The sequence below is a fragment of the Bufo gargarizans genome, chromosome 1, assembly GCF_014858855.1.
Source record: "Bufo gargarizans isolate SCDJY-AF-19 chromosome 1, ASM1485885v1, whole genome shotgun sequence".
Lineage (NCBI taxonomy): Eukaryota > Metazoa > Chordata > Amphibia > Anura > Bufonidae > Bufo > Bufo gargarizans.
In genome coordinates, this window is record NC_058080.1 from 373,402,290 (window position 1) to 373,546,468 (window position 144,179).

The window sequence follows — 144,179 nt, forward strand, 5'->3', positions numbered from 1 at the left end:
GGGTGTAGTTTCTTAGATGGGGTTACTTTTATGGAGTTTCTACTCTAGGGGCGCATCAGGGGTTCTTCAAATGGGACATGGTGCCAAACAAAAAAAGGCCATACAAATCTACCTTCCAGAAACCTTACAGCGTTACTTTCCTTCTGCGTCCTGCCGTTTGGTCGTACAGCAGTTTACGACCACATATGGGGCGTTTCTGTAAACGGCAAATGCAGGGTAATAAATATTAAGTTTTGTTTGGCTGTTAACCCTTGCTTTGTTACTGGAAAAAAACTGAAAAAAATGAAAATTTGCCCCAAAAATAGCTGTTTTGGCACCTTTTATTTTATTTTTTTGACCGTATTCATCTGAGGGGTATTGTTATAGAGCAGATTCTTATGGACGCAGCGATACCCAATAGGTCTACTTTTTATTTATGTATTTAGGTTTTACACTATATTATCTTTTTATAAACCCCCAAAACATTTTAGTATCTCCATAGTATCAGTGTATTTTTTGTTTTTAGCCAATTATCTTAGCTTGCTATTACATTATTTGTGATGTCAGGTGACAAAAAATCCCTTTTTTTGCACCGTTTTTATTTTATTTTTTTTGACCATGTTCATCTGAGGGGTTAGGTCATGGGGTATTTTTAGAGCAGATTCTTACAGATGCGGCAATACCTAATAAGTTAACTTTTTTTAAATTTATTTTTGTTTTACTAAATATTTTAGAATTTTTTTTTTATGTTTTAGTGTCTCAAGTCTTAGAACCATAGTTTTTTTTTCTGATTGTCAGTGGCTAAATGTAATTAAGATTGGAGAAGGGGATTATAAATGTTGTACTCCATGGAAGTGTGGTACTCCCTGAGGCAACCAATATTGCAGAGGCCCGGGGCACGTGTCACACTGAGTGGTGGTGTCCTTCCGTATACACTTCCTCCTGCGACACACTCTGCACCTTTTTGGGGTCCAGTTCCCGAGGTACTCCGACCTGCTTTTTCCCAGTCAGAAAAGATCAGGGCCTTGAGGACTGCCTCATGGAACTGGAGGAATTTCCCTGTGTTGCCAGCGCTCCGGGACAGCACAAAAGAGTTGTACAAGGCAACCTGTACCAAGTAGACCTCAACTTTTTTGTACCATGCCCGAGTTTTGCGCATGGCATTATATGGCTTGAGGACTTGATCAGAGAGATCAACTCCTCCCATATACTGATTGTAGTCGACGATACAATCGGGCTTGAGGACCGTTGCCGCGGTACCTCGCACAGGGACAGGGGTGATGCCGTTACCGCGAATTGTGGACAGTACAAGGACATCCCTCTTGTCCTTATATCTGACCATCATCAGGTTTCCACTGGTAAGGGCACGGTTCTCACCCTTGGGGATAGGTACCTAGAGGGGGTGGGTAGGGAGGCCGCGTTGATTTTTCCGCACGGTCTCACAAGCGGACGTGGATCTGGCAGCGAGGGACTGGAACAAGGGGATTATAGTATAAAAGTTATCCACATACAGGTGGTAACCCTTATCTAGCAGTGGGTGCATAAGGTCCCACACAAGTTTCCCACTAACACCCAGAGTGGGGGGACATTCCGGGGGTTCAATACAGGAATCTCGCCCCTCGTACACATGAAACTTGTAAGTGTACCCTGAGGTACTCTCACAAAGTTTGTACAGCTACACGCGATACCTCGCCTGCTTAGAGGGAACATACAGCCGGAAAATGAGTCTCCCCTTGAAAGCAATGAGAGACTCATCAACCGCAATGACCGGCCTGATTTTGTACAGGCGGTCATAGGCAGGATCACTTTGGGGTGGGGGACATGCTGCATAATGCAGGCATTTCCGGATGGCCTCACAAACCGGGTACGTGTCATGGCCATACCCAAAACGTCCTCATCTCGGCTGCACTGACCGGAGTCCAGCCACCGGCCCTAGCCAAAAAGGATCCCGGGTGTTGAGCAATGAACTGTTGGGGCGAACACGTTCATTTGCTCCACCATCAGATTCACAAAGTGGTCACTGAAAAAAAGACTAAAATAGTAATTCAGTGAAGCCCACAGTGGGAATCTGGATTCCTTGCTTGGCCAACAAAATCAGGAATCGCAGGCTCAAAATGCTCTGGGGTACACCATGCAAGTTCACCGGCAGGGGGCCCCAGAGCTTCTTGTACTAGTGTGAGCCACAGGGTCCCTAGCATTACGGTCCTCTTGCTCCGCCTGGCGGCGTCTCCGCAGCCTTGGGGGCTCATCATCATCGCTAGATGATGCGGGTGACAAGAGGAAAGTGGGGTCATCCTCGTCCTCACTGGGGCTCTCGGGGTCAGAGGCAAGCTGTGTGTGGAAATCTTTTTTTAGTGTGCATATGTGTGGGGGCAAAAAAAATTGAAATAAAAAATAAATACATTCAAACTCGCTGATCAGCCATCTGAAGCTGATCAGCGGTGGGGTGTGCGATGCGCTAACAGTGGCCGGACGCTAAGAGTGCCGGCCACAGTCAGCGTACGCAGAAAGAAAATATGCTTGCGCCCCCAAAAATGTGTGTGTGTGTGGGGGGGAGGGGGGGGGGGGCAGGGGGGCAAGCTGCAGCACCCCTGGGGGGTCTAGGGTCACACTAAACTTTCCCTGAATATCCCTGCCTAACCTAACCTGGCCCTAACCTTTCCCTAAATACCTTTTAGTGCCAGATGGCACTGTGGAGGGTCAGAAGGGGGTGCTGGGCACAGATGGGGATGCTGGCTCTGGAGATCTGATTGCAGGCTCCTCTCTCCTCGCTCCCGGACACAGAAAGGAGGAGCAGAAAAGAGCTGCAATAATTTGAACCTCCCTTCCGCCCTGCAGCCAATCAGAAGCGATCCTGAGAGGTGATGTCACCATCACCTATTAGGATCGCAGGATAGTGATCGGTGGTGTATTATCACACGACCGTTCACCATCCTGTTCCGGGTTATGGGAAGTGCCATAGAGGGAAGTACCCCGCTTATGACTATATAAAATGCAGCTATAAAAAAATAACTCCTGTTCTGTAAGACTTGATGCAACCACATTTTTCATAGTTGTGGACTATAGTGAATGGGTGACTCACAATACATTGCCCCTCTTTTGACGACCCCACTTATTCCCCTAGCAATAATAGTTGGGAGTACCTGCAAGTTTAGTCAGAACAGATGTTATCTGCCGATTCCAAGACTAGTTGCATTCTCAAAGAAGGTTGGTCAGTTGATGCTCTGTGAACAGTTTTGTGGAATGCACATGTGTGATTTTATAAGAGTCAAAAGAGATCATGTAATATAAGACCAGTTGGACATTTGGTATATAATATTAAGCACACAAGGTTTATTACATATTTACAACTTGCTGTACATTAATTACATTTTTACATATATTTACATTTCTCATTTCTTCCCTTTGGCACAAGAAAAATCACAAGAAAAACTTAATTATAGCAGCTTACAAAAATAACTGAATATATGTCACCATCAACTTAATATTACAGGTTAATATCTAATATTATGGCAATGTCAACATATACACAAATACAGGCTATAGTAAAGATAGCAGTTCAATAATATGCATTCAATATGCAGAAACCTTACTACATACAGTATAATGCATATGACAACATTCTGATCACCATGCACTAAACATATGTGGCCCAATCTCATCAACCTGGCTGGTTAAAAGAATACTTATGATGTATTTTTAATGCAGCCAAATCAAAGTTAACAAATATTTAAATTTCTATGCTGTATACTAAATAGGGAAACAATATGCACGTTTTGACTTAGTTAAGATATTGGTTAAATACATAATTAAAAGGGCTGTCAAAAACTTTGCTAAAATGTGTTAAAATAACAGAAAAAAGTGATACTCACCATTTTTTCTCCAGCCACTTCCTGCACTGTATTTTAATCTTCGCTGCCACTGTTTGTTTTCCTGGGTTGAAACACACCACTGCAGCCAATCAGTGGCCTCAGCAGTCACAGGTCGTATACTGCCGAGGACAGTGTTTGGCTGAGCAGTGATGTGATGTCACCAATGTAGCCACCTGCCAATCAGCTGTTAGAGAAGGTACTGGTGTTCGCCGTAGCCTGGGCCATGTGATGTCACATTCATAGATCACTTGACCTAGGCACAGCTTAGCCCCATTGAAGCAAATATACAATGTATGGCTGTAAAATGTTTGATGATGTGTTTGGTGAGCTGAGAGAAGGCTTCTGTGGGGCTACTGCAAGTGCCGGTGCCTTCTCCCAGGTGTCAGACCCCTGCTGATCAGATACTGATGACTTATCCATAGGACGAGTCATCAGTGTAAAAGTCTCAAAAACCCCTTCAAGTCATCTGTATTTAAAACAAAAATAGTAAATCATTGGAGACATGTGTTCAAAGTGTTTGCTTCCCTTAAAGGGTTACTTCCATATATGGCTTTAATGGCAGTGATGGCAATAGCCACATTAAGCACCAGCCATGGGTAGGTGGAGTTATGGAAACAGTGTAGCTTGTTGTGCTATGCTGTTTGCTTAGTTCCCATTTACCGGCCTCTTTGACGTTTTTGTAAGTCTGGCCACCCTCGGCTGGTTCTTGGTTATTCCCCATTATTTTATTAAACACGCATTGACAATAGCAGTAGTGAGCAACAGCATGTACAGTAGCCTGTGGGTTCTCATCCTGTGGTCCCTGGTTCCCTTAAAGTATACATCTCTGTGCAGTCATAAACCACTTACTGCTCTTTGTTATACAGTTCCACATGCTCAGGCACCCTCGACTACTATGAATTGCAGACACTTGCAAGCTTAGCAAAAACTCTATAAATTATATTTTTTACGCCCCTTTTTGGCATATTTACGTTGCAGATTTTGTTGCAAAGGTGTTTTGCTCCAAAATCTGCAACTTTTCCCCACTCATACCACTTTTGCAAAGTGGTAGAAAAAAGGGTGCGTGAGCCGGGGAAGAAGCAGGCCAGCAGGCCCATTTCATTCATCATTTTCAATCTCAGTTTTTGGCTTGGAAAATTATCTTAATCTACGCTAGCAAGCTGGCATAGATTAAAGCATGTTGCACGTCTGGCAGCAGCAAGCACCAAAGTTATGTAGAGGCCGCGCCTCAACATAACCTTGGCGCATCCCCCCGGCAAAACACAGGGATTAAGATCGGCGTATCAATTGCTGGTCTTAATAAATGTCCTCCTTAGGCCCCTTTCACACGGGCAAGTTTTCCGTGCGGGTGCGATGCGTGCGGTTAACGCACTGCACCCGCACTGAATCCTGACCCATTCATTTCTATGGGACTGTGCACACGAGCGGTGATTTTCACGCATCACTTGTGCGTTGCGTGAAAATCGCAGCATGCTCCTCTTTGTGCGTTTTTCACGTAACGCAGGCCCTATAGAAATGAATGGGGTTGCGTGAAAATCGCATGCATCCGCAAGCAAGTGCGGATGCGGTGCGATTTTCACGCATGGGTTCTAGGTGACAGTCTATTCACTGTATTATTTTCCCTTTTAACATGGTTATAAGGGAAAATAATAGCATTCTGAATACAGAATGCTTAGTATAATAGTGCTGGAAGGGTTAAAAATAATAAAAAAGTTAACTCACCTTCTCCTCTTGTTCGCGTAGATGCCGATCTGTTCTTTAGCTGTGGGCTAAAGGACCTGTGGTGACGTCAGATCACATGCTCCATCACCATGTGATTGGAGCATGTGATCTGACATCACCTCAGGTCATTCAGCCCACAGCTAAAGAACAGACCGGCATCTACTCGAACAAGAGGAGAAGGTGAGTTAACTTTTTTATTATTTTTAACCCTTCCAGCACTATTATACTAAGCATTCTGTATTCAGAATGCTATTATTTTCCCTTATAACCATGTTATAAGGGAAAATAATACAATCTTCAGAACATCAATCCCAAGCCCGAACTTCTGTGAAGAAGTTCGGGTCTGGGTACCAAACATGCGCAATTTTTCTCACGCGAGTGCAAAACGCATGACAATGTTTTGCACTCGCGCGGAAAAATCGCGCATTTTCCCGCAACGCACCCGCCTCTTATCCGGGCAAAAAACTTGACGCCCGTGTGAAAGAGGCCTTAGTGTTTAAATGAGATCACAATAAATGCATACAATCATTCCTGCATCATATAAAACAGTGGTTCTCAAGCCATGGTACGCTTACCAAACAGGCTTCTAACTGCTGTCCCTAGCCACCAGCAGTGGTACCTCCCTGGTTGCTAGGGTACTACAGCATGTAAATTGAAGCATCTGTGCTCTGTGGCCCCCCCCAATCTTTATGTTGCCATCCATTCTCAGGGCAAAATCCCTACCACCGAGCAGAAATCAGTACAGGAAATATGTTTGACACACGGAGCGTATTTCTTGCAATGAATATGCTCGTGTGACATTAGCCTAAGGAAACAAGGTCTCCCCCTCATATTCTACAGTCTCATCCTCTCAACTACTACAGATATGGTAACTTTGCCAGCACTGCACAGTATGAGGTGCAGACAAAGTTAAAGTTTATACAAATATTTGCAGGCTAGCCACTAGCATGTCCTCAGAAGCTCTCTTTAAATTTTGTAGTCGGTGTGAGCGGCCCACTGGGGCACATGGTAGCCTTATAAGGGGTTCTTCGGGCTCTCCTATATTGATGACCTATTCTCAGGATAGGTCATCAATATAATTCTCCCGTCTCTAGTCCTGTTCGCTGCTGCTTTGCTACAGGCAGCAGAAGCGGACATTAGGGAGAAGGGAGACGGCACATGCACCGTCTCCTTATACAGCTGATCAGCGGAGGTGTCGGACCACCGCCGATCTGATATTGATGACCTATCCTGAGGAACGCATCTTTGACCTGCGTTCATCACATGGTCCATCACATGATCCTTTACCATGGTGAAGGATCATGTGATGGACCATGTGATGACCGCAGTGACGTCAAAGGTCCTATTGCTCACAGATGAAGACAGAAGAGATGCCGGTTGCGCGAACAAGTGGAATAAGGAGAGTTAAAATATATATATATATTTCTGTTAAGAAGTTCGGGTCTGGGTACCACATTCAGTTTTTATCACGCGCGTGCAAAACACATTGCACCCGCGCGATAAAAACTGAACATCGGAACGCAATCAGTCAAAACTGACTGCAATTGCGTACCTACTCGCGCGGGTTTGCACCAGGGCGCATCCGGACACGCTCATGTGAAAGAGGCCTAAGATTTGCATTCTGTTCTTAGTTACGTTTTACACAACTTTTGGGGAATTGGGGTTGTATATCATAGTTAAACTTCACTTGGAACTATTTACGATAATCCACACTTAAAAACTATATAACATGTTAGGCTACTTTCACACTAGCGTTAATAATTTCCGGTATTGAGATCTGTCATAAGGTCTCAATACTGGAAAAAACACTTCCGTTTTGTCCCCATTCGTGGTCAATGGGGACAAAACGTAACTGAACAGAACGGAATGCTCCAAAATGCATTCCGTTCTCATACCGGAGAGCGAACCGCAGCATGCTGAGGTTTCCTTTCCGTCCTGGGATGCGGAGCAAGACGGATCAGTCATGACCTGGATCAGTTTTCTCTGACAGTTTGCAACAACATCCTTTAAAATAATAATTTATGAAGATGGATGTAATTTTGTAATGCATTTCTTTTATTGTTATTGCTTCTATCTTTCGTTCTGATGATAAATGATAACACGTCCTATTCTTATCTGTTTTACGGAAAAGGATAGGCATTGTTAGAATGGATCCGGGGAAAAAAACAACAACATGGACATCACATTGTCATGTGTATTTTTTGTGGATCCGTGTTTTGCGGACTGCAAAATATATACGGGCGTGTGAATGCACCCTTAAAGGGGTTCTCCGGGAATTAAGAAAAAGAAAATACTTTAATATTACTTCATTATAAATATATTCCCAAATACCTTTTTCTATTAGTTATAATGGATCGTTTTGTCTGGAAAGCAATCATTAGAAGAAACAAAATGGTCGCCGTCCTATTAGTACACACAAAATCTGTCCTAATCACATAGGAGGACAAGTTACTTTACAACAATGAGGTAAAGAGCTGCCTCATCCTCATCTCTACCTGTCAGGGATTATGATCCTGAATACAGATCTTTAGCTGAATCTCTGTTAGAATTGAGTTCATGAGCAGATGTGGCTAATGAGCAGCAGCTCTTGTATGCAGTCTCCATTACCCTAGCCCCACATTACCACAGTCTGTTCTTTCCGTCCTCCCTGTACTTCATGTCTCCTCATGAACTTTATTCCCACAAAGATTCAGCTAAATATCATATTAAACTGTATTCAGGATCATAATCCCTCACAGGTAACAAATCGGAACCAAGTAGCTCTGTTTATAACCAGTAGGATTTTAGAAGCAGTAGTGTATGCAAACATCTTCAATTAACCCTCTTCAATGTCCTTGTGCTGGTCCGGGCATGGCTCCATGGTGACTGCTACGCCCATGCCACTGCACCCTATGGGCATTTCTGCCACTTCACTCCATGTGTTACTTTCTGGGCAGTAACATTCCACAGAAGAAAGAAAACCTTCAGCATTGAAACCACCTGTGAGAAGAAATGCACATGTATTATAACATACTGCTTTTGGCTACTCCTTTAAGTTAGATATTTTATTAAGAATCATGAAATCTACCCCCAAAGAGCTAGCATTACTGCAAGAGCAGCTGTTTTGTTTGAAAGCTTTGGTGTGCTCCATATGATAAAGCACATTCTTGGCATCTATAAGGATTCAAATAAAATTGTCAATTTATTATAAACATACTTTTGCCTGTTTTTCTTCCATGACATAGAAAATAGTGACAGTAATTCTTTGTATTAAACAATTTAGGTTTTTTTCAAAATCCACCTGTGTCTTACAAAGGAACCAAAGGTAAAAATACAGGTACAGTAAGCAAAAATACAGGTACAGTACCCAGATAAGATTCAACTGTCAATTCAGCTGCAGAGGTTATACTTTCTTGAAGATAATCTGAATTGACATGACTTTTGATTGCTGGGTAAATAATTGATATTACAAGGCCATAATTGTTTATTGCAATAGGGAAAACCAGGCATAAGTATGAACATCTTGAATAAGATATCATAGATTGAATTTACATAAAAAGTCACATTGTAAATACAGTACTTAGATATTGCACCAATCATTTTTACTGCATATAAAGTCAGAATATTGCTGCGGAAAATTAGATAACAGTTCCGCTGTTAGCTGTTTGGTTCAAAATAAAGTAGAATTAAAAGCAGCTTTGTATACGAACAGACACAAAACAAAGAAATAAAAGAAATATTAACAAAAAGGCAGCAAATCTAGGTTTTTATTAACTGACTCATGTTTTCAAGAGGAACGGTCACCATGAAATGCAGTGTAATCTTCAGGCAGCATGTTATAGAGAAGAAGCTTGGCAGATTCAGCAAAACTTGTAATTTATACATTTAAACCTCTGCTCTTCATATAACGACAACTGCCTCAGTGTACAGCTATCAGTGACTGACAGCTATCTCTGTATACACACAAAGAATGCCATCAATCACTGATAATATCTCCCGTGTACAACTATCAGTGACTGACACCTATGTATACACATTTAGGCTCCATTCACACGTCCGTGGTGTGTTGCAGAACCGCAACACACCCGCCCGGCACCCCTATAGAAATGCCTATTCTTGTCTGCAGCTGTGGACAAGAATAGGCATTTCTATATCTTTTGCGGAGCTGCGGACCCGAAGATCGGGGCCGCGCTCCGCAAATGCGGACAGCACACTGTGTGCTGTCCGCATCCATTTCTTCCCCATAGAGAATGAATGGGTCCGCACCCGTTCCGCCTTACACAGAAAATGCCATCAATCACTAATAACACCTTTCCTGTGTAGTTATCAGTGACTGACAGCTATCTATGTATACACACTTACACAGAAAATACTATCAATCAGTGATAACACCTACCCATGTACAGCTATTAGTGACCGACAGCTATCTCTGTGTACACACCTACACAGAGCATGCTATAAATCACTGATATCACCTCCCCCGTGTACAACTATCAGTGACTGACAGCTATCTATGTATACACACTTGCACAGAGAATGTGATCAATCACTGATAACACCTCCCCTGTGGACAAATATCAGCGACTGACAGCTTTCTATGTATACACACTGGTAACACTGAACTGAAGTCAGAATAAAAAGATAAAAAAGAATAAATAACAAGTTCCCGCAAATCTATATGTTAATCTGCTCAGCTCCTCTTGCTCTATAACATACTGCCTGCAGATTGCACTGCAGACAGGTGATAGATCCTAATTAAGCCAACTCTTCCAGAGTATAGAGGGAGATAATTGTCAACCTGTTACCATTCATGAGTACTGGTTGGTGGCAGTTTAGTGGCCTCAATTTTCAATACAGGCTGCAGATTGCAGTGTGGCCCTATTTGCTTTGCAATGCAGGCAGGGCTACATTTTGGACTTTTGCCATGAACGGGCTTCACAGGCAAAGTCGCAGTGTAGCCATAGTTTTAAATTATTAGTACTGAATTGCTAATTCGAATCTGAGAATTATTTTTTTTTTTAGGTTCTCTAACTGAAATTTTGTAAAAGGTGGCATCTCTTTAACCAGATTGTCATTTTTTGCCATGCAATGGAAATCTTACCAAGAGCATAAATCTTTCCTTGGTGCACAGCCAGGCCATGCGCACTCCTTTTGTGTTTCATTGGTGCTACAGACTCCCAGTAATTGTGGTCTATGTTGTACCGCTCTACAGTGTTTAGCTGATTACTGCTGTCATATCCTCCAACAGCATATAAATAATTGTCCAAACACACAACTCCTGTCAGAGAAAAGAAGGGTAACATTAATTAATAATAAAAGGGCGTTAGTTGACAATGTAGAGGTTCATCGTAAATCGTTCAAAAAGCCTTTCACATGCAAAGCTGATCCAGAGGAAGGTTAAACACCCTAATGAGGTGGAACTATATTTTCCTCATCTTAGTGAAAAAAATTCCTTCCCAACTCCAAATCTCAGAATAGATCCCTGAATGAACAAATCTTCTCCAAAAATCTAATGGCTTTCAAAAATGATTCAAGGGAGCAGGACCATTTGAGAGAGATATGCAAGTTTAAAAGTGTTTCCAGGTGACAAGCCCTCTCTAACAACTGATGCCAGAGATAAGCTGTACAGTGCTAGGGGTAAGGCTACTTTCACATCTGCGTTTTCACTTTTTGCTATTGAGATCAGTCATAGCATCTCAATAGCGGGGAAAAACGCTTCAGTTTTGTCCCCATTGTCAATAGAGGCCAGGTTTGGGATAATGCCGGCACATGCAGGCTACGTTTGTATTCAGGCATATTAACTATATTCATTGGTGGCGCAGTGGCCACAGCCCCTCCCTTCTACTTTCCCTCTTCGAAGTATTATATTAATTGCGGCATACGATTAAATCATTGGTGGCCCAAGGGTGGCAGCTTCTAATCGGAGCCCCAGCAGTGTAATTGCGGGGCTCCGGTCAGTTACCATGGCAGCCAGGACACTACTGAAGCCCTGGCTGCCATAGTCGGCTCCCTGCTACTGTGTTTACTATGCACAGAGCAGCAGGGAGTGTGTGAAGTTCTATTCACCCAAACAGAGCTCTATTAGGGTAAATAGGACAAGGGTTCTAGCCCCTAAGGAGGCTAATAGTTATTAAATAAAAAGTAAAAAAAAAAAAAAATTAAAAAGTGTAACCCCCCCGAAATATAGAATATATCGCGATATATATCGCATATAGCACATGCTTAAAATTATCACCCACCCCTAATGGAGATAGAGCCGTTTTCTCTGACACAAAAGGCTCTTTGGCTATTTTAGAGATAATACAACTGCAGATGGTTGTATTATTTTTATTTTTTTTTTAAAACAATTTTTATTTCGGAGAAATAGGCAGCATACAAGTGTACAGGTTATAAGAATTCATGCTCGCAGGCATGGATACACAATCCGTCTCTCACAATAACATACACATCTGTCCAGCATGCAAATAATACGTGCCATATCCGACTTTTCAATTTTCTCCCCCCCTTAACAAATAACTCCCTCCCTCCCCTCCCAACCGTCTCACAATGCCATGTCAGTGTCTCACAATAGAACCGCCGGGCCAAGTAGCTCGCAGTCAAATGCAGTATCGTCAACGATCACTACTGTTATCTCCCTCTAGACTACCTCCAGCCCCCCTAATGTGCCCTTCAATTTCCCTTCCAGATACCACTTAGTATGTACAAAAGGCCTAACAACCTCAGATACTTCTGTCGGAGTCAAAGAATGCACAATAAATCTTTTCCAAGTATGAAAGAACTGCTTTGCGGACCTCTCCTTGCTACTCTCCACATCTAGCCTGTCCAGATACATGACATATTTCATAACCCCCAGTGCTTCTTGAAATGTAGGAACTGTGGGGTATATCCAGTGTCTAAGTATGGTCTTTACCACTGCCAAAAGGAATAAATGTATCCCTTTAATACTAGTAGAATGGGATATTTCTCCCTTTTCATCCAGTGGAATATAATGGAAGATGCAGTGCAAAGGTGACATTTGCAGTTTTATTCCCCAGACTTGCTGGATATACCCGACAGAGTCTTCCCACAGAGATTTCAAGTGAGGGCAATGCCAAAGCCCATGCAACAGGTTAGCTTTCTGCTGTGAACATTTTGGGCACCATCTCAGATAGTGCGCGGGCGCGTCTCTATAGGACAGATCAAAGGCATACGTAGCCTTATGGAGGATCCTAAAATGCATCTCTCTCCACGTTTCATTTGCGATTGCCTGTCTCACCCTCTCCATCCCTTCCCTCAATTTAGGAGTGACTGCATCCTCCCCTAGTTCTTCTTCCCACCTCTTATATACTTTATCCCCTATTGGGGTAGAGAGAATATTCTGCATTCTTCTATACAGATCAGATAAAGAGTTTCCCTGTGCTCCCACCAGGGCCCCAAACCAGGCCAATCTCTCAGGGTCTCCCAGAGTCATTGATTGCACCCTACAGTAAGAGTGTATCTGCTTATAAGACAGAAAATGAGAGGCTGGGATCTGATACTTGGATTGGACCTCAGGCCATGATAAAAGCTCAGTACCTCCCTCATTCAGTAAATGTCGCAATACGAGAATCCCTTTACCCTTCCACAGTCTAAATAGACCCGAATGCCTACCCTCCGGAAATGCTGGGAGATTCCACAATGGCATATTAGGAGTAATATACATGGGCAATTTATATAGTTTACGCATGCTCCGCCATGCCGCCAGAGTGTCCTTCAGAACTACATAATCTTTGAACGGTTTAGGGAGATCTCTTATTCTAGTGTGCAACAAGGCTACTAGATCCCAAGGTGCTACCAATTCACTTTCTATGGGGGGTATTTGAGAAAAATGAGGTGCCTGTCAGCCAATCTCTAACATGTCTAAATAATAAGGCTAGGTTATATCTCCTTATTGATGGCATCTGGAGACCTCCTTCCCACTTAGTGAGGCAAAGCTTATCGTATGCTATTCTAGGACGTTTTCCCTGCCAAAGGAACCGTACAAAAGCTCTTTGGATCCTGCTAACATCAATATGTGTCAGTAGGAGGGGTATTGTTTGAAGTGGATAGAGCAATCTCGCGAAACTTACCATTTTTAACAGGTAAGCCCTTCCGAAAAGCGAAAGAGGCAATCTGGTCCACCTGCCTAGCTCCAATTCTATTTTCCTAAATAGGGAATTATTTTGGGAATGATATTTTATTTTTTGGGGATGTTATAAGGCTTAGAAGTTTAGAAGCAAATCTTGAAATTTTTCTGAAATTTACAAAAACTCAATTTTTAGGGACCAGCTCAGGTCTCGTCACTTTGCGAGGCTTACATAATAGAAACCACCCAAAAATGACCCCATCTAAGAAACTACACCCCTCAAGGTATTCAAAACTGATTTTGAATACGTTGTTAACCCTTTAGGTGTTGCACAAGAGTTATTGGCAAATGGGGAGGAAATTTGAGAATTTTATTTTTTTGTCTAATTTTTCATTTTAACCCATTTTTTCCACTAACAAAGCAAGGGTTAACAGCCAAACAAGACTGTATCTTTATTGCCCTGACTCTGCCGTTTACAGAAATACCCAATATGTGGCCGTAAACTACTGTACGGCCACACAGCGGGGCGTAGAGTGAAAGGTGCGCCGTTTGGTTTTTGGAAGGCTGATTTTTATGGACTGGTTTATTTACACCATGTCCCATTTGAAGCCCCCTGATGCACCCCTAGAGGAGAAACTCCCTAAAAGTGACCCCATCTAAGAAACTACACCCCTCAAGGTATTCAAAACTGATTTTACATACGTCGTTAACCCTTTAGGTGTTGCACAAGAGTTATTGGAAAATGGCGATGAAATTTGAGAATTTCATTTTTTTGCCTAATTTTCCATTTTAACCCATTTTTTCCACTAACAAAGCAAGGGTTAACAGCCAAACAAGACTGTATCTTTATTGCCCTGACTCTGCTGTTTACAGAAACACCCCATATGTGGTCGTAAACTACTGTACGGCCACACAGCGGGGCGTAGAGGGAAAGGTGCGCCGTTTGTTTTTTGGAGGGCTGATTTTTATGGACCGGTTTTTTGACACCAAGTCCCATTTGAAGCCCCCCTGATGCACCCCCAGATTATAAACTCCATAAAAGTGACCCCATCTAAGAAACTACACCCCTCAAGGTATTCAAAACTGATTTTACAAACTTTGTTAACCCTTTAGGTGTTGCACAAGATTTAATGGAAAATAGAGATACAATTTCAAAATTTCACTTTTTTGGCAGATTTTCCATTTTAATTTTTTTTTCCAGTTACAAAGCAAGGGTTAACAGCCAAACAAAACTCATTATTTATGGCCCTGATTCTGTAGTTTACAGAAACACCCCATATGTGGTCGTAAACTGCTGTACGGGCACATGGCAGGGCGCAGAAGGAAAGGAATGCCATACGGTTTTTGGAAGGCAGATTTTGCTGGACTGGTTTTTTGACACCATGTCCCATTTGAAGCCCCCCGATGCACCCCTAGAGTAGAAACTCCAAAAAAGTGACCCCATTTTAGAAACTACGGGATAGGGTGGCAGTTTTGTTGGTACTAGTTTAGGGTACATATGATTTTTGGTTGCTCTATATTACACTTTTTGTGCGGCAAGGTAACAAGAAATAGCTTTTTTGGCAGCGTTTTTTTTTTTTGTTATTTACAACATTCATCTGACAGGTTAGATCATGTGGTAATTTTATAGAGCAGGTTGTCACGGACGCGGCGATACCTAATATGTATACAATTTTTTTTATTTATGTACGTTTTACACAATGATTTCATTTTTAAAACAAAAAAAATGTTTTAGTGTCTCCATAGTCTAAGAGCCATTGTTTTTTCAGTTTTTGGGCGATTATCTTAAGTAGGGTCTCATTTTTTGCGGGATGAGATGACGGTTTGATTTGCACTATTTTGGGGTGCATATGACTTTTTGATCGCTTGCTATTACACTTTTTGTGACGTAAGATGACAAAAAATGGCTTTTTTTACACCGTTTTTATTTTTATTTTTTTACGGTGGTCACCTGAGGGGTTAGGTCATGTGATATTTTTATAGAGCCGGTCGATACGGACGCGGCGATACCTAATATGTATACTTTTTTTTTATTTGTGTAAGTCTTACACAATGATTTCATTTTTGAAACCAAAAAAATGATGTTTTAGTGTTTCCATAGTCTAAGAGCCATAGTTTTTTCAGTTTTTGGGCGATTATCTTAAGTAGGGTCTCATTTTTTGCGGGATGAGATGACGGTTTGATTGTTACAATTTTGGCGTACATGCGACTTTTTTGATCACTTTTATTACCTTTTTTTGGGAAGTAAGGTGGACAAAATTTCAATTTCATCATAGTTTTTTATTTTTTATTTTTATGGCGTTCACCGTTCGGGTAAAGTAACATGACCGTTTTATAGATCAGGTCGTTACGGACGCGGCGATACCAAACATGTGTAGGGAACTTTATTTTTTTAATTTTTAATCAGTGATAAATGTGTTTTTTGATTTTTACCTTTTTTTCACTTTTTTTTTGACCCAGACCCACTTGGTTCTTGAAGATCCAGTGGGTCTGATGTCTGTATAATACAGTACTGTACTCTATATAGGGCTCTGTACTGTATTTTACTTACACTGAACAGATCTATGCTTTCAGCACAGATCTGTTCAGCACCATGGACAGCAGGACGCCTGATCAGGCGTCCTGTTGCCATGGGAACCTTCCCCGTCTGCTCAGTAGTGGTCAGAACTGCGCAGACGGGGAAGGGTAAGGACGGGGCTGCGAGGGGCTGTCTGGGGGCTCTCTCCCTCTCTATCGGGGGGCTGCAAAGGCACTGCAGCCCCCCGATCGGAGAGGGAGGGAGCTCCCTCTTACTGTTAACTTTTTCCATACAGCGGTCCGTACGGACCGCTGTATGGAAAGGGTTAAACGGCTGACATCGCATCACCGATGTCAGCCGTTTATACCAGGGTGCCAGCAATGTGCTGGCACCCTGGTATACCCACTCTACACCAACGATTATTCAATGGGAGGCGGACGGGGGATCGCGATCCCGCCTGCCGCACCGCCCGCCTCCCGCACCGCCCCCACCGCCCGCAACACCCCCCCTGCACCTCCCACCGGGCTAAAATCATTCAAAGGTGCAGGGGGGGGTGATAAATATATATTTTCGCCACACTAAAGTTTCTGATCGCCGCGGTCAGGGACCGCAGCGATCAGAAACTGCAGAAAGCGCAACAAACCGCAGGTCTGAATTGACCTGCGGTTTGTTGCGATCGCGGACATGGGGGGTCACCGGACCCCCCCCCGCGCATTTAGCCGAGGTGCCTGCTCAATGATTTGAGCAGGCACCTTGTTCCGATCACAGCCGGCCGCACGGCAGTGATCGGAACAACACATGACGTACCGGTACGTCATGTGTCCTTAAGGACTCGGGAAACATGCCGTACCGATATGTCATGTGTCCTTAAGGGGTTAAACAGTGTTAGCTTGCCTGCATCCGTATCGAGATCCAGCTTCAGTAGTCTACCTCTATCATCTCCCTCCGTTGATAACACCTCACATCTAAGCCTCTTGTGGATTAATATCATCACACCTGCTTTCCTTCCATCTGAGGAAGAGCCGAATACTTGTCCCACCCACATGCGCCGCATCCGCCAAAAATCGGCCTCCCCAAGGCGCGTCTCCTGGATCAAGGCTATATCAACCTGAAGTCTCTTTAGGTGATGTAAAACTGTTATTCTCTTATGCGGGGACCGCAGCCCTCTAACATTCCAGGAGACTAGCTTAATCATTTGAGCTGAGTAGATGGTATTGGTGATATAGAGGCACCTCTGGGAGGCCGGTTCCCGGCGAACAACCCTCCACATAGCCCACTAGGTACATTGCAAACATAACATTAGATGGCATAATAAACACATTCCCCCCTCCCAACGTAATCCCGAAAAACACCCAAACCCTCACCTCCCTGAGGAACTGGGAAGTGCTCCAACAAGACAGCAAATCTTTTGTGAACTTCACTTTTTTCGCACCGACCTGAGTTAGAGCGCTGCATACTCTTAGCTCAGAGTCCATTCCCTAAAACTACTACTCTCTTCACCGACCTCCAGACAAAATATAGCCATGGTATCAAACTTGCCTGTTAACCTCTCCCCCACTAAACAGAATCAAAACACGAGGAGCGAGAACCCATACATTCCTTACTGAGCTCTTTGCAGGCATGGGTCACCCCCCTCAGCACAGATTCTCAACTATCTCAACGGTAATCAGTACATTCATCTCCAATCTGGACTGGAGGCAGGATCCCTCCTTCTCCTCGAAGAAGCTTCAGGTGATGCTCTTGACCGCACGTTTCTTGAATTACCGAAGCGACTTCCACTTGGTGAGGCCGCTCCTCCGTTAGGCGATCTCGTGACTGAGTCCCTTGGTAGATCACAGTCCTCCAGGGCATCCGCAGCATCAGAAGGTGTAAGGTAAGTATCAACTCCTCCATCTTTCCGAAATACTCTCAGTATCGCCGGATAAATTAGGGCAAATTTAACTTTCTTGTGTACAAGTTCAGAACATATGCGCGAGAAGGCTCTCCTTTTCTTGGATACCTCCATGGAGTAGTCCCCAAAAATTAGGATCTGACGGCCACGCAGTTTGAGCGGCTGCTGGAGCCTTCTATACTTGAACAAGATGGCCTCTTTATCTGCGTACTTCAGATACTTCACTATGGTCGTTCTGGGTCGCCTCTGCGGCTCGGCCTCCAAGTTATCTTGCGGCGGACCGTTTCTATGTGCTCTCTCAACTGTTGCTGGGTCCTGAGGTTCCAATGCTTGCGGCAACTCAACCGAGCAAATTCGGGACAGCTGGTGCGCAGGAATATTCTCTGGTAAACCGAGGATACGCAGATTGCTTCTGCGGGACCTGTTCTCCAAGTCCTCCACCTTGTCTCGGAGCATCTTATTAGATTGTGTAACGTCCCTGAGCTGGGTATGGACTCTCTCCAGCTCGTCCTCCACAATGCCCATCCTTTGCTCAAGCTCTTGCACTTGTTCTGTGTGCTGGTTCACCGTGGCCTGAAGCTGTTGCAGAGAAGTTGAGATTGTAGCTTCCAGAGTGGCTTTAATATCCAGTGCCAATAATTTAGCCACCGCTATGGCCATGTCTCTGCACGAGGATTCCAGCTCACCAGCCTGCTGAGCGCTATCCAGCTGTGTAAGTATCGACTCCTCCGGCTCTTGCGACTGAGAATTTTGTGAGGACGAGCGAGTCATCCTCTTCCCGGCGTCCGCCATCTTGCCCCTCTGAAGTTCAGCCAAGTCACGCGGCGGGAGAGGCGAGCTGGTCAGCGGGGTGCCACTGCGCACCACAAACTTCTCCATCTACCTTCCGGTTTGTTGGGGGGAGAAACAGTCGGGGTAATGAAGCCCCGGGTCTCGGCTACGCCCGCTGTAATTGTCTGGGGAGACGGAGCTCTCTCTGCTTTCCTCCTTACATGCGCGCGCCGGAACCGGAAGTCCCAAGTGCCCAGATGGTTGTATTATGACGGAAGTGTTTTTGCTAATCCATGACAGATCCAGCAAAAACGTTGACGTAGCTGTTTGTCTTTAGGCGAGGTGATGGCTGCCTGTGTCTAGGTGATGTTATGCTGTTAATACAGTAAAGTGTAAATAAACTCAAATACACTGAGAGATATGATTCTACATAAACACTGACAGACATGCTGAAGAGATTCTGCAACAGGTAGTAATAGCACATATTATGTATATGGTCTGCTCCTCAATACACTACTATTCACCTGTTAGATACCTGGGCAGGGAATTAAAGCCAGGTGACATGACATGGATGTAAGAGTCACATGACTGATGCCATGTTCAGTCCTATTCAGATCTCCTATGGATGCATTTTACAGGACTACAACAAGCCAAACCATTTTTTCCCTTTAGAGAGAGGTTACTGCATGGATATAATAAAGGTCTGTGAGCAAAACTTGAAATAGATGCATATTAGAAAATTGTTCAACATTCTGTTCCCTAAAAAATAAAGTTAAAACCAGAACAGCTCTTTCAGAAATTATTTACTGAACTCAAGACCTCTCCTGTTTCTATATAGGTTTTTAACTATTACTATGAAATCAACCAAGGCAAGGTTTGTGGGAGGGTTTTCTAACTAACTGACTGGAAGCATCATAGTCCTGAAAAGAGAAGTCGAGTTCCTAGAGGTAGTCGTACACATTTGCGTAGTTGATAAACATTGATCATTTTGGTTGCAATTGTCCTTCATTGGATGAGCTCTACCACGCCACACTGTGCGCATCTTCAGCTCTGCTTTACCATCAACTATGCAGTGTCCTCAGCACTACTTCACCACCAACTCAATACTATTGTCAGTTCTGACACACCACAATCTCCGCAACGTTTTCATCTTTGCTACACCAACTCTGGTGTACCACCATATCTGCGACATTTTCAGCTTTGATCCACCACCATCTCCGCATCAGCTCTGCTTCACTACAGTTCTGCAATGTCACCATCGCTGCTACATCTGATACTTCACCACCTGTGCAACATCTGTTCTTTGGCCCTGCTGTACCAGCTCAACTTCTCTGTGCTGCATAAGACCACACCAGAGGCTTGGCAAATTCAACTCACCAGATCAGAACACAGCAAATAGTATCTCTAAACAGTCAATTGTTTATTGGCTCAAGGAAAAATAAATATGCATAAAATATATATAGGTATTCATAGCAGTTTAATGCTAGCATAGTAAACTACTGCACTCCAGAGTAGTGTGAAGGTTAGTCTGGGGTGTAGTGCACAGTCATTACAAGAGATGAGAAGTACCAACCTGCACCACTTCGTATAGTATTCATTGATGCCACAGAATACCACTGGTTATTTTCTGGATGATAACATTCTACAGTGTTCAGTCGGTTTTCTCCATCAAATCCGCCAACTGCATATAAAAGGCCACGACATGACGTTATTCCTGCCCCAATTCGTGCAACTTGCATGGGAGTTATAAATGTCCATTGGTTGATTTCAGGATCATATCTATAGAATGAAACAGTGAGAATCACTAACAGGACAAAACCTTTACTGTACACTCATAGTATATTACCACTGATCATAACATAGTAATAGAGGTTGACTTATCAAGCAGAAATATGCCAAAATTAGGCCGTTGTGCTGCAATCCGTGACTTTTCCCACTTACAACAGGTCTAAATAAGTGGGCATGGCGTGGGCGTAAGGGCCAACAGGTCAGTCTCATTTACCATTTTCTACTCCTGTTTAAGACATAGAAAAAAGTCTAAATGTAAGACAGCTAGGAAACATTTAGAAGTGGCGGAGGATCCGCCGAAGCTATGAAGAGGCTGGCGCTTCTTTATAACTTCAACAAACCCCCGCCAGCTATAGGGCTTTATTAAGACCAGCGTCTAAATGCCGGTCTTAATAAATGATCTACTTTACTTGTAAGAGACATCCATTTAGTCTACAAGGGCAGCCATATGGCCTTTGGAATTTGGAGCAGAATTTTGGTGACATGTCCCTTCATTGCGCTGTGTGTGGATAGTAGTCGCTTGGAGCCATTGCAGGTGTCTGCTCGTGGTTTAGCTCCATTCAATGGAACGAAGCCACGAGCGGATCAGCGGAATTCAGAATAAACAACTGAGGCAGAAGCTACGGCGGTTTCTGCTACAGTATATGCTGCACATTTATGACCATCACCACCTCCTCAGGCAGAGAGTTCCATAGTATCACTGCTGTTACCGTAAAGAATCCTTTTCTATGTTTGTGTACAAACCTTCTTTCCTCCAGACGGAGAGGATGTCCCCTCGTCACAGTCACAGTCCTAGGGATAAATAGATGATGGGAGAGATCTCTGCACTGATGCCTGATGTATTTACACTTAGCTATTAGAGGTAAAATCCAATTTTCCTCACTTTAGGGGAAAAAAACAATTCCTTCCCGACTCCAATCATTTAATCAGAATAACTCCCTGGATCAACGACCCGTCTCCAGAAATCTAATAATATTATTACACTCCAGAAATACATCCAAGTCCCTCTTGAACTCTCTTAGTGAATTCACCATCACCACCACCTCAGGCAGAGAGTTCCATAGTCTCACTGCTCTTACTGTAAAGAATCCTTTTTATGTCTGTGTAGGAAGCTTCGGGGTCATTTATCAGTGACTGATAGCTATGTATGAATACACACTTACACAGAGAATGCTATCAACCACTGATAACATCTCCTCTGTGTACAGCTGAAATCAGAATTAGCAGACAGAAATAAATGTATAAATTACAAGGTTTACTGATGCTTTTCCCACAAAACTATATATCAATCTGCTCAGCTCTCCCTGCGCTATAACCTACTGCATGCAGTTTAGGCTACTTTCACACTAGCATTAATATTTTCCGGTATTGAGATCAGTCATAGGGTCTCAATACCAGAAAAAAAACGTAACTGAACTGAACGGAATGCTCAAAAATGCATTTTGTTCCCTTCTCATATCAGAGAGCATGGTCACCACGCCGCCCTTCCCTGCCCCTTCGCTGTGACTGACAGCTGGCAGTTCGGCTGGCTTTGCTAAACTCTCTGAATAAGTGCTGTCAGTCACAGCGAAGGGGCAGGGAAGGGTTTGTGGTTACCGTGACTTAAAGCAAGGAGGCCGCTGCCTACTTGACTTCAAGCATGTGTGGAGAAGCATGCCGACAGGGGACAAAACAAAGTTTTCAGTACTTTTGCTGCATTTGCCTTCAGGAAGAGAGGCATCATCAGAAACCAGGGTGGAAAAAAATTAATGATTTAAAAAAATAAAAAAAATAAAAGATTTTTTTACTTTCTGATTTTTTTTTATATAAAATTCTTTTTGAGGAAAATATATTACAATCCAATGGTTACTCTATTACGAAATAAAGATTTTTTTTTAATTATGTAGAAAAAAGGCTGTATAGGTTTAATTTTTTTGTTAAATAAATTCCATTAATCCATTCACAATGGGAGGGGAGAAATGCAAATGAGCTCTTAACTAGAGATGTCCCGAACTATTCGCCGGCGAACATCGCTTGTTCGCGTTCGCCGTGGCGGGCGAACATATGCGATGTTGGGTCCGCCCCCTATACGTCATCATTGAGCAAACTTTGACCCTGTACCTCACAGTCACATGTACCTCAGAAGACACATTCCAGCCAATCAGCATACCCTCCCTCCGAAACCCTCCCACCTCCTATCAAAAAGCAAAGACAGCATCCATCTTAGATTCATTCTGAAGCTGCAGTGTTAGTGAGAGCAGGGAGAGTGCTGCTGCTGCTGAATTAATTGGGAAATCGTTAGCTAGGCCAGTGTTCTGTGTCCACTCCAGTCCTCAAAGACTCATCTGCTGTAAGGACAGGATCCTGACAGTACCCCAAAAAGGGCAAATAGGGCTAGTACATAAGTCTTCTATAATATATATATATATATATATATATATTGCAGTTGATATATATAAGTACATTTAATTTTTTTCTCTGTAATATAATTGCGATTGCCTGCCAGTGAGTGTCAGGCCCACAGACTGTACTGTGCCCACTGCCCACCACTCATATCTGGTGGCACAGTACCTTGCACGCAACCCTGCAGGGGCCGTCCTGGTCGTGGTGCTGTGATTTCCTTTGTCCTAGAATAATGCCCAGGGTTCAGAGGCCACGTGCCCTGAACTCAAAAAGTTCTGAGGACATAGTTGACTGGCTTACACAGGACACCCAATCTTCTACAGCTTCCGCTTGGAACCTTGGCGCACCATCCTCCTCCAGCTCAGCTTCGGGCACCTCTCAAGTTACCACTCGCCCCGCCTGCCGCCTCCACCAACACTAGCACCACAGCCGCTTCACTTGATCTGTCAGAGGAGTTATTTACACATCAGTTGGAAGAAATGAGTGATGCACAACCATTATTGCCAGAGGATTTAAATAACAGGGATATGTCTAAAGACTCCTTCAAGACTGTTGGAAGACAATTTCAGGTGACTACCTCTTGAAGCTCATCAAGAGAATGCCAAGAGTGTGCAAAGCAGTTATCAAAGCAAAAGGTGGCTACTTTGAAGAACCCCCACACGCACTCTCCGATCCTCACAAGACCTCCTTCTCTCCTCTCCTCTTATCGCCTCTTCCCACAATCGACTCCAAGATTTCTCCCGTGCATCCCCCATACTCTGGAACTCGCTACCCCAACATATCAGACTCTCACCTACAGTGGAATCCTTCAAAAGAAACCTGAAAACCCACCTCTTCAGACAAGCCTACAACCAATGACCCTGCTGCCTCTATACCGCCATGACCAACTTAACCCGCACCTACTGTGTCATTCTCCCATACCATGTAGATTGTAAGCCCTCACGGTGTCACGGCCATGCCCATGACCGTGACTCCTTTACCGCATGCGGTTGCCTGCGGTTTTGTATGGGTGTTCAACCACGGGTGAGGGCCGCTGGTGTGTGGCCTCACTTGTGGTTGCCGCGGGCAACTAGTTTTATATTTAGCAGCAGAGCAGCCTGAGCGTCGCTAGGCAGCTTGCTGCCCTGGCATGCGGTCTCACCTGACTTCCTTTATGTTAGGTGTGTGTGTTGTGTGCACTGTGTTTTATGTATTGTGTGCACTTTCCCTTTATGTGTATTTTCCCTTCTGTGGTGTTGGAAGGGTTAACTCCCTTCCCAGTGTGTGTAGCACTGGGTGTGTCCAACCCTTGGGTGTGGCCACTTGGGCCTATATAGCCTCTCTCTTTGGCATGGCTCAGTAGGTTGCTTCAGCCTTGCTAGCTGGAGCAGCCTCCTGTGTTTTCTATCTGCCAGTGAGAGCCAACACTGTGGTCATAAGTTTAAGTCTAGTCTGTGTGATGTTCTGTTTATGTTTTCCTGTATAACTCTGTGCTGCCATGTATCTGGGTTCCGGTGTGTGGATGAGTTTGTGCTGAGTTCTGTTTGTTTATTTGTGGACTTCAGCTTGCCTGCACACGGATCCAGTCAGCAAGGCTGTGGCAGGTGGCTGGAACTAGTGCAGCACCTGCCATATACATAGGTTTGCATTTGTTCCCCATTCCTTGCAGCTTGGCCAGTGAGACTCCTGTTCCTCCGTATCCAGAAGGAACAGGTTGTATTACCCTGACTCCTAGGGACCGGTCGGAGGGTAAGTCAGGGATCCGAGGTTCCTGCGCATGGGTCCTCCTACCTTAAAGGTCGGCCCATGCAGCTAGGAGTTAGGGTCAGGTTAGGGACGCAATAGGAGGTGACCTGCTCCCTAATCCTGTGGTCCTGGTCAAGCAGCGACCATCTTTCACCGACACACGGCTGAGGGTTTCCCCCATCCTCAGCCGTGACACACACGGGCAGGGCCCTCTCTCCTTCTGTACCAGTTTGTAACTCATCTTGTTTATGATTAGTGCAATTGTCTGTGTTCTGTATGTGCACCCCTTATCATATGTACAGCACTATAGAATGAATGGCGCTTTAATAATAATAGATAATAATAATAATAACATGACATATTTTCAGTTGTTTCACACTTTTTTGTTATGTATATAATTCCACGTGTTAATTCATAGTTTTGATGCCTTCAGTGTGAATCTACAATTTTCAAAGTCATGAAAATAAAGAAAACTCTTTGAATGAGAAGGTGTGTCCAAACTTTTGGTCTGTACTGTACATGTGTCAATTCCCCTTCGTGATCGTTACCTTGTTGTGGTGAAGGGGCTTGCGTATCACAATGAAGCGATCACCTCTATGAGTATGTTGGCAATGTTGGCACACCCCAGATGATAAGGTCGTTGCTTCATTGTGAACAGACCAAAAGCAATCGGCTGGATAATTTTGCATAGAAAAAAACATTAATTTTCTTTGTGATTATCTAAGGTGATCATTAAAGCCTACTAGGCCAATAATGAGCCCACACTGCAGAATAATTGTTTTCTGGGTCACTTAATTGTCACTGAACTACCTCAGTATGACCATAGGCTTTGAAAAACCGCCATCGCCTGCAATCTCCCAAACGTGCGCACAAGCACAGTCATCACTACACCAAGATTGACGCAAAGAGGAATAACATTTATGTCATGAGTGTGTCAACTATTGACAACTCTTTGCGGTTGTCTAAAATCTATTCGATACACGTCCCCTGATAGGGGACGTAACAGGGATTAAACAAGGACAAGGACAGCCTCTGCTGAGCTGGGTATTTTTTGGCCGCGTTACTGAACGCTCATGCACAATGGCTGTAGGCTCATGCGTCCTTTTGCAGAGGTGACAAACCTGGTCAGTCAAACCCAAGGCAACAGCTTCGACCTCATCCCATATGCGTTTTTTCTGAAGCGTGCCCTGCGAAGAGTGCTGGATTAGGCCGTAGATGAGCATGAAGAGGAAGAGTTGTCTTGTTGTCGTCGATTGCTGGACCTGCGGCAACGCAGAGAGGGGAGTCTGAAGAAGGAGTCAGAGGAGGAAGGTGGCTTTGAGGAGGTGGAAGACCAACCACAGCAGACGTCCCAGGGGGTTTGTTATCACCTTTCGGGGACCCTTGGTGTTGTACATGGCTGGGTGGAGGAAGAGACCTTCAATGACGTCAGTGAGGACAAAGAATGGGACATGGCTAGCTTGGTATCCAACCTTGTGCAAATGGACTGTTTGCGGGGCGCTAAACGGGGAGTTTGGTCTGTCACTGTGAAGCGGGCGTAACCCTTACACTACTTGATCAATACAACATAATACCTGATCGTATACACACACTGGATATTTTAAAGCACGTTATTCCACACTATTTAGGAATGTTAGGCGATTTATGCCCTTTATGGATTAAAACCTGACTGTGTCAACTACGTAATTTTCCATGGGAGTTTTGCCATGGATCCCCCTGCGGCATGCCACAGTCCAGGTGTTAGTCCCCTTGAATCAACTTTTCCATTTGTGGCCAGAAAGAGTCCCTGTGGATTTTAAAATCCGGCCGCCTATTGAAGTCTATGGCGGTTCGCCCGTTTGCGAACATTTGTGGAAATTCACGTTCGCCATCCGCAAACGGAAAATTTTATGTTCGCAACATCTCTACTCTTAACAAGCTTTGCCTCTAATGCCACCAGATGTAAGGCAGCTATCCTATAAGTCAATATTCAGCTCTTAAAATAAGCTGTCTGCAGATGAGGTGCTGGCTTATTTAATATCCAAGTCATGTCTAAAGGCTTATTTTAGGAGCTGAATATTGACTTATAGGATAGCTGCCTAACATCTGGTGGCATTAGAGGCAAAGCTTGTTAAGAGCTCATTTGCATTTCTTCCCTCCCATTGTGAATGGATTAATGGAATTTATTTACATATATATGTTAATTCCACAGTGCGCTGCCTCCGAACAGTGACTATTCCTCTAGTGTTTACTTGATTCCTATATTAGATTGCTCTGCTTAGCATGGCTCATGCTGGCTAAAACACAATTGATTTACACTAGAGGAATAGTCACTGTTAGGAGGCAGCGCACTGTGGAATTAACAGTGTGCACCAAAACTAAGCACGGAAGGACTTTAAGTGGTAACAGTGCAAATAGACACACAGTTATAACTGAAGGTCGCCCTCTAGTGGAATTACCTAAGGATAATATACTAACTACAGATGAATGATAGCCAGTGATATAGCAGGCACAGCTGATAATTTTAATGTAGTTCCAGTTAATTTTATGGACAAGCAATGAATGTTAAATTTTAGTATCAAAATTACAAGTGTTAACCTAGAGACATTAATGGTCTAGTGACCAACTGTAAATAAGTAGATCTTCAGTGTTGTCCCATAAAAAAATACTATAAAATATTTACGAAAATGTGAGGGGTGTACTTGTAAGATACTTGTATCCATACATGGCATAGACACTTAGGCCATAGATATCCAGAAAACATACAGAAGCTGAAAAAGCTTAACCTACAAAAAGATCTCAAAGTATCTACTGTACCTTTCCATCAAAAGTTAGATATGAGTGTTGTATTAAATCTTAGGCTACTTTCACACTGGCGTTTTGGCTTTTCGCTTGTGAGATCCGTTCAGGGATCTCGCAATCGGTCCAAAACGGATCAGTTCTGCCCTAATGCATTCTGAATGGAAAAGGATCCGCTCAGAATGCATCAGTTTGCCTTTGTTCCGTCTCCATTCCGCTTTGGAAGTGGACACCAAAAATCTGGTACAATAGAAAAAGGATCCGTCCTCCATTGACTTTCAATGGTGTTCAAGACGGATCCGTCTTGGTTATGTTAAAGATAATACAAACGGATCCATTCTGAATGGATGCAGATGGTTGTATTATCTGAACGGACCAGTCTTTGTAGATCCATGACGGATCCGCACCAAAAGCGAGTGTGAAAGTAGCCTAAAGCTGCAGCGGTGACACTTCATAAGAAAAGCCAGAGCAGAGCCTCACAACTTAATACACAGTGATGGCTGCAGTCCTATGACAGTGCCTACCCCAGTGGCAACAGGTATAAAGTGACCTTCATAGATGACAATGCTATGCACACAGTAATTTATCCCATGAAGAACAAAGATGAAGTTCTGGATAAATTACTATGTAACAAAGACCAGCAGCAAGTTTCAGAGGAATCTCTTATACGGCAAAGCAACCACAAAGCTGAATTCACAGGACCCAAAATAGAAGAATACTTGAAACAATGTGGGATGGAGCATCAAAGGATAATCCCATATACCCCAGAGTAAAATGGGCTAGCGGAAAGGAAGAACAGAACTGTGACTGAACTGATCAGATGCATGCAGGCAGATTCTGAATTACCTGAATAATATTTTGGTGAAGCTGTCATAACAACTTCTATACTTATCTACAAATCAGACTTTCTCTAGAACAGTGGAGAAAACACCATATTACTTGGTGCGCAGCCAAGTGTAAAGCATTTAAGAGTTTTTGGATGCAGAGTGTATATACAGTACAGACCAAAAGTTTGGACACACCTTCTCATTCAAAGAGTTCTCTTTATTTTCACGACTATGTAAATTGTAGATTCACACTGAAGGCATCAAAACTATGAATGAACACATGTGGAATTATATACATAACAAAAAAGTGTGAAACAACTGAAAATATGTCATATTCTAGGTTCTTCAAAGTAGCCACCTTTTGCTTTGATTACTGCTTTGCACACTCTTGGCATTCTCTTGATGAGCTTCAAGAGGTAGTCACCTGAAATGGTCTTCCAACAGTCTTGAAGAAGTTCCCACAGATGCTTAGCACTTGTTGGCCCTTTTGCCTTCACTCTGCGGTCCAGCTCACCCCAAACCATCTTGATTGGGTTCAGGTCCGGTGACTGTGGAGGCCAGGTCATCTGGCGCAGCACTCCATCACTCTCCTTCATGGTCAAATAGCCCTTACACAGCCTGGAGGTGTGTTTGGGGTCATTGCCCTGTTGAAAAATAAATGATGGTCCAACTAAACGCAAACCGGATGGAATAGCATGCCGCTGCAAGATGCTGTGGTAGCCATGCTGGTTCAGTATGCCTTCAATTTTGAATAAATCCCCAACAGTGTCACCAGCAAAGCACCCCAAAACCATCACACCTCCTCCTCCATGCTTCACGGTGGGAACCAGGCACCTTTTCTGCGTCGCACAAAGACACGGTGGTTGGAACCAAAGATCTCAAATTTGGACTCATCAGACCAAAGCACAGATTTCCACTGGTCTAATGTCCATTCCTTGTGTTCTTTAGCCCAAACAAGTCTCTTCTGCTTGTTGCCTGTCCTTAGCCGTGGTTTCCTAGCAGGTATTCTACCATAAAGGCCTGATTCACACAGTCTCCTCTTAACAGTTGTTCTAGAGATGTGTCTGCTGCTAGAACTCTGTGTGGCATTGACCTGGTCTCTAATCTGAGCTGCTGTTAACCTGCAATTTCTGAGGCTGGTGACTCAGATGAACTTATCCTCTGCAGCAGAGGTGACTCTTGGTCTTCTTTTCCTGGGGCGGTCTGCATGTGAGCCAGTTTCTTTGTAGCGCTTGATGGTTTTTGTGACTGCACTTGGGGACACTTTCAAAGTTTTCCCAATTTTTTGGACTGACTGACCTTCATTTCTTAAAGCAATGATGACCACTCGTTTTTCTTTACTTAGCTGCTTTTTTCTTGCCATAATACAAATTCTAACAGTCTATTCAGTAGGACTATCAGCTGTGTATCCACCCGACTTCTCCACAACGCAACTGATGGTCCCAACCCCATTTATAAGGCAAGAAATCCCACTTATTAAACCTGACAGGGCACACCTGTAAAGTGAAAACCATTTCAGGTGACTACCTCTTGAAGCTCATCAAGAGAATGCCAAGAGTGTGCAAAGCAGTAATCAAAGCAAAAGGTGGCTACTTTGAATAACCTAGAATATGACATATTTTCAGTTGTTTCACACTTTTTTGTTATGTATATAACTCCACATGTGTTCATTCAAAGTTTTAATGCCTTCAGTGTGAATCTACAATTTTCAGAGTCATGAAAATAAAGAAAACTATTTGAATGAGAAGGTGTGTCCAAACCTTTGGTCTGTACTGTATATCCACATGAATGTAAATGAGTCTTTAAACAAATATCAAAATAAGAGTCCAGTAGAAAAGAAAACCCTTAAAAAAAAACAAAAAAAACTTTAATTAATCCAATTAAGAATAAACCCAAAATATTCTTGATACATAATTATATTAATGGTCAACAAGAAACATAAATATCTATGTCCCAAAATAGTAATCTAATACGTATGTCAATCATAGGGACAATGCAGTGAAGAGAAAACTTTCCTTGTGATATCCCTGCAGTGTCACTCAGCCCAGAGACGACCCCTGAAGGTGGGGACTCTCAGTCCTCGTACCTATACTGTCAATAACCCTAGTTGGCCCTCATGGGTCCCTGTACCAGACTGTGTTTTTCTCACTCTTGGGTTCCTCAGGGGGTCAATATATTGTGAGGTGGCTAGGTTCAATAAACTCCACCAACAAGGTTATATATATCACATAAAACAAATACACACGAGACACTGAATGGATAAAATCAAAATGCTGTGCCAAAATTGCATACTGCAGCGGCAACCATTGCCAACAGGGGGGCGGTGTTGAGGGGTGATAGCGATGAACTCATACAGACAAGCTGCCTGAGAGTCAACCCCTCTGCTTGAGGTCCACCGGGTGATGATGACCCAAAGATACCTGCAAAGAAAGAGCAGGTTCTAGAATCCATACACATAACAAGCGCTTTAAATGCAAAGTAAGCCTGTCACATGTACTCACTTGGACTACTCATGGAATGTAGACTAACGCCTCCACCGGTGTATTGGGCCAAAGACAGCCAGCCCCATTTAAATAGCCTGTGGGGGACGCGCTGTTTCCCACCACTAAATGATGGGGCACCTGGCCCGCGTTCACTTCATGTAGGTGGAATGCAGGCGTGGAGCGCACAGGCTTACGGTCCGCCTATTCTTTGCTACTGCCCATGTACCTGACTCAGCAGTGGAACGCATCAATGGGATATGCGTTCCACACAGTTCATCTCCGCTTTACATGGTAAATGCACATAGCAGAGGGTCTGAAACTGTGCCAGCGCTGGGATCCTAAAAACGAGTACTCCCTCCCTGTGGTCATGAGGGATTGACAAACATAAGGGACAGGGAATCACTCCATTTACATCCCCAGGCTAAGGATGTGTATCCCTACATGATCTTAGGGGATAGATCCCTTGTCCTTTTCACCCTAATAGATCTCTATTAGGGTTAATAGGACTTTAACCTGTGCATAGTGCACACAGCAGCAGGGAGCCAACTATGGCAGCCAGGGCTTCAGTAGCGTCCTGGCTGCCATGGTAACCGATCAGAGCCCCAGGATTACACTGCTGGGGCTCTGATCAGGAGCTGCCACTGCCGCCAATGAGAGGAGGTGAGGGGACTCTGTGGCCACTGCCACCAATGATTTTAATACTGGAGGGGGGGGGGGGGGGGGGGCGCACTGCGCCACCAATGTTTTTAATACATTATATTTTAATTATCATTAACACAATGATAATTAACGTTTAATACAAATACAGCCGGCGGCAGAAACACATTGCTGGCACCCAACCTTTGACAGGGAGCTGCGATCAGCGGCAGTTAATTGCCGCGGACGCAGAGCCCTGTCAGAGGCAGGGTGCCGGCAAATGTCTTTCTGCCTCCTGTATTTGTAATGTATTAAATTGTAATGTAATTAAATAATTATCATTGGTGGTGCAGTGCGCCCTCCCCTCCTCTTTATTCCCATTGGTGGCCGCGCAACAGGGGGGAGAGAGAGACTGCTTCCTTCTCCCTGTGCTGCTGAGGGAACATGGCCGGGCTGAGAGCAGCATGATCCATGTTCTCCGATACTGGGCTGTGCAGTAGCACAGCCTAGTATCGATAACAGGCAAATACGATACCGGGACAAAAGTATTGATTGGTATAGAAAATTTGATACCCAAAACAACCTTAATGGAATGTGCATACATATACTTTTAATTGATTTGGCACCACACAAAAGAAGATGAGAATCGCTGAAATTTCGATAACACACGAGACTTCGTGTAATAACCTAGGGAATTATTACTGCAAATAAACCTTATACAAAAAAGGATAAGCAACACTCCAAGCCCCTTGGGATAAATCCATATTCAATGTTCAAGTCAAGTTGCTAAAGACCTGAGGGTCGAAATGTCGCTATGTATGCTGCCTAACTACTGAATAAAAACATAATTTCTCTACATTGCTGTAAAAAACTAGGTACCACTAGGAACCGAACCAGAGTTCGGTACCAAGTTTTTTTTTTAAGTAATAATTAATTCTCAGTTACTACACAAAGTCTCGCACGACTTTGTAAAGTAAATTTTGGCTCATCGGAGCCAATACATTCTAATATTAACAATATAATAGAGGATGCTCACCAGTTAAACTGTAGCCCAGCCCACTGACCACCACTCAGTGATATAAGTGAACACGAAAAAGTCTGAAAGATGGCTGGCTCACAGTAATTTGCATATACTGTATTTTTCGCCCCATAAGGCACACCCCCCCCCCCCCCAAAAAAAAATGGGGGGGAAATGTTAATGCGTTTTACAGGGCAAATACAGTGCAGGGGAAACAAATGGCCGCACATTGCATGTTGCCTCCACATCGCTCTCTGTGCAGCATAGGGATAGCAGCCAGCGATGTACCGGACATCCGTCTTTTCACTGACTTAGGCTACTTTCACACTCACATTTTGTGTGGATCTGTTCAGATAATACAATCGTCTGCATCCGTTCAGAGCGGATCTGTTTGTATTATCTTTAACATAGCCAAGACGGATCTGTATTGAACACCACTGAAAGTCAATGGAGGATGGAGTCGTTTTCTATTGTGCCAGATTGTGAAAAACGGATCCATCCCCATTGACTTACATTGTGTGCCAGGATGGATCCGTTTGGCTCAGTTTCATCAGACGGACACCAAAACGCTCCATAGCTGAATAGAGACTGAACTGATGCATTCTGAGCTGATCCTTTTCCATTCAGAATGCATTAGAATGCAATCTGATCTATTTTGGACAGCTTGTGCGAGCCCTGAATGGATCTCAGAAAAGGAAAGCCAAAACGTGTGAAAGTAGACTGCAGAGTGTGTGCAGCGGGGGCTGGAGGAATGTGCTGCTGGAGAGCCCAGCGGGGGGGGGGAGGCTGAAGGTAGGAAAGTATGTATCTGGCAGATGCACAGTAGCAGGGAGACCAGGGGCTGGTGTGATGGAGCAGGCAGACGATGGGCGGGAGCAGGCTTTCCTGTCACACATGGCTGCTCTGCCGATACGTCTTCCCACATGCCTGCTCCTGTGTACCTGTGTTCCCTGGTGACTGTGCTGCTGTGAAAGATATTCTGGAGTGCAGCTAAACTACTAACAAAAAGGTAGAGTGTCCCCCCAAAAGCCTATCACTGCATCCCCCTCCCACAAGTGTGTCAGCAGCAGATCACCCCCCCATACCAGTGTCTTACAGCAGATTTCCACCATAACAGTGCGCCACAGCAGATCCCGTCAAAACGTAAAAAAAATAAAAAAAGTGTTGAAAAAAAAATATATATAAAAAGTTTCACATGTAAAAAAAGCTAAAAATAGAAAAAATAAAATATACATATTTGGTATTGCCGCGTACGTGACGGTCGGCTCTATAAATATATCACATGATTGACCAAGTCCGATAAATACCATAAAAAATAAAAACTGTATACAAAAAAAGCCAATTTTTGTCACCTTACATCACAAAAAGTGCAACAAAATGGTACCAATAAAACCGTCACCTCATCACGCAAAAAAATAGCCCCTACATAAAAAAATTGCTAAAAAAATAAAAAAAATCTAGCTCTCAGAACATGGACACATTAAAACTAATTTTTTGTTTCAAAAATGCTATTTTTGTGTAAAACTTAAATAAAATAAGAAAAAGTATACATATTAGGTATTGCCACGTCCGTAACTATCTGCTCTATAAAAATTTCACTTGACCGAACACCTCAGGTGAACGATGTAAAAATAAATTACTAAAAGCTGTGCTAAAACAAATTTTTGGGTCATCTTTCCCCATAAAGTGGTATAATGAATGAATGAATGATCAAAAAATAAATAAATCATATGTACCTAAAAATAGTACCTATAAAACTGGCACCTTATCCCCTAGTTTCCAAAATGGGGTCACTTCTTGGGAGTTTCTACAGTAAGGGTGCATCAGGGGGGCTTCAAATGGGACATGGCATCTAAAAACCATGTGGCGCTCCTTTTCTTCTGCACCCTGCCGTGTGCAAATACAGCAGTTTATGACCACATGTGGGCTGTTTCTGTAAACCGCAGAAACTGTGTAATAAATATAAAGTTTTGTTTGGCTGTTAACCCTCGATATGTTAAAGAAAAAAATTGGATTAAAATGGAAAATATGCTCAAAAAGTTAAATTAAAAAATTTGATCTCCATTTTCCTTTAATTCTTGTGAAACGCCTAAAGGGTTAACAAAGTTAGTAAAATCAGTTTTAAGTAACTTGAGGTGTGTAGTTTCTGCAATGGGGTCATTTATGGGGGTATCCACTATGTAAGCCCCACAAAGTGACTTCAGACCTGAACTGGTCCTTAACCACTTCAACCCCCACAAATGACCCCATTTCGGGAAGTAGACACCCTAAGGTATTCGCTGATGGGCATAGTGAGTTCATAGAACTTTTTATTTTTTGTCACAAGTTAGCGGAAAATGATGATTTATTTATTTTTCTTACAAAGTCTCATATTCCACTAACTTGTGACAAAAAATAAAAACTTCCATGAACTCCCTATGCCCATCACAAAATACCTTGGGGTGTCTTCTTTCTAAAATGGGGTCACTTGTGGGGTAGTTATACTGCCCTGGCATTTTAGGGGCCCATATGTGTGAGAAGTAGTTTGCAATCAAAATCTGTAAAAAATGACCGGTGAAATCCGAAAGGTGCACTTTGGAATGTGTGCCCCTTTGCCCACCTAGGCTGCAAAAAAGTGTCACACATCTGGCATCGCAGTACTCAGGAGAAGTTGGGGAATGTGTTTTGGGGTGTCATTTTACATATACCCATGCTGGGTTAGAGAAATATCTTGGCTACAGACAACTTTTACCACTTTTTTTTAAACAAAGTTGGCATTTGACCAAGATATTTATCTCACCCAGCATGGGTACATGTAAAATGACACCCCAAAACACATTCCCTAACTGCTCCTGAGTACGGCGATACCACATGTGTGACACTTTTTTGCAGCCTAGATGCGCAAAGGTGCCCAAATTCCTTTTAGGAGGGCATTTTTAGACATTTGGATCCCAGACTTCTTCTCACGCTTTAGGGCCCCTAAAAAGCCAGGGCAGTATAAATACCCCACATGTGACCCCACTTTGGAAAGAAGACACCCCAAGGTATTCAATGAGGGGCCTGGCGAGTTCATAGAAATTTTATTTTTTTGGCATAAGTTAGCGGAAATTGATTTTTTATTTTTTCTCACAAAGTCTCACTTTCCACTAACTTGGGACAAAAATTTCAATCTTTCATGGACTCAATATGCCCCTCAGCAAATACCTTGGGGTGTCTTCTTTCCAAAATGGGGTCATTTGTGGGGTGTTTGTATTGCCCTGGCATTTGAGGGTCTCCGCAATCATTACATGTATGGCCAGCATTAGGAGTTTCTGCTATTCTCCTTATATTGAGCATACAGGTAATGAGATTTTTTTTTTCCGTTCAGCCTCTGGGCTGAAAGAAAAAATGAACGGCACAGATTTCTTCATTCGCATCGATCAATGTGGATGAAAAAATCTCTGCCAAAAAAATAAAAAAAAGGAGGGGAAAGGCGTCTGCCAGGACATAGGAGCTCCGCCCAACATCCATACCCACTTAGCTCGTATGCCCTGGCAAACCAGATTTCTCCATTCACATCAATCAATGTGGATGAATAAATCATTGCCGGGATTTTTTTTTTTATATACAAAGTGTTTGCCAAAGCATAGGAACACCGCCTCCTCCTCAGCTCATATGCCTCGTCTTGCAGCGCCGCATACACCAACTTGTGTGTAATCTGACAGCAGTGCAATGCTTCTGTCAGAATGCACATCAGTGCTGCAGCTAGTCGATCGGTTGGTCCACCTGGAAGGTAAAAAAAAACAAAAAAAAAAAAAAAAAAAAAGCCGCAACCCAATAATTTTATTAACTTTTGAACAGAACATATAAACTTAAACTTTTTAAACTGAACATTAACCTTTTTGCTTACTGGTGATTTTTTTTTTTGTTTAGTTTTTTTACCTTTATAGGACAAACCTCTCCTTCCCCATGGGACAATGTGCAAAGCGCAAATCGCCCAAAGATGTGGCGAAGTGTGTTATGCACTTTGTCCCAGTTGAAAGGAGAGGTTTGCAGCAGCTCTGTGTGAATGGGCCCTAATGGCCCTGTGTGCCTGTCCTGGTGAGATGTGATCCCTATGCTAGGTGTACCTGTGTGTGGTACTTCCGGAAACACTCCCCTAAGCATAGGGCAGGGTGGTCAGGGCAGTCAGGACAGAAATAGCGGGTGTCACGCCTTATTCCACTCCTGCTACAGACACGACATCTTTTTCGGGGTGGCGGTTGGGTTGAGGTACCGGCAACAACATTGGGGAAATGTCGCTCGTGTAGACGGCCAACTACACTGGTGGATGGGGCCACGGAACCTCCTGGGTACAGGAGGTTCTCGATTATCTCTTCCTGAAATTTGAGGAAGGATCCTGTTCTCCCAGCCTTACTGTAGAGAACAAAACTATTATACAGAGCCAATTGAATTAAATATACAGACACCTTCTTATACCAGCATCTGGTTCTGCGGGGCACTAAATACGGAGACAACATCTGGTCATTGAAGTCCACCCCTCCCATGTGAAGGTTATAGTCGTGGACTGAGAGGGGCTTTTCAATGACACGGGTTGCTCGCTCAATTTGGATTGTCGTGTCTGCGTGACTGGAGGAGAGCATGTAAACGTCACGCTTGTCTCTCCATTTCACCGCAAGCAGTTCTTCGTTACACAAGGCAGCCCTCTTCCCCCTTGCAAGACGGGTGGTAACGAGCCGTTGGGGGAAGCCTGCGCGACTAGTTCGCGCGGTGCCACAGCAGTCAATCTGTTCTAGAAACAAATGCCTGAAGAGGGCCACAATTGTGTAGAAATTGTCCACATAAAGATGGTACCCCTTGCCGAATAAGGGTGACACCAAGTCCCAGACTGTCTTCCCACTGCTCCCCAGGTAGTCAGGGCAACCGACCGGCTCCAGGGTCTGATCTTTTCCCTCATAGACACGAAATTTGTGGGTATAGCCTGTGGCCCTTTCACAGAGCTTCTACAATTTGACCCCATACCGGGCGCGCTTGCTTGGGATGTATTGTTTGAAGCCAAGGCCCCCGGTAAAATGTATTAGGGACTCGTCTACGCAGATGTTTTGCTCTGGGGTATACAAATCTGCAAATTTCTGGTTGAAATGGTCTATGAGGGGCCGAATTTTGTGGAGCCGGTCAAAAGCTGGGTGGCCTCTGGGACGGGAGGTGGTGTTGTCGCTAAAGTGCAGGAAACGCAGGATGGTCTCAAATCGTGTCCTGGACATAGCAGCAGAGAACATGGGCATGTGATGAATTGGGTTCGTGGACCATTATGACCACAATTCATGCTTTTTCGTTAGACCCATGTTGAGGAGAAGGCCCAGAAAATTTTTAATTTCCAGTGGAAACCAGTCCAAGTTTCCGAAAGGCTGGGCATAAAAGCTTCCCGGGTTGGCGGTTATAAATTGTGTGGCATACCGATTTGTTTCTGCCACAACTAAGTCTAAGAGCTCCGCAGTCAAGAACAGCTAAAAAAAATCCCAGGGCCGAACAGGTGCGGCTGAAGTTAGGGACTGCCAATCAGGGTTTGCCAGCACCTCAGGGATTCTAGGGGCTCTACGGGCCTGTCTGTGCGGTGGCTGCGACGGGGTAACTACTGCACGTGCCACCGTACCAGCTTCAACTGCCCTTCTGGTGCTCGCCACTTCACCATGTTGTATGGCAGTGCTGGTACTAGGTCCAGGATGGGCTGCGCTGCTGGTGTATGCCTCACCACGTAATCCGACAGCGCCAGCCCCACTCTGCTGCCCTTGAAGCGGATCCTGCGCAACCTGTGGTCTAGCGACACGGGGCCGGGTACGCCTGGTGCTATCAGGGACCTCAGCCTCCTCGTCCGAACTTTGAGTCAGACTGCCACTGCTTTCTACAGGTTCATATTCTGACCCGCTAGATTCATCAGATGAGGGTTCCCATTCCTCATCCGACTGGGTCAGAAGCCTGTAGGCCTCTTCAGAAGAATACCCCCTGTTTGACATTTGGGCGACTAAATTTAGGGGTATTCCCCGAGACTACCCAAGAAAAAAAGCAAGCCTGTCTTACAAATGGGAGGCTAGCGAAGTACCGGAGGCCGCTGCGGTTGATAAAAATATCAAAACTGATTTTTTTATCGCCGCAGCGCGTGTAAAGTGAATGTGCAGTGATCAAAAAATATATATATTTTTGGTCACTGCGGCGGGACGGCGTGGGTGAACACACGTGTGGGCGACCGATCAGGCCTGATCGGACAAACACTGCGTTTTGGGTGGAGGGCGAACTAAAGTGACACTAATACTATTATAGATCTGACTGTGATCAGTTTTAATCACTTACAGATACTATAAAAGTACAAATGTTGATTAGCGATACGCTAATCAGCGAATAAGGGACTGCGGTGCGGTGGGCTGGGCGTTAACTGTTCCCTAAACTACCTAACCAAGGGGCCTAAACTGTCACGAGGGTGTCAAGAGCCACGTCTGACTCTGTTATACCCGGGGTCAGGAAGTCGCAGCGGGTGGCTGCGCGCTCTATGTCTAAAGATCACGGTGTTTCTTAGTGTTTGTTTTCTGTGTTTGCCTTGCTATCCTTTTTGTCTCACTCAGGGATCCGTAACTTCTCCTCCTCAGCTGTTTCTTGTCTGCCACTCCCAAACTCCTTATATTCTCCTCTCACACTTCTCTTGTTGCCAGTTATAGAGCTTCCTGCCTGGACATCTATACTGACCCACTGGAGCTGAGAATCTGGTTGTTGTTCCAGAGTGCTACCCTCCGGATCCCTGTTGGGCTTTTGTTGTCTCCTGTTGTTGCCCACCTGGGATTATATGTTTAGTTTGTATTGTCTGTCCTCCCCTTGGTGTTTTCCTCTAGAGCTAGTGGTGCGGACTAGTGTTCCCACCGCCCTGTTCACTATCTAGGGCTCATCCTAGGGAAAGCCAGGGTTTTAGGCACGTGATCGGCGTACGGGTGAGGAACCCGTCTAGGGACGACAGGGCAGCCAGGTGCCAGACGCAAGGTGAGTCAGGGGTCACCACCTTCCCTCTCACTAGGGCAGGGCCTCCCTCTGTTCCTCCCTCCGTGTCACGTATGTGACAGTTACGCCGATCGTGATATAAACTATCCTAAAACCTAACAGTCAATACCAGTGAAAAAAAAAGTGACAGTTTACACTGATCGGTTTTTTCCTTTCACTAATGATTGACAGGGGCGATCAAAGGGGTGATCAAAGGGTTAATTGGGGTGCAGGGGGTGATCTGGGGCTAAAGTGTAGTGTTTTGGTGTACTCACTGTGAAGCCTGCTCCTCTGCAGAGACCAACCGACGAAAAGGACCAGCAGAGGAGCAGGGAAGCCATATAACAGATCATATTTACTAATATGATCTGTTATATGGCTTCTGATTGGATTTTTTAAAAATTGCCAGCCTGCCAGCCACGATCATTGGCTGGCAGGCTGGTGACGAAATGGTGCTTGTAATTTTGCCGGCCCGCGATGCGTATGCGCGGGTCGGCTCTGAGCGAAATCTCGCGTCTCGCGAGATGACGCACGGATGCGTCCAGGAGGAATAAATCAACCGCCTCCCGGACGCATCCGTGCGTTAGGCGGTCGGGAGGCGGTTAAAAAGTAGGTTTTGGCAATTTTCTTAAAAATTTTAAGAATTGCTTCTAAACTTCTAAGCTTTCTAACGTCCTAAAAAAAATTAAATGACATTTCCGAAATGATGCCAACATAAAAGTAGACATATGGGGAATGTTAAAGGGATTCTGTCACCAGGATTAACGATATAGTGATATTTATATGTGCCCATTAGTCTCCATGCAGTGTTTAAAATGATCCCACTGTTTATGCTCTATGTGTTAGATTTTTATAAAAATCAGGAGCCCAAGGGGTTGTCCCACCATATGTTAGGGGCCAGCCGCGCCCATCGATCCGGAGCCCAGCACCACCTACCACTTAAATTTATTCACTCCACTATCCCTGACATCAGTTCTTCTCAGTGCCGTAATCTCGCGCAGGCACAGTGGACACTGTAGTCTGCACCAGTGCGGACTACTGGCACAGTCTTCAATGAGGGAGCCAGCACAAGCGCAGTTGACTCGTCGAAGCCGGTGCCAGTAGTCCGCATGGGCGCAGACTACAGTGCGCCTGCGCGAGATTACGGCACTGAGAAGAACTGACGTCAGGGATAGTGGAGTGAATAAATTAAGTGGTAGGCGGTGCTGGGCTCCGGATCGATGGGCACGGCTGGGCCCCAACATATCGTGGGACAACCCCTTGGGCTCCTGACAGAGGTAATTTACATATCGATAAGATTGATTTTTTAGGAATCTAACACACACAGAGCATAATAAACAGTGGGATCATTTTAAACACTGCATGGAGACTAATAGGCACATATAAACATTGCTATATCGTTAATCCTGGTGACAGAATCCCTTTAAGTAATAAATATTTTATGAGGTATCACTTTCTGTTTTAAAAGCAAAGAAATAGAAATTTTGAAAATTGCAAATTTTTTAAAATTTTTGGTAAATTTTTTCATAAATAAAAGGTGAAATATATTGACTCAAATTTATGACTAGCATGAAGTACAATGTGTCACGAGAAAACACAATCTCTGAATGGCTATGATAAGTAAAAGCGTTCCAAAGTTATTACCACAAAGTGAGATATGTCAGATTTGCTAAATTAGGCCTGGTCAGGAAGGGGGCAAATGGCCCGGATGTGAAGTAGTTAAAAGGGATTATCCCATGAAAAATATTGTACAGTTTTCAAACCAGCACCTGGATCTGAATAAAAGCTCCAAGAAAAATTTGATATACAATAGTATAAGTGTCCGTAGAAGTGAGTATTAGCCTAGAGGTTGGACCCTTTTAAAATGTAGCTTTTATTAATTCAATTTAAAAAAGCAAAAAGTAACACCCCATTATAACTGGGTGACCAAAAAACATAACAGGACAAGATATCGCCCAGCTACCACCGTGAATTGGTGAAAAATAATAAAATGAGATAAATGAGTGCAAATTCCAGGGGCACTAATGACATTTATGGGAGGTGTGGGGAATGGACAGAGGTTAGGGCACTTATTGTGGGTACTGGGGATGGTTCTCTCCCTGTGCCCGCCCTAGGTTAACCCTTTGCCCAGGGATGAACCCTGATGGTGGGATCACCCTGTCCCCATACAGCCCTGTACCTTGGGAATTTTTTACACATATGTTGATGTCGATTTTAACCCCGGTGCGTTTTCCCACTATGGTTCATCGGGGGTCGGTTAACCCTTTCATGACCAAGGGTCATTGATGCCCCAGTGTCCAGGTCAAAATTTACAAATCTGACATGTGTCACTTTATGTGGTAATAGCTTTGGAACACTTTTACTTATCCACGCCATTCAGAGATTGTTTTCTCGTGACATATTGTACTTCATGATAGTCATATATTTGAGTCAATATGTTTCACCTTTATTTATGAAAAAATCCCAAATTTACCAAAATTTTTGAAAAATTCACAATTTTCCAAATTTCAATTTCTCTGCTTCTAAAACAGAAAGTCATACCTAATAAAATATTTATTACTTAACATTCCCCATATGTCTACTTTATGTTGGCATCATTTTGGAATATCATTTTATTTTTTTAGGACGTTAGAAGGCTTAGAAGCAATTCTTATAATTTTTAAGAACATTTCCAAAACCCACTTTTTAAAGGACCAGTTCAGGTCTGAAGTCCCTTTGTGGGGCTTACATAGTGTAAACCCCCATAAATGACCCCATTGTAGAAACTACACCCCTCAAGTTACTCAAAACTGATTTTACAAACTTTGTTAACCCTTTAGGCGTTCCACAAGAATTAAAGGAAAATGGAGATGAAATTTCAAAATCAGCGTTCAGTTGCCATGGCAACCATCGGGTGCTGCAATCACAGCGCTGCAGCCCTGATGGTGGAGAGAGGGAGCTCCCTCCCTCTGTTAACCCCATGGATGCAGCAACCACGGCATCTATGGGGTTACAGGAGAGTGTCAGCATAGAGCTGACACTCTCTGCTGATGGCTCAGTAATGGAGCCGCACCATCACACACAGAATGGGGAATCGGGGGCAGGGCTGGAAAGGGGGGGGGGGGGTCGGGGGGTACTGACTACAATGGGGCAGGAGGGGCGGCTAGAAAATTAATGCATGGGGCGGATCTCATGCCATCAGGGCAGGAAGGAGATGAGCGCAGGAGGCACAGATCGGCGGGGCACAGAGGGGCACCAAGGGCTTGGAGGATCGGGGGGCATGAGGAACACTATCGGCTTTCAGGCTCTGATCTGCAGAGCGCAGATCAGAGCCTGAAACCGGCATTTTAACACTGCCGCGATCCGATTGGTTAGTCTGCACAGACTAACCAATCGGATCGATTGCCGGCAAGGGGCCACTCTGATTGGTCCCTTGCCGGCATTACTGCACTATATGCTGTTCGTGACAGCATACAGGGCAGGGGCAGAAGCTTTAATCCAAGCGCTTTGCAGCGCTTTGCAGCGCTTGGATTAAAGAGCTGCTAGAACGTATATATACGTGGTAGCTGCACGGGGTATGTGCAGCTATCACGTATACAGTGGGATGCGAAAGTTTGGGAAACCTTGTTAATCATCATGATTTTCCAGTATAAATTGTTGGTTGTTACGATAAAAAATGTCAGTTAAATATATCATATAGGAAACACACACAGTGATATTTGAGAAGTGAAATGAAGTTTATTGGATTTACAGAAAGTGTGCTATAATTGTTTAAACAAAATTAGGCAGGTGCATAAATTTGGGCACCACAAAAACGAAATGAAATCAATATTTAGTAGATCCTCCTTTTGCAGAAATTATAGCCTCTAAATGCTTCCTGTAGGTTCCAATGGGAGTCTGGATTCTGGTTGAAGGTATTTTGAACCAAATATTATGAAGATAGGCGCTAAAACAAAATAATAATAATTTTATTAGGTATTCTGCATTTAAAATAAAGGGTGTCCACCTATCAGTGCCACGGTCAGCACTGACTAAAGTTAGTTGTGAAAACCTACATCTGAGTCCAGGATGTCAACCCGGAAGGTGTGCAGGTGTCACACACTAAACCCACCAACACAAAGGGGGGCTTATTTCACCATAGGGTCTAACGCAAACAACCCAGGTGAAAAGCTATCTGGGAGGATCCGTGGTGCTATGAAACCACCAAAAGACACTCCTAACAGTGAGTGTAAGCGCGCATGCACTCACTGCACCAAGATAGTAACGGTGCAGGATTGTGGCAGAGCATTAATCCCTCCTCCAAAGTGGTATATGGAGAGAGGATTGCACTGACACACACCTATATATTATCAGCTCAACGCGTTTCCATGCATAAATGCTGCACTTCATCAGGAGCTGTATGCACCATGCTATATCAAAGCCCACAACCTCTGCAGTGATATTAAGCAGAGGCGGTAGATGACATAAGACAGTGAGGTAACCTGCCTGACACCGAAACCCTCTAGTGTGAGGTACGGTGTTTATAACAACAGACCACTGTCCTGCCGTTGTATCAAAAACCCACAGCCTCTGCGATGGTGTTAAGCAGAGGCGGTGGATGACATGGAACAGTAAAGTACCCTGCCTGGCACCGAGTCCCTCTAGTATGAGGTACGGTGCTATCAACAACAGACAACTGTCCTGCCTAAAGCTACACACCTCTAGGTTGAGGTGTAGCGTGCTAGTGTGCAATCACATCGGCGCTGTAATGGCCGCGCGGCCATTACAGCGCCGATGTGATTGCACACTAGCACGCTACACCTCAACCTAGAGGTGTGTAGCTTTAGGCAGGACAGTTGTCTGTTGTTGATAGCACCGTACCTCATACTAGAGGGACTCGGTGCCAGGCAGGGTACTTTACTGTTCCATGTCATCCACCGCCTCTGCTTAACACCATCGCAGAGGCTGTGGGTTTTTGATACAACGGCAGGACAGTGGTCTGTTGTTATAAACACCGTACCTCACACTAGAGGGTTTCGGTGTCAGGCAGGTTACCTCACTGTCTTATGTCATCTACCGCCTCTGCTTAATATCACTGCAGAGGTTGTGGGCTTTGATATAGCATGGTGCATACAGCTCCTGATGAAGTGCAGCATTTATGCATGGAAACGCGTTGAGCTGATAATATATAGGTGTGTGTCAGTGCAATCCTCTCTCCATATACCACTTTGGAGGAGGGATTAATGCTCTGCCACAATCCTGCACCGTTACTATCTTGGTGCAGTGAGTGCATGCGCGCTTACACTCACTGTTAGGAGTGTCTTTTGGTGGTTTCATAGCACCACGGATCCTCCCAGATAGCTTTTCACCTGGGTTGTTTGCGTTAGACCCTATGGTGAAATAAGCCCCCCTTTGTGTTGGTGGGTTTAGTGTGTGACACCTGCACACCTTCCGGGTTGACATCCTGGACTCAGATGTAGGTTTTCACAACTAACTTTAGTCAGTGCTGACCGTGGCACTGATAGGTGGACACCCTTTATTTTAAATGCAGAATACCTAATAAAATTATTATTATTTTGTTTTAGCGCCTATCTTCATAATATTTGGTTCAATTGTATAAATAGGCGTACACTAAGTATACCACAATAGTTTTTTGAAGGTATTTTGGACCATTTCTCTTTACAAAACATCTTTAGTTCATTCATGTTTGATGGTTTCCGAGCATGGACAGCTCTCTTTAAGTCACACCACAAATTTTCAATTATATTCAGGTCTGAGGACTGAGATGGCCATTCCATAACGTTGTACTTGTTCCTCTGCATAAATGCTTTAGTGGATTTTGAGCAGTGTTTAGGGTCGTTGTCTTGTTGAAAGATCCAGCCCCGACGCAGCTTCAGTTTTGTCACTGATTCCTGGACATTGGTCTCCAGAATCTGCTGATACTGAGTGGAATCCATGCGTCCCTCAACTTTGACAAGATTCCCAGTCCCTGCACTGGCCACACAGCATGATGGAACCACCACCATATTTTACTGTAGGTAGCAGGTGTTTTTCTTGGAATGCTGTGTTCTTTTTCCTCCATGCATAATGCCCCTTGTTATGGCCAAATAACTCAATTTTAATTTCATCAGTCCACAGCACCTTATTCCAAAATGAAGCTGGCTTGTCCAAATGTGCTTTAGCCCACCTCAAGCGGCACTTTTTGTGCTGTGGGATTCCTCTGCATCACTCTCGCATACAGCATCTCCTTGTGTAAAGTGCGCCGAATGGTTGAACGATGCACAGTGACTCCATCTGCAACAAGATGACGTTGTAGGTGTTTGGTGCTGGTCTGTGGGTTGACTCTGACTGTTCTCATCATTCGTCGCTTCTGTCTATCCGAGATTTTGCTTGGTCTGCCACTTCGAGCCTTAACTTGAACTGAGCCTGTGGTCTTCCATTTCCTTAATATGTTCCTAACTGTGGAAACAGACAGCTGAAATCTCCAAGACAGCTTTCTGTATCCTTCCCCTAAACCATGATTTATGCACCTGCCTAATTATGTTTAAACAATTATAGCACTTTCTGTAAATCCAATAAACTATATTTCACTTCTCAAATATCACTGTGTGTGTCTCCTATATGATATATTTAACTGACTTTTTTTTATCGCAACAACCAACGATTTATACAGGAAAATCATGACGATTAACAAGGTTGCCCAAACTTTCGCATCCCACTGTATATACAGATTGCGGTCGGGAAGGGGTTCAAGAATGATAGTTGTTATGTATAACATCATGGATCAAAGCAGGATAATTAAGTAGATAATGCAAAATGTAAATACTACGTCCTGGATGATACCGTAGGGCAGGCCATATATGGGGTAAGAAAACTCACATAGACTCTCTTGATGAAGAGGGATGTCACTGGTGATATGCCCCAATAGTGTCCGGACTGCCACCTGCCGTGCTTGATAAGGCTGTCAAGCACGGCAGGTGGCAGTCCGGACACTATTGGGGCATATCACCAGTGACATCCCTCTTCATCAAGAGAGTCTATGTGAGTTTTCTTACCCCATATATGGCCTGCCCTACGGTATCATCCAGGATGTAGTATTTACATTTTGCATTATCTACTTAATTATCCTGCTTTGATCCATGATGTTATACATAACAACTATCATTCTTTAACCGGCCCCCTGATGAACCATAGTGGGGAAACGAGTTGGGGTTAAAATCAACATCAACATATGTGTAAAAAATTCCCAAGGTACAGGGCAAGACAGGGTAGGCACGGGGACAGGGTGACCCTACTATTAGGGTTCAATCCTGGGCAAAGGGTTAACCTAGGGCGGGCACAGGAGAGAACCATCCCCAGTACCCACAATAAGTGCCCTAACCTCTGTCCATTCCCCACACCTCACATAAATGTAATTAGTGCCCCTGGAATTTGCACTCATTTATCTCATTTATTATTTTTCACCAATTCACGGTGGTAGCTGGGCGATATCTTGTCCTGTTATATGTTATTTGGTCACCCAGTTATAATGGGGTGTTACTTTTTGCTTTTTTAAATTGAATTAATAAAAGCTACATTTTAAAAGGGTCCAACCTCTAGGCTAATACCTGGATCTGAATACTTTTGTAATTGTATGTAATTAAAAACGTAGCATAGCTACTGAGTTATTCAATAAAATTTATTTGTATAGCGCCACCTGTTAGTTTTTTTTCTTATTTCTTTGACCTGCTCACTGAGATGCCGCACATGGTCAGTTTCATCCTTCAGCTGTCTCCTGAGCTGTGATAGGGAGAGCATGGACACACCCCTTTAGCTGCAGCAGAAAAGACATTCCCGGTGAGCTGTCAACTTGATATAAATCTAGCAGAGCAATGAATGGAGAGATCTCTGGATCCATGTAAGGTACAGGGCTGGTTCTAGCTTTGTTAGTAAGGTATTAGCATGTACCATATGATATCCAATTTTTATTTTTTACATTAGTCGTGGGATAACCCCTTTCATGCCGAAGGAACTATGCTGACCCAAAAGTAGATGGAGCTGTGTTATCCATCAGTGTTTATTCATGTGTATTGTGGCAAGGTGTACAGTGCAGGAACGAGGATACCTCAGCCTGGTGAGATAGCTAAAATCCAGAAGTGTGCAGTGGTCTCAGCAAAGGATAGTTTGCTGAGACAGTTTTGTTTGCGTTGTATTCTGGGCTGGATTTTAATTGGACTAGCAGTTAGGCTTGGTAGTGGGAGCTGCCGGTCCACACCCTTCCAGGGCGGGTATTCCCTCATACATGAGGTGAGCGCAGGTGAAGCCTACCCTAATCAGTCTGGCATAAATCCACCCTCAGTGTGTCAGTCTGGGGAAGTGTGTGTGAACCTGGAGCAGAGGCTCTGGAGGACTGAGGGGCCACAAGGCTATGCGACGCTGATCGCTTTCCGGTGTGGAACCGTGTTTGTTGAGCTGACCGACTTTGGCTTGGAGCCCGAGTATAAATCTGAGACTATAGGAGAGTCAGGGAAATCATAATTCTGTTCAGGCAGAGCCCAGCCGGGCAGGAGTTTATTTTGTAAAACTGTTTCGGTTTACGCGGATGTGTCGCAATAAAACACAGTTTGGCCCTTAAATCCTGGTGTCCGTGAAGATATCTGTGAGTGTGACACCCTGAAAGACGGCCATCCCTGACAGTATCTACTCTCTGGTTATGATGCAAAATGCTGTCTGTTGTGCTCTCCATCTTTGCTGGGTTACTGTTTATTTCAAGTAAACAAACCAGTTTGTTCTCCCACAATGTTTGAGTGCTGTTCATGAAAGTTCTAACACTTCAAAAACGTTGTGGTGACAGGTACTCTTTAAAATCTTCATGGTTACCTGCTGCATTTCAGGTTGTTACTTGGGACAGACTTTTACCAACCATCATAAGAGACCCATCCCTGCTGGAAGGGTACATGTCTATGCGATAGAGTAATTGGCATAAGTCAGCTGTTGTAAAACTACAACTCCCACAATGCCTTGCTGTAGGCGGATAGCTGTAGGCTGTTTGGGCATGCTGGGAGTTGTAGTTTTCCAACACCTGGAGGGCCGCAGGTTGCTCATGAGTACAGCATTATTATGTGGGATTTTGAGTGCTTTGTTTACTCTAAGTGAAGACGGGAATTTTATTTTCACTTCAGCATATCTAAATAATATGAGATACAAGTAGTCATATTGATAGCAATGAAGAAATAGAAATGACAGAAAATGGTGATTAAACAAACTAAAGCAATGTTGGTTACACAAGGTTCTAGTTGCATGTTTACAAGAGCCAATTATTGGGTGAACGGACTTTGTTTCCAATCATTGGCCCCTATAAGAGGGTCCTAGGGAATGACTTCTGTAATTCTTTTCCACACCCTAATGTAACACTGATTCCCGATAGCCAAATTACACTAAGCATTACCGTTTCTGACACTTACCTTTCAACACTTTTGTGGTGCTCCGATCCAGATGAGCCTCCTACAGCATAAATGGCACCATCAACTACTGCTACTCCAACGCGGTTTCTCGGAACATTCATTGGTGCTATTGATGTCCACTGATTATTTAGCGGATTGAAACAGGATAAGGAATTTGAGTCTGTATTGTCTGTTGAGGAATGATTCCTTCCACCCACAGTATAGAGCAACCCACTGACAATACAAGCTGCAAGACCACTCTTTGGTTCTACCATGTCAGCCAGCTTAATCCATTCCCCAGTCTGTGGGTTATAAGCATCCATTGAACTCAATGAGGTATGAAGGTAGCCACCAGCAACATAGATTAGTTGGTTGCCCCGTACTTTTGTTGGTGGGAGAGGCTTGTGTAATGACATTTCTTGGAAAATCTTGGAAAGATACATCCTGCAAGAGTTCTCCTTATTTAGAATGGGACATTGCTTAAGTTGAACAGCCAGGAACTTGGGTGGAAGAGCGTAAAGATGAACTGCATTTAGCAACACATAAAAATACTGAGCTCTGTTGTTCAAATCCCACTGCATCCATCTCACACAAGCATTGTACACTTCTGTCTCACAGAGGACATTCAAGCTTTCTTGACTTACCAAGTCCAATAGTTCACAATGAGAAAGATTTAAAAATTCCTCCTCCTTTGTAACCTGAAATGTAAAAAAATAAATGGTGACATAATAAATGCATACACTTATATTAATGCTACACATTCCATTCTAAAGTTAAAGTGTAGGACCAATCTCCCCATACTTACAAAATGAAGGGAATGAACCCCAAACAGGGTCTACCTGGAGACTCTCTCATGGTCCTAAAAACATCTCCACTGTAGATCTCACTCATGTGTATAACTATCAATGTAGCAAGCGTAGCAGGGGCTTATGGGTGAAATGCAAAGAACTGGCTGAGGAATAGAAGGAACTAAACTAATTGTGCAAAGACAAAGCAATAAGCCAAGTACTGCCAGAGCCCTAAGCAGGGCAGTAAACCACTAAGGATCCCATACAATGACAGCAAACAGATCTTGAGCACCATGAGGATTTACCTTGCATTCTACCTAACTTTTCATTCTACCAGAAATAGTCGTTATTTGCTGAAGCCAAAATACCTCTTGAAATAGGACTTGTTAGCTCTCATGAAATGTCTGTTATATTTAATATGCAAATTATGTAAAATGTAAAGTGTCTATGCAAACAGTTTGATCGGGAGGTCACTGGTGACACATTCCCTTTAATGGAGAACAAACTGAATTTTTACATTTGTCCTCATTTTCATATTTTGTAGCTGCAGACGGATCAGTTCCCAAGCTCCTCTTCTGCCATTCAAGATGGCTGCACCCCTTCTCAGTCTGTGCGTTTGGTAGCTCAAAATCCTGTTCTTCCTTCTGCCCTTGGATTGGTCAGTACTGCTCATGTGAACAGGGCTGACCAATCCAAGAGCCTGAAGCACAGTATGCACTAGGAAGTCTGAGAAATGGTGCAGCCATCTTGAAGGGCAGATGGGGAGAATTAGCAGACCTGCAGCTGAAAAGATGAGGAGGGCGCCATGTTCGTTCTCCAGTTAATGTAAATCTGCTTTATTAAAACAGGCATTTCAGGTGAAGCGGCAAGCCCATTTTAAAGAGTAGTATACTGGACATACATTACTGGTTTTACAGTGGGTAAATGATTCCTTTTATTTGACGCTGACCATAAAATAACAGGAAGGGAATACAGGTATAAAAGTTACCTCGCTGAAGTGCATATTGATGTATTCCCTTCCATTTTTATGCAGCTCTGTGCATCCTATTTGCTCTGCAAAGTTGGAAATTCCTATGACATTGCTGGGCTCAAGGTGTTTCATCAGAAAGTCGCTGCAAGCCTTCGCCACATCCTCCATCTGGTATCTCATGGCAGCTAAGAGCACATGCAAGACGCACTTTTCTCCAACGGTTATCCTCGACGTATAGGCAAATTCTATCAGTCTCTGCATTACTATGGGGCATATGTCCTTAATGGTGACTTCCTTGGCATTGCACTCACGGAAGTTATTGGTAAACATAGCCCGGAAAAAGGAACTGCAAGATGCCAGCACAATCTTATGTACTGGGAAGTGTTCTTCGTGCCCATTATAAATAACTTTTAAGAGGACATCACACAGCTGATTATTTTTTCGAAGCTCATCCATTTTTTCGAAAGCTTTTGAAGAATGGTTTTCAATAGTGTAATCCAGGTATCCATGGCCTTTCATAGAAGGGACCGCGATAGCTGTGCTGTGCTTAAGACTGCATTTCTTCTTCCTTGAACATAACATCCTCGGGCTTGCAGCTCACTTAGAGAACATCTAAAATATGACATTATGTTTCATGCTCATTGCATCTTAAATTATAAACCAACACAATAGTAAGTAAATAAGTTATTGCTGGCACAAGTCCAATGTCCTGGTTGGTATTTGTATGGCCAGACTGATCTGATCAAATCATGTCAGATATTCATATATTTTTTGTGCAGATGTGTCCCAATAAACGACACTTGAAAAGTGCTGAAAAAAAAATAAGAAAGGGAAAAAGAACATTCACTAATGTGTGACGTGATAAAGCGACTCTGAGAGGCATTATTAATGCATCATACATGCAGTGGAGTAGAAAAAAAATGACTTGTAGTTATACAAACTACAGACTGGCGTGGTATTGAAAAGCAGTGCAATCCCCAGCAAAAATGCATACAATGGAGGATGCCTGCAGCGGACCACAAGTACCACAATGGACATGCTACACAGGATAGCAAATGTGCGAATGTGATGAACAGTAAAAAAGAATATTACAAAAACAAAGACAGGTGCACTCTGTGGTCTTCTAACCCTCATACTGGTGTAAAATCACAGTCTGCTTAAACTAATAACACACAAAGAATTAAATGTTACCATGTTTTTATTGCACACACCATGTAAAGATTCACAGTGCAGGTGGAAAAAGTATGTGAACCCCTAGACTAATGACATCTCCAAGAGATAATTGGAGTGAGGTGTCAGCCAACTGGAGTCCAATCAATGAGATGAGATTGGAGGTGTTGGTTACAGCTGCCCTGCCCTATAAAAAAACACACACCAGTTCTGGGTTTGCTTTTCACAAGACGCATTGCCTGATGTGAATGATGCCTCGCACAAAAGAGCTCTCAGAAGACCTACGATTAAGAATTGTTGACTTGCATGAAGCTGGAAAGGGTTATAAAAGTATCTCCAAAGGTTAGGAACTGAAGCAAATAGACGTAAAATTGGTGCAGACACCGAAAAACAAATACTACTTTTACAATTGCTTATGCAACACAATGAGAGAAAATTGTTAGGGTTTTCATTCCATTCATCACTACACTGACTGGAAGTAAACTTGTATTTCTACATACTGATATCATGAATATTATACAGACGTGGACAAAATTGTTGGTACCCTTTGGTCAATGAAAGAAAAAGTCACAATGGTCACAGAAATAACTTTAATCTGACAAAAGTAATAATAAATTAAAATTCTATAAATGTTAACCAATGAAAGTCAGACATTGTTTTTCAACCATGCTTCAACAGAATTATGTAAAAAAATAAACTCATGAAACAGGCATGGACAAAAATGATGGTACCCCTAACTTAATATTTTGTTGCGCAACCTTTTGAGGCAATCACTGCAATCAAACGCTTCCTGTAACTGTCAATGAGACATCTGCACCTCTCAGCAGGTATTTTGGCCCACTCCTCATGAGCAAACTGCTCCAGTTGTGTCCGGTTTGAAGGGTGCCTTTTCCAGACTGCATGTTTCAGCTCCTTCCAAAGATGCTCAATAGGATTGAGGTCAGGGCTCATAGAAGGCCACTTTAGAATAGTCCAATTTTTTCCTCTTAGCCATTCTTGGGTGTTTTTAGCGGTGTGTTTTGGGTCATTGTCCTGTTGCAAGACCCATGACCTGCGACTGAGACCAAGCTTTCTGACACTGGCTAGTACATTTCTCTCTAGAATTCCTTGATAGTCTTGAGATTTCATTGTACCCTGCACAGATTCAAGACACCCTGTGCCAGACGCAGCAAAGCAGCCCCAGAACATAACAGAGCCTCCTCCATGTTTCACAGTAGGGACAGTGTTCTTTTCTTGATATGCTTCATTTTTTCGTCTGTGAACATACAGCTGATGTGCCTTGGCAAAAACTTCGATTTTTGTCTCATCTGTCCACAGGACATTCTCCCAGAAGCTTTGTGGCTTGTCAACATGTAGTTTGGCATATTCCAGTCTTGCTTTTTTATGATTCGTTTTCAACAATGGTGTCCTCCTTGGTCGTCTCCCATGTAGTCCACTTTGGCTCAAACAACGACGGATGGTGCGATCTGACACTGATGTTCCTTGAGCATGAAGTTCACCTTGAATCTCTTTAGAAGTCTTTCTAGGCTCTTTTGTTACCATTCGGATTATCCGTCTCTTAGATTTGTCATCAATTTTCCTCCTGCGGCCACGTCCAGGGAGGTTGGCTACAGTCCCATGGATCTTAAACTTATGAATAATATGTGCAACTGTACTCACAGGAACATCTAGTTGCTTGGAGATGGTCTTATAGCCTTTACCTTTAACATGCTTGTCTATAATTTTCTTTCTGATCTCTTGAGACAGCTCTTTCCTTTGCTTCCTCTGGTCCATGTCGAGTGTGGTACACACCATATCACCAAACAACACAGTGATTACCTGGAGCCATATATATAGGCCCAATGGCTGATTACAAGGTTGTAGACACCTGTGATGCTAATTAGTGGACACACCTTGAATTAACATGTCCCTTTGGTCACATTATGTTCTGTGTTTTCTAGGGGTACCATCATTTTTGTCCATGCCTGTTTCATGAGTTTATTTTTTTACATAATTCTGTTGAAGCATGGTTGAAAAACAATGTCTGACTTTCATTGGTTAACATTTATAGAATTTTAATTTATTATTACTTTTGTCAGATTAAAGTTATTTCTGTGACCATTGTGACTTTTTCTTTCATTGACCAAAGGGTACCAACAATTTTGTCCACGTCTGTATATGTTTGACTTTGAGGTACACCTTTGAATACTGTGAGAGAGGCTATGGCACCATGTAAAAACTTCATTAAAGGTGTTATGGCCTGACTGACGTAAAAGAAAAGAAAAAACGATGTGATATAGCACATGACAATCTCTTTGTAACAAAGCTAGAACCAGTCCTGTACCTAATAACGCATCCCACAAGACTGTGATTTTGCCTGACTGCAAACCACGGATCCACAAAACACAGGCACCGACCGTGTACACCCTGTACCCTGGTGCGGACCCACTGAGTTCAATGGGTCCACGATCTGCAAGATGACATTCCTATCTTTTGCGATGCTAATGCCCTTCTGTGCGTTTCCGTGTGCTTTGGGATCCATGCCTCCACACTGCAAAAGATAGAAAAGTCCTATGTTTGGCCACATCTTGTAGATCGCAGACATATGGAAGTTAACAGGTCCGCAACGTGAAGTGGGGTGTACACGGCCGCTCCCGTGCTTTCTGGATCCGTCAACCGGTCATGTGAATGTGTTTGTATATGGATCCATAGATTCCCCCCCCCCCCCCATTGCTCCATTTTCTTCAGGCTGGCATCTCTGGGGATGTTTCCTTTCTCGGGGTGTGTCCTTTCTGATGCAGCACTCTCCATATAAACAGCTAAGTTTTGATGCTGAAGTATATTAACCCAAAATTAAAGGGGTTGTGCCCACCTTAAATACTCTCAGAAAATTGGAAAGCAAAAATCAGGGGTGGTACATAAAAGGTGAAAAGTATAAAGGCCAGATATGAGGTCTCCTTTTTGCCTCATGATTTTGGTTTCCAAATAGTGTTTTACAAAATATATATATATTAGTTAGCACTATTTCCCAGAGTCATGAGTGTGAGTTTTTATTTTTCCCGTATGCCAGAATGGCTGCGGAAATAACTATGCATTTGTGTCTCAGTTTGAAAAGAGGAAGTCAGAGTGTGAGACCCAGGGTATGATGACAATGAAAAGAGAAGTGCTGTCTATACCTTGTGATCCAGGCCCACTCTCCAGAACCGTTCAGTCTTCCTCTGTTGCATTTCACCCCCAGATTCTCCATTGCCCCAATCTAGGCTTACTTTGGCTGACTCCTCTGAAGTCACAGTACAATCCCATTCCAGAAGTGAAAGCTCTTAATCTGTGCAGGAACATAAAGTGGATAAGAGCGATGTCACAAAGTGGAGCCACACAGGGAAATGTGCCTGCTGTGCAGCTGGGCGCAGTGCACACGGTGCAGGAGTTTACTGCACTGTCATCCACACAAGCTGTCCTAGCCCTGAATCATTGCGCTGCAAGCGCCCAGTTCCTCATTAACCCCTGCTATGCAGGTCACGTGCACAGAAGTCGTTTTATTGGATAGGTGCAAGAAAAGCATACTTTATAGAATGTGCAAAAGAAACGTCCTCCCGCCATTAAGAGCATCTCTCCACGAAGTGTCATGAGCCCTAAGTTTGTGTCTATCCACCCACTAAGTCATTCTATAATGTAGAAGTAGTGCGACCGCCATGCAAACATCAAAAACAAGCTGCGTTAGCCTGAAAGTGAGCGCCCGCCAGACATGACGCGGGTTCAAAGCTCTCTCTGACTGGAATTACAGCCGTGACTCGACAGTTTTCACTGCAAATGTCTCCAAATATTGAATCTCCAGGCAACTGGTGAGAGGCTGGCGCTGCGGTTATACAACATGTGACAGGCTCTCTGGGAAACCATAGGAAGCTTTTAGGGTCGGTTCAGACGGGGCATTTGGGGCACCGCTTTCACCAGGGATTCGGTGCTGAAATCTGGGTCGAATCTGTGCTGAAACTGTTTTCCATTTTTTTTACCATGGAAGGCTGTGGCCGAGGGTATTTTCTACATGTTTTTTTAAGTTTGTTCCAAGAATGTACAGGTCCATTTTTGGCGCTGTTACCACATGGACCCCATTCAAGGCAGCTAAACCTAGAGCAGGTCCGCATGAAAACCCACGGCGGAGGCCCAGCGCAGCTGTGGGAGATATTGTCACGGACAAAAAGCCTTAGGACACAGGCACACCGTCAGGTCTCCTGATGCAGTTTTGGAAGCCAAAATCAGGAGGGAAAAGGAGACATCATGTCTGTAACTTTCTCACCTTTTTATGTTCCACTCCTGATTATGGCTTTCCAAAATGGCAGCAGCAATCCTGACCAGTGTGGCCGTACCCTAAGGCTGCATTCCCACAATAGTTAAAGGGGTTGTCCGTAACATAACTCTATTTTCACCCAGGCAGCCCCCTATTTTTAGGAGTTGCGGTGACGTGCCGGCGCTCTCCATGGGACTGCCAGGAATCCTGGTGACGTCACCGGCACTGATGGGCGGGCTTTAGCGCTGCCCTAGCCAGTAAAACAGACGGTCACCGAACACACTGCCGGGTGGAAGTTTCCGCCCGGCAGTGTGTTATGATAAACAAAAGAGCAATCGCGCAGGGCAAGGGAGCGCATCGGAGCATGAGATGCTCCGATGCTAGCCTCAGGGATGCTGCCAGGGTGAAAATAAGGGTATCTCTGGGTTCAACTGTGACCCTGGAAAACCCCTTTAACAATGGTTATATGATCAGTTTTCATGGCCATTTTGCATCAATGTGCATCTATTTCCTGGCCCTCTATCCATTTTTAATGGCCGCTTAGGCAACCATTTTTAATGACAAATTTCTTTTGTAACCCCTGAAAGGCCCTTGTAGCCATTTTAATGGCCGTTAGACGGTGCACTCTTGTCTATATGGCCTTTGAAAATGGTCCTATTGATTTCAGTGGGGTCTATCTGGCAACGAAAACGGCCCCATAGACTTCAACTGGCCCTAAAATTGGCCATGTGCCGGACATTTTTCACTTTTGTGCAAATGAGGCCTTATCCTTATTTATAAAAAAGAAGAAAAAACAGAACCTTTGCGGTGGCGCTGTCAGCAGGAGTCAGGAAGTGGGTGAGTATTGATAAAACAATACTATTTATTGACAGTCGACGCGTTTCAGGGGCGGAAGAGCCCCCTTCATCAGGACAATATGCAATTCACATACAGCGGGTATTTAAACTCAAATATTTTGGCGCGTGAATACTGGGGGAGGTGGAGCGGAGGGAAGAGGGGCGGGTTAGTGGGCGTATACCAATGGAACTTGCATATCGCAAACCCTGGAAGACGTGGCCTAACCTTAATGGTCCCTACGAACCTATTTAACAATTGTGCTGGTTTCATGTTGGCGATATTCATTGCGGGGCATACTATAAGGTAGGACGATACTGATGTGAAGAAAGTGGCTATGATGCTTTCTCTACATCAGTATCGTCCTACCTTATAGTATGCCCCGCAATTAATATCGCCAACAAGAAACCAGCACAATTGTTAAATAGGTTCGTAGGGACCATTAAGCTTAGGTCACGTCTTCCAGGGTTTGCGATATGCAAGTTCCATTGGTATACGCCCACTAACCCGCCCTCTTCCTCCGCTCCACCTCCCCCAGTATTAACGCGCCAAAATATTTGAATTTAAATAGCCGCTCTATGTGAATGCCGTCTCATGTTGCATATTGTCCTGATGAAGGGGGCTCTCATCCCCTGAAACGCGTCGACTGTCAATAAATAGTATTGTTTTATCAATACTCACCCGCTTCCGACTCCTGCTGACAGCGCCACCACAAAGGTTCTGTTTTTTCTTCTTCTTTACGGATTACCCTTCCCTGAAGAATGCTCTCATAGCACGGGTTGGAACCTAGGCAACAACGCAGGCACCCCGCACGCTGATCGGGGAAATCAGCAGAGGCTACAGATAGATTCTCCGGTAAGAGTAACTTACTACTATTTTATCATCTTATTATACACTGCCTCCTGTCCTTCTTTTATCTTAGACTTATTTAGCTATTCAGATAAAATTACATTCAGCAAAATTTTTTCTTTTATATTTAACATTTTGTTGAGGTTTAGGCTTGGACTAGACAATGACTTTGGCCGTATTGCAAGTAAGGCTACTTTCACACTGGCGTTTTGGCTTTCTGTTTCTGAGATCCGTTCAGGGCTCTCACAAGCGGTCCAAAACGGATCAGTTTTGCCCTAATGCATTCTGAATGGAAAAGGATCCGCTCAGAATGCATCAGTTTGCCTTCGTTCCGTCTTGCAGCGTTTTGGTGACCATCCGATAAAACTGAGCCAAACGGATCCATCCTGGCACATAATGTAAGTCAATAGGGACGGATTCCTTTTCACTGACACAATCTGGCACAATAGAAAACAGATCCCTCCTCCATTGACTTTCAATGCTGTTCAAGACGGATCCGTCTTGGCTATGTTAAAGATAATACAACCGTGAGTGTGAAAGTAGCCCGCTCTTAAAAGCGGTGACAATCCTTTCTTTGTAAGTGCTTGCTGTATTCAAGAATAATCACAGCACCCTGACTGTGAACGCGTTCTGGACAATCTATATGTCCTTCATCAATACAAACCATTGTATTGCAAGTAATGTCAGTGAATGGGGTCGTGCTGCTACCTGCCTAAGGGTCCATTCACACGTCCTGTTTTTTTTCATCCTGAAAAACGGTCCGTTTTTTGCGGATCCGTTGTTCCTGAAAATGTTTCCGTATGTCATCCGTATGTCATCCGTTTTTTGCGGATCCGCAAAAAACGGGAGCATGTATCTATTTCAATAATCAAATAAAGTTGTTTGGATTTCTTTGAAAAAAAAAAAAAAAAAAAAAAATTTGTTATGTGTTTCCAGGAACGGAATCCGCAAAAAACGGATGACATACGGAATGACATCCGAATGTCATCCGTTTTTTGCGGATCCATTGACTTTGTATTGTACCAGGATCCGATTTTTCAGGACAAGAATAGGACATGTTTTATATTTAAACGGACATGCGGAACGGAACAACGGAAACGGACAGCACACATTGTGCTGTCCGATTTTTTCCAGGACCCATTGAAAATGAATGGGTCCAGATCTGGTCCTGATCTGTTCCTGAAAAAACTGAACAGATCAGGAAAGAAAAAACGGACGTGTGAATGGACCCTAACTACAATCGACAGTCGCAAAAGCTCCCAAGTTGTGGTCGCACAACACAACAACATGCACTTGCTGTACATTACATGGGGCGCAGGCTACACAGCACTCATTGGTCACACTGTCACCATTATAAATGTGCTTCTATATGCACATACAATATTTATCTATTATGTTATGTATGGCTAATAACGTAAAGTCTCACTTCAGCAAGTGGCATTTACCATATAGTACTTACTAATGCATTGTTATTGCCTGTTTTGCTAGCTTTATTTGTTCTCACATTATACACTACTCTTATTCAGGGGTTACGGCCACCCTGTAATCCATCAGCAGTGGCCATGCTTGCACACTATAGGAAAAAGTGTTATATTCTCTGCAGGTTGGCACTGCAGGGGTGAGCATAGGCCGGAACTTTTTCCTAGAATCTGCAAGCACGGCCACCGCTGCTGGATTGCAGGGTGGTTGTTACCATGGAAACGAGCAGTGACTAATGTGATGGAAAAATGAATCTAGGTGATTTGGTACTGTCTGACTTTGCTTGCTCATTGTCGTCTTGTCCTCTGTGTGTCTGTCTTTTCCCCGACCCTCAAAAATTTAGAGCATGTGCGCAGCCGCGGACAAGAATAGGCATTTTCTATATAGCATTGACCATGTGCGGTCTGCAAAACATGGAACGGACCGCAAAACACTTAGGCCTCTTTCACACGGGCATCCCGGATTGCTCCGGATGCGTTGAGTGTGCATTGCGGGAAACCCTTTCAAGTCAGTCAGTTTGACTGCGATTGTGTTCCGATGTTCAGTTTTTTCCACGCTAGTGCAATGCGTTTTGCATGCGTGTGAGAAAAAACTGAATGTGGTGCCCAGACCTGAACCCAGACTTCTTCACTGAAGTTTGGGTTATTTTTTTATTTTCCGTTATAACATGGTTATAAGGGAAAATAATAGCATTCTTAATACAGAATGCTTACTAAAATGTGGCTTAAGGAGTTAAGCAATAAAAAATAATTAACTCACCTCATCCTGTTGTTTGCGCAGCCGGCACGTCTTCTTTATTCATCTTTCAGGATCTGCAAAAGGACCTTTGATGATGTAATCGCGCTCACCACGTGGTGAGTGTAGTGACGTCAGCGCAGGTCCTGCTTAATGAAGATAGAATATCCTTCTATCTTCATTCAGCAGGACCTGCGCTCACGTGGTGAGCGCGATTACGTCATCAAAGGTCCTGAATGTTGAAGAAAGAAGACTGCGCGAACAAGAGGATGAGGTGAGTTAATTATTTTTTTATTTCTTAACCCCTCAAGCCACATTTTAATAAGCATTCTGTATTAAGAATGCTATTATTTTACAGTAAATTGACTTTTATCAATTTACTAACATCATCTCCTTGCAATCATGCGTGAAAATCTGATTGTATCCGTACTTGCTTGTGGGTGCTATGCGATTTTTACGCATCCCTATTCATTTCTATGTGGCCTGTGTTGCGTGAAAAATGCAGAATATAGAACATGTTGCGATTTTCACGCAACGCACAAGTGATGCGTGAAAATCACCACTTATCTGAACAGCCCCATTGACGTGAATGGGTCCAGGATTTAGTGCAGGGTGCAATGCGTTCACCTCACGCATTGCACCCACGCGGAATTCTCGCCTGTGTGAAAGGGGCCTTACGGTCAGTGTAAATGTAGCCTTAGGGTGATTGTGCAAATAAGCACGGAAAGGGGCGGGGTGAGACTGGGGCTACACTTATTTATTATTTCTTTGCTCCATTGTACTGTGACCTTACTGTGCGCAGCCCTGTTATGTGACAGGATACTTACCTCTTTAGCTGAGTTTACATTGCCTGATAGATTTCAAGGTGTAAGTACCTATTCAATACAGACTACCATAGCCATACCATCTCAAGAGCTTCACATTTTCAGTCTAGTTATTGAGTCAGAACACTAAAGGATGGCTGTTTTTTTTTACATATAGTTATGTGTAGTTGGTGGCCATGGGAGGGAAGACTCCTAGTGGTTAGAGTCCGATTGATGACACTGCTTGGTGATGGAGCTGTGTAGCCGGTAACTTTTACATAGGGTTGTCTCTCACCACAACCAGGTTTTGTACTTCAATTCTGCTACGTGACCAGTGATGGCAGTAATTGGTGTGACAGCTGTCAGGCTGATCTGTGACATCCATGCTGTGGCCTGCATCGAGGGTCGTGTCACAGTCTTGGGAAGAGGCGGCTGAGTGAAGATGGACCTAGTGAAGTGGTCAAGAGAACCTTTGCTCATAAGGGTGCCGAAGCCAGTTTACTAGAGAGAGAGCGGTGCAGTAAGAGCCTTAACAGAACCAATCGTTCGCTGGCAGGCTGGAGATGCAATTTTTTTAACCCCTAACAGGTATATTAGACGCTGTTTTGATAACAGCGTCTAATATGCCTGCTACCTGGTCCTCTGGTGGTCCCTTTTGTTTAGATCGGCCACCAGAGGAGACAGGTAGCTGTGTAAAGTAGGACCAAACACCACTACACTACACCCCCCCCTGTCACTTATTAACCCCTTATGAACCCCTGATCACTCCATATAGACTCCCTGATCACCCCCCTGTAAGGCTCCATTCGGACGTCCGTATGATTTTTACGGATCCACGGATACATGGATCGGATCCGCAAAACACATACGGACGTCTGAATGGAGCCTTACAGGGGGGTGATCAATGACAGGGGGGTGATCACCTCATATACACTCCCTGATCACCCCCTGTCATTGATCACCCCCCTGTAAGGCTCCATTCAGACGTCCATATGATTTTTATGGATCCACGGACACATGGATCGGATCCGCAAAACACATACGGACGTCTGAATGGAGCCTTACAGGGGGGTGATCACCCATATAGACTCCCTGATCACCCCCCTGTCATTGATCACCCCCCTGTAAGGCTCCATTCAGACGTCTGTATGATTTTTACAGATCCACGGATACATGGATCGGATCTGCAAAACACATACGGACGTCTGAATGGAGCCTTACAGGGGGGTGATCACCCATATAGACTCCCTGATCACCCTCCTGTCATTGATCACCCCCCTGTAAGGCTCCATTCAGACGTCTGTATGATTTTTACGGATCCACGGATACATGGATCGGATCTGCAAAACACATACGGACGTCTGAATGGAGCCTTACAGGGGGGGTGATCACCCATATAGACTCCCTGATCACCCCCCTGTCATTGATCACCCCCCTGTCATTGATCACCCCCCTGTAAGGCTCCATTCAGACGTCCGTATGATTTTTACGGATCCACGGATACATGGATCGGATCTGCAAAACACATACGGACGTCTGAATGGAGCCTTACAGGGGGGTGATCAGGGAGTCTATATGGGGTGATCACCCCCTTGTCATTGATCACCCCCCTGTAAGGCTCCATTCAGACGTCCATATGATTTTTATGGATCCACGGACACATGGATCGGATTCGCAAAACACATACGGACGTCTGAATGGAGCCTTACAGGGGGGTGATCAATGACAGGGGGGTGATCACCCATATAGACTCCCTGATCACCCCCCTGTCATTGATCACCCCCCTGTAAGGCTCCATTCAGACGTCCGTATGATTTTTACGGATCCACGGATACATGGATCGGATCTGCAAAACACATACGGACGTCTGAATGGAGCCTTACAGGGGGGTGATCAGGGAGTCTATATGGGGTGATCACCCCCTTGTCATTGATCACCCCCCTGTAAGGCTCCATTCAGACGTCCATATGATTTTTATGGATCCACGGACACATGGATCGGATCCGCAAAACACATACGGACGTCTGAATGGAGCCTTACAGGGGGGTGATCAATGACAGGGGGGTGATCACCCATATAGACTCCCTGATCACCCCCCTGTCATTGATCACCCCCCTGTCATTGATCACCCCCCTGTAAGGCTCCATTCAGACGTCCGTATGATTTTTACGGATACATGGATCGGATCTGCAAAACACATACGGACGTCTGAATGGAGCCTTACAGGGGGGTGATCAGGGAGTCTATATGGGGTGATCACCCCCTTGTCATTGATCACCCCCCTGTAAGACTCCATTCAGACATCCGTATGTGTTTTGCGGATCCGATCCATGTATCCGTGGATCCGTAAAAATCATACGGACGTCTGAATGGAGCGTTACAGGGGGTGATAAGGGAGTCTATATGGGTGATCACCCCCCTGTCATTGATCACCACCCTGTAAGGCTCCATTCAGATATTTTTTTTGGCCCAAGTTAGCGGAAATTTTTTCTCATATTACACTAACTTGTGTCAAAAAATAAAATCTCACATGAACTCACCATACCCCTCACGGAATCCAAATGACATTTATATTCCAGACTTCTTCTCACGATTTAGGGCCCCTAAAATGCCAGGGCAGTATAAATACCCCACATGTGACCCCATTTCGGAAAGAAGACACCCCAATATATTCCGTGAGGGGCATATTGAGTCCATGAGAGATTTCAATTTTTGTCCCAAGTTAGCGGAAAGGGAGACTTTGTGAGAAAATACAAAAAAAAATCAATTTCCGCTAACTTGTGCCCAAAAAAAAAATTCTATGAACTCGCTATGCCCCTCATTGAATACCTTGGGGTGTCTTCTTTCCAAAATGGGGTCACATGTGGGGTATTTATACTGCCCTGGCATTTTAGGGGCCCGAAAGCGTGAGAAAAAGTCTGGGATCCAAATGTCAAAAAATGCCCTCCTAAAAGGAATTCGGGCCGCTTTGCGCATCTAGGCTGCAAAAAAGTGTCACACATGTGGTATCACCGTACTCAGGAGAAGTTGGGGAATGTTTTTTGGGGTGTCATTTTACATATACCCATGCTGGGTGAGATAAATATCTTGGTCAAATGCCAACTTTGTATAAAAAAAATGGGAAAAGTTGTCTTTTGCCAAGATATTTCTCTCACCCAGCATGGGTATATGTAAAATGACACCCAAAAACACATTCCCCAACTTCTCCTGAGTACGGCGATACCACATGTGTGACACTTTTTTGCCGCCTAGGTGGGCAAAGGGGCACACATTCCAAAGAGCACCTTTAGGATTTCACAGGTAATTTTTTACACATTTTGATTTCAAACTACTTACCACACATTAGGGCCCCTAGAATGCCAGGGCAGTATAACTACCCCACAAGTGACCCCATTTTGGAAAGAAGACACCCCAAGGTATTCTGTGAGGGGCATGGCGAGTTCCTAGAATTTTTTATTTTTTGTCACAAGTTAGCGGAAAATGCTGATTATTTTTTTTTTTTCTTACAAAGTCTCTTATCCCCATAACTTGTGACAAAAAAAATAAAAAATTCTAGGAACTCGTCATGCCCCTCATGGAATACCTTGGGGTGTCTTCTTTCCAAAATGGGGTCACTTGTGGGGTAGTTATACTGCCCTGGCAATTTAGGGGCCCTAATGTGTGTGAAGTAGTTTGAAATCAAAATCTGTAAAAAATGGCCGGTGAAATCCGAAAGGTGCTCTTTGGAATGTGGGCCCCTTTGCCCACCTAGGCTGCAAAAAAGTGTCACACATCTGGTATCGCCGTACTCAGGAGAAGTTGGGCAATGTGTTTTGGGGTGTCATTTTACATATACCCATGCTGGGTGAGTTAAATATCTTGGTCAAATGCCAACTTTGTATAAAAAAATGGGAAAAGTTGTCTTTTGCCAAGATAACTTGTGACAAAAAATAAAAAGTTCTATGAACTCACTATGCCCATCAGTGAATACCTTAGGGCAGTAATGGCGAACCTATGGCACGGGTGCCAGAGGCGGCACTCAGAGCCCTCTCTGTGGGCACCCGCACCGTGGAGAAAGTCTATGGTGTACCAATATGCCTTAGAATTTGCCTGCCATTCAATAGTGCAGGACATGCTATGAACAGCACAGGCAGCACTGCCTGAATGTAGGCAGGTTATTATAGCTAAATGAAAAAGTACATGGAAGATATTGGTGTTCAGGTTAAATTGCCGTGTTGGCACTTTGCGATAAATAAGTGGGTTTTGGGTTGCAGTTTGGGCACTCGGTCTCTAAGAGGTTCACCATCACTGCTTTAGGGTGTCTACTTTCCGAAATGGGGTCATTTGTGGGGGTTTTCTACTGTTTGGGCATTGTAGAACCTCAGGAAACATGACAGGTGCTCAGAAAGTCAGAGCTGCTTCAAAAAGCGGAAATTCACATTTTTGTACCATAGTTTGTAAACGCTATAACTTTTACCCAAACCATTTATTTTTTTACCCAAACATTTTTTTTTATCAAAGACATGTAGAACAATAAATTTTGCGAAAATTTTTTATATGGATGTCGTTTTTTTTGCAAAATTTTACAACTATAAGTGAAAAATTTAATTTTTTTGCAAAAAAATCGTTAAATTTCGATTAATAACAAAAAAAGTAAAAATGGCAGCAGCAATGAAATACCACCAAATGAAAGCTGTATTAGTGAGAAGAAAAGGAGGTAAAATTCATTTGGGTGGTAAGTTGCATGACCGAGCAATAAACGGTAAAAGTAGTGTAGTGCAGAAGTGTAAAAAGTGGCCTGGTCATTAAAGGTTTTTCAGCTAGGGGGGCTGAGGTGGTTAAGTAGTCGCAATAGTATTTCTGTCTAGAGATTAATTTACATAAAACACGCCCACTTTCAGAAAACTGGTGAGCATAGAGCAGAGCCAATAAAAGTCGCAAATCTTTGCGCAGTTTAAGCAATTGCACACAAATTTGCGACTTTTTCACTCCATTATTCTGACTTGAGCTAATGATAAATCTGGTCCTATGTTCTTATGCTTAAGAACCTCTTGCATTTGTTTGAACTCCATGGACTGTTTGCTGTCAACGCCACACTATATCTGACCAGAACCTTCTACCTAGAATGGACCTATGCTACCATCTCTGCTATACTGCTTTGGGCCTCCTACAAAGAGGGGGGGAAGTAGGTGGGTGCCCTTGCGACAATCTGCCTTATTTCTATTATCAACAGTATGTACAGATGTAGCCAGCGCCAAAATCTGTGGGATAGTGCACCTTCCCAGCAGGGTAAGTCAGCAACACCTTTAATCTTTAGAAGCTTTACATAATTAAGCAAAGTTAGTGAGATAATTTAGTGGGATAATGCTTCAGGTTTGACTTTAATTCTGGCTACATTTGTATCAATCCATTTTGAGAAACGTTATTGAGCAGAGGAGGACACAAAATAACATGTGTGTCTCTGTTAGGGTCTCTCTAAGGCCTCATGCACATGACCCTAGTATCGGTCCGCATCCGAGCCGCAGTTTTTGCGGCTCGGATGCGGACCCATTCACTTCAATGGGGCTGCAAAAGATGCGGACAGCACTCCGTTCCAGGGCCCTGCAAAAAAAATATAACATGTCCTATTCTTGTCCGGACAAGAATATGCATTTCTACAATGGGCCGCCCGTTCCGTTCCGCAAATTGCGGAAGGCACACAGAGGCCTTTCCTTTTTTGCAGATCCGTGGTTTGCGGTCCGCAAAAAACGGAATGGTCGTGTGCATGAGGTCTAAGGCTCATGCACTCTGCTTTCTAACTCTACCCAACAAGGGTTAACAGTAAATATCCTTTCAATTCAGCACCTTATCATCACTTGCTAGTCATATTTGTGGAGACATCACAGAGGAGCCAGGACATCTTCTTTCTTCACAGCTGGACAGGAACCAGCACTCCAGCCCTGGCTCCTATAAGCTGCTTTGCACTGTTGGGGACATACAGATGTAGCAGGGGTAACACACACACTCTTAAAGGGATTCTGTCATCCTCCCCTCAGCCAAGAAACGATTTTAAAGCAGCCATGCAGCACAGCTTACCTGGATTAGGCTGTGCTCTTTTATCTTGAAATCCGTCCAGCAGTTACTGCAAAAAACGACTTTGATTGATATGTAAATGTGTCCTGAAGGTGCCCAGAGGGGCGTTTTGTTCTTCTTAGAGAGCCCAGTACTGCCCCTCTTACAGTGCCCAGCCCGCCTTCCTTGCACTGTCTAACCGCCGCCCCCAGCCTGCCACAGCCTCTCCTCCCTCTCCTCCCCTCCCTCACGCCGAACGAACTTTCGCACAGGCGCAGTAACCACTGAGGGCTGCGCCTGTGCGATCAGCAGGAGACTGAGGGCAGCAGCTTCATCTTCGTCACTGGGCATGCGCCGAGCCCAGTGACGTCCGATGCTCGCTCTTCCCTCAGTCAGCAGTCTCCTGCTGATCGCACAGGCGCAGCCCTCAGTGGGTACTGCGCCTGTGCGAAAGTTCGTTCGGCGTGAGGGAGGGGGAGGAGAGGGAGGAGAGGCTGTGGGCGGTTAGACAGTACAAGGAAGGCGGGCTGGGCACTGAAAGAGGGGCGGTACTGGGCTCTCTAAGAAGAAAAAAACGCCCCTCTGGGCACCTTCAGGACACATTTACATATCAATCAAAGTCGTTTTTTGCAGTAACTGCTGGACGGATTTCAAGATAAAAGAGCACAGCCTAATCAAGGTAAGCTGTGCTGCATGGCTGCTTTAAAATCGTTTTTTGGCTTAGGGGAGATGACAGAATCCCTTTAACTCAAATTTCTTAGCCCATCTCGTTATCTTGAAACAAAATCCATTGAAAAGCAATTGATTAACGCATTTAGTTGCATTTAGTTTAGATAACATGTCTCATAAAGCATGTGTGTTAACCCTGCTACATCCGTACATTGAGCAATGCATATTCAAAAACATGGAGTTATTTGTGCTCCTGGACAAAAAAATGAATATAAAGCCTGGAACCTATATGGCTCAGGTGTCCTTTCACAGACCCCCTCTCCTTACAACTCCCCAAACTATACTCTTTATTGCTCATATTATCCAGGCTGGTATGTTGTGATGGAAAAGGTGTAGAATGGGTGAGCTAACAAATAGGCTGCAAAGGGTTTTCCTTCATTTTCCTAAAACGTATCCTTGGAAAGCATAGAAAAGCACGCACAGTGGTATATAATCCAGTCCAAATGACATCCAGGAACACTTACCTTTAGTGACATAGAATCAGACCAAATTCTGGCTGAAGCACTAGTACTTGAAATGATCACACAAGCTCCTGAAGTATAGTAGTGCTCCTGACCGACAATTCTCAAGGGTAAAGACATGCCATTCTTTAGATAGTTTACAGTGCAGCGCCCTCTCCTCAGTCAGATAATAGTAATGTACAGCTCAGATGTAGGTGTGCACGGGAGCAATGAGCGCTCTCTGGCACTTATCCAGTCACAATGACTCATCCAAATTATTGTAGGAGAGAAGGCAAAGCTGTGCAGTCCAGCCAGCAGTTTATGCACTGCTCTGCACTTCTAATGTTGATTTTACACCCATTTAATACGTAGAATTAAGCATTTTATTATGCTTCTCATTATTGTTTGAGTGCTAGGGTGCCTTTCTTTTTAATCAATAGCTCTCCATTAGGTGTCTCTATTTATTTATTTATTTATTATTGGAGTTCTATTAGGGTCATTTATCCAACTGGTGTAAAGTAAAACTGACTTAGTTGCCCATAGCAACCAATCAGATTCCACCTATCATTTTCCAGAGATGCTGTCAAAAATGAAAGATGGGATCTGATTGGTTGCTCTGGGCAAGTAAGCCAGTTCTACTTTACACCAGTTTAGTAAATGTCCCCATATGTTCTTTCCTTAAAATAAAACAATGGGCTGCTTTCATGGCATACTGTAACTAGAGGCTTTACACAGCTACATAAGAATTTGTGAATAAAGGATTGCTAATGCCTAATTTAGTCCACTGCTTATGCAAGATTCTTATTGATTCTTGTGCAAAAAACAATGGGGCAGTCACACAACTGGATAACCGGGGCTTCTGCCTGTTGGTAAGTGGTGTGTTCTTGAAGTTAAGTGTATGGGTGCAAGGCAGGGATCACAATGGCCAGCATATGGTGAAGGAGTCATTAACCAGGCCAGATTTAACAAAATAGATGTCTCTTTGCTGTAGTGCAAAATGAAGGGTGTAATACTTCCAACAGTCTCAGAACATAGTTCTAACAATGTACAGTGCAAATCATCCCCCAGATGTTCCTTCATAGGCATATGCCAAGTTTAGATTCAATGTACTCCTTCACTCTTCCTCTGCAGAATCTGAGGTTGGCAATAATACGTTTGGTAAGATAGCTGTAATATGCTACTACAGCGTACAGATTCAGGGATATGAACGACCACCTGGTGTCTAAGTGTGAATGGTGTTTTAGCTGTACTCCATTCACAGCAGTAATGTCTTTAGCTTTTGATATCAGTGCACCTTACTAATCCTGTTTTCTAAGCCATTACAGATTCTGGAATTTCCTTTCTCCCTCTCTCTTCTCCCTCTATGAGTATTTGAATGTAAAGATGGTTCTCTCTTGGTAAATCACGCAGATATGGTTAGTCTCTGTATCTTAAAGCCTAGTACTGAGGAGTGAGACAAAACACAACCTCTCACTTAGGGCTCGTTCACACGACAGTTGGTGTCCCATTCCCATATTGTGGACCGCATTTGCGGATCCGCAATACACTGGCACCATTCCGTTGTCATTCCGCATCACGGATGCGGACCCATTCATTTCAATGGGTCCACAGATCCGGGGATGCGGAATGGAAGCACGGAACGGAACACTACGGAGTGCTTTCTGGGGTTCCGTTCTATGTGCCTACCCCACTGAAGGTGCCCGTGCATTGCGGGCTGCAATTTGCAGTTCACAGCACGGGACACCAACGGTCGTGTGAACAAGCCCTTACTCTGTTGGAAACAGACTACTGTAGACTAAGCTAGGGGTGGAGCTAATAATCCCACACCTCAGCTTCCTTAGGGGCTGTGTCATGGTTGTTTAACTCCATCACTCCCATACATTACCATACTGGGTATTGTAAGAAGGTACCTGGAATAATCGTGAATGGAAGGTATGTGTCACCGAGGTTCCTGGCCTCTGTGAAGTAAGAGCCGGTATTTTGTGTCATCAGCAGCTATTGCTAATTGACACCTTGAGATTTAGCATGGCTGTCATAGCTGATCCAGGACGGTTCTTACTGTTGTGAAGGCCCTCATGGAGGCTAATTTGCAGTAGCGAGAGACCAACCTGCACCAACGGGAGGCTAATAAGCAGCAGCAAGAGACCAACCAGTTGCTGCTACAACACCTGATGGCTTTACAGACAGCAGGAGAAACCCCAAGCATCCACGATGCCCAGAAAGCAGTCCGTGCAGCGATCCCTAAGATGACACCCGCAGACGACATCGAAACCTACCTGGCGATGTACGAGAAAGTGGCCACCAGGGAAAATCTGTCCCGAGACCAGTGGGCTGAGGTCGTCGCTCCTTTCCTGGCATCAGGAGTCCCAGCAGGTGTATTTCGACTTGTCAGACGATCAAGCGGCCGACTACCCAAAGATTTTGACTGTGGGTGAATGTGTTAGTCCAGGCCCAGCAGGTACATCATTGGGGGTTTAAGCCGGCTGAGCCCGCGAGACACCAGTATTATGACTTACTCCACCTTTTGCAAAAGTGTCTACAGCCTGATGTGCTGAGTCCCACGGCTATGATGGATAGACTATTTCCTGACATATTCTGGAGGGCGCTGCCACCCCCTCTCCAGCACTGGATCAGCCAGGTATCTCCTAAAAATGCCCGGAAATGGTGGACCTGGTGGAACGCTATGAGGGCACCAAAAAACGGTGTGGGAGACACTCAAGCGGAGGTGCTGCTGGACTCAAGGAGCTTGGTGATCCTGGTAAGGGCTACTCTGGTGCGGTCTGCTGAGTATACTGGCCGGAAAGTTGGGGTGATGTGCATTCATGGAGACTTGAAAGACTACCCCACTGCACTGGTGTCTCTAACCACGGTGGCTGGCAGGTGGACCCACAAATTGGCAGTCGCCACAAATCTCCACTATGAACTCATAATAGAGAGAGACTTTCCAGGTTTCCCTGCCCTATGGCCGGTTGTGAGAGTTAAGGATACTCTTGAGACAGGATTAAGCCCAGGAGATTGGGATTGTTCAGGGGAGCGGCCAGAACCCTGGGAAGTTCGTCAGCAGGGACACGGATGTGTTCTCAAACCTCCCTGGACGCACTTCCATAATCCAGCATGACTTGTCACTGAGCCTCAGGCGAAACTCTGGTTGAAACCATACCGGGTACCCGAGGCTCGTCGACAGGCCATCTTTGAGAAAGTACAACTAATGCTGCAACTAGACATCATCGAGGAGTCTAGAAGTGAGTGGGCCAGCCCTATAGTGCTGATAGCTAAACCGGATAGCCAAAGTTCGACGTGTATCCCATGCCCCATGTAGACGAGCTGATTGAGAGGTTATTTTTATGTTTTGGACCTCGCCAAAGGATACTGGCAGGTACCCTTAACGGAGGCTGCCAAAGAGAAAACAGCCTTCATCATACCGGAGGGGCTGTACCAGTATAAGGTGTTACCCTTTGGTCTGCATGGCACCCCCTCCACTTTCCAAAGGCTAATGGACATTGTGCTGCGACCACATCATCGGTACGCTTCGGCTTACCTGCATGAGATTGCCATCCACAGTACCGACTGGGAAAGTAACCTGTCCAAAGTGCAGGCTGTCGTAGACGCCCTTTGAAAAGCTGGATTAACCGCTAACCCCCAAAAATGTGCGATAGGGTTAGAGGAGACAAAATACCTGGGGTATGTCATTGGGCAAGGAGTGATTAAATCCCAAGTAAACAAAATAGAGGCAATAAAAAATTGTCCCCGACCTGTCACCACTAAACAAGTAAAGTCGTTCTTAGGAATGATAGGCTATTACATGAGATTTGTTCCCCACTTTGCCACTATAGCTGCGCCCTTGACAGAGCTCTTGAAGGGACGAAAATCAGTGATGGTTCGCTGGGATGAGCGGGCGGAAGATACTTTTTCCACTTTGAATTCGGCCCTGTGCGGGTCATCGGTTTTGGTGACTTCCGACTTCAATAGGGAGTTCATGGTACAGACAGATGCGTCCGAAGTAAGCCTGGGTGCTGTACTCTCTCAGGAAGTCAACGTGGGAGGAGCATCCCGTTGTCTTTTTAAGCTGCAAGCTCACCCCAGCCAAAACCAGGTATAGTATAGTGGAGAGAGAGTGCCTGACTATCAAGTGGGCACTCGAGTCTATCCGCTACTATTTGTTGGGGAGAAAGCTCCGCCTGGTGACTGACCACTTCTATCTCAAGTGGATAAGCCAGACCAAAGAGAGAGATGCCTGAATCACCAGGTGGTTCCTGTCCTTACAGAACTTTAAGAACAGGTGTTCACCCACTCAGGGTTGTACAAGGGGGGGGGGGGGTGTATTTAAGAAGGTACCTGGAATCATCGTGGATGGAAGGTATGTGTCACCAAGGTTCCTGGCCTCGGTGAAGTAAGAGCTGATATTTTATGTTTCAGCAGCAACTATTGCTAATTGACATTTTGAGATTTAGCATGGCTGTCATAGCTGATCTGGGTAGGCTCTTACTGGGAGTAGTCAAAGTGCTGGGTGGGTGACTACTCCCCGTATTCCAGGCCGGGTTTTGCCAGGCATTAAAAACCAGCCAGCACTGCCAGGCGTGGTGTATTTACCTCCCTCTGACAGTGGAGCTCAGGAGTCTGTGTGCTGTGAACTGATGGCTGTGCTGGGATTTAAGGTTTGAGCCGTGCTGGAGGACTCAGGCCCCTCTAAAGGCGAACAGGCCGCCTATGGACTTGATGAGGCTGAACTGTTAACAGGGTCTAAATTAACCACCCAGGAGAAAAGGTGACTTTTATTGTTTATGGACCAAGCCACCTGCGTTTTGTGATACACCTTATCTGCATTTTGTTATACACCAGTGTGTGAATAAACACAGCTGTTTGATTCAAGAACTGTGTACTTTGCCTCTATACTGCATCCGCTAGTCCTAACTACCAGAGCGAATCCCCACAGTATCCATAGCATAACATTTAATAACTTACATGAACAAAACAGATTTTCTATTGTAAGGCATGCCTTTCTCAGCTTGGTCCTTGGGTCCATCTGGTCCTGGGCAGTAAATTGCTGGCTAAGTAGTGCTGATAATATTGTTTCTGGTGTTTTGACTAAGAGACATAGGAAGATATGGGACTGCATAGGCATTCAGCCCAGGAGCAGGTCCAGAAGTCTAGTCATACATGGAACTAGAGCTGTGAGGTGTTTGATAACTTTCTGACATATGGGCTCATACCCAGGGCCCTTCCTTCATGCACTTTCTATAATAGTGGTGTCTTCTTGTATGTCAAAAGGGTCTTTGGTCCCCTCAGGCTCCAGGGCCTGGTAGTGACTGCTACCTCTGCATCCCCTATAGATATGCCCCTGCTTGTACCTGGGTGTCTATGTACTTAGGTTGATGAGGTGCAGGGACCTAGTGCACTCTGGTGTGTGAAGGAGGATCAAGATGCTATTTGGGTAATATCTTGTACTAACATTGGAGGTGAGATGTTGCAGAAGAATTTGTGCCTCATTATTCTGGAGAAATATCTGCACAGTCAAGAATATTTTCTACTGTATCACATAAAAGGTTAGTATATAAAATGAGAATGCTCGGACTGGGAGAAAACGTCTAAGTGGGTAAGTAACTGGCTCGATGATAGAAAACAGAGGGTGGTTATTAATGGTACATACTCAGATTGGGTCACTGTCACTAGTGGAGTACCTCAGGGGTCAGTATTGGGCCCTATTGTCTTGAATATATTTATTAATGATCTTGTAGAAGGCTTGCATAGTAAAATATCAATTTTCGCAGATGACACTAAACTGTGTAAAGTAATTAACACTGAAGAGGACAGTATACTACTACAGAGCGATCTGGATAGACTGGAGGCTTGGGCAGATAAGTGGCAAATGAGGTTTAACACTGACAAATGTAAGGTTATGCACATGGGAAGGAATAATGCAAGTCACCCGTACATACTAAATGATAAAACACTCGGTAACACTGACATGGAAAAGGATCTAGGAATTTTAATAAACAGACAAACTAAGCTGCAAAAAACATTGTCAGGCAGCTGCTGCCAAGGCCAATAAGATAATGGGTTGCATCAAAAGGGGCATAGATGCCCGTGATGAGAACATAGTCCTACCACTTTACAAATCATTAGACCACACATGAAGTACTGTGTACAGTTCTGGGCTCCAGTGAACAAAGCAGACATAGCAGAGCTGGAGAGGGTCCAGAGGAGGGCAACTAAAGTAATAACTGGAATAGGGCAACTACAGTACCTTGAAAGATTATCAAAATTAGGGTTATTCACTTTAGAAAAAAGACGACTGAGGGGAGATCTAATTACCATGTATAAATATATCAGAGGTCAGTACAGAGATCTATCCCATCATCTGTTTATCCCCAGGACTCTGACTTTGACGAGGGGACATCCTCTGCGTCTGGAGGAAGGAAGGTTTGTACACAAACATAGAAAAGGATTCTTTACGGTAAGAGCAGTGAGACTATGGAACTCTCTGCCTGAGGAGGTGGTGATGGTGAGTACAATAAAGGAATTCAAGAGGGGCCTGGATGTATTTCTGGAGTGTAATAATATTACAGGATATAGCTACTAGAGAGGGGTCGTTGATCCAGGGAGTTATTCTGATTGGAGTCGGGAAGGAATTTTTTATTCCCCTAAAGTGAGGAAAATTGGCTTCTACCTCACAGTTTTTTTTGTGCCTTCCTCTGGATCAACTTGCAGGATGACAGGCCGAACTGGATGGACAAATGTCTTTTTTCGGCCTTATGTACTATGTTACTATGTTACAATCAAAGTTTCAGTATTTTGGTTTTGCACATCCTTTTGTGCATATAAGGAGATCCTCTATAACCACTTTAGGCTACTTTCACACTAGCGTTCGGGTGTCCGCTTGTTAGTTCCGTTCAAAGGCTCTCTCAAGCGTCCCCGAACGCTTCCGTCCAGCCCTAATGCATTCTGAGTGGATGCGGATCCGCTCAGAATGCATAAGTCTGGCAACGTTCAGCCTCCGCTCCGCTCAGCAGGCGGACACCTGAACGCTGCTTGCAGCGTTCGGGTGTCCGCCTGGCCGTGCGGAGGCAAGCGGATCCGTCCAGACTTACAATGTAAGTCAATGGGGACGGATCCATTTGAATATGACACACTATGGCTCAATTTTCAAACGGATCCTTCCCTCATTGACTTTCAATGTAAAGTCTGGACGGATCCGTCTGAGGCTACTTTCACACTTAGAAATTTTTTAACAATATAATGCAGACGGATCCGTTCTGAACGGAGCCACCGTCTGCATTATATGAGCGGATCCGTCTCAGACGGATCCGCTCTGAACGCAAGTGTGAAAGTAGCCTTACTTAAACTAATGCAGCTTTTAGAACCTTTAATTTTGCTACGGTTGTAGCATGCGCACATTGGGGGAGATTTATCAAGGCTGGCGTTCCCATATGCCAGTCTTGATCTGTCTGCGCTGGAGTAGGACGCACCATATTTATTAAGAAGCAAATGCCTTTTAATAAAGTAGTTGCATCTTTGGCAGTCCGTGCTTCAGAAACACAAGTTTATTCCAGCTAGGGGCTAGCCCATCCTTGAGCTATAACCAACACTAGGGCTGCAGCTATCGATTATTTTAGTAATCAAGTATTCTACTGATGTTTTCTATAAAAACTCATCAGCCCCCCTGCCATCAGTCTCCTCCCCCCAGTGCCATCAGTTGCTCCCCTCGTTGCCCCTCCAATGCAATTAGTTCCTCCAGCAGTGTCACCAGTTCCCCCTCCAATGCCACCAGCTCCTCCCCCAATGCCACCATCTTCCCCCACTACCCCTCCTAGCCATCAGTGCCCAGCCACAGCACCAGTGAACTTAAAATACTTACCTCTCCTGTAGGTGTGCTGCCGACACTCCAGAGATCTTCCATCCTCTTCGTCACGCACTGCACTGGGACCTGACTTCAGACAGCATCAGGTCATAGTGTGTGCTTACGTGCACTATTTTCTAAAGATGTGTGTACATCAGGATCCAGTGTGACGCTGTGCGAGCCGGCGGGTGACCACAGTGTGTGAGTAATAGCAAGCTCTTCACTCCGTGGTCACATGGCACAAACAAATTATCGATGCAAATAATTTGCATCAAGGATTTTTTTGTGTTGAGGTAATCGATTAATATGAGTAATCGTGCTAACGCCAGCCTCCTTTTCTGGCTAAAAAAGTTACAAATTATTGCACAGACATGGCGTGTGCCATAATTAGCAATTTTATTTATTTATTTTTTTGCGCCACTTTATAGATACCTTAACAAATTTCCCCCATTGTTTCTGTAGACCTCTATTTCAGCATTTTCCATCTCAGCCTTTGTTTGCAGAAAGGCGGTATGTATCTTATTAGACTCAGCTTCTGCACATGCTCATAAGCTACTCACTGAGTGGAATAATTTGAAGATTGTGGATTGGGTCATTTTATAGAATGCATGGCGGATTCAGAAAGGTGAGATGACGTCTCCTGTAATTGATTCTTTATGCTTCTTTGAACTTAGTTTAACATACTGTTTAACGTATTGGGCCCTATTCTCTTCAATATATTTATTAATGATCTTGTAGAAGGCTTGCACAGTAAAATATCAATTTTCGCAGATGACACTAAACTGTGTAAAGTAATTAACACTGAAGAGGACAGTATACTACTACAGAGCGATCTGGATAGACTGGAGGCTTGGGCAGATAAGTGGCAGATGAGGTTTAACACTGACAAATGTAAAGTTATGCACATGGGAAGGAATAATGCAAGTCACCCGTACTTATTAAATGGTAAAACACTCGGTAACACTGACATGGAAAAAGATCTAGGAATTTTAATAAACAGCAAACTAAGCTGCAAAAAACAGTGTCAGGCAGCTGCTGCCAAGGCCAATAAGATAATGGGTTGCATCAAAAGGGGCATAGATGCCCGTGATGAGAACATAGTCCTACAACTTTACAAATCATTAGTCAGACCACACATGGAGTACTGTGTACAGTTCTGGGCTCCAGTGAACAAAGCAGACATAGCAGAGCTGGAGAGGGTCCAGAGGAGGGCAACTAAAGTATTAACTGGAATGGGGCAACTACAGTACCCTGAAAGATTATCAAAATTAGGGTTATTCACTTTAGAAAAAAGACGACTGAGAGGAGATCTAATTAATATGTATAAATATATCAAGGGTCAGTACAGAGATCTATCCCATCATCTATTAATTCCCAGGACGGTGACTGTGACGAGGGGACATCCTCTGCGTCTGGAGGAAAGAAGGTTTGTACACAAACATAGAAGAGGATTCTTTACGGTAAGAGCAGTGAGACTATGGAACTCTCTGCCTGAGGAGGTGGTGATGGTGAGTACAATAAAGGAATTCAAGAGGGGCCTGGATGTATTTCTGGAGCGTAATAATATTACAGGCTATAGCTACTAGAGAGAGATCGTTGATCCAGGGATTTATTCTGATTGCCTGATTGGAGTCGGGAAGGAAGTGAGGAAAATTGGCTTCTACCTCACAGTTTTTTTTTGCCTTCCTCTGGATCAACTTGCAGGATGACATGCCGAACTGGATGGACAGATGTCTTTTTTCGGCCTTATGTACTATGTTACTATGTTACTAAGCTGCCCGATTCAGAATTAGTATGTTGGAAGCTTTACTATTCTTCTAGTGAATCTTGAGTACTACTTTTCTTCAGAACACTATTATAGTCCTGGCTTTTCATTGAATAAAAGTTCATCTGCTGTACACAGTTGTCCTAGAGCTCCATTTAGTGGTGGCACAACCATAAGCAGGCTGAGAGATTGTGGTGTTATGACTATGCAGTGTTTGCCATAATTTAGAGGCTTTAGAAGAGAGTTCATGTTTCATACTATCACAATTCTCTCTAATCTTCCAAGTAGGATTAGCTGTGCATATTTCTCACCAGATTGAAATCATTGTGTAAAACTTACACAAATAAAAAAAAGTTGACATATTAGGTATCGCCACGTCAGTAATAACCTGCTCTATAAAAATATCACATGACCTAACCCCTCAGGTGAATACCGTAAAAATAAATAAATATAAAAACGGTGTAAAAAAAAGCAATTTTTTGTCACCTTACATCACAAAATGTGTAATAGCAAGCGATCAAAAAGTTATACGCACCACAAAATAGTACCAATCAAACCATCATCTCATCACAAAACAAATGAGCCCCTACACAAGACAGTCGCCCAAAAAATAAATAAAACTACAGCTTTCCGAATGTGGAAACACTAAAAAATCTTTTTTTTCTTTAAAAAAATGCTTTGTTATGTAAAACTGAAACAAACAACCAAAAAAAGTAGTCCTATTTGGTATTGTCTCGTTCGTGAAAACCTGCTCTATAAAAATACCACATAATCTAACCTGTCAGATGAATTTTGTAAATAGCAAAAAAATAAAAACGGTGCGAAAACAGCTATTTCTTGTTACCTTGCCTCACAAAAAGTGTAATATAGAGCAACTAAAAAATCATATGTACCCTAAAATAGTACCAAAACTGACACCTTATCCTGTAGTTTCCAAAATGTGGGTCTTCAAATGTGACATGGCAGCTTATCCCAGTGAAATCTTCTTTCCAAAAAAAATATGGCATTCCTTTCCTTCTGTGCAATGCCATGTGCCCGTACAGCAGTTTACGACCACATATGGGGTGTTTCTGTAATCTACAGAATCAAGGCCATAAATATTGAGTTTTGCTTGACTGTTAAATCTGCCAAAAAAGTGAAATTCTGAAACTTCATCTTTATTTTCCATTAATTCTTGTGGAATGCCTAAAGGGTTAACAAAGTTTGTAAAATCAGTTTTGTATACCTTGAGGGGTGTAGTTTCTAAAATGGAGTAATTTTTGGGACTTTCTACTCTAGGGGTGCATCAGGGGGGCTTCAAATGGGACATGGTGTCAAAAAAACTGTCTAGCAAAATCTGCCTTCCAAAAACCGTATGGCATTCCTTTCCTTCTGCGCCCTGCTGTGTGCCCGTACAGCAGTTTACGACCACATATGGGGTGTTTCTGTAAACTACAGAATCAGGGCCATAAATATTGACTTTTGTTTGGCTGTTAACCCTTGCTTTTTAACTGGAAAAAATGGATTCAAATGTAAAATCTGCCAAAAAAAGTGAAATTTTGAAATGTTATCTCTATTTTCCTAAAGGGTAAACAAAGTTTGTAAAATCAGTTTTGAATTCCTTTAGGGGCGTAGTTTGTAAAATGGGGTGGTTTCTATTTTGTAAGCCTCACAAAGTGACTTCAGACATGAACTGGTCCTGAAAAAGTGGGTTTTAGAAATGTTCTGAAAAATTTGCATCTAAACTTCTAAGCTAGGCATCTCAAACTGCGGCCCTCCAGCTGTTGCAAAACTACAACTCCCACAATGCTCTGCTGTAGGCTGATACCTGTAGGCTGTCCGGGCATGCTGGGAGTTGTAGTTTTGCAACAGCTGGAGGGCCGCAGTTTGAGATCCCTGTTCTAAGCTTTCTAACGTCCCCAATTTTTTTTTATGACATTCACAAAATGATCCAAACATGAAGTAGACATATGGGGAATGTAAAGTAATAACTATTTTTGGAGGTATTACTATCTATTATAAAAGTAGAGAAATGTAAATTTGGAAATTTTTCAACGTTTTTGGTACATTTAGAATTTTTTTTATAAATACTTTTTTTTTTAACTCAATTTTATCACTGTCATGAAGTACAATATGTGACGAGAAAACAATTTCAGAATGGCCTGGATAAGTAAAAGCGTTTAAAGTTAAGCCTTAACCCCTTAAGGACACAGCCTTTTTACACCTTAGGACCAGGCCATTTTTTGCAAATCTGACCAGAGTCACTTTAAGTGCTGATAACTTTAAAACGCTTTGACTTATCCAGGCCGTTCTGAGATTGTTTTTTTTGTCACATATTGTACTTCATGACACTGGTAAAATGAAGTAAAAAAAAATATTTTTTTTGCACCAAAAAATACCTAATTTAACAAAAATTTGGAAAAATGTGTAAATTTCAAAGTTTCAGTTTCTCTACTTCTGTAATACATAGTAATACCCCTAAAAATTGTGATGCCTTTACATTCCCCATATGTCTACTTCATGTTTGAATTATTTTGGGAATGATATTTTATTTTTTGGGTATGTTACAAAGCTTAGAAGTTTAGAAGCAAATCTTGAAATTTTTCAGAAATTTACAAAAACCCAATTTTTAGGGACCACTACAGCTCTGAAGTCACTTTGCGAGGCTTACATAATAGAAACCACCCAAAAATGACCCCATTCTATAAACTACACCCCTCAAGGTATTCAAAACTGATTTTACAAACTTCGTTAACCCTTTAGGTGTTGCACAAGAGTTATTGGCAAATGGGGATGAAATTTGAGAATTTCATTTTTTTGCCTAATTTTCCATTTTAACCCATTTTTTTCCACTAACAAAGCAAGGGTTAACAGCCAAACAAGACTGTATCTTTATTGCCCTGACTCTGCCGTTTACAGAAACACCCCATATGTGGCCGTAAACTACTGTACGGCCACACAGCGGGGCGTAGAGTGAAAGGTGCGCCATATGGTTTTTGGAAGGCAGGTTTTGCTGGACTGTTTTTTTGACACCATGTCCCATTTGAAGCCCCCTGATGCACCCCTAGAGTAGAAACTCCATAAAAGTGACCCCATCTAAGAAACTACACCCCTCAAGGTATTCAAAACTGATTTTACAAACTTCATTAACCCTTTAGGTGTTGCACAAGAGTTATTGGCAAATGGGGATGAAATTTGAGAATTTCATTTTTTTGCCTAATTTTCCATTTTAACCCATTTTTTCCACTAACAAAGCAAGAGTTAACAGCCAAACAAGACTGTATCTTTATTGCCCTGACTCTGCCGTTTACAGAAACACCCCATATGTGGCCGTAAACTACTGTACGGCCACACAGCGGGGCGTAGAGTGAAAGGTGCGCCATATGGTTTTTGGAAGGCAGGTTTTGCTGGACAGTTTTTTTGACACCATGTCCCATTTGAAGCCCCCCTGATGCAAGAAACTACACCCCTCAAGGTATTCAAAACTGATTTTACAAAGTTTGTTAACCCTTTAGGTGTTGCACAAGATTTAATGGAAAATAGAGATACAATTTCAAAATTTCACTTTTTTGGCAGATTTTCCATTTTAATATTTTTTTTACAGTTACAAAGCAAGGGTTAACAGCCAAACAAAACTCATTATTTATGGCCCTGATTCTGTAGTTTACAGAAACACCCCATATGTGGTCGTAAACTGCTGTACGGGCACACGGCAGGGCGCAGAAGGAAAGGAATGCCATACGGTTTTTGGAAGGCAGATTTTGCTGGACTGGTTTTATTGACACCATGTCCCATTTGAAGCCCCCCTGATGCACCCCTAGAGTAGAAACTCCAAAAAAGTGACCCCATTTTAGAAACTACAGGATAAGGTGGCAGTTTTGTTGGTACTAGTTTAGGGTACATATGATTTTTGGTTGCTCTATATTACACTTTTTGTGCGGCAAGGTAACAAGAAATAGCTTTTTTGGCACCGTTTTTATTTTATTTTTTTATTTACAACATTCATCTGACCGGTTAGATCATGTGGTAATTTTATAGAGCAGGTTGTCACGGACGCGGCGATACCTAATATGTATACAATTTTTTTTATTTATGTAAGTTTTACACAATGAATTAATTTTTAAAACAAAAAAAAAGTTTTAGTGTCTCCATAGTCTAAGAGCCATAGTTTTTTTCAGTTTTTGGGCGATTATCTCAAGTAGGGTCTCATTTTTTGCGGGATGAGATTACGGTTTTATTGGCACTATTTTGGGGTGCATATGACTTTTTGATCGCTTGCTGTTACACTTTTTGTGAAGTAAGATGACAAAAAATTGCTTTTTTTACACCGTTTTTTTTTATTTTTTTTACGGTGGTCACCTGAGGGGTTAGGTCATGTGATATTTTTATAGAGCCGGTCTAAACGGACGCGGCGATACCTAATATGTATACTTTTTTTTATTTATGTAAGTTTTACACAATGATTTCATTTTTGAAACAAAAAAAATCATGTTTTAGTGTTTCCATAGTCTAAGAGCCATAGTTTTTTCAGTTTTGGGGCGATTATCTTGGGTAGGGTATGATTTTTGCGGGATGAGATGACGGTTTGATTGTTACAATTTTGGAGTACATACAACTTTTTTGATCACTTTTATTAACTTTTTGGGGAAGTAAGGTGGGCAAAATTTCAATTTCATCATAGTTTTTAATTTTTTATTTTTATGGCGTTCACCGTTTGGGTAAAGTAACATGACCGTTTTATAGATCAGGTCGTTACGGACGCGGCGATACCAAACATGTGTAGGGAATTTCATTTTTTTTTATTTTTAATCAGTGATAAATGTGTTTTTTGATTTTTACTTTATTTTCACTTTTTTTCACTTTCTTTTTGACCCTGACCCACTTGGTTCTTGAAGATCCAGTGGGTCTGATGTCTGTATAATACAGTACTGTACTCTATATCGGGTACTGCACTGTATTTTACTTACACTGAACAGATCTATGCTTTCAGCACAGATCTGTTCAGCACCATGGACAGCAGGACGCCTGAGAAGGCGTCCTGTTGCCATGGGAACCTTCCCCGTCTGCTCAGTTATGGTCAGAACTGCGCAGACGGGGAAGGGTAAGGACGGGGCTTGGGGGGCTGCCTGGGAGCTCTCTCCCTCTCCATTCGGGGGGCTGCAAAGGCACAGCAGCCCCCCGATGGGAGAGGGAGCTCCCTGCGCTGTTAACCTTTTCCATACAGCGGTCCGTACGGACCGCGGTATGGAAAGGGTTAAACGGCTGACATCGCAGCACAGATGTCAGCTATTTATACCAGGGTGCCAGCAATGTGCTGGCACCCTGGTATACCCACTAGAAACCAACGATTACGCAATGGGAGGCGGGCGGGGGATCGCGATCCCGCCTACCGCACCGCCCGCAACCCTCCCCCTGCACCTCCCACCGTGCTCAAAAAAACTCAGGGGTGCAGGGGGGAGGGATGCAGGAACATTTTTGGAATCGTAAAGTTTCTGATCCCCGCGGTCAGGGACCGCGGGGATCAGAAACTGCAGAAATCGCAGCAAACCGCAGGTCTGAATTGACCTGCGGTTTGCCGCGATCGCCGACATGGGGGGGTCACGGGACCCCCCCGCGCATTTAGCCTAGGTGCCTGCTCAATGATTTGAGCAGGCACCGGGTTCCGATCACCGGGTTCCGCTGTGTCCTTAAGTACCAGGGCACAAGGGCGTACCTGTACGCCCTATGTCCTTAAGAGGTTAAGGTGAAATATGGCAGGGTCCTTAAGTGGTTAAAGATGTATCTGGCAGTGTTTTGAACCATCGTGTTACTGTTCTGACTCAATACCTAGGCTACAGAGCAGACTCGGTATAGAATACTGAAACCAAGAACTAAAGAGGTCACTCTGCTTTTGATTGGCCTGAACTTCAGAGATGGGGTAGTTTACTGAGGGGGCAAAAAGGAGGACATAGCTTGGTGTCTGACTTTCTTGATACTTGCATCTGAGTATTTTCGATTGTATAAAGTGCCAATATCATATGTTAAAATAAGGTGCAATGCTATATTTTGATGTTGCCTTTATACTGTATGTTTACTGAAATATTCTCTTATTATCACAGTGTTTGATAAAGGTCGTATGACCGAAACGTCACAAATTGGTGAAGTTACCTAAAATAAAAACGAACACATAAGAATTTAATTTGAGTGCGGTTGTTATTCCGTTTATGTGTTAGTGTGGCTGGGAAGCCAACACAACCAGCACCACAAACCTCAAGAGATAAGTGTGCCACGTCTTATCTATACAAAGTATCACTTTCCTAGACGGTAGGCACCTATCCGGCGATGTCAAGCCTGACCTTTTCTTACAATCAAGAAGAGACTGATTCTATTCTGTCTCAAGTCACTTTACCCATAGAATTTTTACAGACTCTGGCGTCAGAGCTGAGAACACGGGATTACGAACGAGAATCCAGAAGACTATTAAATTATGAATTACACTGCGTGACTCTTGCAGAGTACGTACGAGCTCAGAGGATCCCTAGGGGTCTCCGTATGTCCACACGACCCACAATATTCAAGGAAGATAAAACTTTCTGCGATCAATTTGAACAAATATTAAACAAATGTTCCTTTGATTTGATGACATTGACCATATCATATTTGCAGAAATCTATAATATCAATTAAGGAATCTATTACTGCAGCAGAACAACAACTTAGAGCGACCCTGGCACCGGAAGCCCTTACTCAACTGCAAGACCGACTGACATCCACCCTGACAAACCATAGAAAAGAATCCGAAGCAGCAAAGAGAATTTTTTTTTTACGAGATTCAGAAGACTACAGAAACAATCGTGTATACAGATGGCAGGAATCCTACTTCTCACAAAACCGCAGGAGATCATCTTCACAAGCCTCCTCAGGTTCCAGCACAGACACCAATATGGAATCATCTCGATCAACCGGTTTTTTAGGCCGACGCTCACAAGGCAGAAACCGATACGGAGGGGGAGACAACCAAAGAGGACGAACAACAGTCACGACGCGCTCCCAGGTAAGGAAGAACCGATTGTGATTAACATTTCATCATCCCTTCTTAGTCCTGCGGAACTTATGCTACTGCAAAAAGGACTTTCATTTTGCCCGACATACAATTTCGATACCTTTCAATTAGAGATGGACCTACAAAGATTCTATCGCAATCTGAGATTGAAAGCACACTTCAGTGATAAAGCTATCACTGAAATGCCGGAACCTAAGAAGGATATTACTATCACACTTAAGTCTTTAGGTCTACGAGTAAAATCACAGTTTACCCCCCCAAGGACTAACTCTGCAATAGAGACATTTGTAAATTTGGTAAATAGAGACATCTCCACCTTTACCAAAAAGGTAAAAAGTGGGGATTATTATATTTCTCCGAATCTGTCCAATATAGAGCGCCAGACTTTGATGACACTCACTAAAAACCGTAATTTAGTGATTAAACCTGCAGACAAAGGCGGAGCCATTGTGGTTATGAACCGCACAGAGTATAGAGAAGAAATCCTACGCCAACTAGATGACAGGAATATCTATGAGAAAGTAAGCTCCAATCCGACCTTTCAGATATCATCCCTGATTCAAACGACACTTACCCATCACTCAACACAGGGTACTATTGATGATGACATCATAAAATTCCTGATAAATCAATACCCCATTATTCCTGTATTTTATACACTCCCTAAGATACACAAGACTCTTAATAAACCTCCAGGCCGTCCCATTGTGGCATCAACAGATTCAATTCTGTCCCCCCTTTCCATTCTATTAGAAAAAGTCCTTACTCCCCTAATTAAAACTACTCAGTCCTTCCTATTAGATACCAGTGCATTCCTCAATGTCATTCGAAAATTAGGTCCTCTCTTGAATCAACGTTATCTCGTTACATGGGATGTTAATAGCCTCTACACGTCCATTCACCACACCAAAGGTATCAGGGCTACTAAACTCCTCTTAGAGGAAGCCGACACACCACCTCAACTTGTCCAATTCTATTTGGATCTCCTTACCATAGTTTTGCAAAAAAACTTTTTTATGTTTGAGGATTCCTTTTATATACAGAAACAAGGAACCGCAATGGGGTCACATGCAGCGCCACCTTATGCTAATGCATATATGACAAGATTCGAGATAGAACATGTATACCCACAGGATTTTTTTAAACAACATGCTAAAATCTGGAAAAGATACATAGATGACATTTTTTGTCTATGGGAAGGCACGGAGGAGTCACTTGCAAACTTTCATTTATATCTTAATTCTATCTACCCAGAGTTACAATTCACAATACACTATGATCAGCAAAGTATTAGTTTTCTTGACACCTTGGTTCTCAAACAACAGGATGGCTCCCTACATACAGATCTGTACCGTAAACCTATGGACCGAAACAACTTACTCCATTACAGGAGCTGTCATGCACCTTCCACAAAAAAATCATTACCCAGATCACAGTTTGAGCGCATCAAAAGAATAGTAACATCAGAGGAGAATAAACAGAAAAGATTATTAGAAATGACTTCCAAATTCCAGCAGAGAGGATACCCTCAGGAAATAATCTTACCAAAACCAGATTCCAGTCCACAACCAAGAAGAGAAAATAAAAAAAGAATCCCTTTTGTACATACCTATCATCCACATTCCTACAAGATTATAAATATTCTCAATAAACATTGGAACATACTCACTCGTTCCTTCCCCAACATAGAAGAATTCCAAACACGATGTCTACCATGTAGTAGGAGACCTAAAAATTTACGTGATTGGCTTGTCAGAGCGGATATTGGCCCGAGCAGTACCACTTTACATCAGCGCCTACTTGGTAAAGCAAGACAGGGTACGTTTCCCTGTCTACACTGTGCGCAATGCTCTAATGTAATGAAAGGGGACAAAATCTATCATCCACAGACTGGTGAGTCCATCCAAATTAAGGGGTTTCACACTTGTCAATCCAATTATGTAATCTATCTTCTGAAATGCCCATGTGGGCTGATATATGTAGGGGAAACCACCCAGAATGTGAGGGATCGTATCTGCCAACATAAGTCCACTATCAGATGCGAGAACTTATTGCTCCCGGTCCTTCACCATTTTCATAAAATGAAACACAGTGTATCCCAATTGAAATTTCAGATAATAGAAAAAATTTAATTACCTAGAAGAGGAGGTAATAGACAGCAAATGCTTAAAAAACGTGAGGCATATTGGATACACAGGCTACTGAGTTTAGAACCTAAGGGGCTCAACAGAGATTATGAATTGTCCTCGTTTATTTAAACAAATGTAATGTCATTGGTATATGTGACATATAGTGGATATGATGACTAACTATCTACCCTTTTGTTTTTTTCAGATGCACTAAGAACCGGACCCCCACCAATGTTTGCCATCTTTTCCTGTATCCTTTTCTAGGTGTTGGTTCTTTTATTTCTATCTGATCCCTCCTTTTTCTCTGACCCTCATTTCTTTTCTCTCTCAGTCTCTTTCTTTTTTTCTCTTTTTTTCTCTCTTTTCCCTTTTTTTCCTTCCTTTTTCTTTGTTTTATATTTCCCTTCTTTCTCTATTTTAATTTTTCTATTTTCTCGTTTTTTCTTCCTTTACTAGCTTATTATCTTCACTTTCAATAATAAATAAAGTTTTTTCATCCCAAACTTATACATTCCACATTATTCATTCCACTTCATGCTCATCTTAAGGATTACAGACACTGGCCTATGTCTAACATTATGATCGAATCCGATGCGTTCCAAGCTGGAACGCATTGGCTACTTCCGGTCGGGGCCGGAACGTACTTCCGGTTCGCGATCTCCCGAGGATAATATAATTTTTATAGTCATACCCCACATAGTAACATTCTTTCCCTTTATAACACAAGCGATATTACATAGTACCTCCCCCGGACCTTTATAGAGACTATACTCGCCTGAGTAGATGAGGCGATATGCGTTCCAGCTTGGAACGCATGGGCACTTCCGGTTTCGGTCATTTCCTCCCGGGCCGGCTATATTAGAGTACATGCACCACCTAGCCTTAGCTTCTATATGGGTGTGGATACACCATCAGCTCTACTTCTCCTATGGTCTCTCCTCCTTCTTACGGCAACTTGGTAAGTGTTGTTTGGTCTAAATGGGGGCACCCGGTTCTATAAGAATTAGCCTCAATTGCATCTGTCTGTATTTAAAAGGTTTATTTTCACTCTGTTAATCTCAGTCTGGGACAGAGGTCGTTTCTAAATTGTAGTTTAAGCTACCTATGTCAAAGGATCGCAGACCCATTCATTTACGCATTTATGCATATTAATACATTTATAATATATATCTGTTTATAAATAGTACAATTATCCTTAATGTCGATTTACTATATACGGAGTGCTACGTTTTTGATGCTCTCGATAACTCATGTAAATGAACATGACCGTATTGCCATATTAACGGTTTTCTGTATTATTTTTGATTTTGCATTCCTTATTATTATTTTTTTCTGGATTGTTTTGATTTTTTTGATTTTCTTGATACTTGCATCTGAGTATTTTCGATTGTATAAAGTGCCAATATCATATGTTAAAATAAGGTGCAATGATATATTTTGATGTTGCCTTTATACTGTATGTTTACTGAAATATTCTCTTATTATCACAGTGTTTGATAAAACGTCACAAATTGGTGAAGTTACCTAAAATAAAAACGAACACATAAGAATTTAATTTGAGTGCGGTTGTTATTCCGTTTATGACTTGTGAGAAGGACATAGGATGCTGTTTTTCCTTATGTATATTTTGCTAGAGAATAGGAAAACTTTACTGCTTAGGGCCAGGGTATTATGACAAAAATCTTGATTAATTGAATATGTAACCTTGATTTTGATTATTGAACGATTATATGGGGGTGTGGCTTGGGGCGTGACTCAGGGGGTGGCTTAGCACAGGGTGTTATACGACACCAATGGTTTGATCATTCTGGCACATGCCTCTTAATAAATTAGTCACATCTCTGCCATAGCTGGCGTATACTTATGCAGTGCCTATGTGCTCTGAGAAAGAGAGCAGTGTCATTGCTGTGCTATGTGCTTTGCTGAGTCATCTGGATCCTTATTCAATTACATTAGATAGTTAGTTAGCTCATATATATAATACAGATAGTTAGTGGGAGATAGTCAGTGTAGGTTAGATAGTAATACAGTGTAGCTGATAGGTTCCAGTGCAGGGTCTTAGGTAGTGTGATAGTGTATTGTTCTGCCATGCACCCGAAATGTAATCAAAAACAGTGCTGTAAGGTAAAATTACTTACAGTGATCAGGAGTTCTTCTTTACAGTCACGAAAGTTGCTGACAACCATTTTCTCCAGTCTCTGGAAACTTCTAGCAGCTTGACATGTAATGTAGAAATGTAGAAAAAGTGAGCCACGCCTGTATTACTCAAGCAATACGCGCAAATTACATTGCCGATTTTCGCAATCAAGAAAATAATGACTGGAGATTGCAAATTCTAGAATGTGAAAATGTATCACGACTATTAGGCCATAAATTTGTGAAATATTGTGAAAACGAATATTGCCTATGTTGCTCAACACTACCCAATGCCCCCAAATACTATACTTGGGAAATAACAGTGTCATACAGATAGTCCACAAAGTGCTTCCAAAACTCCCACCAATAGTAATAATTCTCTCCCAGAGTGTCCTCATTAGTAGTAGTGCCCCCCACAGTAATAATAATATTGCCCCTGCAGTGATAATACTCCCTGAGAGTTGACCTTGTTAGTACTAGTGCCCTCCATATTGTGCCTATTAATACTAATGCCCCCACAAAATCCGTAATAGTAATAATACCCCATAGTGCTCCTAGCTCCCCAAAGTGCCCTATTAGTAGTAAGGTCCCTCCATAAGACACCCCTGTAGAGCCACCAGTAGTTATAATGCCTCTATTTAGAGCTCCCTGATAGTTTTAATGACTCCTGTAGTGCCCCCATTAAGTTATGACTCCCATGCTGGAGATCTGGACACCTACTTCAAAGAGAAAATTGAAAATATCCAGCAGGAAATCACCTCCCAGCCTCTAAGTGTCATTGATCCCTTTAGGGAGAGATCTCCTCTTTCTCACTCTCCACCTTCGACCCAGTCACAGAAGTCGTCTTCAGGCTTCTCTCTTCTTCTCCTCCTCCTACATGCACTACTAATACTATCCCCTCACACCTCCCTACAGTCTTTCTCCCAGGCTGTCACCACTCAGCTAACAATAATCTTCAATGTCTCTCTTTTGGTATATTTCCCTTTTCTTTCAAACGATCCTTCATAACCCCATTATTAAAAGAAACCTTCTCTTGACCTGTCCTGCACAACTAACTACAGATCTGTCTCTAATCTTCCCTTCATCTCTAAACTCCTGGAGAGCTTGGTCTACTCTTGCCTCCTCTATTATCTCTCCGCCAACTCTTTCCTTGACCCATTACAAACTGGTTTCCACACCCTACATTCTACAAAAACTGCCCTTACCAAAGTGACCAGTGAATCCCCGGACAGCTGAATGCAATGGTGACTACTCTTTACTAATTCTCCTCGATTTTTCTGCAGCATTTGACAATGTAGACGACTCTACTCCTAAAGTCTGCTTCTCACCATGTTCCAGTCCATCCGCCTTAAAAGGGTTGTCTCACTTCAGCAAATTGCATTTATCATGTAGAGAAAGTTAATGCAAGACGCATACTAATGCATTGTGATCACCCATATTGGCTTTTGTGTTGGTTTGATACATTTTTCTATTGCATTATACACTTTTTGTTTTCATAGTTATGACCACCCTACAATCCAGCAATGGTGCCCTTGCTTGCACACTGTAGGAAAAAGAGCTGTCTATGCGCTCTCGCACAGTACCAACCACCAGAGATGCTAGCGCTTTTTCCCTTTAGTGTGCAAGCATGGCCACCACTGCTAGATTGCAGGGTGGTCGTAACCATGGAAACAAGAAAGTTATAATGCGATGGAAACATGAATCAAGCCAGCAACGGAGGCAAAAAGGACAATCAAAATATATTAGAAAGTGTCTTGTATTAACTTTGTGTACAAGATATGTGCCATTTGCTGAAGTGAGACAACCCCTTTTAAGGACATTGTTCTCGCTTTACCTCCTCTCCACTCCCTCTTGCTGTTGGGGTTCCTCACGGTTCAGTCCTATGTCCTCTCCTCTTTTCTCTATACACAGCCCCGCTAGGACAGACTGTCACGAACCCCGCCTACAGCCAAGCGAAGCCTGGCGAAACCACCTCCAGTTTCTACTGGTAACACAGGTGCCTGCCGGAAAGAGCCTGACCGCATTACATGGCCGTGACAATATATGGGTGCCGAGAATCAATCAAAGCATTAACTCCCCATACCCTATATTTGCTGCACCCAGGTTAGTAAAGAGAACCACACTAAACCTGAGGATCAGGGATTTTGATACTGTAATTGTCAATCTACCGTCAATTAAGCATTAACTTGCTCCCTGACGATCAATATCTTATCGATCGCCTATGACCTATTGCAGTGTAACACTTGGTTCCTATACCAAAATACCGATTTGTCACTTTCCTGGACAAAATAATCTTCTCTCAAAAGACCCACATCTAATTGGACAGTCCCCATACATATACAATCGTCATACAATTAAATCGTAACCATAACACTGGAATATACCAATTCTCTCCTGAAGGAAGTTGGATTCTCAAGCTGTTAATATTTCAGAGCGAAAGGAAACAGACAATTAAAAATAAATAGTTCTTTTTAATGGAACAAAGTCACAACAAGATGCGTTTTCAAAGATTTACAGAAAAAATGGTAGACAAGACATAGGGCATGAAATGTAAACACTACGTCATGAAAGTCGGTGACTTACCGCATCTTGACATAATAGTACATCATGGATGACCGGAGTAAGCTGACTGCACTAATCGGCAGTCAGCCATCTTAGCTAAGGAAGATGAGGAGTTTTTCCGCCCCCCTGCAGCAGAAAGAACCATTGGTGCCTCTCTGCAGGCAGCCATTCTAACTTGGTGACTGCTTGCAGAGAGGACCTGTGCCCCTCTCTGCTGCTCGTTGTCAGCTGGGACTTGTGGTACTACCACATAAATCAGTGCATTTCATTTAGGGCTTTTCAGAAGAAGAAGACAACATCTGGAACAGCTGTAGTGATCTTTGGCTCATCTGCAGCAGTTTCAGATCCCCATTTCCTGTCCCCTCCCCCCTTCACCCACCTCTCCGTCCTTTTTTTGATTTTGTTTTTTTGGCTCTGCACCACTTTTTCTGTGTGCGAGCTGTGACTGGCAAGTGCTGATGAACTTGTGTTTTTTTTTTGTGCCAGCTAGCTATATATACTGTATATACAGGTGAAACTCGAAAAATTTGAATATCGTGCAAACTTCATTTATTTCAGTAATGCTACTAAAAAAGGGGAAACTAATATATGAGATAGACTCATTACATGCAAAGCAAGATATTTCAAGCCTTTATTTGTTATAATTTGGATGATTATGGCTTACAGCTTATGAAACCCCAAAGTCTCAATTTTGAGGTACCCTTTGCTCAGGGGATATGGATTAATTAGCCTAAAATTCGAATTTTAAGCTGCATTAATGTAATTCCTTTTCATTTGCATTACTGAAATAAATCGACTTTTGCACGATATTCAAATTTTTCGAGTTTCACCTGTATATACAGTACAGACCAAAAGTTTGGACACACCTTCTCATTCAAAGAGTTTTCTTTATTTTCATGACTATGAAAATTGTAGATTCACACTAAAGGCATCAAAACTATGAATTAACACATGTGAAATTATATACATAACAAAAAAGTGTTAAACAACTGAAAATATGTCATATTCTAGGTTCTTCAAAGTAGCCACCTTTTGCTTTGATTACTGCTTTGCACACTCTTGGCATTCTCTTGATGAACTTCAAGAGGTAGTCACCTGAAATGGTCTTCCAACAGTCTTGAAGGAGTTCCCAGAGATGCTTAGCACTTGTTGGCCCTTTTGCCTTCACTCTGCGGTCCAGCTCACCCCAAACCATCTCGATTGGGTTCAGGTCCGGTGACTGTGGAGGCCAGGTCATCTGGCGCAGCAACCTATCACTCTCCTTCATGGTCAAATAGCCCTTACACAGCCTGGAGGTGTGTTTGGGGTCATTGTCCTGTTGAAAAATAAATGATGGTCCAACTAAACGCAAACCGGATGGAATAGCATGCCGCTGCAAGATGCTGTGGTAGCCATGCTGGTTCCGTATGCCTTCAATTTTGAATAAATCCCCAACAGTGTCACCAGCAAATCACCCCCACACCATCACACCTCCTCCTCCATGCTTCACGGTGGGAACCAGGCATGTAGAGTCCATCCGTTCACCTTTTCTGCGTCGCACAAAGACACAGATTTCCACTGGTCTAATGTCCATTCCTTGTGTTCTTTAGCCCAAACAAGTCTCTTCTGCTTGTTGCCTGTCATTAGCAGTGGTTTCCTAGCAGATATTCTACCATGAAGGCCTGATTCACACAGTCTCCTCTTAACAGTTGGTCTAGAGATGTGTCTGCTGCTAGAACTCTGTGTGGCATTGACCTGGTCTCTAATCTGAGCTGCTGTTAACCTGCGATTTCTGAGGCTGGTGACTCAGATGAACTTATCCTCCGCAGCAGAGGTGACTCTTGGTCTTCCTTTCCTGGGGCGGTCCGCATGTGAGCCAGTTTCTTTGTAGCGCTTGATGGTTTTTGTGACTGCACTTGGGGACACTTTCAAAGTTTTCCCAATTTTTCAGACTGACTGACCTTCATTTCTTAAAGTAATGATGGCCACTTTTTTTTCTTTACTTAGCTGCTTTTTTCTTGCCATAATACAAATTCTAACAGTCTATTCAGTAGGACTATCAGCTGTGTATCCACCTGACTTCTCCACAACGCAACTGATGGTCCCAACCCTATTTATAAAGCAAGAAATCCAACTTCTTGCCAGGGCACACCTGTGAAGTGAAAACCATTTAAGGTGACTACCTTTTGAAGCTCATCAAGAGAATGCCAAGAGTGTGCAAAGCAGTAATCAAAGCAAAAGGTGTCTACTTTGAAGAACCTAGAATATGACATATTTTCAGTTGTTTCACACTTTTTTGTTATGTATATAATTCCACATGTGTTAATTCATAGTTTTGATGCCTTCAGTGTAAATCTACAATTTTCATAGTCATGAAAATAAAGAAAACTCTTTGAATGAGAAGGTGTGTCCAAACTTTTGGTCTGTACTGTATGTCAATTTTAGTTAGTAGTATTTTTGATTTTTGAATCCACACACTTGCCATCTGTGTGCATGGGTCCTACACCTGCTGAGCGCTGGTCAATACTGTCAATTACTGACTGCGTCTGCTCAGGTTTAGTGCCTTTAAAAAAAAAAAAATATATATATATATATATATATATATATATATATTATTCTTTCACTTATCTTTTTCTCTTTTCTTTCTTTCTCTTTTTTTCTTTATTATAAATTTTATTTTAATTAATTCATTACAAGCCCCCCTCACGTGTTAAATCACTACATACACCCCCCTGAAACTTTTCACTTTACATACACCAATAAAAATAAAAATGTCCAATTCATCCCAGAGAATGTACTCCACTGAAGAGGCATACGCCATCCTTGCCTCTGAAACGGAGTCTGCAAGTGAGGGAGAAGAGGATGCCACATTCCTCTACTCCTCTATCGTCATCCGTTGATGAGGGACCCTCAAGGAGACGCCCCAGGAGAGATGAAGTAGCCCCCCCCCCCCAGTTATCCGCTATGGACCACACTGCCTGAGGATTATGAGTCCCAAATTCCAGAGTTTGCGGGAAACTCTGGAATTCAGATTGACTGCACGGGCTTCACAGAAATAGATTTTTTCAAAATCTATTTCTCTGACGATCTCATAAATTTGATGTTGACCCAAACAAATTTGTATGCCCAGCAGTTTATTGGTCAAAACCCGACATCCTCATATGCTAGACCCCTAGGTTGGACCCCTGTAAATGCAGCAGACATTATGAGGTTTTGGGGGCTGTTGCTGCATATGGGCCTGTTAAAAAAAAAAAAAGAGACAATATTGGAGTTCAGATGTCTTGTACCACACTCCAATTTACAATATGGCCATGTCCTGCTCTAGATTTGAATCAATTTTCAAATTCCTACATTGTAGTGATAACGCACAGTGCCCCCCCAATGACCCAAATTTTGACTGTCTATTCAAAATAAGACCCCTCCTGGAGCACCTCAACTCAAAATTGACAGAGGTGTTCACCCCAGAAAAAGAAATTAGCATAGACGAGTCCCCTGTACATTTAAGGCTACTTTCACACTAGCGTTCAGAGCGGATCCGTCTGAGAGGGATCCGCTCATATAATGCAGAAGGTGGCTCAGTTCAGAACGGATCCGTCTGCATTATATTGTTAAAATATTTCTAAGTGTGAAAATAGCCTCAGACGGATCCGTCCAGACTTTCAATGTAAAGTCAATGGGGGACGGATCCGTTTGAAGATTGAGCCATAGTGTGTCATCTTCAAACGGATCCGTCCCCATTGACTTACATTGTAAGTCTGGACGGATCCGCATGCCTCCGTACGGCCAGGCGGACACCCGAACGCTGCAAGCAGCGTTCAAGTGTCCGCCTGCTGAGCGGAGCAGAGGCTGAACGCTGCCAGACTGATGCATTCTGAGCGGATCCGCGTCCACTCAGAATGCATTAGTGCTGGACGGAAGCGTTCGGGTCCGCTTGTGAGCCCCTTCAAACGGAGCTCACAAGCGGACACCTGAACGCTAGTGTGAAAGTAGTCTTAAAGGAAGGTTTAAATATCACCAGTACCTACCCAGCAAGCGGTCACGGTACGGAATGAAAATTTAGAAGCTGTGCGAAAGTACCTCCGGGTACACCTACAGGTTCTGGGTTTATGAGGGGAAAGATTCCTGGATACAACCCCCTGAATGCCCCCCCGTCCTAGGAGTTAATGGCAAGATTGTGTGGGACTTACTGCACCCACTGCTGGATTATGGTTATCACCTCTATGTAACTATTGCACCTATGTAACTATTACACCAGCATCCCACTATTTATGTCCCTAAAAGCCTGAGGTACTTAGGCTTGGGGCACAGTGCGAAAAAAATCTGAGAGGGCTTCCTATGTCCCTGGTAGGGCAACTACTCTGAAAAGGTGACAGTAAGGCTCTCCGCCATGAGAATATGCTGGTGGTTAAGTACAAGGACAAGAGGGATGTCCTTGTACTAACCACTATTCACACAAACACCAGTTCTCCTGCCCAAGTGCGAGGTATCACTACCCCTGTCAACAAGCCAGACTGCATCCTTGCTTACAACAGGCACATGGGAGGGGTTGATCTGTCCGATCAAGTTCTGAAGCCCTACAGTGCCATGCTTAAAACTATGGTGTGGTACGAAAAGCTTGCCGTATACATTGTATAGATGGCAATGTACAATGCGTACATTTTACATCGAACTTCAGGCCACACAGGAACTTTCCTTCAGTTCCAAGAGATGGTAATAAAGGCCCTAATTTTCCAAAGTCGGGAAGGGGAGGGCCCGAGTACTTCAGGAGGTCATGGTCCCCATGTTGTACTAGGACAACATTTCCCTGGTGAAGTGCCACAAACAGCAAAAAGGGTAAAGACCCCAAAAAGATGTCAGTTTTGTTACAAAAGGGGAATATGAAAGGACACCATTTATCAGTGCGACACCTGCTCTGATAAACCAGGCCTCTGCATGAAAGAGTGCTTCCGAACCTACCACTCATCCATGGATTTGTTATTTCATCCTTTATGCGCCCTGTAATATTTCCATATCTCTGATTTAGTCCACCTCACTTGCATACCCACTGCATAATCTTTTCTGGGAGACACCTGTTTGGTAAAAAGTACCCTTTCCACCACTTGTGGAAAATGTTCATACGGGGGTGCTCTTTCTGAAATGGGGTCACTTCATATATTTGTATATTTTAAACAGGTTTTCCTTTTGTGTTTGCCTAACATAATCATCATGCAGAGTGTTCAAATCATCCTTAATTTGGCCATACATTCTGCATGGAAATGGTGTAAACACAGTTGGTGTAACAAAGCTTGTGGGAGTAGTGCCCACACCCCAATTGCTGCTAGTGATTTGTTCATACACACAAAATCATATTGGAAATGTTATTTGTGAATATTGTAGGGATTCGCTCTGGTAGGCAGGGTAAGCGGACGCAGTACAGAGGCAAGAACACGGTAGTAGAGCAAAAGTCAGTGTTTATTCACACAACAAGGGAAAAAAATAACACAAACACTTGGCAGAGTCCTGGTGTTAATTCACACCACAGAAATTCCTCATGTTAATTAACACGGCCAAAGTCCACAGAACTCAAAACAAACACGTCACCTGAATATCCACAGCAGGCTTTAGGGTGCCTGGCTTCCAGCTGGTGGCTCTCATGCAGATCCCAGAGACACAGAGCCTTCACAGCTCCACTTTTTCTTGGAGGAACATACCACACCCAGCTGAGCTGCTGGCTGGGTTTTGAAACCCCAGCCCAAAACCTGTCCTGGACGTGGGGAACAGCCACCCACCCTGCTCTTTGGCTGCTCCCAATAAGAACCGGCCCGGATCGGCTTTTCAGCCACACTAAGAATAAACAGTGTCAGTGAGCACTAGCTTCGGCTGACACATAAAATAACCGGTTCTTATCTCACCGAGGCCAGGAACCTCGGTGACACGTACCTTCCGTCAATGACGGACCCTTGCACCTTCCTACAATGGTCATTGATTGTTTAAACACGCGTCATATAAAACATTAGAGCAATCATGTATTGTATGTTCCCTTTTTTTAGCTGCTTACTGATTTTATATATTTTTTCTCTCTACAGATTCCTTGCAACTGGGAACTCTTGCATCCCTGCAGCCCAAGGCGGATGATTGGGTTCGGATTGCTGAGGGCTTCAATAGCTCTGCGCAGTTTCCCAACTGCATCGGGGCAATGGATGGCAAGCACATCCGTGTGAAGAAGCCACCACACTCAGGGACCCATTTCTTCAATTCTAAACAATACTTTTCTGTAGTGCTTATGGTTATTGCTGACAGTAACTACCTGTTTATAATGGTTGATATTGGGTCCTATGGAAGCACTGCTGATGCTCGCATCTTTAGTGCTTCTAGAATGGGTGAGCAGCTTTGTGCCAACCAGCTTGCCCTGCCCGAGTCCAGAAGACTGCCCGGATATGCAGGTCCACCGGCTCCATTTGTCATTGTGGCAGATGAAGGATTTGCATTGACTCACCATGTTATGCGGCCCTTCCCAAAGCGTGGTCTGGATGTCAGGAGGCAAATTTTCAACTACCGGTTGACTCGTGCCCGCCGGTATGTTCAGTGCGCTTTTGGAATACTCTCTAGCAAGTGGAGGGTATTTTTGTCATCCATACAGATAGATCCGGTGAATGCTACCCTGGTGATTGAAGCTTGTGTTGTTCTACACAACTTCACCAGGATTTACGAGACTTCCTCTTCTGTTGACATGGAAGATATTCCTGCATCAGCAGTTTCGGAATTGGATAGGACCCTGAATAGACGACCTGGGACTGCAGGCATTGCAGTTCGGGAACTCTATGCAGACTACTTTTTCAGCCCAGAGGGGTCCTTGCCATGGCAGATGGATGCTATTTGTGGCAGTGTTTAATTTCTTCTGTGCTTGATAGTTGATTTTTTTGATTTTCCAGATAGCTAATTGAATTTATGTAGTAGTTGAGTGTAGGGACTCGCAAGAGAATGAGGACCCTTGAAGTGGACTTGCGGGCTGAGGTTTTATTAAAGGACAATATAATGAAAAAATATGTTTATGAAAGTAAAAAAAATATGTATATATTAATGTATACCAAAAAATGTCATAACGAACACACAAAATCATTATTGCAAACATACTGCAGTACGTCTATTATATAAGGTGAGGCAGCATAGATTTCAAAAGTTAACCTAATCGTAAAGTTTCACCTTTAACATTAAGTACACCTAGCATGAGCAAACCATTTTGGGACTGTTGCTTTGGGCAGTGTGCAAATATCCAACGCAAAAATCAAAAGCCTGCTGGGCCTTGACACATAGTGGAGCTAACAAGTGATGATTTTCTGTCCATGTATATCTAGCCAGCTCAACCTGCGGCCATCAAGATGTTTCTAAAGTCCAACTGACATCATTCCCAGATAAGCTACATCTATCAGCCTAAACAAGTGCATGGTGGGAGATGCATGTTTGCAACAGCTGGAAGGACACACCTTGAGCATCCCTGGTGTATCTAAAAAAAGCAGATGTATATTGTCATTGTTTAAAATAGTTTGGAACCAGTCATTTAAAGATGGGCAGGATTCACACTGGTATTGCAGATTGTGGCCGGATGGTTCCCGGGTGCATTGGTGGTAAGTCGTGTGAGTGGTCTGTTTTGACTGCTATTGTGTTGCGTTGTAAAGAAACTATATGTTGGACCCAGACCCAAATACAGACTTCTTCACTGAAGAAGTTAGGTTTTGTTTTCTATGTAGGCTCTATTTCATTATTTTCACCTTATAACATGGTTATAAGGTTCAATAATTGCAGTCTTAAAACAGACTGCTTAGTACAATGTGCATTCAGGGGATACAAAAAATTTACATCCACTTGATGACGCATCCTACATCGTCATCATGCTTCTTCTTTTAAGAGCTGTCAAAGGACCTTTGTTGACATAATCCCATAATCCCACAACCAAATGTCCTTTGCCAAGTTCTCAAAGAATAAGCAAGAAGAATAGACCGGCTTACACAATCAAGTGAATGTGTTGAATTTTTGGACTAAACTTATATAAAACAGCAATACACATTTTAGTAAGCATTCTATATTTAGAATGCTATAATTTTCAACTCTAACCATGTTATGAGGGAAATTTAACAAAAAAAGGGATTAAGCCCCTTGCAAACGAGCGTTCCTCATGCAGCAAATCCGCTATGGAGCTTCTGCTATGACCTCCCAGCACTGCTGTCATCACATAGCATTCTATGGATTTATGATGCTAGGTAACCCTTAACAGTTCAGGAATGTATTGGATTAGACTGGCATCATTATTATGCCAGTGTTCTACTATAGATTACAGAAGTGTAAAGGGTTAACATAGCATCATAAATGTATAAAATGCTATGTGACCCCGGCAGTGCTGGAAGGTCAGTGCGGAAGTTTCATAGTAGACTCTCTGCGGGATGAACGCTCATCTGCAATGGGCCTTAGTCTTTTTTAATGGGGTCCAACGTTGCTCATTACTATCATCTTCTAGCAACCATGCATGAAATTTACACCATATATATATGCACTTTTCTGGGGATGCTTGCGAATTTCACACAGAACCATTCATTTCTATGGGGCCTGCGTTGCAAGAAAATTGCACGATATTACAGCATGCTGCCATTTTCACACAACACACAAGTGGTGCATGAAAATCACTGCTTATCTGCACAGCCCCATTGAAGTGAATGGGTCCAGATTCTTTGCGGGTACAATGCTTTCACTGCACGCATTGCACCTGCGTTGAATTTTCTCCCCTGTGAAAAGGCGCAATTGTGGTTCTAATGTTTAATTTGTGTGGAGCAAAAAAAAAACAAAAAAAAAAAACACAAACATCATATACAGGGAGTGCAGAATTATTAGGCAAATGAGTATTTTGACCACATCATCCTCTTTATGCATGTTGTCTTACTCCAAGCTGTATAGGCTCGAAAGCCTACTACAAATTAAGCATATTAGGTGATGTGCATCTCTGTAATGAGAAGGGGTGTGGTCTAATGACATCAACACCCTATATCAGGTGTGCATAATTATTAGGCAACTTCCTTTCCTTTGGCAAAATGGGTCAAAAGAAGGACTTGACAGGCTCAGAAAGTCAAAAATAGTGAGATATCTTGCAGAGGGATGCAGCACTCTTAAAATTGCAAAGCTTCTGAAGCGTGATCATCGAACAATCAAGCGTTTCATTCAAAATAGTGAACAGGGTCGCAAGAAGCGTGTGGAAAAACCAAGGCGCAAAATAACTGCCGATGAACTGAGAAAAGTCAAGCGTGCAGCTGCCAAGATGCCACTTGCCACCAGTTTGGCCATATTTCAGAGCTGCAACATCACTGGAGTGCCCAAAAGCGCAAGGTGTGCAATACTAAGAGACATGGCCAAGGTAAGAAAGGCTGAAAGACGACCACCACTGAACAAGACACACAAGCTGAAACGTCAAGACTGGGCCAAGAAATATCTCAAGACTGATTTTTCAAAGGTTTTATGGACTGATGAAATGAGAGTGAGTCTTGATGGGCCAGATGGATGGGCCCGTGGCTGGATTGGTAAAGGGCAGAGAGCTCCAGTCCGACTCAGACGCCAGCAAGGTGGAGGTGGAGTACTGGTTTGGGCTGGTATCATCAAAGATGAGCTTGTGGGGCCTTTTCGGGTTGAGGATGGAGTCAAGCTCAACTCCCAGTCCTACTGCCAGTTTCTGGAAGACACCTTCTTCAAGCAGTGGTACAGGAAGAAGTCTGCATCCTTCAAGAAAAACATGATTTTCATGCAGGACAATGCTCCATCACACGCGTCCAAGTACTCCACAGCGTGGCTGGCAAGAAAGGGTATAAAAGAAGAAAATCTAATGACATGGCCTCCTTGTTCACCTGATCTGAACTCCATTGAGAACCTGTGGTCCATCATCAAATGTGAGATTTACAAGGAGGGAAAACAGTACACCTCTCTGAACAGTGTCTGGGAGGCTGTGGTTGCTGCTGCACGCAATGTTGATGGTGAACAGATCAAAACACTGACAGAATCCATGGATGGCAGGCTTTTGAGTGTCCTTGCAAAGAAAGGTGGCTATATTGGTCACTGATTTGTTTTTGTTTTGTTTTTGAATGTCAGAAATGTATATTTGTGAATGTTGAGATGTTATATTGGTTTCACTGGTAAAAATAAATAATTGAAATGGGTATATATTTGTTTTTTGTTAAGTTGCCTAATAATTATGCACAGTAATAGTCACCTGCACACACAGATATCACCCTAAAATAGCTAAAACTAAAAACAAACTAAAAACTACTTCCAAAAATATTCAGCTTTGATATTAATGAGTTTTTTGGGTTCATTGAGAACATGGTTGTTGTTCAATAATAAAATTAATCCTCAAAAATACAACTTGCCTAATAATTCTGCACTCCCTGTATAGCACACCAAATCTGCAAGAAAGGTCTGCTATACATATATTCTAAAAGTGGGCAATGACATATATAAGAGTTCAATAAAGTTTATCTAAAAAAATAATAATTACGGCCTCAAGTCCTTTACCGGCCTGAGAAATTGAAGCTGGGACGAGTACAAATATGGTCTTTTTCTGGTTGAACCATCGCCACTGCGGCCCCTTTCGTTACACTTACGCCTAAATTGGTCCTGGCAGCTATTCCAGCTGGGTTTTTTCACTGTGAAAGCATCAAACAATAAAAACACTTATTGTACAAATTACAATAAAACCTGTCAAAAAAATCCACACATAATGAACTGCAAAACAAATTGCTAATAAACAATACAAAAAGGGGAGAATACACAGCACATGGTACACTAGGGTAGGTGTGGCTATCCTCTTTTTCTATAAATCCAGGAAGGACGAGATTATTTGTGCTAGGCCTTTGCAATAAAATACTTTATGATATGTGAAGTACACATATGTTTGCCCATCAATTCAAACAGGGTCACGTGTCACAAAAAAAAAAAAACACATGCTGGGTATACAGTACTACTGCGGACAGTAGGTAAGGTTGGGACAGCCATTAAAACATGTTGTTGGTAAAAAGTGCCTTAACGAACCAACAAACATTTATATACCACTACAGAATTAAGCCTGCCCACAAAAGGGACATGAATCTGAACTAATGTAAGTACTAGCAACATCATTAAGAACAACATATTTTTCACATACCTAATTCAGCACGACACCTGGCATCTGCTTTCTCCCATTCACTTGGCCTCATATGCCGGGTCAGGCCACCTCCTTCCTCAACCGATCTTGGTGGACATTGGTCCTCGTGTCCAACAGCTCGGGCCTTTTCTTCACCAATGTGTTTAGTTTATCAACATCCCACCGTAGGATTGTCGGATGCTGAAAGAAATCACTGACTGGCAAAATGCACACAGATAACACTCTCTGCCAGGTGTCCAGCAATCACCAGACTTTGCAATTTGGCAGTTGGAACTTCCTGTACAATTTTTTTTTTTTTTATTGCCAAAAGGTCAGAGCCACAGGTTGCCAGGCAACTGATCTTGATCACACGACTTGACTTGAATGGGTCCGCTAACCGTTTTTTACGGACAAGAATTGGACAGGTTATATTTTTTTGACAGACTGGAATCACGGACGTTGATAACATACGGTGCACTATCCGCATTTTCAATGGCTCCATAGAAATGAATGGGTCCGCATCAGAAAGGCTAAAATCGGCAGAACGGACGCGGAATACAACAACGGTCGTGTGCATGAGGCCTTAGCAGACAGCTGAGGAGCTGTGTGTGAGCAGGCAAACTGATGGATCCAGGAGAAAGAGGACCCCCTCAGTGACCACAGCTGCAGCTGAGTGAAGCTGACCGTTGTTCAAGACCCAGATCCTGTCCAGGGAAAGAAGGATTGTTTCCAGGAAAGCTGACAAGAGCTAAGGAACAAAAGCTGCATACTCTGAGGGACCTCATGTTTGCTGGAGAGACTGGTTGTTCGGTTCAGTGGATAAAGAGCAGACTCGGATCGATAAGATCGTGCACGCATCTCACTGCAGTTTGATCAACACCAAAAATAGCTGCCAGAGTCTCAAAGTTGTATACGCAAAATTCTTTATTATGATACAATATTAAAATATACAAAAAACACAATAGTTAATGGTGGTGAAGAAAATCAAGGATAAGATACCCTGACAGGCCACATGGATCAATTATAATGGTAATCACATATTACAGGCTACACATATTGAAAACATAGCATATATATATATATATATATATATATATATACTGGATATAAAGTGCTTAGTGCAAACAGATAATAACCCCAATGGCTATGTCATCCCAGCAGCAGCCATATCAGTAACAAGAGTAACAGCGTATAAACATATCGTACCAGCCACGTGTCCTGTGCCCCGACGCATGTTTCCCTCAAAGCTTCTTCAGGGAGTGAAAAGCCAATCACATAGCTGCTGTTTGAGTTACAAAAACTATGTCTGCGTTCAGTCCTGCTGGGATGAGAGTGTCAAATTCAAAAATTGTTCTTGATTCCATTCTAGATATATTGCTAATATGATCTCCCCCTCTCCAGTGTCTCCTAATTTTCTCTATTGCTGTGAATCTTAAGGTGGAAGGGTCGCTATTGTGGTGATCTTTATAGTGTTTGGAGACAATTTGGAGTGCAATTCGAACCCCTTTTTTATGTTTGTCATATGTTCGGAAAATCTTTTCTTAAGGGTGCGTTTAGTGCGTCCAACATATTGTTTGTTGCATGGGCACTCTAAGATATAGATGACATCTGTCGAGTCACAGGTTAGGCCGTCTTTGATTTGGAATGTGTATGAATTCTGTGAGGATGTGATATCTGTTGTTTTTTGGGGAAGGAGGTTGCCTTACAATTATTACACTTGCCACACCTGTGGAAACCTTTGAATGACAGCCAGTTAGATGTATTTGGTGTGGTTCTAGTTTTGATAGTTGATGCTATTTTTAGGCCAAGGTTCCCGGCTTTATTATATGTGATCTGTGGCTTTTCAGTGAGGGTGGAGCCCTCATTCAAGAGGTGTGCCCAGTGCTTGTTAATGATTTGTTCTACTCTCTTATATTGGGCATGGAAGGGTAGAATTATACGGAGTTGGTCTTCTGGTTGTGATATTTTATCTGTTGGTGTGAAAAAGTCTGTTCTATTCATGGCTCTCACTTTGTCGAGCGATTTTTTTTATTGGGTCCATCGGGTATGCTTTGTCTAGAAATTCTTGTTCGAGTTTAGATGCTTCTAATTCAAATTGGTCGTTATTGGTGCAATCGCGTTTGATTCGTCTGAATTGACTTGTGGGTATGTTGAGCAGCCATCTGGGGAGATGCAGCTGGTATATGGGATGTAGCTATTTTTCATAAGTGGCTTTTTCATAAGTGGTTTTACATATTATTTTTTGGTTGGTTATGTTAATGTCTAAGAATTCAACATGGGTTTTACTAATGGTTGTATCAAACTGGAGATTCCTGTCATTTAAATGTATCTCACGTATGAAATTGTTGAGATTGTCCTCTGTGTTTTGCCAGATGAACATAATATCGTCGATGTATCTTTTCCATAGCACCAGATCTGTCCCCAGCCACTGCCCGATGACATCGCTCTCCCACTGGGCCATGAAGATATTATTATAACTGGGGGCAAATCTGGTGCCCATGGCTGTACCTTTTTCTTGTAGATAGAATTTTGAATTGAATGTGAAATTGTTGTGGGTCAGAATGTATGATACTCCTTCTAAAATTAATTATATTTGGTCTTTTTTTAGGGTGCTATCTAAAACAAATTGTTCTTTTTTAGGGCATCCAAGCCTTGTTGATGATATATGATGGTGTACAATGAGTTCACATCCATAGTGCCAATAATCCAATTTTCCTCAATGGTGAGTTTTTCTAAATTTGCTCTGATATCAGTTGCATCTTCGATATATGAAGGGATTCGTGTCACTATGGGCTGTAGGATTCTGTCAATGTATTGAGATACATTGGTGGAGCTTATGCCAGATATTATACGCCATCAGGGAGGCGATTTTTATGGATTTTTGGCAAACAATAGAAGACTGGTAAACGTTTTTGTGTGTCTGGTATGAATCTGCGTTCTCGTTCCAAGAGGATCTCTTTTTCATAGCCCTTATTGCAGAGTTCTACTAATTGTTTATAGAATGTTTTAGTCAGGTTTAGTTGTTTCAGCGGTCTGTATGTTTGGGTATCCAATAATTGTCTGTTACATTGCTCTTCGTTTTGATCAGTGTTTAAAATGACGATGTCTGCTGGTCTAATAATGATTTTGTTTTCGGTTTGTAATTGTTCTATTGCATCTCCTGGCTAATTTCCTGTCTGGGATATTTTTTTGATTTTATTTCAAATCTGTGTGTTTATATGTTGTAGGTTCTTTGATTTCTTTTTCTATGGGATTTTTAATATAGTATTTTTTCAAACAGAGTATCCTAATGAATTTCTCTATGCATATGTAGGTGGAGAATCTGTCTATTTTGACTGTGGGTGCATATTTAAGACCTTTATTTAACCCCTTAAGGACCGGGCTCATTTTCACCTTCAGGACCAGGCCATTTTTTGCAAATCTGACCAGTGTCACTTTATATGGTGATAACTTTAAAACGCTTTGACTTATCCAGGCCATTCTGAGATAGTTTTTTCGTCACACGGCAGGGCGCAGAAGGAAAGTAATGCCATACGGTTTTGGAAGGCAGATTTGGCTAGACTGGTTTTTTTGACACCATGTCCCATTTGAAGCCCTCCTGATGCACCCCTAGCGTAGAAACTCCATAAAAGTGACCCCATCTAAGAAACTACACCCCTCAAGGTATTCAAAACTGATTTTACAAACGTCGTTAACCCTTTAGGTGTTCCACAAGAATTAGGGACCTGAGAGGTTAGAGGAGAGAGGAGGGGAGAGGGGAAGAGGAGAGGGGGAGGAGAGAAAAAATATATAAATTATTATTTGTTATCTTCCAAATACAGCCAAATCAGAACTTCCAGTCATCCCATATCTTAATAGTTTTTAACCTTATTAACCAGATTTATCCAGTTATTTACCTGAGGAGTATGGCATGCAAACCAGCTCTGGCTAATCAGAAGTCTAGCCAGTAATAATACTCCCCCTAATAAAATCTTTTGATACTTATGGATACTTAATGACGAAAGATCGTTCAGTAAAAACAATTGTGGGTCAAGAGGAATCCGTATTCTTAGTTTGTCAGTAAGAAAACTACCAATATTGTTCCAGTATTGTCCTAGTTCTGGGCATCCCCAGATCATGTGCAGATAGTCCGCACCTACCGTATCACATCGAGGGCACTTAGAGGTATCTCTCGATCCACACTTATTTAACCATATGGGGGTAACATATAGTCTATGGTAAATATTGAATTGTGTTTCGACATGATTAAAATTGTGAGATAGTACATCTGAGTTAGTAAAAATACTTCCCCACCCCACCAATTGTATATTTGGACAATCCTTCTCCCAGGCCCTTTGTCCCAGCGATTGTGTCTCACCAAATCGTGATTTAAGTAGTGATTTATATATATTTGAGATTTTCCTTCTTAGTGATAATGTCACCGACACTTCTGTGAAAAGGTCTGACAGACGTCCTTTTCTACCTCTTGCATGATGTTCTTTGTTTTGGTTTCACATCTCATTTCCTTCTCCCAGGTGTCACCTATTTAGACTAATCCTCTTTCCTTTATATTCCCTCCCATACTGCCTCACTTTGCGGTTTATACTACTTCCTGGATTGAAGTGTTCACTGCTGGAGACTTCTGCTGCTGCTTGTTCTGATAAGTCCTTTCATGTATTGTGTTTACTTGCTGGCTTGATTCTAGGTGACTCTGACTCCCTCCGTATGAAGTGCAGGGAGCCGGTGGTCGTGTCCCCTCACTATTATAGGGTTTTCAGGTGTCATACAGTCTAGGTACGTGGACATGCAATCATCTACCTCTGAGACCCTTGTATGTGCTTAGCAGTCAGGGTGAGGTCTTAGGGTTTTATAGGGGTCACCTATATGCTCCTTAGTTTGGGATCAAGCCAGTCGGACGTTTATTCCTAACTTCCAGCTATCTGCAACATCATCCGTGACATTATAAACCGCCATTACCGTCTTAAGCATGGATCCGGTTTCAGCCTTGATTGACCGCATATAAGGTCTTTCACTGGAGGTAGCAGATCTCTGTCAAACTGTGTCTCAGTTTCAGGTGAGCAATTCTGCTTGCGTTCATGGAGTTTGTTCAGAGCCTAAGATCTCGCTTCCGGATACGTTCTCAGGGGGTAGTGAGAATTTTGTTCGCTTTAGAGAGGCTTGCAAACTCCATTTTCGCCTACTTCCCCATTCCTCTGGTGATGAGGAGCAGAGGGTGGGGATCATCATCTCGCTGCTCAGGGCTAACGTTTAGTCTTGGGCCTTTTCGCTGCCAGTCGGGGCACAGCCCCTCCGATCGGTGGATGAATTTTTTGTAGCCCTGGGGAAGATATATGATGACCCGGATCATATTGCTCTGGCTGAATCTAAACTGCATCTTTTATGCCAGGGTAAACAGTCCGCAGAGATATATTATTCTGAATTTCGGAGATGGGCAGCTGATACTGGTTGGAACAATGCTGCACTCCGAAGTAAATTTTGCCATAGTCTTTCGTCGGAATTGAAAGATGCATTTGCTTTTCATGAGAGACCTGCCTCGTTGGAGTTTGCCATGTCTCTAGCTATTCGTATTGACAGGTGTCTTAGAGAGAGAGGAGAGACCACTCCTTCCTGTCATATTCAGCCCAAGGACAGTGGGGCTGTCTCATTCAGTACGCAGGGGTCTCAGTCTCTCTCAATCCCCTCTGAGCAGGAGGCCATTCAGCTGGGTTTGCTTGCCTCTGATAGTAGAGGATTCAGCTCTCAGAGGAGGGTTTGTTTCTGTTGTGGGGTTATAAATCATTTGGCTAATGTTTGCCCCTCTAGGAGATTCATGGAGTTTTCTGAGGGTAATAAAGAAACAAAAAGAAAAAAAAAACCTCTAAAACCTTTCCATTTGCTACTATTGGCAAGGTTGATGCGGAAATTGAAGGTTTGCCGTTTGCTTGTAGTTCCCGTTTTCTTCTACCTGCCAGGGTGGCGCTAGACAGCAAGAACATTGTGAGATTTTTGTAGATAGTGGAGCAGCTGTCAATCTCATTGATAATCAATTTGCTATAACACATGGTTTCCAGGTATGCACTTTGGAAAAGGATATACCTGTTTTTGCTATCGATTCCGCTCCACTTTCTCAAAAATTGTTAAAGGGCATAGTTCACAATATCCGTTTGACTGTGGATTATGCTCATGTTGAGGATATGTCATGTTTTTCGTCCTAAGTGGATTACCTACTCCTCTAGTGTTGGGGCTACCCTGGCTCACTAAACATAACCCCACCATTGATTGGCAAGAATGGCAAATAAATGGTTGGAGTGACTTTTGCAGAGAGAATTGCCTTACGGCGTCTCTTTCAGAGGTTTCTACCTAGACTGTACCATGTTTTATCTCTGAATTTTTGGATGTGTTTTCCGAGAGTGGTGTCCAGGAGCTGCCCGCTCACCGGAGTACGATTGCCCTATTAATCTTATCCCAGGCGCCAAGCTGCTAAAATCACGTTTATACAATCTCTCCCAACCTGAAAGAGTCGCTATGCGTACTTATATCTCTGAGAGCCTGAGAAAAGGACACATCCAACCCTCGAAGTCACCTGTTGCCGCTGTTTTTTTTTTGTTAAGAAAAAAAGATGGTTCTTTAAGACCTTGTCTGGTTTTCAGGGAGCTGAACCATATCACAATTCATGACCCATATCCTCTTCCTCTGATCCCGGACCTGTTTAACCAGATTGTTGGGGCAAAAGTTTTTTCTAAGTTGGAATTAAGAGGGGCATACAACCTAGTCAGGGTCAGGGAAGGCATCGAATGGAAGACGGCCTTCAATACCCCTGAGGGTCATTTCGAGAATTTGGTTATGCCCTTTGGTTTGATGAATGCTCCGGCCGTCTTCCAACAGTTTGTGAACAGCATTTTTTATCATTTAATGGGGAAATTTGTACTGGTGTATCTAGATGACATTTAGATTTTTTCTCCTGATTTCAAGACTCTAGGGGCCACCTACGTCAGGTCTTGCTCATTCTGCGGGAGAATAAATTGTACGCTAAACTGGAAAAATGTGTGTTTGCAGTTCCGGAGATTCAATTTCTTGGTTTTCTTCTCTCCGCTTCTGGTTTTCGCATGGACAATGAGAAGGTCCGCTCTGTGCTTGATTGGGAGCTTCCTGAGAATCAGAAGGCGCTGATGCGGTTTTTTGGTTTTGCCAATTATTACAGAAAGTTAATTTTGAATTATTCCTCTGTTGTTAAACCACTCACTGATATAACTAAAAAGGGGTTAGATTTTTTCCTCCTGGTCGGTAGATGCGCTTAAGGCCTTTTCTAGTTTCAAAGAGAGTTTTGCTTCCGCTCCCATTTTGGTACAACCTGATGTCTCTCTACCTTTTATTGTTGAGGTGGGCGCTTCTGAAGTGGGTGTGAGTGCGGTCTTATCTCAGGGTCCCTCTCCTGCCAAATGGCGACCTTGTGCCTTTTTCTCAAGGAAACTCTCCTCCGCAGAGAGAAATTACAATGTGGGAGATAGGGAGTTGTTGGTCATCAAATTAGCGTTTGAGGAATGGCGCCATTGGCTAGAGGGAGCCAGACACCCTATTACCGTGTTTACCGACCATAAGACTCTGGCCTACTTGGAATCAGCCAAGGCTGAAGGGGTGGTCGTCTCTGCTCTTTATCCTGATTTGGAGGCAGAGGTTCAGGCAGCCTAGGCAGAGGCTCCTGATCTTTGTCCTCCTGGGAGGTTGTTTGTGCCTCTCGCTTTACGACACAAGGTTTTTAAGGAGCGCCACGATACTGTCCTTGCTGGGCACCCGGGGAGTAGAGCAACAGTAGATCTCATTGCTCAGAGATTCTGGTGGCCGGCTCTTCGTAAGACGGATCAGGGTTTTGGGGCAGCCTGCGAGACCTGTGCTTGTGCCAAGGTCCCTCATTCACGGCCATCGGGTTCTCTCCTCCCGTTACCCATTCCTTCCCGTCCTTGGACGCATCTGTCCATGGACTTCATTACGGACCTGCTTCGTTCCTCGGGGAAGACTGTGATTCTGTTGGTAGCAAAATCGCGCATTTCATTCCCTTTCCTGGGTTTTCAATGCTAAGCCGTTGGCACAAGCATTTGTTGATCACATTGTTAAATTGCATGGCATTCCTTCAGACATTGTTTCTGATAGAGGCACGCAATTTGTTTCCAGATTCTGGAAGGCCTTCTGTTCTCGCTTGGGGATTCAGTTGTCATTTTCTTCTGCTTTTCACCCACAGTCGAATGGTCAGACCGAACGCGTCAATCAGTATCTGGAGACATGTCTGTGCTTTCTTTAAATAACCGTCACCTGGAGTTATTCTGGTTTACCTGAGGAGAGATTTTCCTCGTCTATGTCATTTATTTGGCAAAAGATTAAGGGTAATCTTAAGAGGATGAGTGAGAGATATAATCGTGTGGTGGATAAGAGACGTGTGCCTGGTCCGGACCTGAATGTGGGTGATCTGGTGTGGTTGTCTACAAAGAATATCAAACTGAAGGTTCCCTCCTGGAAGTTGGGTCCTAAGTTTATTGGGCCTTACAAGATCATGTCCGTTATCAATCCCGTTGCCTTCCGTCTTGATCTAATGTTTTTCACAGGTCCCTACTAAAACCTTATGTCCAACCCACTGTACCCTCCTCTTTGCCTCCTCTGATTTTTGTTGATAGTAATCTTGAATTCCAGGTCTCTGGGATTTTGGATTCTCGCATTATCCGTGGTTCTCTCCAATACCTTGTTCATTGGGAGGGTTATGGTCCTGAGGAGAGGATGTGGGTCCCAGTGGCGGACATTAAGGCCACTCGTCTCATCAAGGCTTTCCATAGGTCTCATCCTGAGAAGGTGGGTTCTGAGTGTCCGGAGTCCACCCGTAGAGGGAGGGGTACTGTCACCGCCACTTCTGTGAGAAGGTCTGACAGACGTCCTTTTCTACCTCTTGCATGATGTTCTTTGTTTTGGTTTCACTTTCACATCTTATTTCCGTCTCCCAAGTGTCACCTGTTTAGACTAATCCTCTTTCGTTTATATTCCCTCCCATACTGCCTCACTTTGCGGTTTATACTACTTCCTGGATGAAGTGTTCACTGCTAGAGACTTCTGCTGCTGCTTGTTCAGATAAGTCCTTTCATGTATTGTGTTTCCTTGCTGGCTTGATTCTAGGTGACCCTGACTCCCTCTGTATGAAGTGCAGGGAGCCGGTGGTCGTGTCCCCTCACTATTATAGGGTTTTCAGGTGTCACACAGTCTAGGTACGTGGGCATGCAATCGTCTGTGTGCTTAGCAGTCAAGGTGAGCTCTTAGGGTTTTATAGGGGACACCTATATGCTCCTTAATTTGGGATCAAGCCAGTTGGAAGTTTATTCATAACTTCCAGCTATCTGCAAAATCCTCCGTGACAGATAACTTCCATACCCACTCATTTAGCAGAGAAGAATTATCTATTTCTAGCAGTGATTTTCATCCAAACTAAAAAGTGCCGACCGAAGCTGAAGATATCGGAACCAGGAAAGGTTCTCTACATTATGTGATAACTCTACAAACAACTTAATCTCTCTATTCTTAACAACCTGTGTTGTTTTGCCAATTCTTTTGCCAGTATTGATCCATTGCTATACCCTCTAGGACGTGTAAGTGAATATTATGCCAAAGAGGTGTGAATGTAAGTGATCCCTTTACCCCCATCCATCCTCTAGTAGTAGCCCACATTTTTAATAGTAATTTTGTAGTGTCTTTATGACCCTGATCCCTATTATTCAACAGCTCTGATTCCAGGAACGTAAATATATTATTATGTAAAGAGTTTCTTACTAAACTACTTAAAAAGGTGTCATTTTGCCATTCAAAACACATCCATAGCTGAGCAGCTATGAAGTAACCTTTGAAGCATGGAAGATTTAAACCCCCCTATTCCAGAGGTTTATATAAATATTCCAGTTTAAGTCTCACACGTTTTCTTCCCCAGACTAGGTAATTAATTATTCTTTCCATAAGTTTAAAATATTTATCCTCTATCCAAATAGGTATATTCCTAAAAACATAGAGGAATTGAGGCAGAATCACCATCTTGACCAGTGAGACTCTATCAGCTCTAGATAGAGGGAGTCTCAACCAAGTCCCTATTTTAACCCTAGTTTTTGTTTTTGTTATCAGTGGGATCAAATTAAGTGGTACAGAGTTTTCCTTGGGAGATATCGTCATACCCAAGTATTGGAAAGTGTCAACAACATCTAGCTGGGTTATTGTGGAGTCCTTTTGGGACACCGGATCTAATGGCATCAAAGTTGTCTTTGACCAGTTTATATCTAGTCCTGATACCTCACCAAATAGTTTAACCATGCGGATGATTCTTGGAACAGTCATTTCTTTAATGCTCTACAAAAAAAAAAGAACATCATCCGCATATAAAGAAATGCGATCCTCCGCACCCAGGATTCCGAATCCTTTAATTTGTGCATCCTGCCTAATAGCCAAAGGCTCAATATAAATATCAAATAAGAGTGGTGATAATGGGCAGCCCTGGCGAGTACCTCTGCTTAAGTCAAAACTAATAGTAAGGTTCCCATTAATACTCAACCTAGCCATGGGAGATCTATAAAGTAATTTAATCATATTAATGAATCTCTCCCCAAAGCCCATCCTGGCCAAACACAGGAATCGCCACTCCACCCGGTCAAAGGCCTTAGAGGCGTCCAATGACAGGATGGAACGAGCAGACCCCCCAGGAGCCTGCATATTAGCAAAAAGCCGATGGGATGAAACCGTTCTGGTCAGGATGGACAATGGAGGAGATGACCCCAGAGAGTCTTGTGGCCAAAATCCTTGCCAGGACCTTTACATCTGCATTCAACAATGAGATCGGTCTATAGGATCCCAAATCTGTGGGGTTCTTACCTTATTTTGGAATTAGTATTATTACTGCTTCCATCATTGAATCCGGCAGGTTCCCCTCCTCCACCGATTCAGCAAGGACCCCCAGCAATCTAGGAAAAATAACCTCCTTATATTTAGTATAGAATTCATATGGGAGTCCGTCTGAACCGGGGGTGGAATTACCCGAGCATAATTTAATTGCCCTTTCGAGCTCCTGAATTGAGAGGTCAGCCTCCAGTACCTTCTTTTGAGTTGGGGAAATAGTAGGAAAAACAATACCATCGACATAGGAATCCATCTTTTCATCCGTAATCTTAGAATCGGCTCTATAAAGGCCTTTGAAGTAGCCAATGAAGACCTCCTCTATGAAGTCTTGTCCACTAACTATCCTCCAATGGTATCTATCCTCCAATGGTATCTATTTTTTTTTTTGGACTCCTGACTCGAGATTAGGGATGAGCGAACCCGAACTGTATAGTTCGGGTTCGTACCGAATTTTGGGGTGTCCGTGACACGGACCCGAACCCAAACATTTTCGTAAAAGTTTGGGTCCGGGTTCGGTGTTCGTCGCTTTCTTGGCGCTTTTTGAAAGGCTGCAAAGCAGCCAATCAACAAGCGCCATACTACTTGCCCCAAGAGGCCGTCACAGCCATGCCTACTATTGGCATGGCTGTGATTGGCCAGTGCAGCATGTGACCCAGCCTCTATTTAAGCTGGAGTCACGTAGCGCCGCACGTCACTCTGCTCTGAACAGTGTAGGGAGAGGTTGCAGCTGCGACTGTTTGGGGCAAGATTAGGCAGTGATTAACTCCTCCAAAATACTTAATTCAGTGATCGATCTACAGCTGTGGATCATTGAACTGCTGCTATTCAATTGTCACTGTTTTTAGGCTGCCCAGAGCGTTTTTCAGTCACTTTTTTCTGGGGTGATCGGCGGACATTTTGTGTTTTGTGGTGCGCCAGCACAAGCTGCCACCAAGTACATTTAACCATCAATAGTGTGGTTATTTTTTTGGCTATATCCTACATCAGGGGCAAGCTGTCACAAAGTGCATTTAACCATCAATAGTGTGGTTATTTTTTGGCTATATCCTACATCAGGGGCTTGGCTGTGCTTGCTATTTTATTGAGGGGTGAAATACAATTGCCAAAATAGCAGTAACCTAAATCTGGTGTTTCAGCTGTGGCCAGCCAATTGTAATACTGTCTGCTGTCTGCCAAAGGATATATTTTTGTTCAGGGTTGAAATACAATTCCCAACTTAGCAATTTCCTAAATTAGTGGTTTCTGCTGTATCAGGCCTACTTTAAATCTATCCCTAAAAGGGTATATTAGATTCAAGGTGCAGATAGGGTCATTCTCAATAACTTCACACACATGCTACTGTGCATTTCCAAGTCTAATTCTGTCTGTAAACGTACACCTGTCACTCAGCGCCTAAATGATAGGCCTCAAATTTATATTCATCTAAAATCTGTGGTTATTGCTGTGGCAGGTCAAGTTATTTAGTCTCCGTCAAAGCACAGTTTTTGTTCTGGGTTGAAATACAATTCCCAACTTAGCAATTCTCTAAATTAGTGGTTTCTGCTGTATCAGGCCTACTTTAAATCTATCCCTAAAAGGGTATATTAGATTCAAGGTGCAGATAGGGTCATTCTCAATAACTTCACACACACGCTACTGTGCAATTCCAAGTCTAATTCTGTCTGTAAACGTACACCTGTCACCCAGCGCCTAAATAATAGGCCTCAAATTTATATTCATCTAAATCTGTGGTTATTGCTGTGGCTGGTCAAGTTATTTAGTGTCCGTCAAAGCACAGTTTTTGTTCTGGGTTGAAATACAATTCCCAACTTAGCAATTTCCTAAATTAGTGGTTTCTGCTGTATCAGGCCTACTTTAAATATATCCATAAAAGGGTATATTAGATTCAAGGTGCTGATAGGGTCATCCACAATAACTTCACACGCTACCGTGCATTTCCAAGTCTAATTCTGTCCGTAAACGTATACCTGTCATCCAGCGCCTAAATACTAGGCCTCAAATTTATATTCAGCTAAATCTGTCGTTACTGCTGTGCCTTTATTAGTGTAATACGGTACCTAAATAGATAGCCAGATAGTGTTAGGTGTCTGTAAAAAAAGGCCTGAATTTGAATTCAGGCCAAATAATATTTTTCTTATTGTGGTGAACGGTAACAATGAGGAAAACATCTAGTAAGTAACCGGACATGGTCGTGGTGGTGTTAGTGGACCCTCTGGTTCTGGGAGAGGACATGGCCGTTCTGCCACAGCCACACGTCCTAGTGTACCAACTACCTCAGGTCCCAGTAGCCGCCAGAATTTACAGCGATATTTGGTGGGGCCCAATGCCGTTCTAAGGATGGTAAGGCCTGAGCAGGTACAGGCATTAGTCAATTGGGTGGCCGACAGTGGATCCAGCACGTTCACATTATCTCCCACCCAGTCTTCTGCAGAAAGTGCACAGATGGCGCCTGAAAACCAAGCCCATCAGTCTGTCACATCACCCCCATGCATACCAGGGAAACTGTCTGAGCCTCAAGTTATGCAGCAGTCTCTTATGCTGTTTGAAGACTCCGCTGGCAGGGTTTCCCAAGGGCATCCACCTAGCCCTTCCCCAGCGGTGGAAGACATAGAATGCACTGACGCACAACCACTTATGTTTCCTGATGATGATCATGGGAATACCACCTCAGCACGTCTCTGATGATAACGAAACACAGGTGCCAACTGCTGCGTCTTTCTGCAGTGTGCAGACTGAACAGGAGGTCAGGGATCAAGACTGGGTGGAAGACGATGCAGGGGACGATGAGGTCCTAGACCCCACATGGAATGAAGGTCGTGCCACTGACTTTCACAGTTCGGAGGAAGATGCAGTGGTGAGACCGAGCCAACAGCGTAGCAAAAGAGGGAGCAGTGGGCAAAAGCAGAACACCCGCCGCCAAGAGACTCCGCCTGCTACTGACCGCCGCCATCTGGGACCGAGCACCCCAAAGGCAGCTTCAAGGAGTTCCCTGGCATGGCACTTCTTCAAACAATGTGCTGACGACAAGACCCGAGTGGTTTGCACGCTGTGCCATCAGAGCCTGAAGCGAGGCATTAACGTTCTGAACCTGAGCACAACCTGCATGACCAGGCACCTGCATGCAAAGCATGAACTGCAGTGGAGTAAACACCTTAACAACAAGGAAGTCACTCAGGCTCCCCCTGCTGCCTCTCCTGCTGCTGCCGCCTCGGCCTCTTCCTCCACCTCAGGAGGTACGTTGGCACCTGCCGCCCAGCAAACAGGAGATGTACCACCAACATCACCACCTCCATCACCAAGCATCTCAACCATGTCCCACGGCAGCGTTCAGCTCTCCATCTCACAAACATTTGAGAGAAAGCGTAAATTCCCACCTAGCCACCCTCGATCCCCGGCCCTGAATGCCAACATTTCTAAACTACTGGCCTATGAAATGCTGTCTGTGATGACCACCCGCCAATCCCGTTGTACTATGCCACAGTTTCCATACAGGTCTCCACTAGAGACTCCTGGAGGCGAATCCACTGTGAGCACAGAAGATGTTTAAGATTGGTTGGTGGGCCCAGAAAGGATGCAATCACGATTGTATGTACAATCGGTAAAAATAAAATTACTGATTTCACGCTGGAAATCAAATTAGTTTGTTGCCACCACTCTTCGTATTGAATCGGGGCGAAGAGACCCCGGCTAGCTAATCCTAAAGGGACTAAATGGTTATTTGCAACCTAGCTAGTACATTAACAATTTATAAAAATAAAACAATTTGGTAGTATGTCTTCTGCGGACAGCGTTCTTAGCATAGATCAGGTCATCAAGTAACTAGGGCAAAACTGGAACGATGAAATCGTTAGTTTTTATTCTAAAACTACACACAAAAATATATATATATTAAAGCTGACAGATAAATATACCGGGCAGTTGAACAGATTGGTTTGGATAGAAATAGGTAAGAGGTGGAAGGGAATAGAATGTCTGTAAGTTCAGAATTACCGTGGTAGTGTCCAGTAATAGGCAAAGTCTTTTTACTTTTTTAGTCAAAAGAGAAGATTCTTAGTGAAGGCTCTTTTGTCTTTGTGATTGTGAAATAAGATAGGGCCAGGGGCTATCCATAGTATTCAGTATATTGTGCAGACTAGATAGGCCAAATGGTTCTTATCTGCCGACACATTCTATGTTTCTATATTTCTATGTTGATATGGCGCATTTGCGATTTCCTAGTATCGCAAAGCGTCACACCTCCCCCCTTTGGAAGATTGGGGAAGGAGTGGTCAGCAAGACTGGGACTGAAGCAATCCCAACTCCCTATTTGAGCTCGTTACAGCGGGAAAGTCCGTCAGCATTCTGATGGCGACTTCCCGGTTTGTGCTGAATCGTGAAATCGTACTGTTGGAGCGCTAGGCTCCAGCGGAGAAGTTTTCCGTTAGTACCAGAAGTACGTTTCAGCCAGCTGAGAGGGTTGTGATCTGTGATGACCCTGAAGGTTCGTCCATATAGGTACGATTGTAGTTTCTGTAGGGCCCATACGATCGCTAGGCACTCTTTCTCAGTGGTGCAGTATGCGGTTTCCCGCGGGAGTAGTTTTCGGCTCAGGACAGGGTGCTCATTCCCGGTTGCGTCCACCTGACTAAGGACGGCTCCCAGACCGTGGTCTGAGGCGTCAGTTTGTACTAGGAACTGACGGGAGAAGTCGGGAGCTTGAAGGACAGGAGCGCTAGCTAGCGCTTCCTTCAGGGCCCGAAATGCCTGTTCTAGTTCAGAGTTCCATGTGACCGTGTTGGGTTGTTTTTTGCCCGTTGCATCGGTCAGCGGTTTAGCCAGAGTACTATAGGATGGAACAAACTTCCTATAGTACCCTGCCGTTCCCAGAAATGCCTGTATTTGTTTTTTGGTGTTAGGCCGTGGCCATGCTACAATGGCATCGACTTTCCCTATCTGAGGTTTCAGGGTCTGGCTGCCTACTCTGTGTCCTAAGTACTGAACCTCTGTCATGGCAATCTGACATTTGTTGGGCTTAACGGTCAGATTGGCAGCGGACAGTCTTCCCAAAACCTGTGACAGATGGTCAAGGTGATCTTCCCAGGTGGGACTATATATGGCTATATCGTCCAGATATGCTAGGGCATAACCTTGCATTCCTTCCAACAGTTCATTCATGGCCCGCTGAAAGGTGGCGGGCGCATTCTTCATCCCAAAGGGCATACGAGTAAACTCATAGAGGCCAAAAGGGGTGATGAATGCGGATTTCGCTCTCGCCTCTGGCGCAAGCGGAATCTGCCAGTATCCACGGCTCAAGTCCATGATTGTTAGATAGCTGGCGGACGCCAGCTGATCCCGCAATTCATCAATTCGAGGCATGGGATACGCATCGGTTATGGTGATGTCATTCAGTCTCCGATAGTCGACACAGAACCGGGTGGTCTTGTCCTTTTTGGGGACTAAAACAACCGGGGCGGCCCATGGACTAAAGGATTTCTGGATGACCATTAACTGTAGCATCTCATCAATCTCTCGTTTGATTTCAGCCTTCACTTCCGGTGAGGTGCGATAGGGGCTCTGCCGTAAGGGCTTGTGGGTCCCTGTGTCAACACTGTGAGCGGCTAGGTTGGTTTGGCCAGGGATGCCTGAGAATGTGGCGCTGTGCGCACTCAGGAGAGTGGTGAGCTGAAGCTTCTGTGGGTATGAGAGGTGGGGGTTGATGTTCCAATCATCTGCCACGTCTCGTAGCTCTGCTAGCAAGTCTATCAGTGGATCTGGCTCTTCGGGTTCTAGCTGGCTACACACTGCTAATACATACTGCTCTCTCTCCTCATGTGCTTTTAACATGTTCACGTGGAACAGTTTCTGTCGCTTACCCCCGAGACTCACTAGGTAAGTGACTGGGTTCACCTGTTTCAGAATGGTGTATGGCCCGTCCCAGGCAGCCTGCAATTTGTTCTGCCTGACAGGGAGTAGGGCGTATACCTTCTGACCTGCTGGGTATGACCGCTCTCTGGCATGCTGATCATACCAAGCCTTCTGCTTGGCCTGTGCCTTTGCAAGGTTTCCCGTCACTATGGTCATGAGGGACTCCATCTTGTCCCGAAATTTTAGGACATATTCAACCACAGAGACTTCTGAGGGGTCACCTTTTCCCTCCCAGGTCTCCCGAATCAGTTGTAAGGGCCCTCGGACATCTCGTCCATATAGGAGTTCAAAGGGTGAGAACCCAGTGGACTCCTGTGGCACTTCTCTGTAAGCGAACAGCAAATGAGGCAGGTGCCGCTCCCAGTCCTTTCCCTGCGATTCTACGAACGTGGCCAGCATTTGCTTTAACGTTCCGTTGAAACGTTCGCAAAGGCCGTTGGTTTGCGGGTGATACGCACTGGAAGTGGTGTGCTTGATTTGCATCCTCTCACAGAGGGCTTCCATTAGCTCCGACATGAAGCAAGAGCCCTGATCGGCGGGGAAACCTACACGCGAGAAAATCCCGATCAAGGCGTCTGCCACCGTGGCCGACCTAAGGGAAGACCACGACCGTTAAGATGTAGCGCTTGCCAGAACTGCTAGGAATGGGAAGGGGACCAATTATATCCACTGCCACTCGCCGGACGGGCTCTGTGATCACGGGCAGTGGCTGCAAAGGAGCTTTGCGGGGTCCTCCAGCCTTCTTAACCCTCTGGCACGTGGTACACGATCGGCAGTACTTAGTTATGTCCGTTCCCATCGTGGGCCAGTAAAAATGGTTCTGAACACGTTTGTGGGTCTTTCTGATACCCAAATGTCCTGCAAGTGGAATGTTGTGGGCTGCTTTGAGCACCTGTGCCCGAAATTCCCTAGGGACTACCAGCTGTCTCGTGTTCTCACCTGCGCCACCTTTTGTAGGCTGTACTGCTTCACAGTACAGTCGGTTGTTCTCCCAATATATTTTATATGGAGTGCCCTCACCTGGAGGCTGGCCAGCTCGGGCCCTAAGTGCCTCCAGACTAGGGTCACCCTTTAAGGCCTGCACGAATGCAGCGCCACCGGTCTCCTCCAGCTGACCAGTGACGTATGAAGTCATCTGTGGAGAGTTACCGTCAATGCTGGGGTCAGAGGTGGGTGGAGGGACAGCTGGTTCTGTCCCCGCAGCCCCATTGGAGCCCATGTTACTGGCGACACTGGAAGCGTCTACCAGCGCAGTGACACAATCATCATCATCACATGAAAAGGTCTTCCTCGCATTGTCATCCGCCTGAGGGTCAGAATCGCCCGAGGGGGTCCCTTCGGTCGGTTCTGAGTTCAGGCGGCTGGCCATGGAACGTGTAATGGCCAGAACAGGTACAGCATCATGTATATCACCATTGCTAACACTAACACACGCATTTGGATCAACAATGACAGGTGCAGAAGTAGGCAAATGACATTCGGTTGCTTGTACATTTAAATCTGATACCTCCCTAGGTGCGTTAGGGACAGTAGAAATAGCAGGCAAAGTGTCCCCGTCTCCCTGTTTCCCCAAAGGGCTGTACAGTACCTGGTTTTGGTCAGGGAGTCCTGCTTGGGCCTCCTGCGCGCTTGCAGGGTATTCGTAATGGGAAACAAGGGTGCCCAAATCAGTGCCAAGCACTGTGGCAACGGGAATATCATCCAGGACCCCAACAACCCGCTTTTGCAGTCCCATTCCCCAATCAATGGTGACTTGGGCTTGGGCCACATGGGTGCGAGTGCCACCAACTCCGGTCAGAGCGAGGTACTTTCCCGGAAGGATATCCTTCTCCGTAACAAGATGTGAACGGACCAAGGTGACATCTGCACCGGTATCACGGAATCCGATGACAGTCTGGCCGTTCACAGTGACAGGCTGGTGATTCTGGGATCCGCGGTGCACCTCGGGTCCTCCGACCAGCAATACAGCAGACGAGGTAGGTGTGGAAGCGTTGGCCCCCTTGGGGCTTGGCGTCGTCGCGGTGCTAGGAAGTTGGGCCGGCTTCCCTGCGTAACAGGTTTGCTTGGTGTGACCGGGCCTGCGACACAGCTCACACCAGGGCCTGGTTGTCTCACGGTTCACAGGGTCAGTGGGCCTGCCTTCTCTCCAGTTCTGGGACATGGCTCTGTCCTGGTTGGGTACTGGAGTTTTGCGGCCGTCAAGTACCAGGGATTTGCGGATGTCTGATACCACCAGCTTGCGGATGTCCGTCATCACAGGTTTGCGAATGTCCGGTACCCGGGTTGCGACAAACATGTCTGCCAGCTTAGCAGCTTCTTTCACAGACTGGGGCTTGCGCTCCAGCACAAACTGTCTCACATTTGTAGGGCATATTGCAAGGAGTTGGTCATGGATCATCAAATCCTCAAGGTTAGCATAAGTCTTTTCCTTAAGAATTCTAGTCCATTGGCGGAATGTGGTGCATAAGCGGCTAGCCACATCCGCGTAAGAGTCTGTGGATCCTTTCTGGATGGCAAAGAACTTTCTCCAGTAAACCTCAGGGGTTAACTGGAACTTAGCAATTATGGCATCCTTGATAGTCTGATAATCGCAATCTTGGTCTGTGGGTAGTTCCGCAAAAGCATCCAGCGCTTTACCAGTCAGCTGAGGCGTCAGGTGTAGAGCCCACTGATCCTCAGGGATGCAGAACTGGCGGCATGCTCTCTCAAACGAGCGTAAATATAAATCAATGTCCCCATTTTTCTCCATAACTGGAAACCTTGCTTTGGGGACCCCGGGTAGAGGAATGCCTCCTGCAGCAGGAGTGTTAGGAGAGGAAGACCGCTCAGCCTGTCTCACTTGGGCCAGTTCTAGTGCACGCTGGTGTTGCAGCGCTTCTCTCTGAAGCTGGAACTGCTGCTGTCGCTCCTCTATTTGCTGCTGTCGCTCCTCTCTTTCGAGCTGCATCTGAAGCTGGAACTGCCGCTCCTCTCTTTGCTGCTGTTGCTGCATCTCCAGGTAAAAACGTAAATCCGCGCCAGTCAGGCCCGGTAACAACTGCTGGCTCATAGGGCCCAAGGCAGTGAAGTTCAGTCCAGAGCTGCTTGTTCCTTGCTGAGGGTTAGCAGGAGCTGTGGACATGCTGTTATCCAGGGTTCCTGCATCACCCGGAGCTGAAGTAGCAACATCAGCACTCCCATAGCTGGCGGTGCTGGGTGACGTTGAACGAAGGGGCAGCGAAGCCTCCTGTATGGGATTGGAGTCCTCCATCGCTTGGCCGTCTCTCTCCGTCAAAGCTTTGATCAGCTGTGATCGATTTTTGTTCAGAATGGTAATGCCTTGCAACTCACACACGGCTTGTAAGTCGGCGACAGACCAACTTTGGTAATTTGGAACTGAATTCAGAAAAGAAGAGGATATAGCAAAGAAAAGGTGGGGAAAATGTAAACAAATCTATTCCTATCAATGTGTACCGTTTTGCACCCGGAACACAAGTTCCGCAGGACAGGATACTAAGTTACCACTGTCCTATTGTTATGATTGCGCAAAAAGCTGCACTTGTCAGTTCTTTGTGCTCTGATCTCCCAAAAGCGGATTTCTGCCTGGTTTTGGGTTCTGCTATCCCACTGCTGCCACCAATGTGACGACCACCCGCCAATCCCGTTGTACTATGCCACAGTTGCCATACAGGTCTCCACTAGAGACTCCTGGAGGCGAATCCACTGTGAGCACAGAAGACGTTTAAGATTGGTTGGTGGGCCCAGAAAGGATGCAATCACGATTGTATGTACAATTGGTAAAAATAAAATTACTGATTTCACGCTGGAAATCAAATTAGTTTGCTGCCACCACTCTTCGTATTGAATCGGGGCGAAGAGACCCCGGCTAGCTAATCCTAAAGGGACTAAATGGTTATTTGCAACCTAGCTAGTACATTAACAATTTATAAAAATAAAACAATTTGGTAGTATGTCTTCTGAGGACAGCGTTCTTAGCATAGAATAGAATGTCTGTAAGTTCAGAATTACCGTGGTAGTGTCCAGTAATAGGCAAAGTCTTTGAAATAATAATCCAAGATGGTGGGGTGCCCGTGTCCCTGCGGGTGGTCGAGATGTTAGACGACGTCAGATGGTAGGATAAGGACGCAGGACCTGAGTGTGTCACTGTTTTTACCTACTCTGAAGCGGGGAGTGGTTATGACACGTTCAGGTCCAGCCTTGTGTAATTGGAACAGGGGCAGTCCTTTGCCCCATCGGGAGAAAATCTGGCAGAATCTTTGCTTTGCCCGTTTCTCCATATCCCATAAGTCTAATCAAGAAATATAGTTGATATTGATAATCAGTACAATTTTACGCATCATCTGATAACAAATACAACAAAAAAATAATACAGGGTGCCTGAGAACCTTTATATCTCAGAGCGGGAATCTCTGATTTGCCCGCGGGTTTCCTAGAGGGTGGCTTAGAAGAACCAAAACCATCTCTGAAAAGATGGTTCCTTTCACATTTCCATAACCCATGAAATATTAGGAAAATATGGGAAAAATATGAAGCTTATGGATTGAAGGGGACTTTCAGGTCATCTTCCTTCCTGTACCAACCAGCTGTGTGATAAGGATCTGTCCTTTTCTTCTGAAGCTCGCTGCCCAGGCTAAAGGTGTGAGACCCCTGCTGGTATTGGAGACACTATGGCTGCAGAAAGACCAGGTTTATGAGGTTCTGTCATAAGAGAACTAGATGGATGGGTACTCAACTTGGCATGGGCAGGAAAGGTTTGTCACAAGGTGGTGATAATGGCACCTCTGCTCTGCGAATTACTTTTTTAGTCAAAAGAGAAGATTCTTAGTGAAGGCTCTTTTGTCTTTGTGATTGTGAAATAAGATAGGGCCAGGAGCTATCCATAGTATTCAGTATATTGTGCAGACTAGATAGGCCAAATGGTTCTTATCTGCCGACACATTCTATGTTTCTATATTTCTATGTTCATATGGCGCATTTGCGATTTCCTAGTATCGCAAAGCGTCACACTGTCATTTAGGCTGGTGGACACAGACAGCTTCAAACAGCTCATGTCGCTTGCTGTCCCACAGTATGTTGTTCCCAGCCGGCACTACTTCTCCAAGAGAGCCGTGCCTTCCCTGCACAACCAAGTATCTGATAAAATCAAGTGTGCGCTGCGCAACGCCATCTGTGGCAAGGTCCACCTAAACACAGATACGTGGACCAGTAAGCACGGCCAGGGACGCTATATCTCCCTAACTGCACACTGGGTAAATGTAGTGGCGGCTGGGCCCCAGGCGAAGAGCTGCTTGGCGCACGTCCTTCCGCCGCCAAGGATCGCAGGGCAACATTCTTTGCCTCCTGTTGACCTCCTACTCGGCTTCCTCCTCCTCTTCTTCCACCTGCTCATCCAGTCAGCCACACACCTTCACCACTAACTTCAGCACAGCCCGGGGTAAACGTCAGCAGTAGAGTTGAGCGAACACCTGGATGTTCGGGTTCGAGAAGTTCGGCCGAACTTCCCGAAAATGTTCGGGTTCGGGATCCGAACCCGATCCGAACTTCGTCCCGAACCCGAACCCCATTGAAGTCAATAGGGACCCGAACTTTTCGGCACTAAAACGGCTGTAAAACAGCCCAGGAAAGGGCTAGAGGGCTGCAAAAGGCAGCAACATGTAGGTAAATCCCCTGCAAACAAATGTGGATAGGGAAATGAATTAAAATAAAAATTAAATAAATAAAAATTAACCAAAATCAATTGGAGAGAGGTCCCATAGCAGAGAATCTGGCTTCCCGTCACCCACCACTGGAACAGTCCATTTTCAGATATTTAGGCCCCGGCACCCAGGCAGAGGAGAGAGGTCCCGTAACAGAGAATCTGGCTTCATGTCAGCAGAGAATCAGTCTTCATATCATAGCAGAGAATCAGGCTTCACGTCACCCACCACTGCAACAGTCCATTTTCATAAATTTAGGCCCAGCACCCAGGCAGAGGAGAGAGGTCCCGTAACAGAGGATCTGGCTTCATGTCAGCAGAGAATCAGTCTGCATGTCATAGCAGAGAATCAGGCTTCACGTCAGCCACCACTGCAACAGTCCATTGTCATAAATTTAGGCCCAGCACCCAGGCAGAGGAGAGAGGTCCCGTAACAGACAATCTGGCTTCATGTCAGCAGAGAATTAGTCTGCATGTCATAGCAGAGAATCAGGCTTCACATCAGCCACTAATGCAACAGTCCATTGTCAGATATTTAGGCCCAGCACCCAGGCAGAGGAGAGAGGTCCCGTAACAGAGGATCTGGCTTCATGTCAGCAGAGAATCAGTCTGCATGTCATAGTAGAGAATCAGTCTTGATGTCATAGCAGAGAATCAGGCTTCACGTCACCCACCACTGTAAGAGTCCATTTTCATAAATTTAGGCCCAGCACCCTGGCAGAGGAGAGAGGTCCCGTAACAGACAATCTGGCTTCATGTCAGCAGAGAATTAGTCTGCATGTCATAGCAGAGAATGAGGCTTCACGTCAGCCACCACTGCAACAGTCCATTGGCATATATTTAGGCCCAGCACCTAGGCAGAGGAGAGAGGTCCCGTAACAGACAATCTGGCTTCATGTCAGCAGAGAATCAGTCTTCATGTCATAGCAGAGAATCAGGCTTCACGTCACCCACCACTGTAAGAGTCCATTTTCATAAATTTAGGCCCAGCACCCAGGCAGAGGAGAGAGGTCCCGTAACAGAGGATCTGGCTTCATTTCAGCAGAGAATCAGTCTTCATATCATAGCAGAGAATCAGGCTTCACGTCAGCCACCAATGCAACAGTCCATTGTCGGATATTTAGGCCCAGCACCCAGGCAGAGGAGAGAGGTCCCGTAACAGACAATCTGGCTTCATGTCAGCAGAGAATCAGTCTTCATATCATAGCAGAGAATCAGGCTTCACGTCACCCACCACTGCAACAGTCCATTTTCATAAATTTAGGCCCAGCACCCAGGCAGAGGAGAGAGGTCCCGTAACAGACAATCTGGCTTCATGTCAGCAGAGAATCAGTCTTCATGTCATAGCAGAGAATCAGGCTTCACGTCACCCACCACTGTAAGAGTCCATTTTCATAAATTTAGGCCCAGCACACAGGCAGAGGAGAGAGGTCCCGTAACAGAAGATCTGGCTTCATGTCAGCAGAGAATCAGTCTGCATGTCATAGCAGAAAATCAGGCTTCACGTCAGCCACCACTGCAACAGTCCATTGTCAGATATTTAGGCCCAGCACCCAGGCAGAGGAGAGAGGTCCCGTAACAGAGAATCTGTCTTCATGTCAGCAGAGAATTAGTCTGCATGTCATAGCAGAGAATCAGGCTTCACGTCACCCAACATTGGAACAGTCCATTGGCATATATTTAGGCCCCGGCACCCAGACAGAGGAGAGGTTCATTCAACTTTGGGTAGCCTCGCAATATAATGGTAAAATGAAAATAAAAATAGGATTGAATGAGGAAGTGCCCTGGAGTCCAATAATATATGGTTAAGGGGAGGTAGTTTATGTCTAATCTGGACAAGGGACGGACAGGTCCTGTGGGATCCATGCCTGGTTCATTTTTATGAACGTCAGCTTGTCCACATTGGCTGTAGACAGGCGGCTGCGTTTGTCTGTAATGACGCCCCCTGCCGTGCTGAATACACGTTCAGACAAAACGCTGGCCGCCGGGCAGGCCAGCACCTCCAAGGCATAAAAGGCTAGCTCTGGCCACGTGGACAATTTAGAGACCCAGAAGTTGAATGGGGCCGAACCATCAGTCAGTACGTGGAGGGGTGTGCACACGTACTGTTCCACCATGTTAGTGAAATGTTTCCTCCTGCTAACACGTTGCGTATCAGGTGGTGGTGCAGTTAGCTGTGGCGTGTTGACAAAAGTTTTCCACATCTCTGCCATGCTAACCCTGCCCTCAGAGGAGCTGGCCGTGACACAGCTGCCTTGGCGACCTCTTACTCCTCCTCTGCCTTGGACTTGGGCTTCCACTTGTTCCCCTGTGACATTTGGGAATGCTCTCAGTAGCGCGTCTACCAACGTGCGCTTGTACTCGCGCATCTTCCTATCACGCTCCAGGAAGTAAGGTGGGCACATTGTCTTTGTAGCGTGGATCCAGCAGGGTGGCAACCCAGTAGTCCGCACAGGTTAAAATGTGGGCAACTCTGCTGTCGTTGTGCAGGCACTGCAGCATGTAGTCGCTCATGTGTGCCAGGCTGCCCAGGGGTAAGGACAAGCTGTCCTCTGTGGGAGGCGTATCGTCATCGTCCTGCCTTTCCCCCCAGCCACGCACCAGTGATGGACCCGAGCTGCGTTGGGTGCCACCCCGCTGTGACCATGCTTCATCCTCATCCTCCTCGTCCTCCTCGTCCTCCAGTAGTGGGCCCTGGCTGGCCACATTTGTACCTGGCCTCTGCTGTTGCCAAAAACCTCCCTCTGAGTCACTTCGAAGAGACTGGCCTGAAAGTGCTAAAAATGACCCCTCTTCCTCCTCCTCCTCCTCCTCCTCCTCCTCCTGGGCCACCTCCTCTTCCATCATCGCCCTAAGTGTTTTCTCAAGGAGACATAGAAGTGGTATTGTAGCGCTGATAACGGCGTCATCGCCACTGGCCATGTTGGTGGAGTACTCGAAACAGTGCAACAGGGCACACAGGTCTCGCATGGAGGCCCAGTCATTGGTGGTGAAGTGGTGCTGTTCTGTAGTGCGACTGACCCGTGCGTGCTGCAGCTGAAACTCCACTATGGCCTGCTGCTGCTCGCACAGTCTGTCCAGCATGTGCAAGGTGGAGTTCCACCTGGTGGGCACGTCGCATATGAGGCGGTGAGCGGGAAGGCCGAAGTTACGCTGTAGCGCAGACAGGCGAGCAGCAGCAGGATGTGAACGCCGGAAGCGCGAACAGACGGCCCGCACTTTATGCAGCAGCTCTGACATGTCGGGGTAGTTGTGAATGAACTTCTGCACCACCAAATTCAGCACATGCGCCAAGCAAGGGATGTGCGTCAAATTGGCTAGTCCCAGAGCTGCAACGAGATTTCGCCCATTATCACACACCACCAGGCCGGGCTTGAGGCTCACCGGCAGCAACCACTCGTCGGTCTGTTGTTCTATACCCCGCCACAACTCCTGTGCGGTGTGGGGCCTGTCCCCCAAACATATGAGTTTCAGAATGGCCTGCTGACGTTTACCCCGGGCTGTGCTGAAGTTGGTGGTGAAGGTGTGTGGCTGACTGGATGAGCAGGTGGAAGAAGAGGAGGAGGAAGCCGAGAAGGAGGAGGTGGCAACAGGAGGCAAAGAATGTTGCCCTGCGATCCTTGGCGGCGGAAGGACGTGCGCTAAACAGCTCTCCGCCTGGGGCCCAGCTGCCACTACATTTACCCAGTGTGCAGTTAGGGAGATATAGCATCCCTGGCCGTGCTTACTGGTCCACGTATCTGTGGTTAGGTGGACCTTGCTGCAGATGGCGTTGCGCAGTGCACACTTGATTTTATCGGATACTTGGTTGTGCAGGGAAGGCACGGCTCTCTTGGAGAAGTAGTGGCGGCTGGGAACAACATACTGTGGGACAGCAAGCGACATGAGCTGTTTGAAGCTGTCTGTGTCCACCAGCCTAAATGACAGCATTTTATAGGCCAGTAGTTTAGAAATGCTGGCATTCAGGGCCAGGGATCGAGGGTGGCTAGGTGGGAATTTACGCTTTCTCTCAAATGTTTGTGAGATGGAGAGCTGAACGCTGCCGTGTGACATGGTTGAGACGCTTGGTGACGGAGGTGGTGGTGGTGTTGGTGGTACATCCCCTGTTTGCTGGGCGGCAGGTGCCAACGTTCCTCCAGAGGAAGAGGCCGAGGCGGCAGCAGCAGAAGAGGTAGCAGGGGGAGCCTGAGTGACTTCCTTGGTTTTAAGGTGTTTACTCCACTGCAGTTCATGCTTTGCATGCAGGTGCCTGGTCATGCAGGTTGTGCTCAGGTTCAGAACGTTAATGCCTCGCTTCAGGCTCTGATGGCACAGCGTGCAAACCATTCGGGTCTTGTCGTCAGCACATTGTTTGAAGAAGTGCCATGCCAGGGAACTCCTTGAAGCTGCCTTTGGGGTGCTCGGTCCCAGATGGCGGCGGTCAGTAGCAGGCGGAGTCTCTTGGCGGCGGGTGTTCTGCTTTTGCCCACTGCTCCCTCTTTTGCTACGCTGTTGGATCGGTCTCACCACTGCCTCTTCCTCCGAACTGTGAAAGTCAGTGGCACGACCTTCATTCCATGTGGGGTCTAGGACCTCATCGTCCCCTGCATCGTCTTCCACCCAGTCTTGATCCTTGACCTCCTGTTCAGTCTGCACACTGCAGAAAGACGCAGCAGTTGGCACCTGTGTTTCGTCATCATCAGAGACATGCTGAGGTGGTATTCCCATGTCCTCATCATCAGGAAACATAAGTGGTTGTGCGTCAGTGCATTCTATGTCTTTCACCGCTGGGGAAGGGCTAGGTGGATGCCCTTGGGAAACCCTGCCAGCGGAGTCTTCAAACAGCATAAGAGACTGCTGCATAACTTGAGGCTCAGACAGTTTCCCTGGTATGCATGGGGGTGATGTGACAGACTGATGGGGTTGGTTTTAAGGCGCCATCTGTGCGCTTTCTGCAGAAGACTGGGTGGGAGATAATGTGAACGTGCTGGATCCACTGTCGGCCACCCAATTGACTAATGCCTGTACCTGCTCAGGCCTTACCATCCTTAGAACGGCATTGCGCCCCACCATATATCGCTGTAAATTCTGGCGGCTACTGGGACCTGAGGTAGTTGGTACACTAGGACGTGTGGATGTGGCAGAACAGCCACGTCCTCTCCCAGCACCAGAGGGTCCACTAACACCACCACGACCATGTCCACGTCCGCGTCCCTTACTAGATGTTTTCCTCATTGTTATGGTTCACCACAACAACAAAAATATTATTTGGCCCAATGTATTGTATTCAAATTCAGCGGGATATAAATTTGAGGCCTAGTATTTAGGCGCTGGGTGACCGGTATGGATTTAGTGACAGAATTAGACTTGGAAATGCACAGTAGCGTGTGTGTGAAGTTATTCTGAATGACCCTATGTGCACCTTGAATATTATATACCCTTTTAGGGATAGATTTCAAATAGCTCTGATATAGCAGAAACCACAAAATTATGAAATTGCTAAATTGTGAATTGTATTTCAACCCAGAACAAAAAATGTGCTTTGACGGACACTAAATAACTTGCCCATCCACAACAGGACAGCGGTAACGACAGATTTAGCGGGATATAAATTTGAGGCCTAGTATTTAGGCGCTGGGTGACCGGTATGGATTTAGTGACAGAATTAGACTTGGAAATGCACAGTAGCGTGTGTGTGAAGTTATTCTGAATGACCCTATGTGCACCTTGAATATTATATACCCTTTTAGGGATAGATTTCAAATAGCTCTGATATAGCAGAAACCACTAAATTATGAAATTGCTAAATTGGGAATTGTATTTCAACCCAGAACAAAAAATGTGCTTTGACGGACACTAAATAACTTGCCCATCCACAACAGGACAGCGGTAACGACAGATTTAGCGGGATATAAATTTGAGGCCTAGTATTTAGGCGCTGGGTGACCGGTATGGATTTACTGACAGAATTAGACTTGGAAATGCACAGTAGCGTGTGTGTGAAGTTATTCTGAATGACCCTATGTGCACCTTGAATATTATATACCCTTTTAGGGATAGATTTCAAATAGCTCTGATATAGCAGAAACCACTAAATTATGAAATTGCTAAATTGGGAATTGTATTTCAACCCAGAACAAAAAATGTGCTTTGACGGACACTAAATAACTTGCCCATCCACAACAGGACAGCGGTAACGACAGATTTAGCAGGATATAAATTTGAGGCCTAGTATTTAGGCGCTGGGTGACCGGTATGGATTTAGTGACAGAATTAGACTTGGAAATGCACAGTAGCGTATGTGTGAAGTTATTCTGAATGACCCTATGTGCACCTTGAATATTATATACCCTTTTAGGGATAGATTTCAAATAGCTCTGATATAGCAGAAACCACTAAATTATGAAATTGCTAAATTGGGAATTGTATTTCAACCCAGAACAAAAAATGTGCTTTGACGGACACTAAATAACTTCCCCAGCCACAACAGTACAGCGGTAACGACAGATTTAGCGGGATATAAATTTGAGGCCTAGTATTTAGGCGCTGGGTGACCATTATGGATTTAGTGACAGAATTAGACTGGGATATGGCCAAAAAATAACCACACTATTGCTGGTTAAATGCACTTGGTGTGACAGCTTGACCAACCACACTACTTCGGGTTAAATGCACTTGGTGACGGGCGCAGCTTGCCCCTGATGTAGTATATGGCCAAAAAATGAACAGACTATTGCTGGTTAAATGCACTTGGTGTGACAGCTTCACCCTGATGTAGGCTTTAGCCAAAAAACAACCACACCATTGAGGGTTAAATGCACTTGGTGACAGGCGCAGCTTGCCCCTGATGTAGTATATGGCCAAAAAATGAACAGACTATTGCTGGTTAAATGCACTTGGTGTGACAGCTTGACCAACCACACTACTGAGGGTTAAATGCACTTGGTGACGGGCGCAGCTTGCCCCTGATGTAGTATATGGCCAAAAAATGAACAGACTATTGCTGGTTAAATGCACTTGGTGTGACAGCTTGACCAACCACACTACTGAGGTTTAAATGCACTTGGTGACGGGCGCAGCTTGCCCCTGATTTAGTATATGGCCAAAAAATGAACAGACTATTGCTGGTTAAATGCACTTGGTGTGACAGCTTCACCCTGATGTAGGCTTTAGCCAAAAAACAACCACACCATTGAGGGTTAAATGCACTTGGTGACAGGCGCAGCTTGCCCCTGATGTAGTATATGGCCAAAAAATAAACAGACTATTGCTGGTTAAATGCACTTGGTGTGACAGCTTCACCCTGATGTAGGCTTTAGCCAAAAAACAACCACACCATTGAGGGTTAAATGCACTTGGTCGCAGCTTGGATGCACTTGGTCGCAGCACCGCACAAGACACAAAATGGCCGCCGATCACCCCAGAAAAAAGTGACTGACAAACGGTCTGGGCAGCCTAAAAACAGTGAGCATTTGAATTTCAGCAGCTCAATGATGCACAGCTGCAGATCGATCGATTAATCAAGTCCTTTGGAGGAGTTAATCTGCCTAATCTCGCCCTACTGTCGCAGCCGCAACCTCTCCCTACGCTAATCAGAGCAGAGTGACTGGCGGCGCTATGTGACTCCAGCTTAAATAGAGGCTGGGTCACATGGTGCTCTGGCCAATCGCAGCCATGCCAATAGTAGGCATGGCTGTGACGGCCTCTTGGGGCAAGTAGTATGACGCTTGTTGATTGGCTGCTTTGCAGCCTTTCAAAAAGCGCCAAGAAAGCGTCACAAAAGCGCCAAGAAAGCGACGAACACCGAACCCGGACTTTTACGAAAATGTCCGGGTTCGGGTCCGTGTCACGGACACCCCAAAATTCGGTACGAACCCGAACTATACAGTTCGAGTTCGCTCATCCCTAGTCAGCAGGCCATTCTGAAACTCATATGTTTGGGGGACAGGCCCCACACCGCACAGGAGTTGTGGCGGGGTATAGAACAACAGACCGACGAGTTGTTGCTGCCGGTGAGCCTCAAGCCCGGCCTGGTGGTGTGCGATAATGGGCAAAATCTCGTTGCAGCTCTGGGACTAGCCGGTTTGACGCACATTCCTTGCCTGGCGCATGTGCTGAATTTGGTGGTGCAGAAGTTCATTCACAACTACCCCGACATGTCAGAGCTGCTGCATAAAGTGCGGGCCGTCTGTTCGCGCTTCCGGCGTTTACATCCTGCAGTTGCTCGCCTGTCTGCGCTACAGCGTAACTTCGGCCTTCCCGCTCACCGCCTCATATGCGACGTGCCCAACAGGTGGAACTCCACCTTGCACATGCTGGACAGACTGTGCGAGCAGCAGCAGGCCATAGTGGAGTTTCAGCTGCAGCACGCACGGGTCAGTCGCACTGCGGAACAGCACCACTTCACCACCAATGACTGGGCCTCCATGCGAGACCTGTGTGCCCTGTTGCGCTGTTTCGAGTACTCCACCAACATGGCCAGTGGCGATGACGCCGTTATCAGCGTTACAATACCACTTCTATGTCTCCTTGAGAAAACACTTAGGGCGATGATGGAAGAGGAGGTGGCCCAAGTGGAGGAGGAAGAGGGGTCATTTTTAGCACTTTCAGGCCAGTCTCTTCGAAGTGACTCAGAGGGAGGTTTTTTGCAACAGCAGAGGCCAGGTACAATTGTGGCCAGCCAGCGCCCACTACTGGAGGATGAGGAGGAGGTGGAGGTGGATGAGGATGAAGCATGGTCACAGCGGGGTGGCACCCAACGCAGCTCGGGCCCATCACTGGTGCGTGGCTGGGGGGAAACGCAGGGCGATGACGATACGCCTCCCACAGAGGACAGCTTGTCCTTACCTCTGGGCAGCCTGGCACACATGAGCGACTACATGCTGCAGTGCCTGCGCAATGACAGCAGAGTTGCCCACATTTTAACGTGTGCGGACTACTGGGCTGCCACCCTGCTGGATCCACGGTACAAAGACAATGTGCCCACCTTACTTCCTGCACTGGAGCATGATAGGAAGATGCGCGAGTACTAGCGCACGTTGGTAGACGCGCTACTGAGAGCATTCCCAAATGTCACAGGGGAACAAGTGGAAGGCCAAGGCAGAGGAGGAGCAAGAGGTCGCCAAGGCAGCTGTGTCACGGCCAGCTCCTCTGAGGGCAGGGTTAGCATGGCAGATATGTGGAAAAATTTTGTCAACACGCCACAGCTAACTGCACCACCACCTGATACACAATGTGTTAGCAGGAGGCAACATTTCACTAACATGGTGGAACAGTACGTGTGCACACCCCTCCACGTACTGACTGATGGTTCGGCCCCATTCAACTTCTGGGTCTCTAAATTGTCCACGTGGCCAGAGCTAGCCTTTTATGCCTTGGAGGTGCTGGCCTGCCCGGGGGCCAGCGTTTTGTCTGAACGTATTTTCAGCACGGCAGGGGGCGTCATTACAGACAAACGCAGCTGCCTGTCTTCATCCAATGTGGACAAGCTGACGTTCATAAAAATGAACCAGGCATGGATCCCACAGGACCTGTCCATCCCTTGTGCAGATTAGACATTAACTACTGCCCCTTAACCATATATTATTGTACTCCAGGGCACTTCCTCATTCAATCCAATTTTTATTTTCATTTTACCATTATATTGCGGGGCAACCCAAAGTTCTCTGTCTGTGTGCCGGGGCCTAAATATATGACAATGGACTGTTCCAATGTTGGGTGACGTGAAGCATGATTCTCTGCTATGACATGAAGACTTATTCTCTGCTGACATGAAGCCAGATTCTCTGTTACGGGACCTCTCTCCTCTGCCTGGGTGCCGGGGCCTAATTATCTGACAATGGACTGTTCCAGTGTTGGGTGACGTGAAGCATGATTCTCTGCTATGACATGAAGACTGATTCTCTGCTGACATGAAGCCAGATTGTCTGTTACGGGACCTCTCTCCTCTGCCTGGATGCCGGGGCCTAAATATCTGACAATGGACTGTTACAGTGTTGGGTGACGTAAAGCATGATTCTCTGCTATGACTTGAAGACTGATTCTCTGCTGACATGAAGCCAGATTCTCTGTTACGGGACCTCTCTGCTCTGCCTGGATGCCGGGGCCTAAATATCTGACAATGGACTGTTCCAGTGTTGGGTGACGTGAAGCATGATTCTCTGCTATGACATGAAGACTGATTCTCTGCTGACATTAAGCCTGATTCTCTGTTATGGGACCTCTCTCCTCTGCCTGGGTGCCGGGGCCTAAATATATGACAATGGACTGTTCCAGTTTTGGCTGACGTGAAGCCTGATTCTCTTCTATGACATGAAAACTGATTCTCTGCTGACATGAAGCCAGATTCTCTGTTATGGGACCTCTCTCCTCTGCCTGGGTGCCGGGGCCTAAATATATGACAATGGACTGTTACAGTGGTGGGTGACGTGAAGCCAGATTCTCTGCTATGGGACCTCTCTCCAATTGATATTGGTTAATTTTTATTTATTTTATTTTAATTTTAATCCATTTCCCTATCCACATTTGTTTGCAGGGGATTTACCTACATGTTGCTGCCTTTTGCAGCCCTCTAGCCCTTTCCTGGGCTGTTTTACAGCCTTTTTAGTGCCGAAAAGTTTGTGTACCCATTGACTTCAATGGGGTTCGGGACGAAGTTCGGGTCGGTTCGGATCCCGAACCCGAACATTTCCGGGAAGTTCGGCCGAACGTCTCGAACCCGAACATTCAGGTGTTCGCTCAACTCTACTCGAGATCACTCTGGATAGAAGTTTCTCTGGTCGCCCCGATTCCGTGAAGTATTTTTGACCCTTAAAAAAAAGACTCTGTTGGGCCTTATCCAGCAAAAAGTTACAGTATGCTTGTGTAGTCTTCTGCATAGTTTCCCTATTTTCCTCTATCCTACTTATAATGAAAGATTGTGTAGCTAAGGAGGCTTGTTCTTTGGATTTTAGCTGAACCACAATTAGTATCCTAAAATTGGTTGATTTCCTTTTGTATAAAATTCATGTTTCTTTATTACTGATAGCCAATAGGGGTTTAATCTAAATGGAAACCTACCTGTTTGTTTATCATGAGTTAGGCAGAGTTCGAGGAGTAGGGGTAGATGGTCTGAAAATGACCTAATCTCGTACTTCATGCGTTTTACATACCGCAGATATTTTTTTATTAATCAGGGCATGGTCTATTCTGGACATAGATCTACCTGATTTACTAATACATGAGAAAACCCTTCTCCCCTGTCCCAGACTTCCCCAAACATCCTCAAACCCAGCCTCAGAGCAAAAACGTGCCAAGGGGGACCCCTGAACAACGGAGTCTCCCGAGACACCCATAGAAACCCTGTCTACCGCAGGGTTGATAACACATTTGAAGTCTCCAATAATCAATGTAGGACATTCTGACCATTTATCAATACATTTTAACAAACAATTAAGTACTGAGAAAAAGAATGGAGGTGGAATATAGACAAAAGCTAGAATGCACATCTTCCCAGCCAATTTACAGTATAAGAAGACAAATCTCCCCTTGTGGTCAACAGAAGATGCCTCGCACTTAAAATCAATCATTCTATGAATGTAGACAGTCCCTCCCGTAGAGTGACTAGAAAAGGTAGAGTGATACGTGTGCGCAGCCCATCCCCTGGTGGCCACCCTGGAGGTCTCCCTGGAAAGATGTGTTTCTATCAAACATACAATAGCTGGGAGGTGTACACGCATAAGATCAAAAACCGCTTGTCTCTTTCTTCTGTCCCCCAGACCTCTAACATTCCAGGTAAGAATTCTGATTGACATTTATAACAGAAAAGGAGAAAAAATAAAAAGGAAAAAAAAAGCACACAACCCTCTCCTCCCCACTCTGGACGCATCACAGCCCATAACCACCCCCCAAACCAATTAATCCACCGCATAATGCAGCAGATCTCTCACCTATGACCATCCCTCCCCAACACCCTGCCGCTCATCACTTCCCTGCCTATTAAACAGAAAAGGAAAAAAAGTATAGAACATCAAATGTAATTTAGTTCAAGCCACTCCGCAGCCTTACCCGACGTATAAAAAAAAAAAAGTTGTATCCTTAAAAATATTCCAGAGTTTGGCTGGAAAAACAAGTGAGTACTTAATATCCCTTTCTCTTAACCTCTTTTTAACAGAAATAAAGGAACGTCTCTTTTCTTTGACATCTTTTGAAAAATCTGGAAAAAAAAGCCAATCTATTTCCATCATATAAAACAGGGGAACATTCCCTCGCCCTTCTTAGTACCATATCTCTGTCCTTTGAAATTGAAACCAGCATTTTGGCGAGAAGTGTCCTTAGTTGTCTCCCAGGAATTAATTTACCACCTGGAACCCGATGGACTCTTTCTACTAGTAACATGGGTGAGAAGTGTTCCCTGCCCAAATTTTCAAAAATCATCGTCTGTATAAATTGAGTAGGGTTCTTATCTTCTGCGCCCTCTGGGATCCCCAAGATTCTTACATTATATCTTCGTGTTCTATCTTCCAGGTCCACCACCTTTCTTTTAAGGAGATTAAGATCTGTTCTCAAGGTGGACAACTCTATATTTACTTTTTTAGATTCATCCTGTATAATGACCATCGACCTCTCCACTTTATCAACTCTCTCCCTAATTTTAGACAGATCATCCCTGATCAATCCCACATCGACATGGATTACCCCAAGCTAGGTTGTAACAACCTGAATTAAGTCCCCATTCTGTTTAACCGCCAGTAATATTTATTTTAGCGGAGAGGGGTTGGTATTGATCGCATCTTCTCCCTCTATCCGCTTTGTGCTGGGCTCCTTTTGCCTGCCCCTCGTGTAAATCCTTGGGGACCTCAAGAATTGATCTATTTTTGCTCCTTCAAAAGGTTTAGTGGCCAATTTCTGACTGGAAAGATCCACAGAGCGCCTACTAGCCTTTGGAGCCATTATTTTTTTTTTTCTATTTTTCTTTCTCCTTTTTCTCCTTTTCTTTTCCTTAATATTCGCCCTTAGTATATTTTTTATTTATTTTTCTTTTTTTCATTTTTTTTCTTTTTCTCCCTCTCTTTTTGCTCCCTCTTTTCTCTTCCTCCTTTTTTATCCTCTCTCTTTCTTTTATTTATTTATTTTTCCCCTTTTTCTCCTTTTCGTCTCCGCCTTTTCCTATTTATGTATTTATTTATTCCCCCCCCCCCCCTTAGCCGCTCCTTTATATTCAGTTCCCAATTCTTTCGATGCAGTATCACATAAACCAGGAATACGGTAATAGCCTTTTGTTGGTTAGTTGAATAGTTAGCTCATTAGTTAGTTAGTCACAGAGAAAACAGTAAAGGAGCAATCTCACCCATTTCGATTTCTCAGGCCATCAGCCAACCCAGCTAAGAAACAAATGAAGCGCAACCAGGGAGACCAGCAGGCCACAGGGAGCCAGAGGACCAAACAACGATCCGCAGAGACTGGAGCGGGGGTCACCAGGAGAAACAGACGGAACACCAGGAGCCAGCCAAAAGGAGAGAACACCAACGCCAGCCAGCGACCAGCACCAGCAGCCACAGAGAGGCAGAGAAACAAGTAATCAGCAGGCAGTCCCAATCGCGGTCCCAAGACAAACAGGCAGAACCGCCAGGCAGCCAAAGTCTAGCAAAGCCCCAGACGCCGTCAATCGAGGTCCAGGACGGGAGAGCAGGTAACAGGGACCAGAGAAGAGGGGGAGGCGTGGCCCCACACAGGAGAGGGAGGAGACAGGAGCGGAGGCACCAAGTGGGACACCAAGCAGGCAGAGCGGGATGAGCCGCAATCCGGACAGTCCGGGCAGGAGAGAGAGGCGGGGATGCCAGAGACGGAGCAGTCAGCGAGGCAGGCAGCGAGACAGCGGCAGGCGGGGAAAGCACAACGTCCTCACATCATCACGTCATCGCCCTATACTTTATTATCTTGGGTAGGGTATGATTTTTGCGGGATGAGATGACTGTTTGATTGGCACTATTTTGGGGTGCATATGACTTTTTGATCGCTTGCTATTGCACTTTTTGTGATGTAAGGTGACAATTTTTTTTTTATTTAGCACAGTTTTTATTTTTTATTTTTTACCGTGTTCATCTGAGGGGTTAGGTCATGTGATATTTTTATAGAGCCGGTCAATTCGGACGCGGTGATACATAAATAAAAAAAAGTATACATATTAGGTAAGTTTTACACAATAATATCATTTTTTGAAACAAAAAAAATAATCATGTTTTAGTGTCTCCATATTCTGAGAGCCATACATGTTTCAGTTTTTGGGTGATTATCTTAGGTAGGGGTTCATTTTTTGTGGGATGAGATGACGGTTTGATTGGCACTATTTTGGGGTGCATATGACTTTTTGATCGCTTGCCTTTACACTTTTTTGTGATGTAAGGTGACAAAAAATGGTTTATTAGGCACAGTTTTTATTTTTTATTTTTTTACGGTGTTCACCTAAGGGGTTAGGTCATGTGATATTTTTTAGAGCCGGTCGATACAGACGCGGCGATAGCTAATATGTATACTTTTTTTTATTTATGCAAGTTTTACACAATAACAGCTTTTTTTAAACAAAAAAAAAATGATGTTTTAATGTCTCCATATTCTGAGCCATAGTTTATTTATTTTTTGGGGGATTGTCTCAGGTAGGGGCTCATTTTTTGCGGGATGAGGTGACGGTTAGATTGGTACTATTTTGGTGGGCGTACGTCTTTTTGATTGCTTGCTGTTGTACTTTTTGTGATGTAAGGTGACAAAAAATGGTTTATTTAGCACAGTTTTTATTTTTTACGGTGTTTATCTGAGGGGTTAGGTCATGTGATATGTTTATAGAGCTGGATACGGACACGACGATACCTAATATGTCTATATATCTTTTCCCTATTTTTTACAATTTTTTTACTTTATTTTTGGAAAAGGACGCTTTTTTTTTTTTACCTGAAACGTATTTTTTTTTAAACTTTCATTTATAAACTTTTTTTTTTCACTTTATTATTTGTCCCACTCTGGGACTTCAACATTACAGGGTCTGATCCCTGTTTCAATGCAGCAAGATACATCTGTATTGTGCTGTATTGAACTGTTAGTGTCTTACACTGTAGGACGCTAACAGTTGACTAGGAGACCCAGCCTGGGGGCTGGGCGTCTTAGGCCTCCATGCATGCTTGGTTGGGGTTGCCATGGCAACCATCAAGTCCCCGGTGTTGGTTGTAATTTCTTGTGTTTGTGTCTGCCTCTCCGTATCTGTTTGTGTGGTTTTGCGTGCGTGTTTGGATTGGTGATCTGAGGTGGTGTTGATTCGATTGGTTGATTTCCTTGTTGTATCTGGTCTTTGGTTGTAGTGGCGTTGTCTTAGGTCGTATTGATGAGGCTGTTGTTGGATTCGTGGATGTCTTTTTTTGGGGGGTTGGTGAGTGGTCCCATCTTAATCTCGGTCTGTGGTGTGTGTGGGGGGTATAGTCTAAAAAATGGGGGGAGGACAGGGTTTCGAATCTGTTAGATGTCGAGATATTGTATTGATTGCAATCCCTGTCTTTTTTAGCTCTATTTTCCATTTGTGTTTTTTCTGGGGTTGGGGGTGGGTTGGTGTTAACTGTGGTTTGTGTTGATGTGAACTGATTAGTATAGCTGAGTTGTTTTTTTTTATTCATAATTTCTATCTTCAATTGGTCTAAGCCTTTACATATTCTCACCTGCCATTTGGTAACTGTTTCGTCTTGGGGTATTTTGTCAATGATTTCTTTTAGATTGTCCATTTTAGTTATAGTTTCTTCTAGGATTTGTGTGCGTCTTTTAATGATCATATGTATTAATGGTTCTTCATTGGGCTTTTAAGAAATTATCCCATTCTAATTTAAAGTCTTCATTGATAAGGTCATGTGCCGGATCTTTGCTTAACTGGAGTCCTTTCGGTATGAAGTCATTGTGTAGATATTGGTTTAGTGATTTTAATTCCCATTTTTGTCTTAATTGTCTAGATAACAATTTCTCTAGGTTTCTAAAATTATCATTAATGGATGTGGGTGAGTAACCGGTGGGTATATATGTATATACGCTATGTTTTCAATATGTGTAGCCTGTAATATGTGATTACCCTTATAATTGATCCACGTGACCTGTCAGGGTATCTTATTCTTGATTTTCTTCACCACCATTAATTAACCCCTTCACACATTATGACGTAAAGGTATGTAATTGCGTGACAGGGGATGTATGGAGCGGGTCTCTGCAGTGAGCCGCTCCATACGCACGATCTGCCGGCTATATGATACAGCCGGCATCCGGCCGCACTAACAGGAAGCGGCGATCGCACCTCCCCTGCCATTCAACCCCTCATGTACGAGGCTCATCGCGGCACCTGTGACGTGATGAGCCTCCATCTTCCTTCCAATCGGAGCCCCTGCAGTGAAATCGCAGGGCTCCGATTGGTTGCCATGGCAGCATGGACGCTGCTGAAGCTATTCAGGCCTGCCATGGCTTTCTCCATACTGAGCTATGCAAAAGGCATAGCGCAGAATGGAGTGTGTAAAAATCCTATTCACCGTAAAATAGATCTCTATTATCGTGAATAGGAGACGGGATTGAAAGATCCCATGTACGAGGCCCCTATGGGGGCTAATTTATGTAAAAAAAAAAAGTTAAATAAAGTTTAAATAAACACCACTATATTAAAAGTTTGAATCACCACCCATTCACAATTTTACATATAAAACAATTTAATACAAAACATGGTAAATTAAATGGTGGCATTAAAAAATGCATCTTGTCCCGCAAAAAAAAAAAAAAACATCATATAGCTATGGAATTGGAAAAATAAAAAAGTTATGGCTTTTGGGACATGACGGAGGACAAAACAAAAATGTAAAAATGAAAATAGGCCTGGTCTTGAAGGGGTATTGTTTTATGTATATTTTAATATTGTATCATAATATTTTTTTTTGTGTATATGACTATGAGACTCTGGCAGCTATTTTTGGTGTTGACATTAGGGCATCTGCTGGAGCAATGGTTTAGCCCACTATATATGATTTGTGTTTATCACTGCAGTTTGGTACCTAGAGATTTAGACCAGGCATGTAGTTAGTTAGTTAGGGTCTCTGCTTTGTGTCAGGTCTAAAGTGTTGTTACTGTACTACAAGGACTCCATTGCTAAAAGGGACATTGCACATTTGAGAGCTGATAAATACCCCCACAAACTGTATCCAGTTCAGCGTTTTGCTCAGGAGAAATAATATGGCACATGCTACCGGACTAGTTATGGGAGGGGGAATAATATAGAGCACGGTAAGATTGTGAATTTCTGTGTTGCACCGCAGGCCAGCCTGTACTAAGCACCCAACAAATTTATTTGTGTTTTTTTCCAGGGTAATAATAGGTACATTGAGGCAGTTTTAGTTGTGCCCACCAGTAGGTAAATTACCAAAAAATTTCCACTGGCATCCATCAGAGGGTGCCGTGCTGTGCAACACAGGGGTCTTAGCCTTTGGGCTAGGTGTATGTAAACGTATTTTATGTTGTCAGAATTTGTGGTTGTGTTTATTATCACATGTTAGAAAAATTCAGTTTTTGCAATTCTGGTGTCATAGTTGCTTTCCTTGCTCATGACTTCCCTGTATCCTGGGGAGCCTACCACGGTAAACAGCTTACATCTTGGTGTAGTCAGCAGGATACAGCGGCCGTTATGGACGGGAACGTGGTGGTGAGACCTTTCCCCGGCGCCAATGGCACTGGTCCAGGACCCTGCTCAGGGTTCGCCAGGTTGCCCCCGCCCACAAGTTCTTACAGGACAAATTGCAAGAGCTGACTCGGACGACAGCCAACATGACATTCTACAGCGTCTACCTAGCCACCATGGAGCAAATATGTGGCCACAGGATGAGAAAGGCGCTCATAGGGTAAATAGGTAAAGATGAAACAGCGTTCTTCAATTTAAGATGAGTATGTGCTGCTCACCTGTTTAGGTTGCACCGATTGGGTGCAACCGTGATGAAGGTCTGCTGGATTAGCTAGGTGTCAGGTTGGAGCTGCCGCGTCCAAAGGAACCAAGGGGCGAGGGCCAAGTCGCCACTTCGTTGATTACTAGAAATACTGACAGTGCCTGTCACGACCTATGTGGTCTGGCAAGCTGGTGGACGTGAGGCGCAAATCACAACCGGTTTTGACAAGTACGGGTTTATTGAGAGACAACGCGTTTCGGGGTGCGCATGACCCCTTTATCAAGTCTGGTGTGCTACAGCTGCAGGTGCAGCTGGATGTTTGCTGTTTGTTTAATGCTCCCCGGTCACTTCTCCTCACAATGTACAATGCTTTGCCAGAGATGAATTAGATGTGGCTGAAGCGCTGTGGCTTTTCTATTATACTTGGTTAGGCAATGCTGTTGCAGTGGTGAGGCTGATGTAGCTGGGGTATTGAGACCCGGCTACTGCACGTGGTGCGTGCTGTAAGGACACAGGGAGCAGTCCTTACAGCACGCACCACGTGCAGTAGCCGGGTCTCAATACCCCAGCTACATCAGCCTCACCACTGCAACAGCATTGCCTAACCAAGTATAATAGAAAAGCCACAGCGCTACAGCCACATCTAATTCATCTCTGGCAAAGCATTGTACATTGTCAGGAGAAGTGACCGGGGAGCATTAAACAAACAGCAAACATCCAGCTGCACCTGCAGCTGTAGCACACCAGACTTGATAAAGGGGTCATGCGCACCCCGAAACGCGTTGTCTCTCAATAAACCCGTACTTGTCAAAACCGGTTGTGATTTGCGCCTCACGTCCACCAGCTTGCCAGACCACATAGGTCGTGACAGGCACTGTCAATAGCCACCATGGAGAGAGAGGATGAGCACATGCCTGTGGCGGAAAGAGTAGTGAGTAGCACCCATGCTACAGGGGACCGGTCGCAGTCTGAAGACTCAGAGTCCTTAAAGAATGTGGTCAGGTCCTATGGACAGAATTGAGAGAACTTCGGCTGGAAGTGTCCCAGATGAAGACAGAATCTCCCCAGCCTCCGGAAATGACTCCAGCACCCCGCGCCACTGCACCCAGGATAACTCAGGTGCGGTGACACGTCAAAAGAGGGCCCCTCTGCTGGGCTTGTAGACAGTACGGCCATATGGTCAGAGAGTGCCCCAAACAGATGAAGTCGAAGTCAACATTAAACTTCCAACCGTAGCTGGGCGTCCTGCGGTGGTACACCAGAAGCTAAGCCCTATGCGTGAGGAAAACAGCCTGTATGCCAGCAGCCCAGTTATGGAAGC

The 144,179-nt window shown here is 44.2% G+C and overlaps 2 protein-coding genes across 4 annotated transcripts; one reads left to right on the top strand and one right to left on the bottom strand.

The window, feature by feature from the left end:
• Nucleotides 1-8,186: 8,186 nt before the first annotated feature.
• On the bottom strand, nucleotides 8,187-88,845 carry LOC122931000 (kelch-like ECH-associated protein 1A). Of its 3 annotated transcripts, XM_044284840.1 has the most exons (7): nucleotides 88,794-88,845; nucleotides 54,897-55,045; nucleotides 50,590-51,381; nucleotides 48,835-49,511; nucleotides 20,389-20,594; nucleotides 10,654-10,830; nucleotides 8,187-8,552 (listed from the first exon to the last, which is right to left on the bottom strand). In XM_044284840.1, the coding sequence occupies exons 3-7, from the start codon at nucleotides 51,151-51,153 to the stop codon at nucleotides 8,389-8,391; spliced, it is 1,788 nt and encodes a 595-aa protein (XP_044140775.1). In that variant the 5' UTR covers nucleotides 51,154-51,381; nucleotides 54,897-55,045; nucleotides 88,794-88,845; the 3' UTR covers nucleotides 8,187-8,388. The 3 variants fall into 3 exon arrangements, with proteins under 3 accessions (XP_044140775.1, XP_044140783.1, XP_044140795.1); XM_044284848.1 differs by lacking the exon at nucleotides 88,794-88,845 and having other exon boundaries at nucleotides 50,590-51,183; nucleotides 54,897-55,436; XM_044284860.1 differs by lacking the exons at nucleotides 10,654-10,830; nucleotides 88,794-88,845 and having other exon boundaries at nucleotides 54,897-55,436.
• LOC122927348 lies at nucleotides 83,807-87,047 on the top strand. The gene is made up of 2 exons (XM_044279113.1): nucleotides 83,807-84,517; nucleotides 86,861-87,047. Exons 1-2 carry the CDS (start codon nucleotides 83,807-83,809, stop codon nucleotides 86,867-86,869), a joined length of 720 nt encoding a protein of 239 aa, XP_044135048.1. The 3' UTR covers nucleotides 86,870-87,047.
• Nucleotides 88,846-144,179: the final 55,334 nt, after the last annotated feature.

Coding starts and splice junctions, on each gene's coding strand:
- LOC122927348 (XM_044279113.1), top strand. CDS start 83,807: ATGTCAAGCCTGACCTTTTCTTACAATCAAGAAGAGACTGATTCTATT.
- LOC122931000 (XM_044284840.1), bottom strand. CDS start 51,153: ATGTTATGTTCAAGGAAGAAGAAATGCAGTCTTAAGCACAGCACAGCT. Junction 49,512..50,589: donor TCAATATGCACTTCAGCGAG/GTAACTTTTATA, acceptor TTTACATTTCAG/GTTACAAAGGAGGAGGAATT. Junction 20,595..48,834: donor CACCACAAAAGTGTTGAAAG/GTAAGTGTCAGA, acceptor TTCATTCTATAG/ATATGATCCTGAAATCAACC.